The sequence below is a fragment of the Thermobia domestica genome, chromosome 17 (assembly GCF_964235325.1).
Source record: "Thermobia domestica chromosome 17, izTheDome1.hap1.1, whole genome shotgun sequence".
In the NCBI taxonomy this organism is placed as follows: Eukaryota; Metazoa; Arthropoda; class Insecta; order Zygentoma; family Lepismatidae; genus Thermobia; species Thermobia domestica.
Genome location: NC_137470.1, coordinates 36,004,381 through 36,148,559, shown reverse-complemented (window position 1 = coordinate 36,148,559; position 144,179 = coordinate 36,004,381). Strand labels below are relative to the sequence as shown.

Below are 144,179 nucleotides of genomic sequence, written 5' to 3'. Positions count from 1 at the left end.
TTTCAGGTTCTCATTAAAAGATAAATAAAAAAAAACGTTCTGATTTTACTACGTCTAATTAGACTTCCTTTCAGGAAAGATTTATTTGTTCATTAAATAAAGAAACTCATAAAATTTAATGATACAATGTGTGAAATACATGATTTTTTAAACTTCCTCCGGGCCCATAACTGGGTAGTTTACCCTAGCCATTTAAATACAGTGCGTCTCAAAACTTCCTTGACATAGGGTAACTCTGTTATTATCAGAGGTACAACAAAATGTAAGAGAGGAACCCGTCTCGAAATATGATGTTTTCAATCTAAAGTGAAGGATTATTTTAAATCGGACTAGCCGTTTGGGCTGTAGTCTTTATGTGCATAATGTTAAATGAAAATGCAACGTTTCCATTAATAGAGGGACTGGAGGAGGGAAGGGCGGGTCAGGAGGAGAATAAATTTTGTAACAGTATGGTGAATGAGAGCTGTGTTTTCAATGGAGGTTGTCCATCGACATGTTAGCGTAAAGGACAGTAACTTCATTCACTTATGTTGTAGATCCCGATAAATGGTAACGTTGAACTTTCATTATTGGACGCATACAGAGTGTACAGCCCAAACAGTAGTCCGATTTAAAAGATGCCTTCACTTTTGGATTGAAAACATCATATGAAGGGTAAGGGAAAAAAGAAGGAATGTCAGAAAACTGAATTTTCCAGAAAACGGCGTTTTAATATTGGAAACCGCGTAGAAAGAATAGGGTTAGATAAATCTTCTGCCCCTTTTTACACGGACATATCTACATCTACGTAGTGATGAGCAAATGCAAGACCAAGACCAAGACCAGGGTGGTCTTGGTCTTGGTCTTGGTCTTGCACACCCAGTCTTGGTCTTGTACTTGCACTGGAACACTTGGTCTTGGTCTTGGTCTTACACATCTAGTCTTGGTCTTGGTCTTGCACACCTAGTCTTGGTCTTGGTCTTCGTCTTGCTTGCAAGAGTTTTGCAAGTCTTGCATTAAGAAATCTTATGCTTTTCATAAGAAAATTTTACTCTGCATATAAGGGATAATAAATTCTACAATGCGCCAATAGTAATGGAAGTAAAATGTAAGTTTCTAAATGAAATAGAGTATAGTTTACCTTCGTTTCAGTAAGATGAGAGTGTACAACATAAGAAATGACCTTCATTTCTTCTTCAATGGGTGCCACGCCTCATTACTTATAAGATAAATCACAACATTTCGTAATCTTTTTATATTTTTTAACAGATCCAATACTCCACTCGTTCCCAAACTGGGGAGGCTACCCCTGAGACGCACAGAAAATAAGGACGGCACAAATTACTAAACTACCATGAATTGCAAAATTAGTTTTACACTCTAAAGGCATCAGATTTTTTTCTTTTCAACTTAATATTTGTATTGAACAAACTTCGAATTAAATATTGAGATTTTGTTTTACTGATTTCAATATGTACTCTATGGAGCAGAAACATGAACATTACGCAAAATCAATGAAAAAAATAGAGACTTTCGAAACGTGGGTATGGAAAAAAAAGGAGATAATTAGCTAGGTTGAAAAGAAAACGATTGAGAAGGTGTTAGAAGTATTAGCAGTAGGGGAGAAAAGAAGAATTTTAGATGTAATTAAGAGAGGAAGAGGAAGTGGTTGGGACATTGGTTGAGGAGAAACTATATCATGTGGGACGTGCTAGAGGGTATGGTGGAAAGAAAGAGGAGGAGGCGAAGGAGACTGTAGTTGAAGGAAGGAATTAAAACAGGGAATTGATACGTCAAGACGAAGAGACTAGCTGAGAACCACCATACATCGAAGCTTTTCAGTTGCAGCAAGTGATTTGCCAATAATGGCAGAATAGATGATGATGATGATGATGATGACACGTTTAGCAATATTGTCCAAAAAAGAAAGAAAAATTAAAATAATAATGATTATAATCAAACCTCTTGATATTTAAGAATAGTTTGAGGGAAAATTGGAAACGACTCAACAGTCTATGTGCTGTGTGTCTTGCGGTCACATACTGTAAGTTTTTGTCAATGTCATGAAAATGTTATTCCGATATTAATTATAAGAGTACGACGGATGCTTGAGCCTCGGGGCCATGTAGTCGGAACCTATGGTATACTGAATTACCGATGTTCAATACTATATTTCTCTTCAGTTTTTGAAGAACACCAATATTATGTTTTGAAATGAAATTAAATATCGAGTTTAACGTCCCACGATTATGTACCGAAGCTAAGAGAGACGATGATGATTAGAGTTGAGTTGAGTTGATTTTAGTTTAGCGTCCCTTTCAGCAGCGAGGCTATATGAGACGTGGACCTACTGATTAACGTGGAATCCGAACCACATGAGCTCCCGCCGGGAATCGAACCCGGGTCTCCCATGCCAAAGGCGCAGACGCTAACCGCTTAGCCACGGAGGAGCTCTCGGTGATGATTAGAAATGAATGAAATGGTGTAATGAAGAAAGTACGAGGAAAATTGGAAAACCCGAGAAAAACCCACGCACGCGGTGTTTGTCCAACAAAAAAAAATCACACATGGAGCAAGATGACATTTGTGTGTGGCTTGAAAACGTGTAATAACTACAGAAAACGCGAACCGATTTAGGAAACGACATACTGTTGCTACATGCCACAAGGGCAGATCGACTCACACGGATTGCATAAACTGCTGGGAACACATTCACCCCAATGGCATTTTTAATGAAGCCAAGAAGTTCAAGTGAAAGATGTAATTATTTTACCCCTTCCTTTTTACATTCTATAAAAAAATTCAAGTAGTATCGGTACTTGTGCAAAACTCTTGCGCAAGAGTCTTGGTCTTGGTCTTGGTCTTGCACCCTTTGGTCTTGGTCTTGGTCTTGCATCGGGATTCCTGGTCTTGGTCTGGTCTTGGTCTTGCATGCAAGACTCTTGCGCTCGACACATCTACGCATGCATGGTACCAAATAGTACCAAGAATCACCAACAGATAGGACAAAGCACCCGATAATGCACATACATTGACATTCCTTGTTTGTTCCCCTTACCCTTCATACTTGGTGACGGTTTCTCCTCTTGAATTTTGTTTTAAAACTGATAATATTTACCGTATGTCAGGGGACTTCTGGGATACTCTGTATATATACAATATATATAATATATATACAATGTGTATGTGTGTGAGTGTGTGTGTGTTAACTTTTTCTTCGAGACGAAACATAGTTCTTGCAATAGATAAGGATATTTTTCGAGACGAGAAACCACCTTCACAACATATTTCCGAGACGAGACAATATAATCTTGTCTCGTGTCCTTACCTACTTCACTGTTAAATTATCATCAAACATAACTATCACTATGCGAAAATTAGCGTTGAATAAAACCTGAAATTAGTAATGTTACCTTGTTTCGGAGAATTTAACCAATATCACTTTGTCTCACCATATATATATATATATATATATATTACCTAAACAAGATATAAATTCAAGCCAGTAACTAGGAAATCAGCCATGTTCTACCTTTGTAAATTGATAATATCACAGTTATTGAAAAATAACATAAGGAAAAATACAAAATATTTTTTCTTTTGGTATAAAATTTCACTTACATATTGTTCTCTGTTCAAGATATAGTTTGTTGTGAGTTTCGTTTTGTTAAAATCAGAGTTTTGTTTGCAAAATTAAAGTCACAAATGACCATTTTGTGTAGAGCTTTTTACACAATTGTTAAATTTTATATTTTTGGAATTTCCTGTTTCTTTATTGTTATATCGTGTCTACATGCTTGAAATAGAAAAGTTGTGTATAGCTTATTTAACTTTTTCTCTCTCTTGAATTTTCTACATTTAAGGTACAAATACATGCACACTTACTGGTTCCTACCTAAATATATAATTGACAATTTTGTTCCACGAAATCGATTACATTTTCAGAACGTTATTACCAACATTATTATTATTATTTTACTAAAACACATTTGTCTTGAAAGTTATTAATTACGTTGTGTGTAAAGCAGGACTGTTCTGTGACAGCAGAGGGACGCTAGAAAGAGCAAAGCCAACGACAATACCATCAAACCCGCTATGGTATGTTCCAAAATCTCTCAAGGATATCAATCAAGGTTTGCAGGTGTTTGTTGTTTGTAATGGTTGTATGTAGCTATATATTTTATGGATTTATTAGGATGCCACGTGACTTTGTAACTACCTGTAGAACCACTACTCTTTTTTAGATTTTTACTTTGGAGTCTTTAGTCGCTACTGTCTTTTATTAAATTAGTGCGTTATCTTGCTTTTTAAGAATGTCCAAAATATCACGAGAACTAAATTATTAAAGTAACATTTCAAAATACAACAAGAACAACAACTCCTTTCCTGTTTCTTATTCCTTCTTGAACATTTTTGTACCTGAGGGAAGGAACGCACTTGACTTCTACTAGTGCATTCTCTTCAACTACATACCCTGCAAATATGAAGATAATACCAATTATATTATTAATTATAATTATCCTGGCCTACTCTAGTTTGAAATGAGTGTGAGGATTGTAGCTAAAGAGAGAAGACCAGACCAAACTTAGAGAAATGTCTGAAATTTCTCTTATGAACATGCCCCTAAAAGTTACGCAATATTGTGTGCAACGAAAACTAAAACTAATTCAAGTTGTGATCAATGAGGTTGGTGCTCAATTTAGAGAAAAGCTTTGCGTTGTCTTTTAGATCAATTTATTGGACATAGAGTTCAGTGTTCTTAGATTGGATGTGTTTAAAATATCTGAAAGATTATCTAGGACAAAAAAAGGAAATCTGACCAAAAGAACGTCATACCTTGAGTACTACTGGATCCATGTTGCCAAGAGTCCTTCTCTGCAGCTCTGTTTCGGATGTTATAAAATGTCCTTGGAAGAATCAAACTTGGTCATCGTAAAACACTTGATAGCAAGAATCGTTCGTAAAATTTCCAAACACTTTTAGACTTAAGTGAATTATTCTGTCTCGTTACTCAGTGCGTAGTATTGTTTTGAATAGTGACATGTGTGTCTGCTTACGATTTACGGCTCACCGCGTTTACTAGTTCGACGCGATTCTCTCTACAGTCCGCGCTTTCTCGGTTCCCGATCCTTTACTAATTCTTGTATTTCCAAGGAAACAATTTTATGTAACCAAAAACATGAGATTGCAGATTTCAGAGATGCTTCAAAACAACAATGGCTGCAGCCAGCACGTGGAAACTCTTGAGAAAACTCAGCTGAGAAAGAACATTCCGCTGACCAAAAATCCTTAAAATCTCAAGACGCAATCTTCCGGATAATTTAAATTTTGTCAATCTAAGAAATTTCTGGAAGAGATGAATACAAAGATTCTTACAGTGTTACAAACATTTCCGTATACAATTCTGAAAATAAAATGTTGATTTAATAGTGATTATTTAACAGTTATATAATGACCTCATTATGTAAATTCTCTTTAACGTAATATCACTAAGTTACAGTATTTGCTTTTCGAAACAAAGATAACAATTCATGAATAATGTTAATAATTTTCATAACTCTATTTCCTTCTTTCTTTTTCAAGTAACGTGATTTAATAATCACAAGTGATTATGCAAATAAAATTAAGTTAAATTTATTTCAATAATATAATGTATCGTGGCGTTACCAAGAACTGGACCCAAGTACCATAGCATCCAATAACATCCCCCGGCGATTAAACTTCGACACATTCGTGCTGTCGAAAAGAAAGAAAATGTAATTGACATGAAAATAAAACATGAATATATATAGTCTTGATATGATGTAAATAGATAAAATATTAAATGTAAAAATTCATGTTAACGTTTCAGTATCACTGTTAATGTTTCACTGTTATGTTCAGATACTAAGGTAATAATAATAATAATAATAATAATAATAATAATAATAATAATAATAATAATAATAATAATAATAATAATAATAATAACAATAATAATAATAATACCAAAGTAATTAGATTCTTTAAAGTAAAAGCACTGTCCTTTTTATATACATATATTGTGTAGATATTGTCTTTTGCTTTATGTAGTACTAAAATTGTAATATCAGTTTCCGATCACAAAGACGTATTGAGATAAAGTTTGTATAGAAAGTTATTCCAGTACATGCTGCCATCTGGCGACATAAAAGCAAAACATTAAAACAACACCAGATTGAACGACAGACGACTTCTAACAAGGAACCCTAGGTATCTATCAGAGCCCGATTTTCACGAAACTTTGTATATAGAGAGAGTACCTAGGGAAACTCGCACAGCCAAAATTGTAGCTGCAGAGTCCAAGACGTTGGGACACTAGAGCCCGAAAAAAATCAAAAGTGGAACCTCAGTACATTACCCAGACAGCACAATGCACGTACAGTATCCGTATAGTACATGTACAATTGCACGGATGCAACATGTGCATCATCTGTATACATGCACGCCTGTACATGTGATGCACATATACATGCCAGGTTCTATTCAACATCTTCACGTGCACAGAACATGTGCAATGCACACGTACACGTCCTGCACAAGTGATTTACACCTACCGCGCAGGTGATTTACAAGTAGCACATATTCAATTTACATGTAGTTCACAGGTGATTTACATATAGGACAGCGGTGATTTACACGTAGCACACAGGTGATTTACACGCAGTAACCAGGTGATTTACATGTAGGACAGAGATGATTTACACGTTAACACACAGGTGATTTACACGCAGTAACCAGGTGATTTACATGTAGGACAGAGGTGATTTACACGTAGCACATAGGTGATTTACACGCAGTACCCAGATGATTTACATGTAGGACAGAGATGATTTACACGTAACACACAGGTGATTTACATGTAGGACAGAGGTGATTTACACGCAGTACCCAGATGATTTACATGTACGATAGAGGTGATTTGAAGCAGTACCCAGATGATTTACATGTAGTGCACAGGTAATTTCCTCGTAGTACAGAGGTGATGCAACGAAAAAAGGACTTTATATATTTGGTGTCTCACGCAGTAACACCATCTATAACTGCAAAGACATCACCTTCAAAGTATATAACAAGTAACTAATAATTGTCAGTGAGAATTTAGGTTTGGAGTTTATTATTTGCAACGAGCAAAGCTTTAGGTAGTATCTTTGACATGTTTGCCAAGTAACAAATAACGCAACATATTCTGCTGTAATTGGTCACGAAAATAATTTTGTAAACCTATGAACTGCCTGACTGTAGTTACATCAGTACAATGCTGCCACCTGTTTATCTTGTATCCTAGCTCAGTGGACGTTATGGAGTTTTTACAATCATTCAACTGTTATTCGTCGAAAAGTCTCTATAACACCGCCTGGAGGAAAAACGACACCTACTAAAAATGGAGGTTACTTTCTGTTGATGAGAACGAGAGTAAAAGAATGAAAGTAAAAGTATACACTTACACGGTATTATGGACGTCTCATACACACGTGCAGTAGCCGTGCAAATACCCATGTGCACACAACGGTTTAAGCACCGGTAATTTAAATGTGCTTCATCCACGCAAATGCACATGTGCACATGCACGGCTCACGCATGGGTTATGTACATGCACTGCATCCACGCAAAAGCACATGTATACATAACGGCTACAGCACGGGTTATATAAATGTGTGCTTTATCCATGCAAATGCACATGTGCACATAACGGCTTAAGCACGGGTTACGTACGTGCGCTGCATCCATGCAAATGCACATGCGTATATAACGGCTTAAGCACGGGTTATATAAATATGTGCTTCATCCATGCAAATGCATATGTGCACATAACGGCTTAAGCACGTGTTACGTACGTGCGATGCATCCATGCAAATGCACATGTGTACATAACGGCTTAAGCACGGGTTATATAAATGTGTGCTTCATCCATGCAAATGCACATGTGTACATAACGGCTTAAGCACGGGTTACGTACGTGCGCTGCATCCACACAAATGCACATGTGTATATAACGGCTACAGCACGGGTTATATAAATGTGTACTTCATCCACACAAATGCACATGTGCACATAGCGGCTTTAAGCACGGGTTCTGTACTTGTGCTTCATCCACGCAAATGCACGTGTGCACATACACGGGTTGTGTATGTGTGCTTCATCCACGCAAATTCACGTGTACGGCTTATGCACGGGTTATGTATGTGTTCATCATCCACACAAATACACATGTGCAAATGTACGGCTTATGCATGGATAGTGCACATGTGTCGTACACGTAAGTGTTGTCTGGGAGATTATTAGTGCATATAAATTTGGCGGGAATCAATGCAATGAAAAATTCCCCATACATTTCTTATGCGAATTTCGTGACATGTAATTGGCCATAACTAAACTAATAGTCCAACATTATTGCAACTGTTAGTTTTTTCAAGCACTACCGAATGCCACTCATTTCTTAGTTAGTACTTGAAGTGGGACAACTAACTTCAATCTAACGTTCAAACCTATTTTATTTGTAGCACCTATACTAATAAAACATTAACTTCAAATGTTGGTGCACTACGAAGCACTTACGAATCACTAACAATTGCACTATTAGAGGTAATTAAAGCTTTCGAATGTGATAGGAATTGGAACAATAAAATATCCCCATGTATTTCATATGGGAGATTCATGACATATAACTCACCACCTCCAGATAAGCAATAAAGGAAACATTAGTGCGGTTTTAGAAGTTTGTGTAATAGCATTGATTTTGTAAACTATGCCAAAAATTAGTGCTGAATTAGTGCTGACGATAACGTAGGTTCACGCTAGCCCCACCCACTTCTTTTTAGTTTTTTGACGTTTGTGTAACAGCACTAATTTTGAAATGTATGCCAAAAAGTAGTGCTAAATTAGTGCTGACGATGCCGCATAGAAAGAAAATTAGTGCTATGTATAGTGTGATAAAAATGAGGATCGATTGTTTTCTTTGATGATGCCGCCATATTAGATTTTCTAATATATTTGGCCTACTGATAGTGGCACTAATTTTCTTTTTATGCGGTATCGACAGCACTAATTTACCAGTAACATTGTGCATAGGTTTCATCTCACTCGGTTGAGTGGGTGGGGCTAGCGTGAACCTACCCCACCCAGAATTTTTTTTTAAGTCTGTGTAAAAGCACAATTTTTTTTAACATTACAGGTCGTCGGCACTAATTCGGCCCTAACGTTTGTCATATGTTTCAAAATTAGTGCCGCTGTGGGTGGGGCCAGGTTAACGTGAAGACAGCCCCACCCACTTTTAATAATGGAACAGTAATTTTTTAAACTATGCCAAAATTTAGTGCTAAATTAGTGCTGACGATACTGCATAGAAAGAAGATTCGTGCTATATATCTTATCATAAATATGAGGGATCTTTGGTTTTCTATGATGATGCCGCCATTGAACATTTTCGAATATATTTTGGCCTTCTGATAATAGCACTAATTTTCTTTTTATGTGGTATCGACAGCACTAATTTAACACTAACCTTGGGTATAGGTTTCATCTCGATCGGTTGAGTGGGTGGGGCTAGCGTGAACCTAGCCTGACCCAGAATGTTTTTTTTTTTTGAAGTCTGTGTAACGGCACAAATTTTTTAACATTACAGGTCGTCAGCAGTAATTGGGCACTAATTTTTGGCATATGTTTTAAAATTAGTGCCGATGTGGGTGGGGCCAGGTTCACGGACATGGAACATTCGCTATTTACAAATACATTGAAACCAACGTCATTCTATAATCTCGATATGAAAGATTAAAACTTCGTATGTCAAGCGAAGATAATAGGATAATGCATTTAACAATATGAGCTAAAAATATTAGCTCATCCAGGAAAAAATGGCGAAATTTAATGAGTTACTTTGCAGCAATAATGGTACAAGGGTGATTAGGCGACACATCGTTTGATTTGGCAACCCAAGTACTTTGTTGAGCACAAAAACAAATTAAGTGCACGAGAATTTACACTGTAACAAAAGTAACGTAATCGTTTGCATGTTAGTATATTTCTATGCAAGCACCATTTGATTTTTTTCTCGTGTTGTTTTACTAAATAGATTGTGTTAAAAATCGATAATGTGTATTGTCAGCAGTTTAGCCGTGTTCAAAAAAGAAAAAAAAAGAAAAAAACTCAGCACTTCTTAATCGCAAACGGGTCGTCCTGTTACAGGACAACGCTAAGCTCCACGTGGCTAGGATAACCCGGAACACCATTCTACGCCTTGGATGTTAAACACTATTGCTTCTCCCACACTCCCCGGACATTGTACTTTCTGATTATCACCTTTTCTATTCCTTGGACAATCACCTTAGACAACGCCAGTTCAAATCTCTAGTAGAGGTGCAAAATGCACTGGATACCTTCTTCGCTTCAAGGCTCACCAAGTTCTACCGCGATGGAATCCATGGTTTTCCAGAACGGTATCAGAAGGTCATAGATGCTGATGTGGAATATTTTAAATCCTCCAGGTTCGTCTTAGGTGACATATCGATGTTCGAAGGTGGTGGCCGAAAAAAGCTTCACAATTTTCTTGGTTACCTTTTACATTGACAATGATTGGACAAAAGATAGACCATGTTTGGTAATCGTGATTTCGTTTATAAGCATTTTAAACAGTCAGTGGCGTAAGCGTAAATTGGTCAAGAGGAGCGGGGTTTAAGCTACCAACTTCATATAATTTCAGTTGTTTCTATTCATAAATCTACACATTAAATGCTTATTTTTACAGGTAGGTTGATACCTCTCACACTTACGCCACTGTAATTATTAAACAACCAAGTAAAGCATCCAGTGTAGAGTATGTTCCCATTTAGCAAACATCAAAAAAATTACATTGCTCTACACAGTGAATATATAGCCTTTAAAAGTATTTTGTTTAAGAATTGAATACAATTTGTTGTACTCCTGTCAGTATGATTTTGTCAGTATGAATACCTATATATTTTACTTTAAAATTGCAAAATAATTTGAGATAAACTTGCATCTCAGCGTGAATTGTACTGTACATGGCCATATATATTTCATTTCAAGTTATCTGCACTCAGTATAACAAAGATAACAGCACAGTATGTAGGATAGTTTAGTAGAAAAAATGTTTCTGATCAAAAATGTTTCTGATATATATTGACAACCCGCTCAATTCGTGCCTAGAATTGGGGATGCAAAAGTTGAATTGAGCAGATCACCTTCCACTCACCATCTAGAATGAGTGGGCAAGTTACTGTTTCGTATGCGAGAGGTTTAGCATAAAGCACATTTCTATTGGGGATTAGATTAGAATGACAACTCATGAATTCAACTATTGACTAACAGTTATATTTCTCATATAAAAGTGTGTTGCTAGTGTAAACGTTGTGGATTAACGGATATTTAGAAACTTTGCCAGTCGAGCAGAGCATACCACGCATTGAGCATTTGAACTCTGAATCTGAAGTCACACATACCTCCAATGATGTCTTCGAATGTTGATCCCTGATGATGCTCTCCGGGTTGGTTGGTTGATGTCGATATCGCCTGGTTGATATCGATACGGACAGCCGTCTCTGGTCAATAACAGGTCCACATCGGTAATGGTGTCTCGATCCGATGTTTTGGTATCCAATTGTTAGTTAACGGTTGATCGGCGCATTGAGACTGTAAACTGGAGTCTCAAAGTTGTGTTCCAACGACTCGGTACAACCCGAAGAATAGCTTTGGTACTACTACGTCCAAAGGCTCGGAACTTTCTTCCCTCAAGGCTCGGTCCTCCTTCCTCTCACGACTCGGTACTTGTTCTCTCACACAAGACTCTGTACTTCTCTCTCGAGACCTGCTGTCCCCTGGTTTTGTTTCCGTCTTGGCTCCCGGAATTCGGTGGCGTTGTCTGACGTCAGGCACGTGTGTCCTCCTTTCTTTCAGAAAACAAAAGTTCTTCCTTGTTTCGAGAACAAAAACTGCAACACTCGGCATGCTCTGATTTCCCGATTCTAGGCAATTTCCACATATCCGTGAATGTGTTTTGTGTTCACAAATATGTTACAATGCAACTCGTAATTTTACAGAATGTTATAGCCAACGCATTTCATGAATTTCTTTCCTGCATTCGCAGACTACCAATTATTTCTTTTGTTTACTTTCGTTTGCTGACGGCAAAAATAATATAATTTTACAAACTTGCATCGACCTACATTACAACAGTTATTCTCCTTCACCAAAGAATTTTAACATTTTACAAAGAGCCAATATCCTCAAACATAAATAAAATTAATGATTAAATTATACATTTTGGTAATTAAAATACTGGCTCTGCCACAATATATATATAATTTGCTTGAATTTGCATTATTAAGATCCTACCACCATGTAGTATTGATTAAGACGTTAATTTTAGATTGGTATTCGATTAGTGTCCAAAAATGATCAGAAATGCTGCATTTTATATATGTGTTGAAGAAATAAAATTTGATTTAAATCATAGGTTTAAGAAGAAAAATCATTATTTTAAATCACTTTTCAAATTTCAGATTATTGTAATGTCTGATCTACCGCCATGAGAAATGAGGAATTAACATCCGCATGTTTCACATCGAACACAGACATCTTTGTCTGGTTTCATCCTCTTAATGAAAGGGTGCTTACTTTCATGTATTAGTTTTTAACTCACATGCTCGTTCGAACACTGTCGGTAAAATCATAGTGAGGAAAATCTAAATTACCATGTCTTGGTAGCCTGTATTCGGGTATATTAAAGATCTGTAGGCTGAAAGTGGGATATTTGTACGTCGAACCAACCCTTTCTTGGACAGCGTTACATTGGTCTGAAATACAAGAATGTTTCGCATAAAGCGGGACGTATGGTCACTTTAACTCCGGCCTCCCTAGTATGGAAGCGCCATTTTTGTACTAATCAAGTGTTTCTGTCTGATGTTTTTCGTCATACTGTAGCATTTCTTTTTACAGGGTGGTTGTAAATTCAGTACCTGTTTTAATTTAGATTATCCTAGAAATTCGCATCAGCTCTTTCTGGCGTGTAATACTTTTTTACTAATGTGAGGTTTACCATTTATGATTTCAGAAGTTGATCCAGTGAAGACTACGAAATGGCTGGTGCATACAGCGTAGAAGACGGAACTAATATTGCCGCCAAGTATAAAGTTTGGAAGTCGTGGAGGCAAGAGCGAGGTAGGAGTACAACGCTTAACCCTATTTGATCCAAATGTAACGGTGGAAAAATGCAATCAAGACGAAAGGTAACTGTCCGGTGTGGAATGACTACCAGGTTTTTTGGTCCGTACATCCTACGCAACACCATAAATAGTGAACTATACTTGGAGAATCATCGAACGTACATATACCTTGTGATTCAGAAACGGGAAAATGACAGTAACTGCTGTTCATGCAAGATGGAACTCCGCTCCACTACGCAATTCCGGCGAGAACAGAAGCTAATGATAATTTCCCTGGATTTTTCGCCGGGGACTGACAGAATGGCCTGCACGCACTTCGATCTAAATCCATGCGATTTCTTCCTTTGGGGTTGGGGTAAGGAACAAGTGTACAAGTTAAAACCAAAAGATATTAACAGTCTTGGACAAAATACCCATGAAGCGTTTCCAAATGTTCTAGTTGAGGTGCTAAAACGAGCAGTCGATTCCCAGACAACACGTACGTGTACGACACATGTGCCCTATCCATGCATAAGCCGTACATGTACACATGTGCATTTGTGTGGATGATGAACACATACATAACCCGTGCATAAGCCGTACACGTGAATTTACGTGGATGAAGCACACATACATAATTCGTGTATGTGCACATGTGCATTTGCGTGGGTTATGCACACATATATAACCAGTGACTAAGTCGTGCATGTGTACATGTGCATTTGCACGGATAAAGCACACATTTATATAACCCGTGCCTAAGCCTTTACGTGCACATGTGCATTTGCGTGGATGAAGCACACGTACAGAACTCGTGCTTAAGCCGTTATGTGCACATGTGCATTTGCATGGATGAAGTACATATTTATATAACCCGTGCTTAAGCCGTTATGTACGCATGTGCATTTGCATGGATGCAGCGCACGTACGTAACCCGTGCTTAAGCCGTTATGTGCACATGTGCATTTGCATGGATGAAGCACACATTTATATAACCCGTGCTTAAGCCGTTATGTACACATGTGCATTTGAATGGATGCAGCGCAAGTACATAACCCATGCTTGAGCCGTGCATGTGTACATGTGCATTTGCGAAGATGAAGCACGTTTAATTTACCGGTGCTTAAACTGTTGTGTGCACATGTGCATTTGGACGGCTACTGCACGTGTGTATGAGACGTTCATAATACCGTGCGAGATTATACTTTTACTTTCATTCTTTTACTCTCATTCTCATCAACAATATAAAGTAACCTCCAATTTTGGTACGTGTCGTTTTTCCTCCAGGCGGTGTTATAGAAACTTTTCGACGAATGACGGCTGAATGATTGTAGAAACTCCATAACGTCCGCTGAGCTAGGATACAAGATCAACAGGTGACAGCACTGCACTATTGTAACTACTGTCAGACAAAATGAAGAAATGAAATGAAATCTTTAAGTTTAACGTCCCACGGTTATGCCGGTTAGGCTAAAGGAGACGGTGATAATGAGAGATGAGTGAAATGGTGGAATGAAGAAAGTGGGTGGAAACGGGAGAACCCCGAGAAAACCCACGAGCACGGTGTTTGTCCACCACAAAGTCCACACGGCGCGAGCTGGGATCGAACCAGGGACCCCACGCACCGGAGGTGAACGCTCTACCACTGAGCCACCACGCCCCCTACTGTCAGACAGTTCATAGGTTTAAAAAAAATATATATTTTCGTGACCGATTACAGCAGAATATGTTGCGTTATTTGTTACTTGGCAAACATGTCAAAGATCTACTTAAAGCTTTGCTCGTTGCAAATAATAAACTCCGAAAGTAAAATTCTCACTGACAATTATTAGTTACTTGTGATATACTTTGAAGGTGGTGTCTGTGGTGTTATCGATGGTGTTACTGCGTAAGCCACCAAATATATAAATTCGGTTTTTCGTCGCATCTCGAATATGTTTTTACATCACTTCTGCACTACGAGGAAATCACCTGTGTCCTACATGTAAGTCATCTGGGTACTAAGTGCAAATCATCTCTCTCCTACATGTAAATCACCTGGGTACTGCGTGTCAATTACCTGTGTGCTACGTGTAAATCACCTCTGTCGTACATGTAAATCATCTGGGTACTGCGTGTAAATCACCTATGTGCTACGTGTAAATCACCTCTGTCCTACATGTAAATCATCTGCGTACTGCGTATGAATCATCTCTGCCCTACATGTAAATCAACTGTGTGCTATGTGTAAATCACCGCTGTCCTAAATGTAAATCACCGGTGCACTACATGTAAATCGAATACGTGCTACTTGTAAATCACCTGCGCAGTAGGTGTAAATCACTTGTGCAGGACGTGTAAGTGTGCATTCCACAGGTCCTGTGCACGTGAAGATGTTGAATAGGACTTGTGATGTGTATGTGCATCACATGTACAGGCGTGCATTTATACAGATGATGCACATGTTGCATCCGTGCAATTGTACATGTACTATATGGGTACTGTATGTGCATTGTGCTTTCTGAGTTCTGTTCCTAAAACATTCCAGAAGTGCGTGGAAAATGCGGATACATATGTTCAAATATAACTTAATAACCAAATGGTACATTCTAATAATGTATTCAATGGAAATAAAATTGCGATAGGTTGTTTAAGTTTTGAAATATTCATTGTTACAAATAGGTACTGACTTTACAACCATCCTGTATATATAGTTCAAGTTTCATCAACCTATGTCACTTGGGAGTGATAAAGCATGCGAAACTTACTTCGTACTTAAATTACGCGCACTGGTGTATTAAGTTTATTTCCTTCATGCTTACAGTTGAATATGTTGTGTTTCCGCGAAAATTGATCATTATTACTAAAATATTAATGATTACTAACAAATATATATATAAGTCAACACAGGTATTTTTAGCCAACGTTGAACCTGAAGCTGCTGTCTATGTACTAGAAAAAGAGGACACTTCCATATTAAAAAAAAAAAAAACGGACCATACTTTGGGGCCCAAGAAAGGAGGCATGTCCAGTTAAAAGAAGATACTTGATAACCATGTCTGTAGCCGAAGGAAGACTTCTATTGGCAATGTATATTTTGATCAGCAGATGTCTCTGGAAGTATGGTACAGCAGCGCCTCTAGCGTATCTTTGTTAAATTTCTTGTAGTTATTACTCAAAAACGAGGAAGTTGGTGTTTCATTCCGGTAGGCGGTAAAAATGATGTTTTTGTCGTTGTGCAACACGGAGAACTAACATGTCTAAATAAAAAAATGAAATGAAATGAAAATGAAATGAAATGAAATTTTTGAGTTTTACGTCCCACGGTTATGCCGGTTAGGCTAAAGGAGACGGTGAAGATGAGAGATGAATGAAATGGTGGAATGAAGAAAGTGGGAGGAAACGGGAGAACCCCGAGAAAACCCACGCACACGGTGTTTGTCCACCACAAAGTTCACTTGGCGGGAGCAGGGTTTGAACCCGAGACCCCAAGCACCAGAGGGCTAAATAAAAAATGTCAAATACAAAATTTGAGATATATTTTATAGTTACTCAACTGCATATCATACCAGAATCCCCGTTCTTCGTTGGTGTAGAATAAGGTTTGCGGAAACTATTTGAATCCTGAATGTAACATTTTTTGTTTCAATTTTTTATCAATGTAAAATTGATTTCGCTGAAAACACGCCTTCTAAATTGCTCCTAAATAGCTTTTCACTATGTCAAGACCAATTCAAGTGGATTTCTCGCATCTTGAAACTGAATTATTTCATATCCATAGAAATTGTTAAGCAAATTTTCAGTCAACTTCCATTTTCTCGGGCCTTTGCGGCTAAGTAGTCCTCGTACGCGACTTTGGCATGGGATACCTGGATTTGATTCCTGGTGTGAGCCCATGTGGTTGGGATTCCACATTAATCGGTAGGTCCTGTCTCATATAGCCTCGCTGCTGAAAGCGAAGTTAAACTCAAAGCCAACTCAACAAACTCCATTTTCCCGGAATATATATATTTTAAAAGCGATTATTTTGTCAAGGTTGTGTTGTAATACTGCTTTCGTACACCCACAATCGGAAGATTTTATCCGTTTATGGAAACTCTTACCCAAAATTTATATCCATCAAACTGTTTTTTTTTTTTTTTTTAGAAAAAATCAACCTTAAGTTTTTTCTCAGTGTTTGACGATTAGCTGAATTGTCCTTGTGTATGACATATTCGTATTAAACACATTAAAATATATAGCATACAAATTTCATGGATGTATACTGAACGTTTCAAAAGGAATTCGTAATAATAATGTAAAACTTTCGATGAACCCACGTAGACCTACACCTCAGAGAATTATTCAAAGCTCCATCTTAGAATCTTTAGACAAAAAAATCTTAGAATTCCTAGACCAAAGAAAAAAATGTATAACCATTTATTGCCCTTGTACATCTTGAATATTCGAAATTCCTATCTTACCCATATTTTAGAGTCTGAAAAATACACTTTTAGAAATGTCCAATTACCTTCACCCAATTATTTAGTAGAGCTGGTGAACAGTGGAAAATGTCCAAGTCCACTTCTCCCCTTTTGGTTCAAATTTTGTTTAAAAAGTCCATCCTATTCTCAATTTAAGATTCAATGAGCGAATTTGTACAAAATTACAAGTTCTACACCCAAGGGTTCCAAACATCTGGTAGAAGTTGAAGGAAAGATTTGACGTCTTCTTTCCTGGTAGAAGTGTCTTTGCGGAATACTCATTAGTCAGTGCAAGGTTTAAGAAGAACATTGTGCAAAACTTAAAGTTCTTGTGCCCGAAACTTTTGAGAGTCTTATAAAAGCTGAATAGTATATTGAAGGCTCTCTTTTGAATTGTGTCAGTGGTATTCCGTAAACCTTCCTTACTTCCTAACTCTAAGGTACATGGAAAATATTTATATACAAAATGTTTAGGTTTTACGCTTCATAGTTTCTGAGATTTACATAACGACAAAATATATTCAAGATTTCCTTCACCCATAAGGCCTCATTAAAGAAAACACTGCCCATAGTATAAGAAAAATTAAATACTTGAAAACTCATCCGGATCGTAATAATTATGAATGAGTTAACATATCTAATAATACTTTCGACAAAGTAGATACTTTTAAATATCTAGGATATCAAATATCTATTTGAAACAGACTAAAAATATATTCAAGAAGAAATTAAATGTTGACTAAAATGAGGGAATTCCTGTTATTATTAAGGGCAAAATATTTTATCGTCGAAAATTCTGTCGAGGAATTTGAAGCATAAAATATATATACAAGGATAGTCGTGCCTGTTTATGTTTCGAAACATGGTCGCTTACTCTGAGGGAAGAACGTGGACTGAAAGTATTTGAGAACAAGATCCTGAGACGAATATTCGGACCCAAGAAGAACGGGAATGGGGAATGGTGAAAATAATCATAACAAAGTACTGCATAATTTATAATGTTTACCAAACATTTTTAGGGTCATCAAGTCTAGGAGGATCAGGTGGGCAGGTCATGTAGCCGGAATGGAAGACATTTGGAACGCTTTCAAATTTTTAACTGTAAATCCATTCGGAAAATGACCATTAGGAAGACCTAGGCGCAGATAAGAGGACAATATTATAATGGATCCTGCAGAAATAGGAATACAAAGTAGAAACTGGGTTCAGTTAGCTAAGAACAGAAGTGGAGAGCTTTTGTGAACGCGAAATTGAATATCTTGGTTCTATAGGCCATATAGTTAGTTAGAATAAGGAAAACATTTACACAAAATATCAATTTATATTGTTAATAGTTTCGCAGATTTGGCGAACGGCAAAAATCATTCAAGCCCCCTTATTCCACTTTATTGTTCGCATTTCAAAAAAGTCTTGTCTTTTCTACAGTATAAACTTCAAGAACATTTTACAATACTTTAAGGTTGTACACCTAATAGTTTTAGAGATACGGCGAACGGAAAAAAAAAATATTCAAGCACTGTTGTTCCCCCGTTTGGGATTTCATTTCAGAAAAGTTAGTCTTATCTACAGCTTTAAATGCAATAAGTACACTTGCACAGAACTTCAAGATTGTAAGGCTAATAGTTTTGGAGAACTAGTTATCGGAAAGGAAATCAAGTCCCGCTATCACTTGATGCGGGCCATATTTCAGAAAAGCTGGTCTTATCTACAGGTTGAAATTCAAGAATAACATTTGCACAAAATTTCAACTCTTCACGTTTAATAGTTTCGGAGAACTGGGGAACGGCAAAACTAATCATTCAAGTCCCGTTATTCCTCCTTAGCAGGGTAGGACTAGCTAGGTTGGCAAATCGAAGATTACCGAGAGCTCTTAGTTACGAATGCTCAAATGGGATCCTCCCGGACTAAGATACACAATAATAATAATAATAATAATAATAATAATAATAATAATAATAATAATAATAATAATAATAATAATAATAATAATAATAATAATAATAATAATAATAATAATAATAATAATAATAATAATAATAATAATAATAATAATAATAATAATAATAATAATAATAATAATAATAATCTTACAGACTACTGAATTTCTAAAACGTGATACTTCTATTGAATATGTAATTCTAAATTATTTAGATAAAAGTTGAAGAAACTTAATATTCACTAGCAATTAGAGAAATTCAAGATGAGCATTTACCAATGAAGCTGATGCTGTCAGGAGGGCAAAATTTCTTCTGCTTTTGATACCGATAGTAATAATGGAGGTCATTGCAAAGAAAATAGTAATACCTAAAAATGAGAAACAAAAATGTAAGCCCAAACGTTGATAATCCAATTACAGTGAAGCAGCATCCCATAGAAGTTAGCGAATTAGATGTAACAGCGAATAACTTGCGTTTTAGTCCAGGTAAGCTTTATTATAATGGTGAACAAATCCGTAGAAACTGGTTGTTATACTCAGTGCAAATGACAGAATATTTTGATCTAGTTGTATGGCATTTGGCAGTAAAGAGACCAGGAACTTCTTGTTTATTACTGAGAATGATGTGTCTACTAACCATATTTATAAAATAGTAGAATAACAAGAAACCTATATACGAGGTTTCATCTTCCTAAGTTGAAATGAAGGAGAAATATTAAATTTTCGGCTAATTGTTTGCCCCTCTTAAGACAAGTATTTTAACAAAAGTAACATGATAAAAACCTAAGACAGGCAAGGGTCAAATCAGGTTTCAAGAGTCAGCAAATCAGTCAGTTGGTCTAGGAGGAATTGGAGAACAAACATCGTTATGTTCATTTTTATGTATATATGTAGATATAGATATAAAGTAACCATTATAATTAGAATAACAGAAACATCTGATGTTTGTAGCACTAGTAATCGTGAAATGCTAATACTGATGATGTATATACAAAGTATGGCTGTTTTTAGTGATGTGATGTATTAACTTAATTGATGGTCTGTACTACGACAGGTAGGACGGAGGCATTTGTTGAAGCAAGGAGACTGTGGTGGTGCAAAATGGAAAACCTCTGAACTTCAAAGTGTCCGAATTAAGGGTGCGAGATTAGTTGATGCAAATATATCTAAGGTGGTCAATGTGTTAAGTGCGTTGCAAGAAACAGTGTTCTTGGTAATGGCAGGTTACAAACCTCATGGGAAACAACATTGCACAAAAGTAATAGCTGTGGTAAGAGAAGATTTAGAGACAGAGATCTACAAGCTCTGGAGATCACTGTTGCTAATAAACGTAGAGCAAATGCGAAAAACGTGACTGCGGAACTGAATCAATACCTCAAATAGCCTGTTGCGACAATCACAAATCGATGCAAGTTACATAACTTAAACATCCGCTGTCAGTTGCAATTTCCAAATTACTCGCCCCCTCCAACAAAGGTTTAGCGTAAATGAATGTAATGGTGGCACATGCAGGGCGAACGTTCACTCAAAGAAACTGTGGTGGCTCCCCCAACAAACCCATGGCCCGAACTGTATCCTCCAAATATGGCGGCGGGTCTGTGAGGCTTAGAGTTACAATTTCCTGGTATTTAGTGAGTCCTGTGATTACTTGGATTGAATTAGATTTGAGTTTAGCATTTCGTTCAGCAGCGAGGCTGTTGAAATGTGGTCGTATAGCTGAACGTGCGACCCAAATTACATGAAGTTTTGCTAATAAACAAACTCGGATCTCCCACGTCAAAGGCGCATACGTTATCTAAATAACCACGAGGGAGTTATCTTGTTACTACGATCACGAGACGCATTACTGTCAGTGATCACATGGAGATTTAAATGACTACTCGCATCGTATGCTCAACATGTTGTTTCAGGCCAATGATACGGTTTCAAGATGATGATTCTCACTGCTAGACAGATCTATTGAGGAGTAGTTTGATGAGCATCGACATGAAATACAATACCTTCCCTGGCCAAACCAATCCGGAGACCTCAACATTATTAAACATCTATGATCTGTTCTGGAACTCAAACTCCGGAGCAAACATCATTGTCCACCCTCGCTTGAGGAACAGAGTGGTGCTGCAATGCATGAGAAATTGTTCAATATTTGCCTGGAAACCATTCATGGCTTGTACGTTTGTCTTCCACGACGAACCAAAGCTGTTCTGTAGGTTAACAATGATCTCAAGCTGAATTAATCATGAAAGTTACATTTTCAGTAGGTTTTCCTATTATTTTTATATTGTGAAGTACGTTGTCAGTTAATTTAATTCATATATTACTCTAAAAAGATTGTATAAAGTAACTGTGTTAAAATTAATTAATACATGTACACATTAAGTACAGTAATAAGTAATATTTCTTCCATCCTCACTCACCTCCCTAATGTGAGGTCCAAAGCAAAACGAAGATACGATTAATTCGCGTCCTTCGGGTCTTAACAAATACAATCTCTTACAAACTGTGTTCACCAAAGGCCGTGATGTTGCCCTTGGATTTTGGTGGATACGACGTTCTAAGTCGTTGCGCATGTCCCACATTCTCCGAATTTCATCCATCTGGTAAAATAAAAACAAAATATATAACTCACATTTTGCAGAAGCTCAATGTTGTGTAATGCAGAAATATTTATCCATCTACACTTTAAAAGTAAACACCTGGTGCGAAAGATCTTATGAGTTAACCAACATTTCCAGCAAATCTTGCTTCTTTATTTCGTTTTCTTTCTTTTCTTTTCTTTATTTCTTTTTTTTCAGGTGAGGCGTTGGCGAAAATGAGCACCCTCAGGAAAGGGCACAATAGGTGGAATGGCGAATAGAGACCAAATCTGAGATCCAGGTCTAGCAGAACTTCCGGACGCGTTACAGACGCACACCCCATCACGTCTGATCATCCGCCACTAGTATACGAGGTTCAAGGAAACCGAAAGTGTCATCAAGAGGACGAGTTCTGAACGTCCGCGCACGAGTGAATCAGATGTAGAATGGGTGCAACACGAATTTCTCCGGAGCCCAACCAAGTCAGTCCGTCAAAGTGTCGATAATTGCAGGTACCACCGACCCCATTGAACAGGGTGCTACACGAGTGACTGAAGCTGCATGTCTGCAAGCTGCAGCTGCTGCATACTCTTCAACCTGATGACAGTCCAAATCTCAAAGCATTTACAATTGAGATTCGGAGTCACATCGACGAGGACCCAGACTTTCTGACAAAGCGTGCTTTCATGTGTGCGAGATGGTAAACCGACACAATGTGTGGACATAGCGGCTTAGAAAATTCTAACGTAAGCGACGAAATTATTGTTTATTGGTCTGCTTCATGATCGTGTGGTGGAACCGTTTTTCTTTGCAGAGGTTTCAATCACCGCGACTGTTCATGTGGACATGTTGGAACAGTTTGCATTTCCACAGAACAAACACCTGCAACTTGACGTCCTGCTGCAACAGGACGGTGCCCCTCCTCACTGGGCCGCGATAATTAGGAATACTTTGGACAAAATACCCCCAGGTTGCTGGGTAGGTTGAGGGGAACCCATTGCCTGGCCCCCAGTGTCTAGATTTTTGTCTTTGGGTCTTTGTGAAGGAAGTGGTCTACAAGACCCCAGTGCAGGACTGAAAGGAACTGCGAGCTCGCATTGGCGCAGCACTTTAAACGTCACGAATTACGCACTGGGCCGGATGCGGGTGGAACTTGAATATCGCTTAGATATCTTGCGTGTTACAGATGGCGCACACATTGAACTCCATATATAGCCAGTAAATCTTTAGGTATGTGTGTGAACATTATGTCACAAACCGCACCATTCTGTCTATCCTTGTATCTGAATTATACACAATTAAAGTTGGAAAGATAATTCTGGAACACCGTTTTTTAAAACTAGTAGAAATTAACAATTTCATAACGTTAGTGTTCAAGTACTAATGTAAATCATGCAATGAATTCATAATTACTTATTCTCTGATTTTAGATTGTCCTTTCTCCTTTTGTTTATTTTCAACTTAATTTTATTACTTTCTTTAGTTTATATTGTTTTTTAAGCAGAATACATTAAAAAATCGCATTAACCATTCTATTATTTTTTAAAGTACACAATAAACTTCGGTACCGATTACACGCTAAATCGTTTCTAGGAGACGGAAGGAAGGGAAAGTGTTAAGGTATATGTTGGGCTTCCAAACTTTCTGACTAAACACCTGGATACCCTATAAAAATCTACACTAAAAACCAGACACACTGTAAAAATTAACACTAAAATCCGGGACAGTGTTTTCAGTATAGTCATAGTTATTTCCAGTATAGTCAAAACTAATTAAATTGAAAGGTCTTTTATTTAATTAAAAGATCGTCACTGACCAGAAGTGAGTTACAGAGAGTAGATTATTCCTATGAGTCAAGTATCAATGACTAACAAATGCTGAATGTTATTTAATTATCGCAAGAATGATATTAACTTCTGTTTTAGTGGGGATAACTGTACTTTTGGAGTTTTGAGCGTTTTGGGGGAGAGATGATGTAAATCCGGAACTGACGCAGCCTGCGAGCCCTTTATAAATATATATAAAGCGAAAATATTATATGATGGTATGCCCCCCGGTCCTACTTCAGCCACTATGGGGAATCAAAATTTCACAATGTCGTAACGTCGCAGATCAAATTGGAGCCATTAGCACTACTTTACGAATACAACAAACAGTTGAATCGATTCCTACACTAATAAGTGATGCTAGTGTCAATCAATATCGACTTTAGCTGCCATCTGGAAAGAATCGATGTAACTATTTGATAGATTGGTAGATCTAATCTATGGTTCTTTATTTGCGACGTTGCCACATAGGCGTCATTTCAGACTTCGCTTGAGGGGGCAAGAGCACCACAGACAGAAAACTTTCACGTTTTGTACTAGTATATTAGTAGAAAAGCGATTAAAGTATGTGTATTCGTCAAACTCATCGGGGAGGGGTAATTGCAAATTCCTGCTCCTCTAAATGACGCCACTGTTGCCCATAGTGCTATTTGTGTTTCCAGACGAGGACTCGAAAGGTATACCAATATATATAATATATATAACTAGACGCCACTTTTTTTCTACAGAAAAAGAGAAAGTTGCGTGTGGTCTGTTTTTCATGAAACAAATGTTCACTTCGTTAGGTGAAAAAGGTATTTCAATAATAACCTTCCACTTCAAGAGGGGTTTCCTGCTTTTTTTTTAAAAAAAAAAAGCTATGATGAACTTTTCTTTACCCATTTACTTATTCTCATTTCTCAATGTGCTCTAAAAGTAACCAAATGCTACACTCCGCAAAAGCAAGTAAAGGCTTAAAAAAAACCGGAAATTCATTTCCTGCTTATGATCAGTTTTATCCGAAACAATAGTCCCTATCGAAAAGACTCAAAGACAACACACGCAATGCGAGGGTGTTTTCAAACGTTTCCGACCTGACCAAGTCTGAGAAATGATATAAAGAAAATAATGCGTTTATTTTTCAACGTTATTGCTCTATACTTCAATACACTTCTCAAACCTTTTAACACCTTTATCCCAGTGTAAAAATAGTCATAAATCTTCCCTGCAAAATAGCTTGTAACAACATCTTTCAGTCCATTCTTATCCAAAAATGTTCTTTCTCAAAGGTCTTTCTTGAGTTCTAAAATTGCTTGGAGTTAAATCTGGGGTGTAGGTTGAGTGCTGAATATCTTTGATGTCACATTGTTTAACTACATCCTTGGCATCAACACCCGTGTAGATTGGATCATTGTCATGCAGTATGCGAATATCGCGACTCAGTTTTGTCACACCGGCTGATTCAAATGACTGCTTCCAACGAACTGACACAACTAGCGAGTTGAAGATGATAAATGGTTTATTCAATATATAGCATTATATATCATGAGTAGCTTATTAATAGTGTGATCCCGAGTACAGTAGTCGCTAACGCTCTCGTCTTTAGTGCGAGCGGTCTTGGGCGCAATTCCAGCTGGGCCACTCGTTCGAAAAAAATGTAAGAGTTTTTTTTTCAGGTCAGCCATCCTGAGTGAGGGTGTCGTGGGTTTTCTAAATTCAGACGAAGCAAATGCCGGTGTGCCGTAGTGATCTTTATTTTTGCGTATTTATTGTTATTATAGAATAAAATGAATGCAAAAGGGATCTAATTTAAAATTAGAAACAGCGCTGTTTCCTTCTATACTGCTTCCTTCTAGATTTTTTTGGTAACCTATTCACCTCCCTTTTTCCTCCCTGTATTCCACTACAGTATATTTTTGCGATATAGAGTTGGTGTTTTCTTAATTTAAATGATCTGGTATTATGGATAGTCTTTTGTCATTGTCATGTGATTGCTATATTTAAATTTGATTGGTTATTTACCCTTCCGATGAAGGAGCTTTGAAAATAAGTGATTGGGTCCGTCACTTGTTCTCTTCGCGAGGTATGTGTTACATCATATTTAATATTGTGTATAGTATATTTTATTTGTGAATTTAATATCTATTCTGGGTTTTTCCGTGAGTATATAGAAAACATGTAGATAGAAAATTGTTAAATATTCTAATTAAACCTTCAGTTCAAATAATGGTATTGCATTTCTGTGATAAAAATAATTATATTTCAAATATGGTTTACGTTGAAAATGACTTGTGATAAGGTAGGAGCCATCTTGGAATTTCATTTCATACAACATGTGTCTGATGAATTTTTCAGTAATTATAAATTTCATATGGTTTTTCCATGAATCAAATTTGTTTAAATCTGTTAGTGGTTGAAAATATTTTTCAAGATTGAACAAAACTTTTTTTGAACTTCACAAATACGTTGTTCTATTGAACATTACATATACTTTTTTTGTTTTATTAAAAATAAAATTTGTTAATGCTATCAGAATTCTTTTTTGTGTTGATCAAGTAGAGATATGTCCCTGCAACCTGAGAAAACGTATTATTATTTTTTGAACTTTAGCATACCATTCTCCTTTCAGTAACTCACATTTTACGTGCGTTAAGCGGCGTTGTAAACCACATACCTGGCCCGGGAAACTCTTCTCGGAGGGGCTACTTGTTTGAGTAGAGGGAAGGGAAAGTAAAACTTTCTTTCCTGAATTTCAAAGATTTAGTTTTTCTGGGAAGGGACGGTAATGGCAACATTACCCACCTTGGCTGTTACAAAAGAAGAGAACAAGTCATTTTTTTAATGATATGCTTTAAAAGTTTAAAGTCAGCTATAGTCTTCATTGGCAATATAAAGCAGGCGGGATTGAACCCAATTCTTGGCACATGTTAGTCAATATCTTTTCTTACTTGTTTGTATTCATCATGGCTTTTGGTGGTGATAGTTCCTTTTTTATGGATGAGATACCACTTTTTAAGGAAAATGAAAATGTAGAACACGTAGAGCAAAGAAAGGTCGAATCAATATTTTTGAAAGAAATTGCTACAATGAATCCAACTGACCAAAGACAGGTCGTAGAAACGTTATCAGAAGGAGAAGCAAAATCACTGCTCTATAGATTCCTTGCTAATAAAACAGCTGACCCACAGTCGGCTTTTGACCTTAATAAGCAGGAGGTAGTTAACGTAGCACCTGTGAGTAATACAAACACGGTGCCTGTTGTATCAAGTGTTCATTCACCTTTTGCTGGCTCGCTAGTTGATAAGAATGTGCAAGGTCAGCAATGTAACATAACTTCTTCTTCGAATGCTTGTTTTTCAAAACTAGAACAGAATTCCGCAGCTTTGGTACTTCGATCTTTCTTTGATAATTTACCAAGTTGTGATGGATCTAACCCTATACTGTTATATGAGTTTGTTAAACATATAGACGAGTTTTATAATGTAGACCGTTTTCCTTTCCCGGCATTACTGTATTCCTCAAGAGGAAAAGTATCAGGTCCTTTAAGAAATGCATTACTGGAATTGCCTAGTTAGCTTCGTACCTGGGAGCTCACGCGAGATTATATTTTTCATAATTTATTATCGGAATGTGCTATACAATCCATAGTTGTTGAATATATGTATAAACCCCAAGGTCAGACGGAGAACTTGAAAGACTTCGTTAAACGTTTAGTCACAGTGGACCGCTTGCTTAAATTAAATTGTGGTGATGAGAGATTAATAAGTTTCATTACCAGTGGCGTTCTGCCTCGAATTAAAGGGAGGTTATTTTATAACCAGAAACCTAAAACTATGAGTGAATTACACCGATTAGTTAACGATTACAACTTTCATGATCTCGATTCTAAACAATTTGATTTTAAGGTGCGCTCTCAAGTAGGGTTGCCAATTGTGAATAAAAACTTTACAAATAAACAAAAACAAAAAAAAACTGTTGCGTGCTTTCTTTGTGGCGGTCCGCATTTAAAACGGAACTGTAGTCTAAATAAAAATTCGTCTTCATCTATGTCTTTTGTTGGAAATAACGAAAAGAAAGTGTGCTCTGTAGAAGATAGTGGGGGCGTTGCCTTGGTGAACCTTAAAGTTGGGGATTTTTCAGTTGTCTCTGCCTTAGATTGTGGATGTACGGCTAATTTAATTAGTTTGGACCTTTTTAATAAAGTCAAGAACTTAGATGAAGTTCGTGTTAATTATAAAGTCTGTTTTCGTGGAAAAACTATTAACAGAGAAGCATTAGTGTTACGTCCTTCAGTGTTGCTACCCTTGGTTATAGATGGATATAAGTTTCAGTGCAAGTTTTATGTGATGAAAAATCTTGAATATCCAATTGTTTTGGGACTCGATTGTTTTCGTCGAGAGGGATTATATATTGACTTTGATAAAAACACGTTATATTGGACCAAGTCAAAAATAGAAGTTCCCTTAGTAAAATCTTCTCCCCCCTCCCCTCTTACTTATAACAAAAGGAAGTCTGTTGCTGGTTTTTATCCTTCCAGGGAGGGGAGTGTGAGCGAAGCTGCCGCGAAAACTTTTCTTGGGAGATTCTTCGCCTCATTCCCGTAGGCCCTGGACTTGTAAGAGAAATTCTGACAACGGAAGTAAACATCATAGTAGGGAAGATTTGGATGCGACCAGGGCACCGCAGATAAGGAGCCATAAACTTTCTAAGCCGACCAGGAGCGACACAGTGGGACTACATGGTTACAGGTACTCTTGCACCGAAAATTTTTCTTCCAGGACATTTCATTTGCCGTCATCAAATTTATAAAAGAAAAACAAATGTTACTTCGGACTCTAATTTTGAGAAAAATAATATTTCAATGTTAGAAAATGAGCCCGTGCCTGGGCCTTCTTCGCGACCTGATACTTGTAATGTAGTAAATGACGATAACGTCTGTGGGAAACGTGTGAATTTTGATGTCAATAATGTTGATTATAATAATGAAATAGGGGGCGATCCATTGTTATGTATGTTACAGTCGGGGGATGAGAGTAAGTGGGATATTACTGTAGAATATAGAAAGAAAATCATTGATGGTATAGATAAAAGTTATTGGAACAAGACAAGAGTTAAGGTGCTTATGTAGATAGGTTATTGAGTAAATATGATAATGTGATCACTCATCGTATAAGCTGCATTAGTGATTTTGTATACCATATTCAAAGAAAATCAGATGAAGTGATACGTGAGAGACAGTACCCTTTCTCGAGAACTCAGCAGAAGGAATTATCCCATATTATTGAACAATTATTGGAAAATAATGTTATTCGTCCTTCACTCTCTGAGTTTAGATCTCCTTGTTTTCTAGTTAAGAATAGGGATTCATCTTCCAGGCTAGTAGTAAATTTCGCTCGGGTGAACAATATCATTTGTGGAGATGGGGTCCCGTGTCCGAACCTCAACGAGTGTATTAGTTCGCTTTCTAATGCAAAAATCATGTCAATATTCGATGCCCGTCGAGCTTTCTTCCAGGTCCAGCTGTCCCCTGAGAGTAGACAGCTCACCGCCTTCGCTGTACAAGACAAATTATATGAATACGGGCGTGTACCGATGGGAATCTGCATTGGGACACAGGCCTTAATGAGGGCTCTTAATGATATATTGGGAGACTTGAGGGGAAAGGGAGTTGAATTCTACGCTGACGACATTGTCGTATATGGACGTTCTATTGAGGAACACAATTCCATGCTTGAACAAGTTCTCTCTCGTTTTTGGAACAGAGGCCTCACTCTCTCTTCCGACAAATGTAAGATATTGAGGACAAAAATTGAATTTTTGGGCTTCTTGATCGAGGACGGTGAGATTAAGATGTTACCCGAAAGGCTACAAACAATTAGGGATATTAAACCCCCTCAAAACCGACGTGGCCTTGTGAAGATTTTGAGCTATTTAAATTTCTATTCTCGTTTCTGTAATGACTTCGCGGGCCTTATCGAACCCTTATCGAGAATGCGTTCTCCATGCGAGAAATTTGTTTGGGGTCCCAGAGAGGATTCTTGTTTGGAGCAAATAAAGCGAGCTTTGAAGAACAGATTATTTTGTCCATCCCCAATTTAAATAAAAGATTGTATTTGCATGTAGATTCGACGTTGAGATCTCAAGCCGCAATTTTGTCTCAGAAAACGGACGAGGGCTTGTTGAAACCAGTTTGGTTTTTCAGTAAGACTTTAAAACCCGCTGATTTTAATGGAACAATATATCAATTGGAATTACTTGCCATATATAATGCGGTGATGCGCTTTCGTTCATTCTTGAGTAACGAATTTACTATATTTACAGATAATAATGCTCTCGTACACATGTTACGTAATCCGAAGAATTTAGGTCGTTATGGTAATATAGTACAGAATTTATTTGAATTTAAATTCAAAATTGTGCACATTTCGAGTGCGAAGAATTTTCAAGTGGATTTTTTGACGCGGATTTATGAAATCAATCCCACGGATGTAGATGTTGATCCTTGTTCTATTAATTCCACGGAGAATTGTATGTTTAGTCTATGGAGTTTACCTTTGTCACATACCGATATTGTACAACATCAACGAACAGAAGCTGACATTAAATATATCTATCGGGAGGTGGTTGAACATGGTGGGGAATACCAAGATTATAAGATTATGAAGGATATCTTGTATCAAAATACTAAGGCGAAATATTCACCTTATAAGGTTTTGGTTCCTCGTTTACTTGTCCCTATGTTATTAAGTTATTATCATTCGATGGTACCCAATGGTGCTCATCTTGGGATTTTGAAGAGTTACAAGAAACTTTCCAAGTATTTTACTTGGAAAAACATGTACGACGAAGTTCGAGAGTATGTGAGAGGGTGCCATGAGTGCCAACTCTCGAAGGCTCGAAATTATCTTCCTCAAGGGCAGTTGATCTCAGAATATTGTTCTGAGGTGAATGGCCATAACTATGTAGATTTGGCGGGGCCTCTCCGGTGTAGTTATGGATACCGGTACATTCTATTTTGTCTCGATAATGCGTCTCGATTCCTTCATTTAGTTCCTTTACGTAATTCAACGAGCAAGCTTGTTATCAAAACCCTGAATGATATTTTTTGTCGTTTCGGATTTTGTCGTTCTCTTACGAGCGATAGGGGTCCGTGTTTCTCTCCCGTAGAATTCAAGAATTTCCTTTTTGGAAATGGAATAAAACATATTAGGAGCTCTCCTTACTTTCCTGGTGGAAATGCAGTTGAGAAATACGTGAGATTAGTAAAAACTAGCCTGAAATCCTATTTGAATGGAAAACAGGAGAAATTGGCATATTTTATAAACCAACTGCAGTTTTCTCTAAATACTGCTGAACATTCAGAGTTGAAATTTTCTCCATTTAGATTGTTTCTTGGGAGAGATCCTATTGATACCTTGATGGTTAAGTGGAAAATTTCCTCTGAAGATATTGATGGCCCTAATAATGCCACTATATGGGAGCAAGCTTTAGAAAACATGCACAAAGCTTAGGAAGAGAGACGAAGGATATATAATAATCGTACTGTTCCTGTCACCTTTGCTGTCGGTGATCGTGTTTTGATCAAATCACAGCAAAAGTCATCCCTACAGGATAAGGTCACAACGGCAAATACATTAAAATGCAAAACAAATGATAATAAAATAGACGTGACGCATACTACTTTAGCTAAGCTCTACAGAGAGCCCAGAAATGTGTGTGGTGGAACTATGTAAGGTAAATTGTTGTTTCTTGAATTGTATATTTATTGTTCATGTTCATCATCATTCATTCGCTGCTAACCCTTTTCATCATCATTTCATCTCATGCTCATTACTATATTGTATTATACATATATGTTTTAGGTTTAAAATCAAAAATATTCTGAAGAAAGTTTTTTTTTTGAGGGGATGTTGTGCCGTAGTGATCTTTATTTTTGCGTATTTATTGTTATTATAGAATAAAATGAATGCAAAAGGGGTCTAATTTAAAATTAGAAACAGCGCTGTTTCTTCTATACTGTTTCCTTCTAGATTTTTTTTGGTAACCTATTCACCTTCCTTTTTCCTCCCTGTATTCCACTACAGTATATTTTTGCGATATAGAGTTGGTGTTTTCTTAATTTAAATGATCTGGTATTATGGTTAGTCTTTTGTCATTGTCATGTGATTGCTATATTTAAATTTGATTGGTTATTTATCCTTCCGATGAAGGAACTTTGAAAATAAGTGATTGGGTCCGTCTCTTGTTCTCTTCGCGAGGTATGTGTTACATTATATTTAATATTGTGTATAGTATATTTTATTTGTGAATTTAAAATCTATTCTGGATTTTTCCGTGAGTATATAAAAAATATGTAGATAGAAAATGGTTAAATATTCTAATTAAACCTTCAGTTCAAATAATGGTATTGCATTTCTGTGATAAAAATAATTATATTTCAAATATGGTTTACGTTGAAAATGTCTTGTGATGAGGTAGGAGCCATCTTGGAATTTCATTTCATACAACATGTGTCTGATGAATTTTTCAGTAATTATAAATTTCATATGGTTTTTCCATGAATCAAATTTGTTTAAATCTGTTAGTGATTGAAAATATTTTTCAAGATTGAACAAAACTTTTTTTTGAACTTCACAAATACATTGTTCCATTGAACATTACATATACTTTTTTTGTTTTATTAAAAATAAAATTTGTTAATGCTATCTGAATTCTTTTTTGTGTTCATCAAGTAGATATGTCCCTGCAACCTGTGAAAACGTATTATTATTTGTTGAACTTTAGCATACCATTCTCCTTTCAGTAACTCACATTTTACGTGCGTTAAGCGGCGTTGTAAACCACATACCTGGCCCGGGAAACTCTTCTCGGAGGGGCTACTTGTTTGAGTAGAGGGAAGGGAAAGTAAAACTTTCTTTCCTGAATTTCAAAGATTTAGTTTTTCTGGGAAGGGACGGTAATGGCAACATTACCCACCGTGGCTGTTACACCGGGATGATACATAACGCACAGGTGTCAGACCCGTTCCTTCCTTCCTCTTTCTCGGAAAGTGCAAACGCTGTTGAATTTCATCCCTCATACATGATGAGCTAACATGACCATTGATGGCGAAAGCCCAGAAATCTAAATCCTAATCGTAATCCCCTTATTATTAGTAGCGTGATATTTCAGTATCAACCAAGAAAGTTTCAAATATAGCCTCGAATTTCTTGGTAATCAAACATTTTGTTTTGTTAGTAAAACAATGATTAAACATGTTTCCTTAAGATGACGGAAAGTCGTCCATTTAGGCTTTACTACTTTAAAATACAAAACAAGAATTTTAGGAATCAAAAAATGCATCAAAAGATTGGGATCTTGGCCAACAATTAGTTTTTGGATCAGGCGCCACAAAAGTTTGGAATGGCCCCTAAATCGAGCTTTCATATTTTTTACTAATCTAAAATGTTCGGGGAAAGAAAAGCTCTAATATGAACTTCATTGTAGCTATCTGTATGGTTAGCGTACACTACTTCGATTTGGAAGATCTGAATTGGATTCCCGGTGGAAAGTCGTGTGACTCAGATCCCATATTACGATGATAATCCACATCTGTTATAACCTCGATTGTGACAAGGGACCCAAAACTCCAAACCAAGCAAACAAAACAAATATACTATATATGCTAACGGACAGCGTTTGTGGCACTTGAAGGCGGCGTTCCGAATTCCCTTTAAGCGTTGTTGGCAAGTGAGAGAACTACGTGTTACCATGTCATTGTGCACATTAACGACATGTATCCATAATCTGCTCTCTCGGTAATGCGTGTGGTTAGCTACTTCTTTATAACGTGGCACCGTCGCATCACAGCCTTCGTTTACTGGTCTAGCCCACACGAAGTCAATTATATCTCGCGATTTAGAAAGAGCTTCTTGCTACGGCTCTCCCTTTTATCGAAATCTCCCTAAAGTAACACTTTTACTCTGGTTTATCTAAACCCCAAGTCTTTGTTTAAAAGTAATTACATATATATATATATATATATATATATATATTGTTTCTGTGTTTAAAGACTAAGCTGGGGCCAGTATTCCATTCTGCTTTGGCGTTTCGTTCAGCCTATGAAATTTACTCTCATAATAAATCCTATATAATGTATTTCTAACAGCAAGAACATAAATGCGAATTGCTATAAAACTAAATTTATACTTTGATATTTTTCCGATCATGTAATCCTTAGGAAGAGTAAAATAAACATCCGGGCGAATTTATTCCCAAAATGAGGTAGTTCTAATTTCTAGCAGTTCGAGAAAATCAAACAGTTGAAATAAATACGAGGAGTACCACGAAAGTCAATGCAAATATATATCCCCTTTAAAATGTATATTGTTCCCTATCGTTTGTGAAACCTGAATAACTGCAAAGAAATGTTTGTTGTCTGAAATAAAAGTATATAAAAAAAGTGTCAATCTATATTCTATATCCCATGGTCCTCTTTACTGTCTCTACCGGAGTTTATTTCATATTAGACACTAAAGCTAAGTTATACGTATAGTACACAGGGTGTATCAAAAGAACACCGACAACATTTGGGAGGTGATTCCTGACACTAAAATAAGACAAAAAGTGTAGACCAACCTGAGTGCACAAATGCTTCCTTTCGGAGTTTTAGACTGCCGAAAACATAAAAAAGAAAAGGAAGTTTAAATGTCCATAGGTACAAAACTATGGGGACTACCGTAGTCGGGTCAAGACTTCAATTAAGACTTAGTATATGCCTTACCCAAATATCCATGTTTCAGAATCATAAGATATCCACGTAAAAAATATAGAGGGAGTTTGGGTAAGGGCATATAATTTGAAGTACTCTCAAACTACTACTATAAAAATCGTTGCGTGAACACCTTAGGATTCTGAAACATGGATATTTGGATAGGGCACATACTAGTTTCTAAGTGAAGTCTTGAACCAACGACGGTAGGTCTCCTAGTTTTGGAGCTATGGATCTTTAAATTTCATTTTCTCGTGCTTTCAGCAGCCTATAACTCCGAAAGGAATCATTTGTGCACCCAGGTTGGTCTATACTTTTTGTCTTATTTTAGTGTCAGAAATCACCTCCCAAATGTTGTCGGTGTTGTTTTGAAACACCCTGTATATGACAACTTTTATAGAAGGGCTATGTTTGTTCATCTGTCTGTTTGCCAATATATATATGAGCAAAAATGTAAGAGATAGCGACAAGTATTTCTTAAATCGATTCAACATTCGAAAAATAGGTTCGGTCTCCTCTTTTAACCCTCTATTCCATCTGGAGGTGGTGGAAATTTGCATATAGCAAAAACTATAATACGAGGATCATGAGAAACAGTTATCTTTAATCGATTCACTGCCCGGAGAACACACACACACACACACACACACACACACACATATATATATATATATATATATATATATATATATATATATATATATATAATACTCCATCAGTATCTATCTCTATTAAAAGCGGAGGTGATGGAAATGCAACAAGACTTTCGTTTCCAATATCAATCTCCGCAGAAAAAAAAAAACGTGAGAGATATCAAGAAATTTCTTTTCTATGTGGATTCCGCTTCCAAAGAGAAAGTTTAATCTCAATATTTAATAATATATTCAAACTGAAAGTGGTGACAATCTACCATTTCCGAAACAACCACTTATCGCTATAATAAAAAATATTAATAAATAACGAAGCGCAGTTTATTTTATGGTACCGCAAAGATGATTTTGAAATCTGCTTTATTTCTTTATTGCAATCCTTCCATTTCCGGTTTCAATATTGATCTCCACGAGGCGAAAACAGTAAGAGATACCACAAAATAGTTTTCTAATACGGATTCAGCGTTCAACTAACAAGATTCGTCGCAAACTTAATCACTGTATTCAAAGCAAATTGTTTCTAGTTTCAACAATAATCACCATAGTGGAAAATAACAATAGTAGGGAGCCAGAAGTAAGTATTTTTATGTGGCATCAGTATGACAAGTACTTGACAGTACAGTTTCATGCCAGACTTTTTTCCTCTGTTGCAACTACAAGTGGTATAAATCTATTATCACTTCCGGTCCCATTGGGGCTGTGGTTGCTCAGTAGTAGAGAGTTAACTTGTGGTGGATATTCCCTAGTTCGATCCCAGCACGCGCTATGTAGGAAAGTGATGGATAAATATCGTGTTAATGTGGTATCTCGGGGTTCTCCTGTTTTCATGTTTTTCATCCTATCATTTTCATATATCTCATCAAGGTCGAACGTAAGCCAGAACGAACTCATTTAGGAATGCTTTCCGTTCCAATGTAGATTCCGATTCCAATACACCAACGACAGTGACAGAAGGTGACAAACGGTATTTTGACCTGAATACTGGATATCAAGTCAGAACTTGTCATTTCAATATAGATTCCTGTATAGTTAGTAGTTATAAGAGATAACGAAAACATGTTTTAGAAATGGATTCAGCATGGAAAAACACGTTTCACCTCTAACTGTATTGCTCTATTCTATCCGAAAGTTAGAGATCTACTACCTTCCGATTCAGTATCGAATTCGTATAGTTTTAGACTTCCACAAACATCCTATGAATAAGTTCCAGAAGTCTTATAAAACTGCATTGTCTGTCTGTGTGTCGACAAGTTTCAAAAATAAATTAAATCTTTGAATTTTATGTCCCACGTTTATGATGGCTAGACAAAAAGAGACGGTGATGATAAGAGATGAATGAAATGGTGGAATGAAGAATATGGGAGGAAACGGGAGAACCCCGACGAAACCTACGCACACGGTGTTTGTCCACCACAAAGTTCACTTGGCACGAGCTGAGTGAACAACATTGAAACAAGAGAACCCCAATAAGTCTCACTAACACGATATTTATCCACCACTTTCCCACTTAGCGCGCACTGAGATTGAGCTAAGGAACATCCGTCAGAAGTTAACTCTCTACTACTGAGCTACCACGGCCCCAATAGTACCGGAAGTGATAATAGATTTATACCACTTGTAGTTGCAATAGAGGAAAAGGGTCTGGGATTAAATATCTACTTGTGATACTGAAGCTACATAGAAATACCTACTTCTGGCTCCGTATTACTGTTATTTTCCATTATGGCGATTATCGTTGAAACCAGAAATCATTTGGTTTCAATACAGTGATTAAGTTTGAGACGAATCTTGTTCGTTGAACGCGGAATCAGTATTAGAAAACGTTTTTTTTTTTTTTTTGTATCTCTTACTGTTTTTGCTTTATGGTGATCAATATTGAAAGCAAAATAAATAAAAAAAAATAAATCAGATTACAAAATCATCTTTGCGGCACACTAAAAAGCTACGCTTCGTTATTTCATTATTTATTAATAATTTTCGTTATACCGATCGAACCAGGAATCCCATGCACAAGAGGTGAACCTCTACTACTGAGCCACCGCTTCCCCAAGACAAGTATCAGAGCGAAAGCAGTAAAAGATATAGAGATGTGGTTATTTCCAATTGATTAACTGTCCTAAGAACAGGTTAAATCTTCTTTATAAACCTTCAATTCGAATCGGAAGTGGGTCAAATTAGCAGTTTCCAGTTTCAACGTTTATCACCATAGAGCAGAAAACGGTAATACATAGCGAGAAGCGTTATCTTGCAAATCATTCGCCGTTCGAAGACATGTGATAACTATCCACAACACTCTATCAGAGCCAGAAATGGTACAATACGAAGCAAAAAACCTGCAACATGAAAGTTTAAGTTCATTGTGAAACTACGCCAACAACATAGGCAACCAACCTAACGTCTTTGTGGCACTGATCACGCCAGGATAACCTTCGGCTACGTCCCCCTGCACACTTCGTTTGGAGCAAGAAATGCATAGACCACGTGACTACAAACCACAAATTTCTCACAAGATGGAGTAATAGATTGAGGTTCTTCTCATTTCTCTTCTCATTCTACATCCTCAGTTTTAAAGAGAGAGAAAGAGAAAAAAGTCAACGTGATAACAACTAAAAAAAGAGGAATATGCGAAATATAAAGGAAAAGAAAACGTGCACATATATTGACAAATGACACATGCACTTCAAAGGAGACCACCTCAAATTTTTTTATGAACCATATATAATAACTGTGAGAATCAGCAAACCACAAAGACATAATTACGCACAGTTAGTGCTATATAACACATATTTATTTAAACAAATAAAAATGCTTGCAGAAAGCTGAAAATGTCTTTAAAATCTCAATCATAACTGAAACAAGAGATTACTTCTCTATTGTTTTTCTTCGTAGCATCCATCTACATGGAGAAATGAGAAAGAGAGAACATCTTAAGAGATTCGCACGTATACAATATCGGAAACTGCTAAATGGAAAAAATTACAGTCTTTGGATGGGATTCGAACCCAGGACCATAGTATTAGAAATCCCACACTCTACCGATGTAGCTAGTCTGACAGTAATACCCTGTTCCTCCATCATTACCTATGAAAGGTGGAATGGAGTCTGCAGAAAACTACGTCTAACATGTCCACGACATACCGCCTATACCTATGTCTAATTGGTTCTTAAAAAAGCTAGTTCTACACGTGCATAGAAAAGTAAAATCAAATGAGTAGTTAGTACACATCACTTTGTCTGTCTCACTCTATCTCTGACTATAGAAATCGAGGAAGAAGAAAAAAGTATAGAGGTGAGAACACAGGAAGAACAAGCAAAAATATAAGTTGCAGGAAACTGAATATCAAGGAGAGAGAGAGAGACATAGAGACAGAGAGAAAAATAGAGGGAATGGAGCAAATGATTTAATATACATCGGGAAAGAAGGTTCACAACTGTGCTATACATTTAAAGTATTGAATACTCTGCAGGCCCGTATCCACGGGGGGCTAGGGGGGCCGCCCCCCCTAAACTTTGGCTGGCCCCAATAAAGGTTTCACGATAGGCTTGCAAATGAACTATAATATGGTGATGAAGTATAATATGATTGGGTCGGTCTCCCCCTAACTTCGGCCGGCCCCCTCCCTAAATTTTTGGGCTGGCTACGGGCCTGATACTCTGTTTCTTCTAAATTGCTTGCTAGATGACAAATATTAATTTGTAAAAACGTAGCAAATGCCCGCGTTGTCTTGTTTTCTTACTGTTTCAGTAATAGTGGAAAACGTGGTTTATGCAACATAATAAATTACTAATTTTCCCACAACAACCATGTAGATGTTGTTGATGATTTTGAGTTTAACGTCCGTTCAGCAGCGAGACTATATGAGACGTGGACCTACTTATTAACGTGGAATCCGAACCATATGAGCTGCTGCCGGGAATCGAAGCAACCATGTACTGTTGGTAAGAAATTTCTAAGCAAAAGAAAAAACTGATCAGCAAAATACATAAAACGATAGTCCTGCAAACTATTACTTAAAGAGAATTTATTGTAAAATCAATACATCCATGTGGCGGTATATAGTCGTAAAGTGATTAGAAAACTTAATATTAAACTGTCGATCACATTGTTTTACTTATTTGAATTCAATGTCGTATAGATTCGGTTTTAGCTCTAGATTTCAGCGTTCTCACTTCGATTTTTAACTTGTTGGAAATATGCATTAATCGAAATTATAAAAGTATACGAAATTTAACTAGCTAAAAGAAGAGAATAACATAAAAATCCGTATTAGAGTACGTCGTCGCCAACATGTGCTTTTATTTCAGGGAGCATAAAGTCGAGAAGATCAACATTTTTTTTACCATTAAGTCAGCCTATAATTCGTTGGATACCACCTCAACTTGCAGTCTCGCATATCCATCCCCAACAGTGAGTCGTCACATGACCCATTCGCGCTGAACGAGCCATATATTGTGGATCAAACTACAACGATAACGTTGTATATTATAAAATTTACCTGTGCCAATTTACAAGAAAGAGAATCAGAGGCGAATTATATGGGCAATGTTATATAATGAAAAGAGATATATGTAAATTATTTTCGATCGTCAATTTTTTTTGTATATAGTTGCTATGGTTACGAGGTAATATGTAATGAAGAATAAGTCAAGATATACGGCTACGTGTGTTTAATTATTAAAAACTAGTACCACAATAATAATTTGTGTTCATCTGTATACTTAAAAGGAACCAGGTATTAATTAAATGCTATATCAAAAATTCTTATAGCTAAATAGTGTGTATACAAACCGAATTATATTTATGATATTTAAGATGATTAACCTTACAAAACCGTCTTCCAGATGGGCGATACACACGTGTTGGCCCAAAGTTTCCAGTGGAAAATATTTTCTCATCTGTAAAGACAACAGTGTCCCAGTGACAAGTAATATTTAGCTCTGCAAACGCCAGTCTATCGACTTTGTGATCTTCTGTTAATCTCTCCTTAACAGCAGCCCGGAAGGACCTTAATTAAGCCTGCGGCCCGAAGTCGCCGTCGGACTGTAGTTACATCACCTGGAAAGGCGGTAGACTGCTGCAGTTGTCGGGCACACATGAAAGGCTGTCGACAGCATTGATCAACTAATCGTTGGTCTTGTGCCGGTGAGGACACTCGTGGCCGACCACTTCCAGATTTTCGAGTTAGACTTCCAGTTTCCTCATATTTTTTCCAGCATCTGAACGCTGTTGCACGATGCACGCCTAATCGAGCGCCTGCTTCAGGAACACTCAATCCCGCATGTTCAATAAGAGCGATAACACTCTCACGTACAGAATGATCATATTGCGCCATTCTTACACACCAAAGTAAAAGTGCTAAAAACGTCTTTGAATATAGGATAATGCACAATATTGCTATACATGACGTATTATGAAAGACATGCGCAGAAGAAGTAGATGTGCCTGTAATCAACTGTTGTTGCACGCAAAAATACTCACTCGCTGTTAGTAACAAAATATTTTCCATTTTTTTAAAATCCAATACATTAGAATATAGTAGCAGTTACTATCTTTCAAGAACATAACTTCCATCGAGTGGTGGGCATAAACAAAAACTCGTAACTATGTAACAGTTAACTTCCCTCAAAACCCCCGAAGCACTTTACAGATTTAATCTGATTTATTTGTGCAATTTAGATATATATAAGATTACAACTTGTTCGGGAAATTTGTTCATACTCGTCTAAAACAGTTCTATTCTATTATTCGCCACTCGTATACATTATATGACAAACAAAAAAAAACAGAAACAAGTAAAGTGCAAATACTCTAGACAATATTTTTCAAAACGTGCTAGAGAATTAAGATATAGCCGAGCGGTTTAGTAGAGTAGTCTACTACCTCCGCCTTCTCGTGTTCAAACCCACCTGAGGTTTGTGTCTATTCTCTGTTTCCTTTCTTTTTTTTTTCTTGTGCTTACACAACGAACGTTTTTTTCTATAATTCCTATAAGCTATGACTTGCAAACCCTAAACCAAATACACATGTTTATTGTAATACTCTAATCCGGATTTTTATGTTATTCTCTTCTTTTAGCTAGTTAAATTTTGTATACTTTTATAATTTCGATTAATGCATATTTCCAACAAGTTAAGAATCGAAGTGAGAACGCTGAAATCTAGAGCTAAAACCGAATCTATACGACATTGAATTCAAATAAGTAAAACAATGTGATCGACAGTTTAATATTAAGTTTTCTAATCACTTTACGACTATATACCGCCACATGGATGTATTGATTTTACAATAAATTCTCTTTAAGTAATAGTTTGCAGGACTATCGTTTTATGTATTTTGCTGATCAGTTTTTTCTTTTGCTTAGAAATTTCTTACCAACAGTACATGGTTGCTTCGATTCCCGGCAGCAGCTCATATGGTTCGGATTCCACGTTAATAAGTAGGTACACGTCTCATATAGTCTCGCTGCTGAACGGACGTTAAACTCAAAATCATCAAAAACATCTACATGGTTGTTGTGGGAAAATTAGTAATTTATTATGTTGCATAAACCACGTTTTCCACTATTACTGAAACAGTAAGAAAACAAGACAACGCGGGCATTTGCTACGTTTTTACAAATTAATATTTGTCATCTAGCAAGCAATTTAGAACAAACAGAGTATTCAATACATTAAATTTATAGCACAGTTGTGAACCTTCTTTTCCGATGTATATTAAGTCATTTGCTCCGTTCCCTCTATTTTTCTCTCTGTCTCTATGTCTCTCTCTCTCTCTCTCTCTCTCTCCTTGATATTCAGTTCCCTGCAACTTATATTTTTGCTTGTTCTTCCTGTGTTCTCACCTCTATACTTTTTTCTTCTTCCTCGATTTCTATAGTCAGAGATAGAGTGAGACAGACAAAGTGATGTGTACTAACTACTCATTTGATTTTACTTTTCTATGCACGTGTAGAACTAGCTCTTTTAAGTACCAATTAGATATAGGTTATAGGCGGTCTGTCGTGGACATGTTAGACGTAGTTTTCTGCAGACTCCATTCTATCTTCCATAGGTAATGATGGAGGAACAGGGTATTACTGTCAGACAGCTACATCGGTAGAGTGTGGGATTTCTAATATTATGGTCCTGGGTTCGAATCCCATCCAAAGACTGTATTTTTTTCCAGTTAGCAGTTTCCGATATTGTATACGTGCGAATCTCTTAAGATGTTCTCTCTTTCTCATTTCTCCATGTAGATGGATGCTACGAAGAAAAACAATAGAGAAGTAATCTCTTGTTTCAGTTATGGTTGAGATTTTAAAGACATTTTCAGCTTTCTGCAAGCATTTTTATTTGTTTAAATAAATATGTGTTATATAACACTAACTGTGTGTAATTATGTCTTTGTGGTTTGCTGATTCTCACAGTTATTATATATGGTTCATAAAAAAATTTGAGGTGGTCTCCTTTGAAGTGCATGTGTCATTTGTCAATATATGTGCACGTTTTCTTTTCCTTTATATTTCGCATATTCCTCTTTTTTTAGTTGTTATCACGTTGACTTTTTTCTCTTTCTCTCTCTTTAAAACTGAGGATGTAGAATGAGAAGAGAAATGAGAAGAACCTCAATCTATTACTCCATCTTGTGAGAAATTTGTGGTTTGTAGTCACGTGGTCTATGCATTTCTTGCTCCAAACGAAGTGTGCAGGGGGACGTAGCCGAAGGTTATCCTGGCGTGATCAGTGCCACAAAGACGTTAGGTTGGTTGCCTATGTTGTTGGCGTAGTTTCACAATGAACTTAAACTTTCATGTTGCAGGTTTTTTGCTTCGTATTGTACAAATTTACTATTACATCCGGTTTCAATAAACGTTTCTATGTTTATCACCATAGAACAAATATGGAAACAGATAGTAAGAGGTGCTTTTTTTATAACGATTCAGTGTTTCCACACAATGTATCATGGCTATTCATAACACTATAATTAAACCGGAGGTGTTTAAATTTTTTTACTGTTTTCGGATTCAATACCGATTTTCGTGGAACATACAAGATAAATGTTATCAAAATGCGTGTTCAGCTTCAATCAATTCATCGTCCCAAGGGTATGTTTCATCTGTTCTGTTAATTCTCTAACGAAACCGAAAGTGGTTCAAATTAGCCATTTCTTGGTTTGACGTTTACAAACATAGAACTAGAATAGTAACAGACAGAAAGAAGCGACTCTTGAAGACGATTTAGTGTACCAAGGCAACGTATCGTGATTATCCACAGCACTCTACCAAAACTGTAAATGGTTCAAATATTCTATTATTTCTGGCTTGAACTGTGACTTCCGTAGAGCAAAGACGATAAAATATAGCAAGAAACCGTTTTTGCAATTGATTATTTTTTTTTTTTCAAAAATAGGTTCTATCTCCTCCTTTATCCTTTAATCATATCGAAAGTGATTCAAATAAACGCCTTTCTTCGTTTCAACCTTTATTGTCATAAAAATAAAACAGTAAGGTTTAGCGGATAATGGTTTCTTGATATGGATTCAGCGTCCGAGGAGTATTTTCTATGTTTGATTTTATTGCTAACCGGTTAAGCTAAAGGAGACGGTGATGATGGGAAATGAATGAAATTGTGGAATGAAGAAAGTGGGAGGAAATGGGAGAACCCCGAGAAAACCCACGAGCACAGGGTTTGTCCACCACAAAGTCCACACGGCGCGAGCTGGAATCGTACCAAAGACCCCAAGCACCGGAGGTGAACGCTCTATTACTGATTCATGGCGCCCCCACGAAAAATTAGTGGAATGAAATCGTGAAAGGAAACAGGAGTACCCCGAGAAAATACACGCTCACGATGTTGTCCACCACAAATTTACTTAGTTGGGGATCGAGCCATAGACCCCACGGACCAGAAGTAGGTGTTCTATCACTGAGCCACCGTGACCTCCTACTTCAAGTTTCAGTTTTGAATTGGAATAGTCTGAAAGTTCTAATTTAACACTGTAACACGAAAACTAATTGTTTATAATAGTTTCTGAATGCGAAAAGAAACACACTCACTTATTATAGAGCTGCTATGTCCTCCCGTTTGTCCGTCAACACGTTCAGAGCAAAACCAAAAAAGAGACTTCGAAATATGTTTTCGCAATCGATTCAGCGTGTCTAGGCTAAGTTTCATCTTCTTCTTTAAATACATATTCAAACCGTGAGTGGTTCAAATTAACCATTTCCGGTTTCAATGTTTATCGTCATAGAACCAAAAAGTATCCGATAGCGAAAAACGGTTTTCTGCAAACGATTCCGCTCATTAAAGCAACGATGACTCGAACACTCTAACAAAATTGAAAGTGATTAAAATTTTCTATTTCTTCAGGTTTTTAACGTTTATCGCCATACAACAAAAGTGGTAACAGATAGAGAGAAACATTTTTTTGTAAACGATCCCAATGCATCATCAGTATGCACAATACTCTATTGAAACCGAAAGTGGTTCAAATTTACTATTACTTCCGGTTTTAATACCGACTTCCGTAGAGCAAAAGCGGTAAACGCTGTCAAAATATGGTTTTAGCAATGGATTCGATGTCACAATAATAGATTCTATACGCTCCGTTAATCCTTTATTCAAACCAGAAGCGGTTAAAATTTGCCACTTTCGGTTTGAACTTTTATCAAAGTAAAACGAAAATAGTAAGAGATAGCAAGAAGTGTTTTTTTGTTTAACTATTCAGTTTCTCAAGACAACATAGCATGACTATCCACAACACTCTACAAAAACTGGGAGTCGTTCAAATTTAGCATTTTCCGGCTTCAGTACTGATTAAAAAAAAAAAAATGGGAACAGATATCAAGAAGTTTTTTTTTTTTTTTTTTTTTTTTTTGTAATCGCTTCAGTGTCCCAAGAATAGGTTGTACCTCTTACTTTAGCCCTCTATCCAAACCGAAACTGGTTGAGATAAAGGATTTTTTTTTGGTTTCAAAACAAAAACGATAAGTGATAGCTAGTAATGACTTTTTGGTATGCGTTCAGCTTTAGAGAAGTAGAATCGATCTTTCATATTAATATTCTATTGCAACCAATACTTATAATTGCATTACTATAAGTTTAAGTATTGAATTCGCATGGTTGGAAAATCTTACAAGGAACATCATCTTACTGATCCAAGCCGATTTTGATGAAATTTGGCAGGGAGATACTACACAGGAAATAAACGAATACGTGTTTTTTATTTGCTGCGGAAAAACGGTTTGAAGGGGCAAAAGCCCCCACACAAAATTGTGAAAGTGGGCCCCCGAAGGGTTACAATTATGCATGTGCTTGAGGTACTTTTGCATTACACTTACTATCCCTTTTTAGATTTCGTCTTTATACGTTTGGAGGGGTCTGTGCCCCACCCGACTGATTTTTCCCGGAAACCACGAAACACGTATTCCCTTATTTTATGTCTAGTGTATGTGTGTACAATTTCTTTTGCTTCGGTCCACTTGTTCTTGCCCTTCGGGAGCCCAGTTTCAAAATTTTGGGCGGGGACTTTTGCCCCCTGAAACCTTTTTTCCGCAGAAAATAAAAAAAACACGTATTCGTTTATTTCCCCTGTAGTATCTCCCTGTCAAATTTCATCAAAATCGCCTTGGATCACTAAGATGATGTTCCTTGTTAGTTTCACACTTTGAAACATACTCACTTGTTAATATTATTATTGCACATATGTACTAGCGGCAGAGTGGCTAACATGCCCTAGGTTCGATCCCCAGTGTGGGTACTTGCCTGGGATACAAGTCTAGGTCGTTGTTCGGATCCCACTTTGAATTGTATATCCCACCTTATATAGCCTTTGTGGTGAGAAGGAGTGTTGAACTGAAATCAGTTGAATCAAATCAACAAATACGGGAAATCTTTAGTATTGTTCACGAGATGAGAAGTGAGTTGTTAAATTTATGGTGAGACGAAAAACGTGACAGTTCTCATCTTCTTTCCCAAACTAGAATCAAGACAGGACTAGAAATTTCTCTAGTCAATAGGGCAACACTTGTTCAGCCACGTCTTACGTCTCAAACACGGTTTTAGTATCACATGATTCATAATATAAAAGCTTTAAATTGAGAAAGTGATTGTACGAACACAATGGACAGCATATATGAACCATTAAAGATACGTACGTCATTATATAATAAGTGTGGTTTGAACAGGGGCGCATCCACCGGCTCCGTAACCCTCAAACTTCTTAATCAACATACATTTGTCAACTTTCTCAATAAAACAATACTTGTTTAACAGGGAAATCATTAATGTAGCATGAAAATTTGATCTTACACTTCATCTGTACTCTTTTTCTTATTAAAATAATCTACTTCTATCATTTTGTCTGTAAATATAGGTGGAAGTATCTTATAATTACTTACTGTATTTTAGGGTGCAAGATAATACTCGTTAAATACTAAATAGACTTAGTGGCTTCCACTATTGAACCCCCTCCAAAGTTTGGACCCCACCCAACTAAAAATTCTGGTTGCGCGTCTGGATTTAAATGTTAGTATTTCACCATTTTCGTGGACCTTTCGTGACGCGGAAGGATTGTGATAAATTTTTAGATGAAATTTAGAAAAAAACAGGGAATAGATATTTTACATAAAATTACAAAACAAGATGAGAAATATTTCGGGAAGAGTCGAGTAAATCTTTCTTGAAAATTGAGGCGAGACATTCACAAAATTTACAAGACGAGTCCATTAAACCTTATTTCTCGTCTCGTCAGGTCTTGTGGTAAACACTAGAACTATTCTGGAATGTTTATGCATATTTATCAGAGAAAGAACGGAAGCGAGAAATGAATTTTTGATATGAAATCTTTGAGTTTAGTGTCCCACGATTATGCTCTTTAAGCTAAAGGAGACGATAATTAAGACAAGCAAATGATGATGGAAGAATTGGTGGTATGAAATGTGGGAGGAAACGGGAGTACCCCAAGGAAACCCACGAAAAGGATGTTCTACACCACAAACTTACTTGGTCAGGGATCGAACCACGGACTCCACACACCAGAGGTAAGAGCTCAACCCTTGACCCATCCTGCCCACTCCAACTTCTGATTAGAATTCAGTGCACCATTAGAAAAATACGTCCATTATTTGCCTTATTGTTTAATTGGAAACGGATGTTATGTGACTAGTATTTCCGGTTGTAATATTGGATCATCATTGTTTGGAAGTATTTCATACTTTGATAGTAGAAAGTGGGGCAGGAACACGTTGAACCATAAACAATATTGTCAACAAGGAACTTCCATGGGTTCTGATTGAACCAGGGACCACTCTTTGCATCAGAAGTGATTGTTGTTCCACTCAGCACAAGACTTAAATTTAAGTGAAGAGACAATTGGAAGTGCCATCTTGCTTTTTTATACCGTAACTCATTAGAAAATAATTACTCTTTTGTGAAGAGGGAAAGATTTTAGAAATTGAAGCGCTTGGAGGATAAAGGTGTTATGTTACATTTTCCGAAATGTTGCATTCTGGCTCTTCATGCACGTGTTATATGCTAATCATGCTACGTAACACATAATTTAGTGAGTTCTCGTCTGCGTGCAGATATTTTGAAAGGACGAAGACGGTATGTGAACAAACAAAATTGTGAAAGTCAATTTTCCCGTCATATTCAATTTATTACATAGTAACACCTTTATCCTCCAAGCGCTTCAATTGAGAGACAAGAGAAAATTGATCATTAAAAAAAAAGAAGAGGGAAATAGAAGGTTTAAGGACACAATGAGCACGCCAATTTCAAAGAACCTTATTTAGTTTCATAATTATCCTTCTTACTAACATATAAAGTATTTCTGTTTACCATCGATTTTCGCATGAAAAGAAGACATTTAGAATTACCAAATGGGCATCCTTACCAGACCTAATGCCACTTCTGGTGCATGCGGTCCTTGGTTCGATCCCAGCTCACATCAAATGAACCTTATGGTGGACAAACACACTGTGTGAGAGTTTCCTCGGGATTTTCCCGTTTCCTCTAAATTTCTTCATTCCACAATTTAATTCATTCGTCATCATCAATGTCTCCTTTAGTATAGCCAGCATAATCGTGGGACGTAAAACTAAAAGATTTCATTTTATTTTCAGAACTAATGGCAAACGAAGCCGTTTTCTCGGTTTTCGACTCAAGAGGACATTCGGGGATCAAATTTTTGGAAGTTCAAGAAGTATAGAATATCTGAGTTGAACTTGGAGTTAGACAACCCACACTACTCTACCGGGTTGAAGGTTGCATAGATTCAGTTTGTGCTAAGAACGGGTGCTTCTACTTTACAATAAAACTTCAGTTGGTGCCATTCTTTATGAACGCAAGTCACGTTTTACGTGGAGCCAGATCTACATGCGACAGAACGAAAAAAAAAAAAAAAGGAAAGTATCGTAGAACAGATAGACACACAAATGTCTGTTTAACCGTATAAACCGTGTTATGCTCTTTTTTTTTAATATCGACCATTATAAAAAATAAATACATAAATAAGTGAATACACGATATTTATATTCTCAACATGCCTATTAGTTGGTTACGTAATGCAGTGATTCTCAACCGGTATGTCTTGACACAGACCATAACAGTTAACGCCTCCAGAACAATGTTAAATACTGCACAGATGCAATACTTTAGAGGAACTTAGTCATACACAATTACAGATGCAATCTATATTACTTTTAATTAGAATAACAAAACGTAAATCAGGTAACATTTTTGAATTTAACTTCCAATGATTATTCCTGTTAGATTAAGGGAAGTGAATGATGATGGAAGAATTGGTCGAATGAGAACGTGAGAGGAAAGAGGAGTATCCCGATAAAAAAAACACGGGCCCAATATTGTCCATCACAAACGTATTTCGCCGGGAATCGAACGAGGGACCCCTCGCACCAGAGGTAAGCGTTAAAAAATATTAAAATATATCACAATGTCATGACCGATTAGTAAAGTGTGTAGTCACTAATATAAGGGTAACCAAGAAAGTTCTGTCGCTTTTTCTGGAGGTATGTGTTCCATTGGCCCTCACACCGTGAGTTCAATGCGAACGGAGATAAGGCGAAAGACAGTTGTTGGTTTGCGTATCTTCAACATACTACCTGGTTGTGGCCGATCAGTTACACCGTGAACTTGCATAAGAAAAGAGTGAACATGAGACCTATACAGAGCGTCATAGGGGCGTGTATGCTTTACGAGTTCAAACTGGGGTCCAACGCCACTGCAGTGGGGCAGAAGATATGCCAGGCCCTTGAAGAGGATTTTCTGACTACGCAGAAAGTGCAGTGGTGGTTTAACAAATTCAAGAACAGCAACAAAAACTCGAAGACGCAGCACGCGCCGGAAGACCAACACATGTACAAAATGAAGACCTTCAGGCAGCAATTGAGGCGAAGAGTGGCTAGACATGTAAGGAACTGGGACTAAAATCAGTGTGAGTGGAGAAACTATTCGGAAGTACATCCATCAACTTGGGAAGCGCTGCAAGTTGGGTCGATGGGTCCCACGTAATCTGACTCCGGCCCTGAAGGCAATGCAAGCAGACACCTGTGTTTCTTTGTTGTCTCGTCTGAGGAAGGAGCCATTTCTGGACAGGGTGTTTACTTGTGATCAGAAGTGAGTCTTGTACGAAGCTCCACGGCACCGTCATAATTGGTCCCATGAACCCGTTCCAAAACAGCAGAAACCAGCACTGCAGCTGAAGAAGGTTCTCTTGTGTATTTGGTTTGGTGGACTGCTGGCGGCATCGTGCATCGGGAACTGTTACCAGCTGGTAAGAACATCAATGCAACTGTATGCTGTCAGTAGTTGAGCCGTGTTCAACAAAAACTCAAAACGCTGGAACCAGCACATCTGAATCGCAAAGGGGTCCTCTTGTTACAGGACAACACTAAGCCACACTTGGTTAGGATGATCCGGGACACCATTGTACGCTTTGGATGGGAAACATTATTGCATCCTCCATACTCCCCTTACATTGCATCATCCGATTATCACCTGTTCTCTTCCTTGGATAATCACTTTAGAGGACGGCAGTTCAAATCCCTAGTAGAGGTACAAAATGCATTTGATATTTTCTTCGTTTTACGGCCAAGCAAGTTCTACCGCGACGGAATCCATGGACTTCCAGAACGTTTTCAGAAGGTCGTCGATGCTTATGCGGAATATTTTTGATCTTCCGGAATATTTTTGATACGTCTTAGTTGGCATATCGATGTTTGAAGTTGGTGGGTGAAAAAGCGACAGAACTTTCTTGGTTACCTTTATAAAATGTTGAGAACTACTGACGTAATCTGTTGTATTTCACTTTTGTGTTCTTTCGCGTCCTTGAATCATTTGTACTCTCATGGGAAAACACCCATATTGTTATTCTTCCTAAACAGTATCGTTAAGTACTTGTTGTTATAGGTAATAAACATATAACATATTTTCCCGCTTCTTGGGTCAAAGGGTTTTAATTTCTTGTTTTTATGCGTCATTTTTATTTGTTCTATGTTTGGGTTTGCGCGGGAAGCAATATAAAGATGTTTCTCATAAAGAAGACATTGCCATCCGTTATAAATGTTGTGGTAAACAAGAAAAACTAGATATGCTTTTGACTAATATGTACATTCTTCAGGAGAACAGTGATGTTTTTTTATGTTTTATTATAGCGTCAGACTTACCTACCCATACATATGCATACACAAGGAAACGAAATGATCTTTATTTTGAAAATAATATGCAAAATAATGGCAGAAAGTTGGTTTACAACTTCACAGAAAATTGCGATGATATCGAAATAAAAATGTGCATGATAAATCACTCCGAATACTTTTATCTTACTGAAAACCATGGGTGCACACGTTGATCAGCAACTAACTAGCACGCATGGATGTGCGATATAATATTTCGGAAATAAACTTTTCAAGAAAATATTCAAAGCATTAAGATATGAATGACTAGTAGATCGGACAATTAAATGGTGCGGAATTTAATAAATATATTCTTGTCGTCAAATTAAGCTTATATATAAATAGATATTTAAAAAAAAAAGAATCGGATTCGATTTGCGTCTAGCGTCCCGTTCAGCAGCGAGGCCATATGATTCGTCAGCTTATAGCTTAACGTACGATTGGAACTTCATTAGCTACCATCTGGAAAATAAAATAATAATAACATATATAGGGGGCCGCGGTGGCTCAGTGGTAGAACGTTCACCTCTGGTGCATGGGGTCCCGGGTTCAAACCCAGCTCCCGTCAAGTGAACTTTGTGGTGGACAAACACCGTGTGCGTAGGTTCTCTCGGGGTTCTCCCGTTTCCTCCCATTTTCTTCATTCAACCATTTCATTCATTTCTCATAATCACCGTCTTCTTTAGGCTAACCGACATAACCCTGGGACGTAAAACTCAGATTTCATTTCATATATATACACAGGGTGGCCCAAAAATAGGTATACACTTCCGTCCCGTATTTTATATCATTTCTTATTGTTATCAAACAGGTAGACCTAATTTTCTTATTATTTGTTCTTAACGTCTTTTTGCTTATAAGTTAAGCCCGGAACAGTCGAAGCAAATAAGTCCATAAACTAGAATGTTATACTTGGTGAATGCAGGGGTTTATATCTACTTTTGGCCACTCTAATATGAAAGGCACTATGCTTGTAATTTCGTACCGCGTTTGAAGCACTCCACCGATCTCAGTCATTTTTTTTTTTTTTTTTTTTTTTTTAATGATCGAAAATGAAAGTGACTACTTTTGTGGCATAATAACTCTTGAACCCCACCGGACCGATCCGCATAGATGAGGTTTGTGCATCAGATCACTTTTGTCAATTCACATTGACGGTGTAACTCAGGGAACGGGGAGAGGAAGATATTTAAAACTGATCGAAAATTACCTATATTAGTGTCGATTCCATAGCTTTCGGGATTGCTGAGATGAACAGTGACACTCCAGATGTCGTTTAAATCCAAATTCAGCCCTGGAACTTAGGTAACGGGTAGGAGGAGATAAAGATAATCGAAAATGACCGATATCAGGGCGCGCTTCAGTAATAGTAAGAAATGACTCACTAACGGAATATATTACTAATTTTTGTTATTTTTACCCGGCGAAGCGGATATTTGACGCTAGTACAAAACAAAATAAATTAATGATATTTGTTTCTACTTACTATTAATTTTAGTAAATTTCTAATAATAATTCTTACTATAGGATATCTTTATATGTTGGCGTGGCCCCGCGTAAAGTAGTCACTAACGCTCTCGGCTTTGGTGCTAGCGGTTCCGGGTTCATTTCTGGCTGGGAACACTTTTGTCGAGAATGTGGAGCAGCATTTTCAAGTCAGTAACCCTGAGTGAGGTTTTCCTGAGTTTTTCTCATTCACCAATCAGCAAGCTTCTCTTAAGGTACGCATTAATACCAGGTCCTTTCCTTCATAACCTCGGTGTTGAGAAAAAAAAATTAAAAAATGAAATGAAATCTTTGAGTTTTACGCCCCAAGGTTATGCCGGTTAGGCTAAAGGAGACAGTGATAATGAGAAATGAATGAAATGGTGGAATGCGAAAAGAGGGAAAAAGCGGGAGAACCCCGTGAAAACCAACGCACACGATGTTTGTCCACATTTGGCGCGAGCTGTTACGACTTACTTGTAGCATGCGAACGACACTATTTCTGGCCTGATGATAACACTTTGCTTTTAGTAGGCAAATTAGTTTTTTATTTTAAGATTGTTGTAAATGTCAACTTGGCCCTGGAGATAAGATGTACAAAAATTGGTCTCACGATGAATAAGGACCAGAAACACACAACACTCAAGCTAAGCCGACTTGTTTAAAAGAAATCGTTGGGATAGAGTCCCTGGTTTGTTACTAAGGAGTAGCCAGACTTAGAAAGAGACCAACAACAACAACAAAAAACAAGCTTGTCATCAAACTTGTTTTGCCTATACGTAGTTCAAAAGAAAAAAAAAAAACGAAAGATGCAATTTCCAAAGAAAAAGCTGCACATACAATTAAGAACAAGTGAATTTTATCTTCTGCCTATAAATAAAAGGATTTCTTTGTTTGACGAAGTAAAATTTAATAAATTTGGAAGCTATAGGAGAGGCAGTATTGTTCCGATTTTCGAAGGATATTTTTGTCTCGTCTTGATTTTAGATTTTTTTCTCCTCTCGTCTCGTGAAAACCTCGTTATGTACAATTAAGGACAACATTTATATCCTGATTAGTTCCTAATTTCATCTAGAAGTTATCAATATCCTTCTGAGTCTCGAAAATTACATGAAGGATATATATATATATATATATGTGTGTGTGTGTGTGTGTGTGTGTGTGTAACAACATTCGTATAATATTTATTATTGAAATTTATTTGACTTCAATATCTTTAAACGCTGATATATTCTCGTATGAGAACCATAAGAACTCCAAAAATAGGACTTTCGATTTCTTGGATTATCTGCGTAATTCTGAAAGTCCCTGTTAGTGTCATTTGAGTGCTATTGAATCCCACTTTGTCATGCTTTGACTGCTACTCAATAATGTTTTTCTTTTCATCTTATTAAAACAACGTGTTAAAAATTACCTTATTTTCCTCTCTCCTGTAAACCTACGAAAATGGAAAATTGAAATATTTGAGTTTAACGCCCCACGATTATGCCTGTTAGACTAAGGGAGACGATGATTATGGCAAGTGAATGATGATTGAAGAATTAGTGGAATCAGAAAGTGGGAGGAAACAGGAATGCCTCGAGAAAACTCAATAGCACGATGTTGTCCACCACAAACTTACTTGGCCGGGGATCGAAGCAGGGACACCATGTACCAGAGAAAAGCGCTCTACCACTGAGCCACAGTGTCCCCCTCTAGGAAAATGGAGTTACGTTACTCTGGTTCTCATACAATGATACGTATGTTCTTTTTGCGTTCTTCAATCACTTTATCTATTTTCAATGTTTACACAACGAATCATGTAATACTCAGTGTTTCAGATCTGAGATATGGGTAAACTAGTGCTGCTCACAAGTCTTTAGAGATGCATCGTCTCATATAGATTCTCGTCTCGAAACAAGGAAACGATATTGAGTCATGCTTCTCGTCTCCTTTCAAATATTAAAATTTGCTATTTTTTCTACTTCTGAGGGCGAGACACGACGAGAAATATCTCGGCTTGTGGGGAACACTGAACTGAAACGAATTTGAAGGAGAAACTAGTGAAACCAAACTATAAAAATTTTCTTTCATGTCAGTGAATAAAGAAAAAATCATCATATAAGTCAACGGGCTGACAAATCAAGATGGCGGATGTACTCGAACGGTCTTAACTATTCTTCACCCCCTCTTGCTTTGCATCTCACCAAATTTGCAATTCACCCTGTACTTACAGAATTCACAACTGTGAAATCCCATTGGAGATCGAACCCGAGCCTCTTGTATGAGAGCACCGTAGCACAGTGGTAGAGTGCTTACTTTTGGTACGGGGTGTCCCTGGTTGGATCCTCGGAAAATAAGTTTGTGGTGGACACAATCGTGTCAGTTGGTTTTCTCGGGGTACTCCCTTTTTCTCTCACTTTCCCACCTCAAAAATTCTTTCATCATTCACTTGTCTTAATCGTCGTCTCTCTTAGCCTAAAATGCCATAATCGTGGGATCTTAAACTGAAATATTTTATATCCAAGCATCTTGCAGCAAAGACAAACTTACATACCAGTATTTACACAGTAGTCACCTACATAGTCTCAGTAACGTTAGCGTCACGGCCAAGTCAGTTCCCGAGCAAATAAGTAAAGCGGTTCCGTACTTAATGGTGGTGGAAGTACGAAGGGTTTATTTGTAAAATCAGATTTCTGAATAACAAACCTTATCAACCAATTTCAAAAGTACGAACGGAGCCATGGCCGTTTGCAGCTTCGGCCAAGGATTGGGATTAATTGCTCACTCCAGGATTTTTAATCCGAGAAAACCCACGCTAGTTTTACTCTTAAAAGGCCCAGGAGGTGCCTCTGAGGCTACCTGCTACATATACAAGCTACCTGAACTCACCGCGACCATTTGTATTTTCCGTCATTAATCGGAAAGGGTAGTCACTACTTTGCTATGAAATCATTTGTCAATGGTAATAAACAATGAACAATATCAAATAATTAGAAAAGTACATACTTCAATATGAGCCTCAGAGGCACCTCTTGGGCCTTTACGTTAGTATAAAAATAACGCCATTTTTTCTGAGGTAAAGTAACAAAATGCTTAGGAAATGCAATCAGAGGGTGTATTTAAAAGAGATAGAAGAATTCTAGAGCGCAGGACACGGGGCGAAATATCAATTAAGAATAATGGCATTAAAAATTGACCAGGGCGCTTCCGAGACACCCTTTGGGCCTTTACGTCAATATAAAAATAACTTTACTTTGTTCTGAAGTAAAATAAGAACACGTATGAACAACTCAATCAGGGAGCATATTGCAAAGAGATAGGAGAATTCTAAGCGGAAGACACGTGACGAAACATCTATTAAGAATAATTGCATTAAAAGTGGGCCAGGGTGCCTCTGAGGCACCCCCTGGGCTTACTCGGGTTAATGGGGTTCAATTATTTGAGATAAATAGCAAACGGTATTAAGTTTCCTTACCCACACATTATATCATCTAACATATTAAATATTATACAATACTATAGTATATTTAATATATAGTAATAAAGATATACAATGTGTATAAATAATTTTTGTATTGCATTAAATATTATCTGCAGGCATGCATCAAGCTGTGCGTACATTTGCGAAGCACTTGTTTCAATGTTTAAATTTTATTGTCTCTTTTCATCACCGAGTCTATGTAAGAAGTTGACCTACAGATTAAGGTGGAATGGAAACTAATGTCATGCGATCAGTGCCGTCCCACCAGTAACCGAACTCGGAACGGATGTGGATATAGAAAATAAGAACTGGGGGCAGCCAAAACTCAGACTGTGATAGGTAAATGGTGAGCTTACTATAAAAGTTTAAAAAATATATAAACAATAGCTTAAATTATTTTTGTCAATCAACATACTGGGGGCCCTAGATCCCACAGCCTCGGGCTAGATCCACCACTGGCACTAAACATACCCGCACTAGATTCGCGAGAAACGCATGAACTAGGCTTAAGTTTTGGTCTTTTTCAACCACCGTAGCTTGCAAAAAAAGGCCTCCGATCATTCCTAGATGTAAGTGACGAGTTTCATGAAATTTAATCCCATCACCTTTATAATTAATGCGTAATTATCTTCTATTTACGAAATAATATTGTTCCTTAGCAGTGGTGGATCTAGAAGGTAAAAACTGGGAAGCCAGCCAGAACTCAGAGTATGATATGTATATAATGAGTTTACTATAAACTTTCAAAAAATATATAAATAATAGCTTTAATTATTTGTGTCACTTAAAGAATTGGGGGCCTGGCCCCCCGACCACGGGTTAGACCCGTCACTGTTCTTTAGTAGAGAAATTTTAATAAATAATTAGAAAACAAATAACTGTTTTAAAAGTTACAGGATGAAACTCATTGTGAACCGTCAGTTCGTTCTCCACTTTTACACACTATCATAAAAATTCTCAAAATCAAGAATACTAAAATTTCTGCAAAAAAAAAAGTACTTAGGAAATTGTACTTTAAAAAACAGTACTTTTTACCTTTTACCAATGTTGAAGAATACGTTTTATGATGTCATAAGCGAGAGTGATCTGAGCAGCAATATAAACTGTCTCAGAAATATTGCTTAGACATTAAACAACTTTTCTAGAACATTACAGAGAAAAATATTCGTGGCATTACGCTTTGATTCCTACAATATTTAAAAATAAGGAAGGGGCATTAGGAAGAGAATTCAAATATTGACATTTAGGTTTAATTCTAAATACTACTACCACTAAGAAAATTGAAAACTAAATTTATATTGTATAATAATCTATAGTAAATACATAATGGTTAATTGAAACAAAACAAACAACACTTGCTTCCCTGGATAACACCGGAGGCATCTTCTTCAAAGTAGGCATTTCTTCTTAACATTATCCTTGTGCCGACCTATGTGATTGAGGAAGAGTCATACAGAATGCGAACGAACCAATACGTGAGGTAACCTGTTCCTCTGTCACGAATCGTTCTTTCCCTGCAACATACAGTTCAGTAAAATGGTACGTTGTGTCACTAGGAGTTGCTGAGTGCAATAATAATAATAATAATAATAATAATAATAATAATAATAATAATAACAATAATAATAATAATAATAATAATAATAATAATAATAATAATAATAATAATAGCCTATTTTAGTTTAACGTCCCACGATTATTTTCATTAGGCTAAAGAAGATTGTTAATTAAAGTATGTGAATAATGCTGGAAGAAATTGTGAAATGAGAAAGTGGAAGAAAACACACGGACACGATGTTGTCCACCACAGAGTTACTTGGTTGGTGATTAAACCACGGACTTCAAACACCAGTGGCGGGCGTGACGGCTCACTGGTAGAGAATTCACCCCTGGTGTATGGGGTCCTTGGTTCGATCTCCGCTCGTGCCAAGTAAGCTTTATGGTGGACAAACACAGTGTGCGTGGGTTTTCTCGTGATTGTTCCGTTTCCTCTCTCTATCTTCGTTCCACCATTTCATTCATTTTTCATCATGACCGTCTCCTATAGCCGGCATGCACGTGGGACGTAAAACTTATAGATTTCAAACGCCAGAGGTTTGCACTTTACTACGAACGTTTTCACATTATTGAGATTTTAACAGTAAAATGTAAAAAAATGCATTGCAAAGAAAATTTGTTCTTTCTGCGATAATTTCCTTACTCATAAAAAACGAGTACTGGGTGGGATAGCCTGTATATTTTCATTCTTGAAAGACATTTCTCTCTCTTGGATGACGTCACGATTATCTGTAAAGTCTGAAATGTATTCTTAACATTACAGAACAGAAAACTTTCTTGTCGTTACGGACATTTATTAGGTACTACAGATTTTTCGTAAAAGACAAAATGCAGCATATTGTATTTCTACTTCGACAAATGACAAATTAACATTACTATTGTTTCAGGTCAAAATTTACGAAAGTTAAATACGGAATCAGGAAAAAATCAACTTTACATGTCTTTACTGTTAAATTTTCGATGAAAATTTTTCTCAGTGTATAAAGCAATAATGCATCAGTGAGTGAGTAACGCTTATATGCAAACCTCAAAGCATTTAACAGTTATGAGTTGCATAATTATCTAGGCAAAATATTTAGACATTTTCGTCCAATGGGAAAGATCCACACTAACAGATGACAATATTCGTAAGTGAGTGAAAAAATTTAAAGAAACATACGGTGTTAGTGACCATCGTCCCATTTCAGTTGTTAGGTTCATGCAACTACGCACAATCAATATCCTGGTAGATTGGTTGACAATGGTGGAGCTATTTCTTGGCATCCTCGTGGCCTTGACCTAACGCCTTTGGGGCACATAAAAGATCTTATGCATGTTCGGGGAATTGAAGATTTAAATCTTCTTAAAAAACGAGTCACGAACACAATGACACCCATTTCACCAGGCAACTTGGCACAAACATAGCAAGAGATAGAATGTCAGTGTGACACATACAGGACCAACAAAGGTGCACAAATTAAATACATATTAGGTAGCCCCACCAAAAAGTGTTCTTTCCTCGCATTAGTCTTAGGCTATTTGAGAGTGTTATCCCCTGTAGCGAACGCGGCCAAGGTGGCTATTCAGTGATTTTACTTTCACCAAGAGTTGTAAACCATACTGTGAGCCAGTCAGGGTTTCCGGGTCTTTTTGTCAGGTCCAGGCGTGTAATAGCAGAGTTCCAATACTCTGCACAAACCATCTTCCAAGCAGCTGCTTCTTGCTACAATCCCTTTGCCTGGCAACACGTCTCTCCTTTTTTTCCCTTCCTTTTTAAATCTTTTAAACAGCAGGCGGTCTATTGTTCCAAAATGCAACAAATACGCTCGAGCTGACGTTTTCTCCGCGTTTATATTGCTTTTGTGTTTGTGATTAGCCATCTACATTTAAATACATGGTCAGCGTATTCCAAGCGTACGCATAAGCAATAAATACGCTTTGCGATCGCCTCAAATAGCCGGGTACTCAGTTCCATAATCAAATGTTTTTCGTGTGGCATTATGATTAGTACAGGAAACTCCAGATAGCTTTGTGCAGACCCTGTATTTACATTTATAATGACTTTATTGTATACTGCATTCAATTCACGCATGAAGTGTGATAAGTATAAACTTATGTGACCTCTCTGTAATGAACACCTTTCATTTAGCTACGGCTGAATAATCATACACCACTAGTGTACTTTATTTGGAGATTTTAGTGTATTGATATTTAACGCATGGTATTTCATAGGAATATTGTTAAAAATAATATTCAGGAGTGGGAGGATTCGTAAGTTTATATAACTGCCTGCATGACATTCTGCAAATCATATGAAATTGTGGGTTCAATTAGAAATGTATATGAAATATGAAGACATATGAACGGAACAAGCTACAAGATCACAGGATAGATTTATGTTTCACGATTTATATATATGAAGAGGTTAGTCAAAAAATGATCGAAAATGGGTTAACAACAGAATTGTGTATAGACTGAAATGTGTAGTTTGTATGGACTAAATTCCACAGTAAGGAGAATGTTAGTCACGAGGAAATTTAATGCTAAAGATTTTGCCTACAGGGGAAGAAGTAGGTAGGTCAGTGGAAAACAGGGCAATTGCGTAAAGTAATAAAACACTGACTTGCCTCCTTTTACCTCTGCAGTCTTCAAATGAAAGTAACTATGTTTAAGGTTTAGTAACTCTTGAACCACTCGACCGATCTCAATCAAATTTTCAACATGGATGAGGTTCGGGCCAGACATATTATTATTATTATTATTATTATTATTATTATTATTATTATTATTATTATTATTATTATTATTATTATTATTATTATTATTATTATTATTTATCATTTTGCTTTGACTGTGCAACTTGAGGAAGAGATATAAAAATGATCGAAAATGACCGATATTAGTGCCCAATTCATAGTTTTCGGGGCCGCTGAGTCGAACGGTGTCGTTTAAATCCAAATTCTGCCTTGATTAGTAGCCTAGTAGCCCTAAGGTGGTGACGTAAAAATCATTGGAATTACCAATATTAGTGTCAAAATCATAGCTTTTGGGGTCTGTAAGTTGAACCCAAACTGAGTTGAACTATTGGTGACAGTTTCTTTGCCTTTTATGTAAAAAAAAAAAAAAATGAAAAGTATTCTCCCCATGCGAAGAACAGGGATTCTGCTAGTTGATTATATTCATTTCTGTTCGGCAAGAAATAAGTTATGTAAGAAAACGGATGAGAATCTAATTTTCTTTCTTTCCTTTTTCTTTCTATTTCTTTTCTTTTCTTTCTTTTTGTCGAAACTCACATTTAATTGTTCCTGAAACTTAGTAATGAGCTTTCTGGGATTATACAACATGGTGTATGCAAACAGGAAGGTTATTTGTAGAAATCACAGTGTAAAATTAATTGTTTTTATCAAAAGGGAATATGTTCACCTCGTTCGTTCATTTTTTCTGTAAGATTATAAATTTTTGAATCTTTCATTCTAAAAATTCAGAAATCGTTTTAGATGAGTTTCGAAAAAGAAAAACTGGAAATGAAATTATTTAATTTGGAAATAAGCTCCTCCCATAATGATAGCTAAGCTTTGTATTCAGAGTTGAATTGGCAACATTGCAAGGAATCACTAACGTGTCGTCTGTGACACTAGAAAGAACCGATTCATTCAGTCTCAACCGGTACGATTTGTCATTACATCTTGCCTTGCACGTGACACGAAACTACACGCAAGCGCACAGTTCTCGGGAGTTCCCCAACGTTTTGGCAGTTCCTACAAGGATGCAGACCGCAACACTTTTGTGCTAAGCAGAAGAATATAATTGTTTATTACACAACGTCCCTTGTTATTATTTAAAGTCCGGGTTTATATTTGTACATTCATACCAAAAATGATCGTCTTCTTGTAAGAATATAATATGTTAATGATTTTGTATGATACTTTTAATACTGATACTATGTGTATGGGGTGTTTCAAAACAACACCGACCACGTTTGGGAGGTGATTCCTGACACCAAAATAAGACAAAAAAGTATAGACCAACTTGGGTGCACAAATGCTTCCTTTCGGAGTTATAGGCTGACGAAATGATGAAAAATTGAACTTTAAAGCTCCACAGGTCCAAAACTACGGGACCTACCTTAGTTGGGTCAAGACTTCACTTAGGAACTACTATGTGCCGTATCCAAAAATCCGTGTTTCAAAATCCTGTGGTACTTCCGCAACAGTTTTTATAGAGGGAGTTTGGATACGGGCATATATTTTGAAGTACTCACCAACTACTTCCGAAAGGAAAGTTCAATTTTCCATGATTTTGACAGCCAATAACTCCGAAAAGAAGCATTTGTGCACCCAAGTTGGACTATACTTTTTGTCTTACTTTGGTGTCAGGAATCACCTCCCAAACGTTGTCGGTGTTGTTTGGTGCAACTGTGTGCTGTTAGCAGTTGAGCCGTATTCAAGAAACACTCAAAACTCTGGAACCAGCACTTCTGAATCGCAAAGGGGTCCTCCTGTTATAGGACAACACTAAGCCCCACGTGGCTAGGATGAATCGGGACACCATTCTACGCCTTGCCTGGGAAACACTATTGCATCCGACATACTACCCGGACATTGCACCGTCCGATTATCACCTGTTCTATTCATTGGAAAATCACCTTAGGGGACGCCAGTTCAAACCCCTACTAGAGATGCAAAATGCACTTCATACCTTCTTCGCTTCACTGCCCATCAAGTTTACCGGAATGGAATCCATGGTCTTCTATAACGTCGGCAGAAGATCGTCGATGGTGATGGGGACTAGTTTTTATCTTCAAGGTACGTCTTAGGTGACATATCAGTGTTTGGAGATGCTGGGTGAAAAAATATATATCTTGGTTACCTTTATATATATGTGTGTGTTAGTCGGATGTCTTAAAGACTTCTTTGTTCGTGCGTCCGTCTGTGGACCGGTAGCAGAGGAGAAATGGTAAGATACATCGAGATGTGGCTTTTTGCAATCGATTTAGCTGGCTTAGAAGAACTTTCATCTTCTCCCTTAACCCTTTATTCAAAACAAAATTTGTTCAAATTACCCATTTTCCGTTTTAACCTTTATCAGCAAAGAACAAAAAAATTAACAGATAATGAGAAGCTGTTTTCTATAAAAGATTTAGAGTCTCAAACCAATATACTTTGTCTATCCACAAAAAATCTACCAAATAGAAAGGGGTTCAAAATTGGTATTTCTTCTAGTTTGAATATTGATTTTCATATGGGAAAAAGTAAGAAGATATACCGAGATGACGTTTCTTGCAATCGATTAAGCCTGACAAAAGTAGGTTGCATACCATCCGTTAACTTTTTGTGCAAACCGAAAGTGCTTGAAATTAACAATTTCCGGTTTCAACGTTTATCCTCATAGAATAAAGTATAGTAATAGATAAGGACAAGTGCTTTTCTGTAATTGATTTAGGGTTCCCACAGAACATATTATGACAACTTGCAAGATTCTACCGAAACCGAAAGTGGTTTAAGTTTAATATTTCCGGGATTCAATAGTGATTTTCATTAAGTAAAAAACTGCAAGAGATTTTTTTAATCGGTTGGGTACCAGGAGTAGGCACTATCTCCTCCGTTGTTAAAATTTTACGATTTCCGGTTTCAACGCTTATCGATATTGAACGAAAACGGGACGGGCTAGCGAGTAACGAGTTTTTTTATATTTATCCAGCGTTCGTGGGTCAGGCTCTATCTTTAGTCTTATTTCTCTATCGCAACCAGTAATTATAGATGTACTACTTTAAGTTTGAATATTGAAATCCGATAATTTGGAAACCTACCGCAGTTTCACACAGTGAGCCCCACAGTACATGCACTATGTGACAGCGGAAATCTTAAACACCGAACTATTTCTCAGAAAATGACTACGGGTCAGACTGTACATCATTGTAATGATGTATATTGAACTCGTAGTTTGACTCGTCACTATTCGTGACCACTTTGGTAAAACGATATGAAATAAACGGGATCAAGTCTTTGTTTCTTAAGATCATTGGATATATATATATAGTTTTGTAGTTACAAGTATGCTAGTAAATGGCATGCTCCTCCGTGCAAAATTGATAGTGTAAGAGCTTTTAACGTGTGAGACCCGGGTTCGATTTTCGATGGAAGCTCAGGTAGTTCGAACTTCACGCAAAGCTGTAAATCCACGTTTCATATAGCACTCGCTGATGAATGGGATGCTAAACTTAAATCTCTTCCAAGTTAATGACACGTTTCATCTTACTTATTCATCAATAGACAGCGTGGTTCTTGTGCAGCAGCATTTTTTAAGTTTAACAAGTAAGTTTCATTTCACACACACAGAACCACAGACACGTTACTTGACACACACACACACAAATGCATAGCTTTTGTGGTTTCAGCAAAACGTTTAGATGCATAATTTTTAAGGATACAGCTAAATGCACAATGAAAATTGTTCCGTGATACACTTTTGTGCATAAAATAATTATGCAAGTAAACGTTTTGCTGAAATCACAAGATGTTATGCATTTTTTGTCTCCTATTGAATCATATGCATGCATTAATTGAAACAGTGGTTTCTATCGCTGGTTGCAAGATGTGTAAAATCCAATTGGCCTTCTAGTCTTGGGGCCAGACCATGTCTGTTGGAAAAGTTGCGTATACGGCATTTCTCTTTTGGAATAGTTTGTATGGTAGTAGTGGACTATTTATAGGTTGGTCACGTGATCGGGATAGTGCGCAATTTCTCCCAATATGGCCGCCAATATGGCCGACCAGCCAAAGTGCAATCTTTGTGATAAAAGCACATATCTCCTAAACTAATAATCCAATCTTCATGATTTAAAAACTAAATGACGTAGAAGGTAACAGACTATAATAAATTATTTAAAGTGTTTGACTAATCATTGTAATAAACACCTATAAAAATAATTGTATATTAAAATTTGCATTTTTTATGATCGGTATAACTCATATTTTTAAACATGACAAATAAACAACTGGAATGATCGTAAAACACATTTTTGTACTTAAAAGTGCATTAAAATATCTTTCATTTCACACATAAATCATTAAGATCGGTTAAGAAACAAGGAAGATACAACGAATTACTTGGGAGCATACATAGGATCTGTTGGAGAAAGTTGCGTATACGGCATTTCTCTTTTCGAATAATTTATGTGGTGTTGATGGACTAATTATGGGTTGACCACATGGTCTGGATAGTGCACGTTTGTATTAAAGAATAAATAGGCTCCTTAGGTTTTTGCGCCCACAGAGGAGGGGTTGATGACGTCATTACGTATATTGGAATACACACTTATAGAGCACCATTCTCGTTACTGCTGCATGGGATTATTTCCAGTTTGATCAAAAGATTTGATATGAACAGATTTTTTTAAGATGTTGGTAAATATTTAAAACTAAAAGTTACAATGTTAGGAGTTAGAAGAATTTGATAAGTTCAATCTTTTAATAAGTTTTCTTTGATAAGTTCAAGCTTTTAATTACAATCTATTCTCTCAATACTTATATTTTTTAATTAAGTATGACGAAACAATTGTTATAGTCTCAGAAATAATATTTGGTCTAGGAATTAATTCGTGCGGGTGGACAAGAGATGGCGCAACGAACGGAGCGTCCCACAGATCCGTGTATCCACACATGTGTTGCAAACCCCTGTCATCGCGTATCGTTCGTAGTATAGGGCAGTGGATTAAAGCGTCAACAACACCAGTTTGTAGTTAAGTGAACATGGCGCAATTTGTGCCTGATAAAGTGTTTTTGCGGGGTGTCCTGCTCCATTACTTTAACATGCAGAAAAGTGCGACTGAAAGTCATCGTATTTTGGTGGAAGTGTATGGTGACCATGCTCTAGCTGAGCGAACGTGTCAGAAGTGGTTTGCACGGTTTAGAAGTGGTGATTTCGGCTTGGCAGACCAAGAGCGAGCTGGACAGCCAAAAAAATTTCAAGACGAAGAATTGACAGCATTGCTCGAGCAGGATTCGTGTCAAACGCAGGAACAACTTGCAGCAGCATTAGGCGTTGATCAAACAACAGTCTCCAAACGCTTGAAAGCCATGGGAATGATTCAAAAGATGTCACATTGGGTTCCACATGAATTGAAAGACAGAGACGTTGAAAGACGAAAAACCATTTGCGAATTGCTGCTTCAACGACAGAGCAGAAAGGGGTTTCTGCATCGAATTATTACGAGTGATGAGAAGTGGATCCATTACGAGAACCCTAAACGAAAAAAGGCCTGGGTGAAACCAGGTGAACCAGGTCCATCACAACCAAAACGATATATTCACTGTGCAAAGGTTATGCTGTGCATATGGTGAGATATGAAAGGTGTGGTGTACTATGAGCTGCTGCAACCGGGTGAAACTTTGAATGGAGAACGTTATCGACGACAATTAATGCGTTTGAAGCAAGCTCTGGCCAGAACACAACCAGAATGGGAGAACAGACATGATAAACTTATTGTTCAACATGATAACGCTCACCCACATGTCGCAAAACCGGTCAAAACCTATTTAGAAAATGTCGGATGGGAAGTTTTACCCCACCCACCGTATTCACCAGACGTTGCTCCTTCGGACTACTACTTGTTCGATTGCATGAACAACGATTTGATTGGACAGCGGTTTACTTCTTCAGAAGATATCGAAACATGGGTCTCTGACTGGATCGCTTCCAAGGATGAGGACTTCTTTCGCCACGGAATCCGTACATTGCCTGACAGATGGGCGAAAGTGGTGGCTAGCGATGGACAATATTTTTCTTAAGGTATTTATGTATTTTGTGTTTGTACTACAGCTTCAATGTGTGCGTACCAACCGCACGAATTAATTCCTAGACCAAATACTTAGTGTACATAGTACAAATGATGATATCATAGTAACATAGCCAACAAAAACAACAAAAAATAATCATTATTTTGGATGTTACAAAAGAATGACAGAATTCAATGTTATTATATGAACTTTGTTATTTGGTACTACAGCTTGCATGCTGGTTGTATGGATTATTACAACCATTTAGATCGCATTCACAGAATTTCGAGCACGAAATCACTGCTAAACGACACTTGCAGACAGTGCTTTTGGCACATTTTTTGCATGTGCACGGTACAGGTAAATCTGGTGGAAGTCGTTCTTCTACTACAGATTGATACCAATCACCGTCTTCTTCTACGAAACCATAGTCCGCTGGATTAAGTGGTGTGTAATTCTGAAGTATATTGTACCAACGATTACTTTGAAGATACGCTCTTTTTATGTGTAAGTTTGTTGATGATAATGTTGGTGGGAAATTTGTGAAATCAATAAATTTCATCCTGTGATATTCCGTAACTCTGAGTTCATCCAATGTTGTATAGTTTGCTTTTATGGTACTTGCAAGATATGACTCAGCTTGTTGAACCATTACATTGTTTAACTCATTCTTCCCAAAATGTTCCAAAAGTTGGGGTGACTCCTTCGCACGTTTAACAGCAGCGTGTTTTGTCGAAAATTTGCTTGTGCTATTGCATCCAGCCAACGCACGAACAGCTGGCAAAATGTTGATAAAAGGTTCTGGAATGTAGTCAATAAGTGTGTGAACTGGTAAATATCTGGTTGTTGACCCTGCGCCACACAGAACCCACATTTCAAGAAGTCCTCTCTTCTTAAATTTCAAGGCAAAAAAGTACGTTACACATACAAATAAATCAGCATCGGATGAAGCAAGTACAACGCGTGTCATTTCTGATGTCCTGATGGCGTGATTCACATGTAAAACAAGTTTTTCATCTGCCTCTTCAAGATGTGATGTTAGATCCTTTATTTCAGTAGACTCGCCATTCGAAATGCGTACACTCTTTTCCTCGTTGATTCCAAGACCGCCTATGTAGATGGAAATATTGTGCCGGGAACCATGTTCCATAATGTATTGATGAAAGAACTGTTGAAAATTGTACTTGTGTGTAGACGCCCAAAACGAATTCGTGTCCTTTGGTAGAGGTGTTTCCATGTTAGATATACTAATTTCAATAAGATCAAAACCCATCCTTCTTCTTCTCTCTGACGACTTAATGCTTCGTTCCAAGTAAACATCCATAACAATGTCTACCCTTACAGATCATTTTGATAAATGAAGTATTCTTTGAAACACGCTCTTTACTAGATCTCCAAAGGTCTGCAATGACTTTCCACCGGCTGCTACATGAAGCATGAAGTCAATCACGGTGGCGGTTGGAAGAGTGGACTCGGGAAGTTGCTTCAGTACCGTTCCATCAGGTAAATCTTTCTCAAGCTCACAAACCATTTCTGACTTTTGAGATTTACGTAGGAATCCATTTCTCATCAAGTAAAAAGATCTAGATGTGAGTTCCCAACATAGCAGACGATCGTAGAATAGACTCTTTCTCGTGCTATATCTACAAGCTACAAGGTGTCAATGGTTTCCTTCTGAACATCAACTGACTTCTTTGGATTTGAATGAAACACAGCTGAAACATCTGTCGATGGATAAGGTAATAGAGGCACCGAGGCTGCCTTAGTCATAGGAAGCACTTTAACGCTGAGCAGCGACTACAAAAAGGAATACACACTTCCTCTGAAATCTGACACACAGGACTACTAGTTGACAGTAACAAACGAGACAGAAACCATATACGATCGGTGGTTAGTGATATCTTCCTTACTTCGTGGTTGGTCATTGGTTGGGCAGGAGAAAAGTCTGCCGAAACATTTCCACGTACTTTTAGCCTTTCGAAATTAATTATCTTTTGACATTCCAAAACGTCACTAAATTTCTTTTCCCTCTTTCTGAATTTGAACTCGCAACAACTACTACTACGAACACTGCGTTTTTCAGAAGTTATTCACCATCTTAAAATAAAACCAATATTGTGTCGTGTGTCCCTCCCATTCCAGACGCAGTATGCTCCTCGTGATTAAAGTTGTCCATGGATGCTCTGATTGGTTTGTTGGTCGAAATAATTGGTGGAAGAGGTACTCTATGGCCTTCACTAAGTGCAACTATTCTAGATGCTAGTAAGTGATCCATCCATTGCAAAGTTTCATAACTTATACATAACCCAAGATGGTTGAAAGCTTTGACGAGCGTTTTCGATTTACATGTTTAGTGGATAGCCTGAGCAGTGCTTACGTGGAAAGGCGTTCGTTTACCACCACCATGAAATATATAGTACATTATCTGAAAAAAAAAAACGTCCGCCTTTCTTTGAATGTCAGAAGAATGTTTGTAGGATGTAACAATAGAACAAATAAAATTCTCCCACACTACACGACGATTTTCTTCGAAGTCTTTTAGAGCAATTGTAAGATCCTCTTGATCGCAAAAGGAATTTTCAGGTTGAAAATCATAATCTTTGAACACTCTTTTCAACTTTTCTACTGTAAAACTATGTACAGAAGTTTCTATATTCCTCACTTTATCAACAATATCTGGAATACGTACTTATGACGAGTAAACTAACTGCGATTTGTTTTTTCTTTAGGATAGGCAAACATTATTTCTTCACCAAAATGATTTATCAATAGCTTCTTAAGCATCTTGTTTGTCACATATTCGGTAGATTTGCATTCTTCATTCATGAAGGAGCACAGCTGAGAAAGTTCATATCCTTTGGCGGGAAACGAAATCGTCTCAAGAAGTTTCTTAAATGCTTCTGAAACAACAGGACTCACATCTTTTTCCTGGTTGTTGGTAGCCCTAGTGTATTTTAACAAATACGTGCTCATGCATTGGCGATGGTACACTATATCACTGGCAAAGACACTATCTTCGTCTGTTAAAGTCCTTGTTCTTGAGAACACATCTTCTTGAAAGTATCGAGATGCTGCGAGAAATTGAGCAGCTCTGTCTCTTTCACAAATCCTGTACAATTTTTTGTCAGTTTTGTTTGATATCTGATCACACACAACACAACGTTCCCTTATGGAAGTATTCTTCCGATTGCGCAAAACTCGATCTTTATCGTAGTTACCACTGTCACCAACAACACAAACATTTTCCACATACCCTATTCATTCTTCTATTCGTTCGCTTTTAACACATAAGGTCTATAACAGCAATGTGATTGTAAATTACACTGAACTCCACTTTATCTAACAGGCCATCCTGGAGCTTCCGCGAAGAATATGAAATGTTTTATCTACCACTGTCGGTCCCATAAACTTTGTCCCCTCGAGTCTGGATCTTGCACAAAATACATACTGGATTCGGATTGTTTTCTGTTTTCGATATCTTTTTGATAGGAGATCGCACTACAATTGTTCATTCCATTTCAAATGATGCAGAAAAAATTATCAGAAACGATACAAAACAGAAGAAGGTATTATAAGCAACCAATTCACTGTAATTCAATAATACATATGCAAGCAAGTGACATAACTCTAAATAAAATCTATATATACTACTGTCCGCAAAGGGTTAAAATTTGAAACAAAACTAAAAGAGAACGCAAATCATCTCGATCACGTGACCAACCCATAATTAGTTCATCAACACCACATAAATTATCCGAAAAGAAAAATGCCGTATACGTAACTTTCTCCAACAATCCCAGGTATGCTCCTAAGTAATTCGTTGTGTCTTCTTTGTTTCTTAACTGATCTTAATGATTTATGTGTCAAATGAAAGATATTTTAATATCCTTTTAAGTTAAAAAATGTGTTCCTCGATAATTCCCGTTATTTACTTGTCATGTTTAAAAATATGAGTTACACCCATCATAAAAAATGCAAATTTTAATATACAATTATTTTTATTGGTGTTTATTTCAATGATTAGTCAAACACTTTAGATAATTTATTGTAGTCTGTTACCTTCTACGTCATTTATTTTTTAAATCATGAAGATTGGACTATTAGTTTAGGAGATATGTGCTTTTTCTCACAAACGTTGCACTTTGTCTGGTCGGCCATATTGGGAGCAATTGCGCACTATCCCGATCACGTGACCAACCCATAAATAGTCCACTACTACCATACAAACTATTCCAAAAGAGAAATGCCGTATACGCAACTTTTCCAACAGGTTCTATGTATGGCCCCAAGACTATTCCTATGAAGGATGTTGGCTACAAGAGCCCTCTTCTCTTCTATCCGTTTTGACACAGCTTCGTTTGTTGCCCTCTCTATCCATTTTATCTTAACCATCTTCCTCTAACACCACATTTCGTAGCTTTCTAAATATTTCTTCTCTAACTTCCGTAATGTCCAAGTCAATAATAAACCATTAGATTTCAAATCGTAAGGTCGTGAGTTCGATTCCCATCTGGGTCAATTAATCTATGAGCATTTGACTGTTTGGTTCAGAGACTGTATTGCATTTTAGATGCGTCCCATAAATGGAGACAGTGGCCTAAATTGTGTATTGCACATCTGATATACAGGATTTCCAAGGATGTGAAAAAATTAAATAAATTTAGAACACCACCACAACTATGAAATCGAGGTTTCTTGGTGTGATGCAGAACAGACTGCAAATATTCCATATTACATAAGAGCCCCTGCGGTCATTTCGGAAAGTGCCATACTGGATTTGAGCTATTTCAGTGAAATATGGACTTAACGATACATTTATATTTTTGAAATAAAATGTGATTTCCTAAAGTTATTAATATTTTTTTTTCTATATTCTTTGTGAACGAAATTTTGATCACATAGGTCTAGAACATATACAAAACTTGTCATTGTAAATTCGTGATCATAATTTTGTTCATGATGCAAACAAGCAGAGAGGAAACTACCATACCAATGTTTTTACGAAATCACATCCTATTTCAAAAATAGTATCGCATCGTGAAGTTTCCATTTCACTGAATTAATTAGAATCCAGTGTGACACTTTTCAAAATGGCCGCAGAGGCTCACATGTAATGCAGAATATTTTCATTGTCATGCGCCACACCAATAAACCTCAATTTCGTAGTTTTGGTAGTGTTCTAAATTTATTCCATCGTTTTCACACCTTGACAACCTTGTATATCAGACGTTCAATATACAATTTACGCCGCTGTCTCTATTTATGGGACGCATCTAAAATAGAATACAGTCTCTGAACCAAACAGTCAAGTGCTCCAGATATAGCACTTATAGATGAATTGACCCAGACGGGAATCGAACTCACGACCTTAAGATTTGAAATCCAACGATTTACCATTGACTTGGACATTACGGAAGTTAGAGAAGAAATAGTTAGAGAGCTTTAAAACGTCGTTCTGGAGGAAGATGGAGAAGATAAATAGACAGAGAGAGCAACAAACAAAGACGTGTTAAAACGGATAGGAGAGAAGAGGATACTTCTAGCCAATATCTTTCGTAGGAAGGCCAATTGGATTGGATACATCTTGCGAACAAACTGTCTTCTTCATACCGTCATAGATGGAAAGATGGAAGGGAAACGAGGAATACGAAGAAGAAGAGCACAACTAATTTGAGAAACAGAAGAAAATATTGGGAGTTAGAAAAGGAAGCTGAGGATCGAGAACGTGGAAGAAACATTTCCAGGCCTAAATCTATTTTTTTTTTTTTTTTTGTAAAAAAAACACCTCTTTAGTCTTAGGACCTGCCGAAAGACAGAATACTTAATAATAGCAATAATAATCTAAAATACGTCCCAAGAATTATGAGAAAATAGTTACAAACATAATTCCTTCAAATAATATATCTGACAAGTCAAAAATAATAATAATAATAATAATAATAATAATAATAATAATAATAATAATAATAATAATAATAATAATAATAATAATAATAATAATAAATGGAAAATAAACTCAATTTATTATACATAGCTTTTTTTCACACGTTGTTCTACAAGAACAGTTTTGTCATTTTCTAGTAAAATATCTAACAACATAGTATAAAAAATATCGAAACGGATAACTGATTAACAAGGTGTAGAAGTGCAAAAGTTCCCCTCCTACCTTAAGTAGATTGCAGTGAATGTAAATACTTGCACTAACGGGTCAGACAAAAGCTAAAACCTCAAATTATCTTTGGTGAAATAAAAGAAAAGTCAATGTTTAAAAAATCTTATCGATAGCAAATGTAGCAATGGGAAACAGAAACCTATATAGAGTAAACAAAGAAGAAGAAAAAGTGGAAGCTACCAGGCATAATCGCTTTACATTAAACTCAAAGATTTCATTTCGTTACTTGGAGTTTTACGTCCCACGGTTATACCGCTTAGGCTAAAGGAGACGGTGATGATGAGAAATGAATGAAATGGTCGAATGAAGAAAGTGGTAGGAAACGGGAGAACCCCGAGAAAACAAACGAGCACTGTGTTTATCCACCACAGCTCGAGCTGGGATCGAACCAGGGACCCCCTAGCACCGGAAGTGAACAATCTGCCAAAGAGCCACCGCGCCCTCCAATTCATTTCATGACTGTGGCACTTACTCTTTAAAGTGCTCACGGGGGCGCGGTGGCTCAGTGGTAGAGCGTTCATCTCCGGTGCTTGGGGTCCCTGGTTCGATCCCAATTTGCGCCATGTGGACTTCGTGGTGGACAAACACCGCGCTCGTGGTTTTTCTCGGGGTTCTACCGTTTCCTCCCACTTTTTTCATTCCACCGTTTCATTCATTTCTCATTATTAGCGTCTCCTTTAGCCTAACCGGCATAAGCGTGGGACGTAGACCTAAAGATTTCATTTCATTTTTCTTTAAAGTGCTAATGATAAGTGAGTGATCCCCAGGGGCCGGGAATGATAGGTGAACTCATTATTCAAAAGAGAATGTATATAAAATTCGATAGCATTCGAAAGATTGTAAGAAACAACTACTGGTAACAATCACGTATCGATACCCTAAAGGGATCATGAAGGTGACACATCAAACTACATGTTCAATCTTATCTATTTACTTACGTAAAGTTATCTGAAATTTCCGATTACTTTCATACCGACAACTACATATTGAACTATATTAATTGATCGATTTGGTGTTTCGATATGTGTCAGATATTTCCAATGATTTTCACTTGTGTGTTACAAGCCTATACCGGCAAATACTTGAAATCGACAGAAAAGCTTAGACTACCATGAAATTAAACTACTGCTACTAATTAAACTACACTATATTTGGATTTGCGACCGGATTCGGATTCGGCTGTGTGAGAAACTTACAAAAAAAAAAAAAAAAAAATCGAGCTTACATTAGTGTGAGTATGCTGGTGCACGCACGTGTGTGTCTGGAAAATAGTTCGGCAAACAAATTCATGTACTTAGTAGGTAACATTCAGTTCGTGCTTACACGGGGATCTATGAAATTGTGTATGCGATTCATTAACTACTTCTTGTGTTGAAGTTTCTGTTAGAATGTGTTGTGTGGTTCTTTACGCTGATATGCTTTGATAAGCTTTCGAAAATAAAAAAGAAATGCAATAGTTTAGTTTAACGTTCCACGAAGGACATGGCTAAGGAAGGCGATGATTACGGTAAGTGAATGATGATGAAATAATTAGTGGTATGAGAAGGTGGGAGGAAACGGGAGTACTGCGAGAAAATTCCGCGGATACGATGGTGTACACCATGAACTTACTTGGCCAGAAAATGAACCAGGAACCCTATGCATCAGAGCTAAGCACTCTACTACTATACCACCGTGAGGCCAACACAAAAGTAGAATACGAACAGTACACAAAAGATTAGCTGCAGTAGTTTATACGTGTACACCATAAAAAAATGTTATTAGTCTCTAAATGGAGGAGTATTTTGTAACGTTTTTAGTTTTATTAACCGTAGTGTAGCAACATGTTTTAATACTCTATAGATACTAACACGGGTTAATTTTCACCCGCATAATTTTTGGGTGCATAATTCTGAAAAAGCTACGATTTTGAACGTGTGACGAATCTGTAATATAATATAGTTTTTATGACAAATTTTTATCGCAAAAAAGTAAATTTTGCATTAAACGTTTCCTTGGCAAAATAAGGTTTTTTGATACGGTTCAATGTCAATTTCTTATTTAAAAAAAACCTTCTAAATAAATACTTTAATACAAAATTGCATACCATACCACAATAGAAAAAATAATAAAAAACACTATATGAATTCTAAAAGTTTTAATACTCTATAGATACTAACACGGAAGAATTTTCACCCATGATAGTACTCTACGGTCAAGCGGTTCTCGCTTTCATTGTAAATGCATGTAGCCAGAAATTTATTTCGGGAGGGATCAAAATCGAATATGAGGATAAATTATAATAACATTTATAAAATTCATCACTAAAGTTAGACTAAATTTTTCAGAAAAGTTGGGATTTCGAAACAGGTCCGGACTCTCAGGACCCACCCCTTGGCTACGTCCCTGGTTACATCTTAATTTTCAATTTAATAGGTATCCAAATGCTTGTACTTACCTAGCAAACCTACGTACCAGTCTCCAGTCCTGAATCCGAAATTCTGCAAATAATGAAATAAATCTCATAGTGGCGACACTTCAGGGAAGTCACACTGATATAACTTTAAATGTTATTACTACAATTAAAGAAAATAAAATATTCGAAATCTTTCAGTTTAACGTCCCATTGTTACGAATGCTCTTTAGGCTAACAAAGACAACAATTAAGGCAAGTGAATTATGATGGAAGAATTGGTGGAATGAGAATATAGAAGGAAACGGGACTACCTGTAGAAAACCCATGAACACGATGTTGTCCACCACAAACTTACTTGACCGCGGATTGAACCACGAATTGCACGCACTCAAAGTAAGAGCTCTACCACGAAGCCACCGTGCTTCCTACTACAATTTAAAGAGTAGAACGCTACATAGAGCTTTATAAATCTGTACAAATTAATTAGTAAATCAGATAAGCTTCCTGCTTCATACTCATAGCGATTTTTTTTTTTTTTTTGCCAATGGGAATTCTCACTAGAGCTACTACTGTAAACGAGATTTTTTTTTTAAGTTGCATGGCGTTATGTGGCTTGAAAAATGTTGTGTTATCACAGTTTCGGTGGCAAATAAACCACGAAACTCAGTTTCCTTGATAAGTGGCTTTTCATTCGACTATGGCGTGGAGATCTGGGTTTGATTCTTGGTGGGAGAGTTTGTAATTTGGATATCCGCGTTCACTTTTCATATGTATGATGCACTATACCAAAAAAAAGAGAGAAAAAGAGAAAAATTAAGAAAATCACTTGTGAAAAATTTTGTGTCCAGCACTGAGTAATGCTAAGCCACCACTATCTTAAATATAAAAGTAACTAGAACATCTTCAAATTATGATCAATTACACATATACACAAACCCGTGGCGCAGCCTCCCTTCTGAACTGGAGAAAAACCTTTATGAAGAAATAACAATGAATGTAGAAGCACTATCTTTTTGTGAAGCACTAAAAATTACCGCTAAAATATACTTCATAAGTTTGAATACTTTTTCCTACCTTTCTATTGTAGCTGTACCTCCGATACAAGAATTCAAGCTCCCGCTTTACCACATAATGAATATCTCGTAACGTATGTCGCAGAATTAGAATTGGCCACAAGATGTCACGACCACTGATGCAGGATTAGACGCTAGATGGCAGGAACATCAAGGCATGTTTTCGCGCCAAATGCCACGATCGGCGTGAAGTGTAATGTGTAGCAATGTAATGTGTGTAATGCAAAAAGATGATCTACCTATACAAAAAAAAAAAAAATCATACGTCACAGTTTCGCTACCCCCACTCTGCCCGCTATATCCAATAAGATCGCAATGTTTTCACCCAACTTTCATGGCGGAAAAATGAGTAGCCAATCAGACGTGCGCAGTGTTGAATTCAGACATGTTAAAGGGGGGCTTGAGCTAAGCCTCCCTAGAGTATATATGCGACCCCCTAGAATAACTATACACATACATTGAAATATTTGTTTTTCGTTTTTTTTTTCTGAACAGAAGTCTTAGAAGCAAAGACTTTCTTTTTTAAACTACTATAGTTTTCTACTATAGTTTCTTCTTTTGCCCAACCTAATTGTTCTAATTAAGAAACCGCGTTCCCTTATTAAGTCAAAGTTAAATAAAAACTTGGAAATTAGATACAGATGCACACAAACGCTTTACAACGTTATTTACAAGAAATGGCAATATGTTGGGTATTGCAACCAACCAGACAATAATAAGTTGCGAGTTTTGTTGCGACAGATTCTTACTGCTCTATTGCAATCTATAACAGAGGCCTTCTTAAATTTTTATTGCCCCCTTGAACAAAAGTCTGAATTCAACACTGGACGTGGCGATGTTCTGATTTTATTTTTTATTGTTTATTTTTTGCTTCATTGAGATAATAGGATGAAGATAGATATGGGCAGATTTTCTATTTTATAACATCCTCGGTATAGTGCACTTTGTATTCATACTTCGTTTTTCTTTTTTTTTTCTTTTAGATTGTTTTTTATTTACTTTCCAGCAATGGTAGAAAAGAAGAAAATATGGTGGTCGTGAACAAAATCAAATTCTAAATTTCAACGAATTTACATGCTTCATGGCCTCTATATACCAAGGATATTAACTGGTGGCCACTCACTGGTCAGTTGGCCAGTGGCCAAACCAGTGGTTAGTTGAATTGTGGCTACCAATTACTATTTGGTACTAAAATATTCACCATCCTTTTAGGTATCGATCAACACCAATCCTTATCTCTTGTAATTTATGGTTCCTTAAATCTCCCGAAATCGGCCATTTCTTGGCCAATATTTCGGGAATGGTAAGAGTGAATAAAAAATTTGATCACTTTTTGATGCTTTTTGTTGTTTTTGATGCTCTATCAAATGGAGGGCTTAAAATTGAAAAAAAAAATCACAAATAACAGACAGACAGACAGAAATACACACAGACCTAGAGAATTCAGTAACAAACTTTTTAAGGTAGAGACTTTTCGGGTGATTTTTTTAAAAATGACTCAGTCAATTTTCATCATCTTCATATTTCATATATATATATATATATATATTTAATAACCTATAATGTTGAGTATGAGTTCTCTTAGGTTGAGGTTTCCTTCGTAAATGCCTATAATGTTTATCATATTTCAGAAATAAATGTTTCAGTTATAACTTCAGTATATCGTAATTTTGTTTACGAGATTGGAGCGAGAAAGTTTAGTGTAGTATCCTGTACCTTTTATCTAAAAAGCTACAGGCATTAATTTTAGGTGCAACCTGAAATCAACATTTAATATGCGTCTTATCTTTACTACGTTGAGCTCCTTCATGGATAAGCTGTTAGCGTACGCACCTTTGCTGTGGTGATCCTGGGATTGATTCCATGTGGGAACCCATCTGGTTCGGATTCCAAGTTGAGCTGTAGGTCCACGCCTCATATAGCCTCGCTGCTGAAACTTATGTTAAACTCAAAATCAACTGAACTCATCTCTTCACTATGTTTCCATCTAAACTAACAAATGTACGAACCTTCCCTCGCCTATCTAGTGGCTAGCACGAGAGCCTGTTCCGTGGACGAGTTCTCGTGTTCGACTCCTCGTAGAAAGGCTTTGATCTCTTTACACTTATTCAGGACACATTTCAAACAGTAGATATTTTCTCAACATAATTTTGCTGTTACTAACAGACGTAAATATAAACTATCAACAAACTAGAATTATGTAGATCTAAGAGAGGGAGAAAGAAAGAGGGGGTGGGGAGAGAATGAGAGGAACGCCAGTATTCCATTGCAACATAAAATCATTATGAATTATCAGGTAATTGAAACGAACGTAACTATCGTCCAGCGTTTGATTCAACCGGCATGTGTGTAACTGTCCGTCTTCCTCTACTATGATAACCCTTGTAAAATTTGTTTGATTTCATGAAACTTAGTATAGACCTTCCTCGAACCATACAAACGGCCACGCTTAATCACTAACGCTCTCGGCCTTTGGTGTGAGTGGTTCTGAACTCGACTCCTCATGAGGACACTAGGTCGAAAAGTGTAAAGCGTTTTCAGGCCACCAATCCTGAGTTAGGTTTTCCTGGGTTTTCAACATCACACCAGGAAAATGCTGGGATGATACACTTCTAGTGACAGATACTCAGACTAGCTTCCAGAGAAAGAATTCAAAAAAATGTCCCTTGGTTCTTACGAATTCTATTTAGGTTTGGCTCTTTTTCTGTGCATTTTCACCAGTCAGGGATAGAAATTGACCTAAAATATTGCAGTATGTACATGAATATTTTATTGTGGATAAACAAAACATCTAGAATACAGGAAATTACGGTAAATTAAGTCATAGAGCATGTAGCTATTAGACGGTGAAAGTACCCTAACACGGATTGGTGTGATATTTATACCAAGGGTACCTTATATCCAAAGATAACTTTGACCACAAAATGAAATTCCTAAAAATTTCGACGTTATTGTTGAAAATTCAGAAATCAAAAATGGATCATACCTGTGAAACGACTTAAGTTACGAGGATAAAACAAAATATGAATTTACTTTGCTTGAAGGCCCTTACCGAAAACTAGAATCGAAGTGTTTCTCCCTTCAAATTTCTAACGAAAAACGTGTCGAAAATATTCGAATTCAAATATTTTTGCTTTATGTTTCAATGACCATCTATTTTCCACCATAGGTTGCATCAACCCACCTATAATATATCTTGATCATGGTTTGATACTCATTTTGGTGTAAAATGAGCAAAACCTAATTCTGATACGCCTGGAAGATATGCAACCGGTGTTACGTCATACATGTTTACGCCGGAACGATCACTGTGAGAAGTCAAAGATGGTCGAGTTTGATTTTCTGACTCGTCATGAATGGTTCTACGTGGAAGTAAAACTCTGATAATCGTGTCTCTTCCAGAAAAAGCGTGAGAGCACTAGTGCATTGATTTTCAATCTGTCTTACTAATTAGTAGGATATCAACATTTTAAATCGTGATTTATAGAAAACAGATTATCTCTACATATAATGTATACCTATATATAATGTACAAAATATTATAATTGACAAGATGATAATACAAAAATATTCAAAATGTTTTTGCAATATCTTTCCTGTATTAGAAAGCATTACAAGGAAAATGAAAGGCGCAGTATGTGGAACTTTCAATCTTAATCACAATGTGCGTTTATTACTGGAGTGACAAGAACGGTGACACACAATTTGCTTAAAATCTCTGTAGGTCGAACAATTTTAGCAAAGTATCGAGCATGAGAAAGGAATGTTTGTAACAACATACTAACAACACCAAACTGTTCGATTCCCATGTGCACACTCACAATTATACAGCTTTAGACCCGAATACCCTATTGTAGTTGGAACAAAATTAATATAACACCTGTATGTCTTACTACTAATATGTCGAGACCATACCTTGCATTTAACGGTGTGGGCATTTTCTTTCAGGAAATGGAGATTGATGTAATCTTCATTCATCATTGCATGAGTTGGTTTGATTTTGAGTTTAACGTCTCTTTCAGCAGCGAGACTATATGAGACATGAATCTACTGATTAAAGTGGAATACGAACCACATGAGCTTCCGTCGGGAATCGAACCCGAGCCTCTCATGCCAAAGGCATGTACACTAGCCACTTAGCTACGAAAGAAGCTCTCGTTCATCATTTCAGCTAAATAGAAAACTGCCTGAGACGTCCAGTTGGTGACGTAGAAGACAATGCTTGTCCAAGAATACCATGAAAGCCCTCAAGAACCTAGCCAATTTTTGTAACATAGCGGGAAAAATTTGCTTCAGCCGTTCTCAATTGCCTGCGCTTACTTTTTGTAAACATTAAAACTGTAAATCCTCTTTCTTCCAAATATTCAGTTGTATCCCGAATGCTGCGATTCAAGCAATAAATATTACATTATGCCATGAGAATCGCTAGCCCGTTTGGATCTTATATGTTGGTTCCAGAATATATCTATAATATAACCAGTCTTACTAAAAATAGTAAATGGCTTACATAGAGGCAGCGTTATTTTTTGTCCAGGGTACGATTTTCATTCATACTCATTATTCGACTTCTTGCCGTATCGAATATATCTTCCATCAACGATTAATACTAAGATGTCTACAGTATTATGAAGTTTTATTGGCACAATTGCTTTTTCAATTGATATGAACTTTTCTCGTGAACAGGCAGCGACACCGAAATTATAGGGTAAAATGATTTTTCTCGAAGAACGTCATAACAGATGCACAATATCAGAAACTTGCTGATCCCTTTCCAGGCGTAGAATTGCAGCACTAAAACTACTCGAATTGCCAGTGCGCAATTTCAACAAAAAAGCAATAGTGGTTAAATGTCAATTCGATTATCAGCGGCACCAGCGCTCTCTCGCGGTATCTCGAAGAGGCAAGATTATGAGAATTGCACTGTCATGTAGAGCCATTCATGATGAGACAGAAATTGAAACTCGACCATCTTTCACTTCTGACAGTATTCGTGCCGGCCAAAACATGTATGGCGTAACACCGGTTGCATATCATCCAGGTGTGTCCGAGTTTGGTTTTCATCATTTTACACTGAGTTACACTACGAGTATCAAACCATGGTCAAGATATATTATAGGTGGATTGATGCAGCTTCTATGGTGGAAAATAGAAGGTGGTCACTCAAACATAAAGCAAAAATATTTGGATTCGAATATTTTCAGCGCGCTTTTCACTAGGAATGTTAAGGGCAAAATACATTGTTTCTAGTTTTCGGTAAGGACCTTTAAGCAAAATATACGTATATTTTGTTTCATCCTTGTAACTTAATTCATTTCCGAGGTATGAACAATTTTTTATTTTCGAAATTTTAACAATAACGTCGAAATTCGAAGGAATTCGAAGTTGACTTTCTGGCCAAAGTTATCTTTGGATATAATATACATTTTGTATAAATATCACAGCAATACGTGTAAGTTCACTGTTTACTGCCTGTCCGACTACACCCTTTGATACACTGAGAAAAAAAAATGTAGGTGGTGTACTTAAAAAAGATAGGTTAGATGCGTAATTGCTGTAGTTTTTGGACTTAACGTACAGCAGACGTATAACTGAAAACGCATGTTTTATAATACTTTCTGTATAAGTGTTCCATCTATACGTACTTTCAGTATGTAACAATGTATTCGGTCAGGATCTCACATACAAATGGACGTATATAACATATAGCTGACGAAGGTATCATAAGTATATGCATGTGATATACGGAAAACTGTTAGATGTCAGACATCCTGCAACGGCATGATGTAACATCTAAGGGCAGTGCCTATGTAGCATACGGATAACGTATGCTCCGTACTGATTTCTATAGTAAGCAAGAGGATACCGTATATTTGTACAATATGCCGCTGTCCGGAGAACGGATTTTTCTCTGTGTACACTATTCATATTTTGAATCTAGATGTAATAAAGAAATGATTGAAGTAGGAGAAATATCATAACTATAAATATACTACAATGATTAAGTATATCCTTTACGTGATATGTTAATTGTTTCACTGTTAATTCGAGCGTCCCAAAAATGTCTTTGTCCGGTTACTTTCCTTGGCGCCAATACTAACGGTTAAAGAGCAATTTCTGAATAGTCCATCGCAATCTAAATATTGTGTAGCAGGTGTATAGGAAAGGGGCGCAAGAGTACGCAAATTTTAATTAAACTTATATATTTTGGTAAAAAATAGTTACAACGGAAAACTTTTACATGGAACACAAAACTTGAACTCTAATTTACGAAATGTGAACTCAACTTTTATATACCTCTGCCCTTGGAGGAACTATAATTCGTAAAATGAAAACATTCAAATTCGTACTCTTGCCCCTATATGTGGGGCAAGAGTACGAAATCAAAGGGGCAAGAGTACGCACCCAACTAGCATTAACAATTATCACAGATGAAGGTGCCTACTCCTTTATATGATGTGCATTGTTCATGCCACCATTCATGGCATCTTGCGCACTTGATCCAGTCTTCTATTGGTGGATTACTGTAGATGATATTGCATAATGGACACTCTTACACTACTTCCTCACTGACCTGAGGAGTTGTAGCTACAACTTCGGTTGTAGCTTTCTTGGTGCAAGATGATGTTTGCCTTTGCTCTTTGGAGGGCGCCGTTTCGGAAGTAAGTTCTGCTTGAAAGAAGAGGATGTCAGAATCTCTGATTGACATCGAGAAGATAAGATTTTTTGGTTGAGTCGGAGGAGGACTGACAACCACCAAAGGAGTGCATGATGTGGACGGTCCACATGGGCCCCTGCTTACCTCTAGTGAAGATCCAGCGTTACTGGTTGGAGGTTTGGTAACCGATGAAGGAGCAGCCGGCAGAGAAGTGTTTGATGTGGACAATCTGCATGAGCTCCTGCTTGCTTCTAGTGAGAATACAGCGTTACTGGTTGAAGGTTAGGTAACAGATGAATGAAAACGAGCAACCGGCAGAAGAGTGTTTGAAGTGGAAAGTCCACATGAGCTCTTGCTTGCTTCTAGTGAGGATCTAGCGTTACTGGTTGAAGATTTGGTAACAGATGAATGAGAACGAGCAACCGGCAGAAGAGTATTTGAAGTGGACAGTCCGCATGAGCTCTTGCTTGCTTCTAGTGAGGATCTAGCGTTACTGTTTAAAGGTTTGGTAACAGATGGAGGAGGACGAGCAACTGGCAAAGGAGTGTTTGATCTGGATGCGCCGCATAGGTCCCTTTTTACTTCCAGTGAATCATCCGATGAACGATTTTGGGTTCTTTTCAGGTATGATGCTTGATTTGTTGCTTCAGGAATGCTTTCGTCTTCAGACCTGGCTTCTACATTTACGTCTACCACATCCACAATAGAAAGAAGAAAATCTTCTTCAGTGAACATATCTGGATTCAGTAGGACAACTCCAGATTCTTGAAGGCTGGATACCAATGGTTGCAGCTTTGTAGTAAGCCTCAGTAAACAAACTCGCAACTTGGAATTAGGCGGGATGGGTGATTCCTCATCACCCACTGTTGAATACCAGAATTTCAGCGGGTCAAAAAAGGAGCGATCTAATGGTTTCAAATTATGGCTGGGATTTGGTGGTAAACTCAACATCACTATCCCATTTTGCTTGCAGAAATCAATACCTTCGATTGAAATGTGAGAGGTCTGATTTTCAACCAGTAACAATACCTTTTTCGTAACCGAATTTTGATCGCACATGTTGGTGTAAATAATATAACCATTCTACGAAAAGTTGTGAGTTGATGAACCAGAATTAGATATTCCCACAGAACCCGGCAACGAGCCATCGAATAATTCTTATTTCATTTGTTTTGTGGGAAATATCTGGGGAATAAAGGCACCAGATGCACTTACCAGGAAACAGCTATTATGTTAACTCAATCACTAGATACAATTTTATTCACAACTGATTTTTAGTCGACTTTTGGAACTTTATGAAGAACCGTATTCATGCAAGTTTCGTACATGTAGATATCCCGTGGAGGAGAGCCGTTTAGTCTTACAAGATCTTTTAGACAATTAAAGCATTCAACTTGTGGCTTGCTAAAACCACGAGCTCTCCCCAGACCAGTCTTTGAAGGCTGTCGCAAAGCAATTGTTAAATGTCTACGACGGAAAGACACTGTCCACTTTCTTCCTGCCATTCGATTCACATGGCTAAAGGATATGGGGCAACTAGTTACGTTCAGCAAAATTGTATGCCATTCTTCTTAGATCTTTTAAAGTTAAGTCATAGAAGAATTGATCCAGTAATGTGATATATTCCACTAATTCTTTCTCCATTTCTTCGGTAAATAGGCCTACTGGCTTTATTGTGCCTAAAGACGTTGCAGATTCTCACTAAAAAAGGAAAATCCTTAATTCTCCTTATATCAGTTATGGGAATGCATAGGATACAAAAAAAAATCAGATAATATATTTAGACCCTTTATAAAAATATATTTCCAAATTCAGCTTATTCCATCAGTTACAGAATGCTTGTCACCTACGAGGGTAACTTGTAAACTTCTCGGCCTATCCTTGATGAAGCTACATATTGTCAAATGTTAGGTTGGGTTAGCTTTATAGGATCCCATACCAATCATTGGACTGATACCGCCTTATGCAGAGTCGTTTTAACGTATGATTACTAAAAGACTGACTACTACAGGAAACATACGGTAGTCGAACTTTTTAGTATGACACTAATCACGCGTCAGAACGACTCTACATAAGGCCCATTGAAATTTATTACTGAAGATTACTGACATTTAAGATAAAAGAGGACAAAGCGTAGTATTTCTGAAACCTGAATAAAATGAGCAAGCGTAACGTTATTCAATAACTGCAGAATTAACTATCTCACACGTTTATCTGTTTCGAAAACTCAAACACCACCTTAGATACTGTTATGTAAGGAGTGGTATTTAGAATAAAAAATTATTCCTCGTACATAAGAAAATATCAGGATTATTCAGAATTTTTAACGTTAGAGGCTATATATGGGAACCAGTATTCGTAAAGTTTGCCGTTACTCTCTATTACAACGGAATCTACATTCTTTTTTTGATTGTTAGATCTAAATCAAATTGGATTATTTTTTATAGAACAAAAGGGGGAAGAGTACGCACGCGTACCCTTGCCCCGTAGGTATCTGCGTACTCTTAACCCCTCACTACACAATTGACTTTCCCGTGATGTTGTACAGCCAACTGTTGGAAGAAAGGCAATTTACTCCATCCTGTCAAACAATGGGTATGTTAGAAACTAAAGCTTTATAGTACTTTGAAATCGTTATAAAATTGTGTAAGTTATTCATTAACTACTTATGTCCCAATGTTATATCAAACTATTAGAAAAACATAAATAATTACCTAGATAGCTTGTAGTTTGCCGCAGCACACTCAAACTTGATTAGGTTCTAGACGCCACTAACATCAAACTCCACGTGACGCATTATTGCCATACGCGAATATATTCATCTGATTTTAGGGAATCGTATCCTTGCCCCCCTCTACTCTAAATGTGTTCTTAAAGATTTATAAGGGCACTAACTAAAATGTCCTTTCTTCATATGGGAAGAATAGGTTTATGAATAATCTTTTAATTCCTTTACCATTATTAAACGCATTTCAATGAAAGTGTAATAACAACACGCACAATATACTATATTTTGTCATGTATTTATAACTCCTGTACTAAATTGAGATACACTCATTAATCAATCTGGGATGGCAGAAGAAAAAACACATACACACACTAGACAGGATTTTCTTCCTCTTAAAACCATAATTTGAAAATGCTGGGTCACGTACTTCCTTATTCGTAAAGAGGAGTACATATTTGTATCTTCCAAACTTGTGGTATTCTGTTTTGGGTAGAAGATGTGAATCACTTTTTCACCTATATTTCCTTTATCATACTATTTTCAACGGTCTTAAAAGTTCGTTACTGAATTTTCTATGTCTGTGTGTCTGTGTGTCTGTCTGTCCGTTTGTCTGATATTTGCGACTTTTTCAATTTTGAGCCGTCCATTCGATAGACCATCAAAAACTATCTGAGAAAGTGATGGGATTTTTCACGTCACTCTTACCGTTCCCGAGATATTGGCCAAAAAATGGCCGATTTCCGGAGATTTAAGGATCCATATCTCTGGAACTATAAAACATAGAGAGATGACGTTGATGTTGATCAATACCACCCCACAAATAGTAACTGGTTGACACTGTCCAAGTGTTCACTAGTTTGGCCAGTAGCCACTAGTGAATATTGGTACCAAAATATTTACTCTTACATATTGATCAACACCAACATCATCTCTCCATGACTTACCGTTCTCCTCATATTGGCTAAAAAATAGTTCCGATTTCCGGAGATTTAAGGATCCATATCTCGGGAACCATAAGGCATAGAAGGATCATATTGATGTTCATCAATACCTAAGAGGATGGCAAACATTTTAGTACCTGTGGCCAGTGGACAATTGCCTATTGGCAAACTGGCCACCGTTCCCCAGATATTGGCCAAAAAATTTTGAATTTCGGTAGATTTGAGGAGCCTTTTCTCGGGAACCATAAGTCATATATATATATATATATATATATATATATATATATATATATATATATATATATATATATATATATATATATATATATATATATATATACATATATATGTCTCACATATATATGTTTGCGAATTTTTGCGAGAAACAGAAGGAGGTGTGGATAGAAAGATTTACATGTAGGAACAACATCAGTTATCCTTCCCGCTCCATCTGTCCATTATTTTAATTTCGTTCTGGCAATGCTCTTGGAGCATTCTCAACTGGTTTTAATATTATCTCTTATTAATTGATATCGTTGCAAAATTATTTTCCTGTCTAAGTTTCAGGTTTATACATATAACATGGACTCAATTTTAGGAAATCCCTTCCACTCTTCTGTATAATCGTATACTGGTTTCCCCTTCCACAAGCAACACTTTCGGGAACGCTGAAATACGTGTAAAAAGAAATGAAATCTTTCAGTTTTACATTCCACGCTTATGTCGGCCAGGTTAAAGGAGACGGCGATGATAGGAAATGACTGAAATGGTGGAATGAAGTGGCAGGAAACGGGAGAGCCCCGTGAAACCCACGCACACGGTGTTTGTCCACCACAACGCTTACTTGGCGCGAGCTGGGATTGAACCAAACACCCCATGCGCCAGAGATGAACGTTCTACGACTGAGATACGTGTTCCCGTTATTTTTAATTAATATTTTATATAATGAATTTCACACTTCCAGCTTAATATAATGAATTCTCACATGAAGTATTTTCCGAATAAATAATGAGAAATCTTACTATTATCGGAATTGTCCCTCTTACCCCTTTCAGGAGCTGAATTGTTATAGACGATGAATTACGTATTTATTTATTTCTCACATTCTCAGTCAGTAAAAATGGGAAATTTGAATATTATAGTAATAACCATTTTTCTCTAAGGAGCGTAATTTTCCAAAATACTGAAACATGTCTGGTATTATTTGCACTTAATAGTTCATATACCGAATTTCACATCTCTAACTTAAGTAAAATTCTACATATGACACCGCCAATAAATAAATAATAGTCAATTGCAATATTGTAGAAACATCCTCTCTTTCTCCCTTAGGAAGGGACTTTTTTTTTTTTAATGCTGAAACTCATATTCACTTGTTTTTATTAAGAGTTTGTATTTCGAGTCTCACATCTTCAAACTAAATGAACCCTCACATTGGTCATTTTGTCAATAAAGGATGAAAAATTTGGATGTTGAAGAAGCGACCCCAGTCTCCCCTCTTAAGAGATAAATTTAAAAAAAAAACGCTGAAAATTGTGTTCCCATACTTTTATTGCCACCGTGGAAGACATCCTCACCAAAGCAATGGCTGAACTTCGGAACATACCAAAACAGAACTCTCAGCGTTCTTTCTAGCAATGCCAGAAGCGATAGAACAAGTGTATCTGTTTTCAAGGAGACTATTTTGAAGGCTATTAAGTGAATGTGTAACTATATTGCAGCAATAAATAGTTACAACAAAATTCGGGGAAATTCCTGACTGCCCCTCGTATATATGTGATGAAATATAGATAGATAGATAGATAGATAGATAGATAGATAGATAGATAGATAGATAGATAGGTAGATTGATTGATTGATTGATTGATTGATTGATTGATTGATTGATGTATTAATAATACAGTTTTGTTGCATTCCGTCATCAGTGTTGTGTTAATTCAATTCCGACTGCAAATGGGAGAGAACGAAAAAAATGTGTACTGACACTATAAACAACATGACCATAAAAACTTAAAATGATGATAGAAATATATGAACTTTTCAAGACATCATCTTTACATCTTTAAGTTAAACGTCCCACCGTTATGCCTGTTAGGCTAAGGGAGACTTTGATTACGTCAAGTAAATGGTGGTGGAATAATTTATGGAATGGGAATGTGGAATGAAGGGGAGTACGGCGAGAAAACCCAAGGACACGATATTCTCCACCACAAACTTACTTGGCCCGGGATCGAACCTGGAATACCCACTCACCAGAGGTAAACGCTCTACCACTGAGCCACTATGTCCCCTTTCTCAAGATATCATTTGGGGCCGCGGTGGCTCAGTGGTGGAGTTTTCACCTCTGGTGCTTGGGGTCCCGGGATCGATCCCAGTCCCCGCCAAGTGAACTTTGTGGTGGACAAACACCGTGTGCGTGGGTTTTCTTGGTGTTCTCCCGTCTCCTCCCCCTTTCCTCATTCCACCATTTAATTCATTTCTCATCATCACCGTCTCCTTTAGCCTAACCGACATAACCGTGGGACGTAAAACTCAAAGATTTCATTTCATTTCATTTTCAAGACATCATTTACCAATGTGTCGAAAGATTGATTTGTCAAATATTTAGTACCAGAAATAATATCCAGTTTTATGAAAAGAAAATATCTTTGTTACATGCGATTTACCAAAGGTTGAATATAGTCTGAGTTTGAGAGATCGAAAAAAAAAATCTTTGAGTTTACGTCCCACGATCATACCGGTTATGCTAAAGGAGATGGTGATGATGAGAAATGAATGAAATGGTGGAATGAAGAAACTGGGAGGAAACGGGAGAAACTCGAGGAAATTCATGCACACGGTATTTGTCCACCACAAAGTTCACTTGGCGCTAGCTTGAATTGAACCAGGAAACCCAAGAACCGGAGGTGAATGCTATACCACTGAATCACACCTGCCCTATTGAGAGATCGAATATATGTGCTATTTGACTTTGTTATTCGATATATCGACTCTCTGTGTTTGAAAATATTACGTTTCTTTCCCTCTGTAACATTCGTTTGCTAATTTCTATTATTTAAAAACACTACGGATGATCTATAAAAAGCAACAAATTTAGTATTTGTTTCAATAGTAGAATGCTTTATTGTTTTACTATTAAATTTTGCATTAAAACAATAGTTTTAAGAAACTTTGTATGTAACTAGAGCTACCTACATTTGTACATGCGCGAAGGCGTCAATGGGGTATATTTATATATATATATAAGAAGCGTCCACATGAAACTACCACTTTTGCAGCGGCTTCCTAATAGCGTACACTTAGTAATTATTAGTGTCAGTTCTGACTTTGATTCTGCGCATGCGCATGTATAAGGCGGTGTCACATCAGCAGCGCAACGGTGGTGGTGGGATTTGAAGATTTTTTCTCCTTCCGAAACGACATAGAAGGTAAGTTAGTTTCAATAAATTAAAGTTTAGAGTATTTTTCACTAACTTTCTTTTATTTTTATTTCTAATTCTAGGTTTTAGTTAACCTTAAATTCTACATCGTTTTATTTTCTCCTTTTTCTCCTTCTGTCTCCTTTCGCGCGCGCGCGCGTGTGTGTGTCTATGTATGTGTGTGTAAAATGAGATGTGCTCTTCACTTATTATTATTATTATTATTATTATTATTAATAATAACAATAATAATAATAATAATAATAATAATAATAATAATAATAATAATAATAATAATAATAATAATAATAATAATAATAATAATAATAATAATAATAAAAATTTAATCTGTCTTCAAGTGTGTATAGTTACCTAGTTAATCTTCTGCACGTGTAGTTTCTTTTAGATTTCTTTTTAACCACTACAAGTATTTTCTAAGAAACTTTTTTTTTTTTATTACAAGATGACTTCTTTATTATCCTAGACTTTGTCACTGTATTAAATGCCTGCATGAAGCTTCCGAGAACTCTATTATAAGTTAAGGTACTTCTATATTTGAGAACATCTCTCGGAGAAGACAAAACATTGTATTAAAAAACAACTGTAACGCACAGTAAGGACATATTTATGATTTGTGTTGTCACTTAAATGAAAAAAAAATTAAATCTTTGAGTTTAATGTCCCACTTATATGACCTTTAGGCTAAGGGAGGTGATGATTAAGTCAAGTGAATACTGATGAAATAATTGGTGAAATGGGAAAGTGGGAGGAAACGGCAGTACAACTAGAAAAGCCACGGACACTTGTCCACCACAAATTTACTTGGTCAAGAATCGAACCAGGGACCCGCGCACCAGAGGTAAGCGCTCTATCACTGAACCACCGTGTTATGCGTCATTTAAATGAGAAAAAGAATATATTATTTGATGCGTGAATTTATATCCGTATTTCTTTATAAAGTTTTCTCTTTGTGTTACGAGTAGTACTTCTAACCTAACTGCGGGTACATTGTTAGAAGTGTAGCTTACGTACATATGGTTAAATCTGAAGAACGGAATCAGAATTAATTATCCTCCATAACATAATATTTTGATCAAACCGAGCTAAATTATTATTATTATTATTATTATTATTATTATTATTATTATTATTATTATTATTATTATTATTATTATTATTATTATTATTATTATTACGGGACACGGTGGGTCAGTGGTAGAGCGTTTATTTCTGGTGTGTAGGTTCCCTGGTTCAATTCTCGGCCAAGTAAGTTTGTAGTGGACAAGTGTCTTGGGTTTTCTCCGGGTACTACCCTTTCCTCCCAGTCTCCCATTCTACCAATTGGTGCGTGGGTTCCCAGATGTTGCCAAGTGGTGTTTGTGGTGGACCAACACCGTGTTTGTGTGTTTTCTTTTAGTAATCACGTTTTCTCCCACTTTATTCACTCCACCATTGCATTACCGTGTGCGTGGGTTTTCTAGGGGTTCTCCCGTTTCCTCCCACTTTCTTCATTCCACCATTTCATTCATTACTCATCATCACCGTCTCCTTTAGCCTAACCGGCATAAGCGTGGGACGTAAAACTCAAAGATTTCATTTCTTTATTTTTTCCACCATTGCATTCATTTCTCATTATAAGTGGGGGCGAGGTGGCTCAGTGGCAGAGCTTTTACCTTCGGTGCTTGGGGTCCCTGGGTCGATACCAGCTCGCGCCGTGTGGACTTTGTGGTGGAGAAACACCGTGCTCGTGATTTTTTCGGGGTTCTCCCGTTTCCTCCCACTTTTTCATTCCACCATTTCACTCATCTCTCATCATCACTGTCTCCTGTAGCATAACCGGCATAATCGTGGGACGTAAAACTAAAACATGTCATTTATTGTCATTATTATTATTAGTAGTAGTGGTAGTAGTAGTAGTAGTATTAGTGGTATAAGTAGTACTAGTACTAGTAATAGTAATTTTAGTGTTGTTACTTTCTGAAATTAAGCATTTAATATACTTTCAAGTTGGTGACCTAGAAATTTCCTTTAATGATATTTCTTCGTACAAAACCATCTTACTGAAAATTATAAATTGAAAACAGGAAATACTGTCTGTCTGTCTGTCTATGTCTTCCCTCTCAAAAAAAAAAAATAAAAAAATAAAAAAATAAAAAATCCCTGACAGTTTCTACAACTCGCGCATACTGCTTCTTTGATAGACGTTGAGTAGTTGTAAACAGTAATTAGGTTTCCACAGTTATTATGATTTAAATCTATGAAAGATTTCAACAATATTTCTAGTTAGTGCGAGCATTTGATTTTTTTTTTCAAACATTGTGCGCACCTGCTTCTTTGACTGCAGGCTTTGAAATTCAAGCAGGTGGTTGTTCCTGAGACATTTAATTTCATTAAATATGTTCATTTTGTTTGGGCCTGGAATGGATTTTATCATTTCACTTTGATGGTACAACGTTGGGGAGGAGGAAGGAGAAGATATATAAAAATAAATAAAACTTAATAACTCTCGAACAGCCAGACCGATCTCGACCAAATTTGGCACATAGATGGGGTTCAGGCATGGGATGTTTTTGTCATTTCACTTTGACGGTACAACTTCGGGAGTAGAGGAGGGACATTTAAAAATGACTGATATTAGTGTCGAATTCATAGTTTTCGGAGTAACTGAGATGAAAAGTTACACTTCTGATGCCATTTAAATCCAAATTCACCCTCGCAACTTGGGAGATCAAGATTACTGATATTAGAGACGAATCCATAGTTATCGAGGTCGCTGCGATGAACACTGGCACTTCTGATGTCGCTTAAAGGAGAGGGTTGGGATATATATACAGGGTGTAACATAAAGTTACGGCAAAATTTCAGTGGTGTATTCCTTATGGGTAGACAAGCAAAAAAAGTTTAAATGACCAAATGTCAGGAAATGCATCGTTACAGAGTTTATGGCCATTAAGCCCTCAGATGCTGTGAAATAGTCACATTCTGGTTGCCCCTTAATGTTACTCAATTTAAACCTCAATAACTCAGCCCCTAATTAAGGTAGAAAGATAACTTTGGTATCAATATGTTTCTGAAGGATCACGCTTTCGACTGATGTGTATCTCATGTATGTGGAGGGAATCATGATGGACGGCGAAGGGTAACTACGTGATGCAAAACAACAAGAAAACACATAGATTCCCTGCCCCATCCCCCGTGGTACGCCCCACATACATAAAATACGCATAGTCTGAGAGCTTGATCCTTCAGAAACACATTGATGCCAAAAGTATCTTTGTAGCTTAAGTAGGGGCTGAGATGTTGAGGTTTAAATTGAGTTACATCAAGAGGCAACCAGAATGTGAGTATTTAACCGCATCAAACGTCTCAATGGCCATAACTCTATAATGATGCATTTGCTGACATATGGTCATATGAACTTTTTTGCTTGTCTACCAATAAACAATCCACCACTGAAATTTTGCCATACCTTTTTGTTACACCCTGTATATATATATATATATAGGGTGTCCCAGGAGGAAGGGACAATATTTTGGGATATGGTAGTATCGATGTTTCTAAGCAAAAAAAGTTCATATGAACATAGGCCCTAATCTCAACGGTTTGAGAGCTACAGATTGTGAAGCATTTCTTACTTTATTGCGTATTGTTCACCCTCTAACTATTTTATAGAGATAAGAGATAGCAGATTTGAAAGCTGATAAAATCACCTTTCCAACAGTATGCAGCATGTGGCAGTGTTGTCTTCGGAAGGGAAGCTATTGAGGAAAATTTGAGAACGTTAAGGTTATTTAAAGAAAGTGGATGGCAATACTGTTTCCAAAATATCCCTCAATAACTTCTCTTCCAAAGACACCACTGCCACATATTGCATATCATTGGAAGGGTCATTTTTCGTCACCTTTCAAATCCGCTATGTATCACCTCTGTAGAATAACTACAGGGTGAGCAATATGCAATGTAAATTAAAAAATGGTTCTCGACCTGTAGTTTTCGAACAGTTGAGATTAGGACCTATGTTCATATGAACTTTTTTTTTTTGCTTAGAATCATCCATACTACCATTTCCCAAAATATTGCCCCTTCTTCCTGGGACACAATGTATATATAGGGTGGCCCATTTTAATCTTTCCACGGAAATATCTCGAAAACGGTTGTACATAATGAACTGAACAAAAATTCAAAAAGCAAATCCTAGGGGGAAAATCGAACGATGATTTTGCGGCCTCTCAGGGCCGCTCTTCAAGGGGGCCCGGGACCCAACCTTAAAATTTTAAATAGAAACATGAGGCGAATGACACCTTGTTTGATAGATCTTTAAGAACTAAAAAGCGACGTGGTAAAATATATTTTTCATATCGGTTACCGTATTCAACATGGCCGCCAAGATATGTTACCTGTATCAGATAAACGTCCAGTAGCACTAATATGAAAACGGTTGAACATAAATGAACCAAACAAAACCTCAAATAGGAAAGCCATGGGACATATCGAATGATGTTGCCGAAGTGCCCCCCAGGGCAGCCTTTTATGGGGGCCCAGGCCCAACTAACAAATTTTAAACGAAGTTATGAGTCAAGTAATACCTCGTTCCATAGATCTTCATGCACTAAACAGCTTTGTGGCAAAAGGTTGTTCATAGGGGTCACCGTTTTCAAAATGGCCGCCAAGACATGGAGCCTGTATCAGATGAAATGTCAAGTAGATGTCTGTAATGGAAAAAAGTAGGTCAAATTCTTATTAAATGGTACCTTCCATTTTGATTGCAGGCAACGATTTGTGCAAAAATAAATCAACTGAAAAACAATTAATCGAACAATGCAATTTTAGAACAATGTGTACAAACGTTTGTTTTGCTCAAAAGTTGTCTGCACAATATTGGTTCATTACAGTACCAATCACTTGTACACCCAAGTGTTTCAGATAAACCATACCTGTTGCAAGTAAAAGTGAGGTTCTCATTTGAGATTTTACCGTTCATTCCCGCTTCGCCCACTTACGGAGGGAGATCGGAAAGATAATTTTCTAAGAATTAGATTTCCTATTTAGCATTATGTCACTTATACTTTAATATTTTTTCCGTTGGATTATTCTCGAGGCGTGGAATGATAAATACCCTCTGAGATTTCCTGTACGAGTTTTATCCTGTTAATTTATCTTCAAACGTTTTCATATTAGTGATACTGGACGTTTTATCTGATACAGGTACCATGTCTTGGCGTCCATTTTGAATAAAGTGATCGATATGAAAAATCTTTTGCCACATCGCTTTTTAGGTTTTAAGGATCTATCGAACGAGGTGTCACTCGTCTCATGTTTCTATTTAAAATTTCAAGTTTGGGCCCCGGGTCCCCTTGAAGAGCCCCCGTGAAGGACACCGCGACTTCACCATTCGATTTTGCCCATGGCTTTCCTACTTGAGTTTCTTTCCTTTTTGTTTTGTTTTGTTTTTGGTTCATTTATGTTCTACCGTTTTCATATTAGTGGTACTGGACGTTTTATCTGATACAGACACCATGCCTTGGCGGTCATTTTGAATACGGTGACCGATATAAAATATTTTGCCGCATTTCTTTCTAGTTTTTAAATATCTATCGAACGAGGTGTCATTCATCCCATGTTTCCATTTTAAATTTTAAAGTTGGGCCCCGAGCCCCCTTACAGAGCGGCCCCGCGACATCACCATTCGATTTGCCGTATGGTATTTTCTATTCGAGGTTTGTTCAATTCATTTCTGTTCAAACGTTTTCGAGATGTTTCCGTGTAAATATTAAAATATGCCACCCTGTATATACAGGGTGTTTCAAAACAACACCGACAACTTTTGGGAGGTGATTCTTGTCACCAAGATAAGACAAAAAGTATAGACCAACCTGGGTGCACATTGCTTCCTTTCGGAGTTATAGGGTGCCGAAAATATGAGAAAAATGAAATTTAGAACTCTATAGCTCCAAAACTTTGGGACTAACTGTAGTCGGGTCAAGACTTCACTTGGTGAGTCTTATATATATATATATATATATATATATATATATATATATATATATATATATATATATAGGCGCGGATCCAGAATATGATCAAGGGAGGGGCTAAACCGTATTTTGCCCTTTTATCCAGTGTATACCTGAACGTCAAGGGGGGTTAGCCCCTATAGCCCTTCCCTTGGATCCGCCACTGTATATATATATATATATATATATATATATATATATATATATATATATATAGGAGTTGTGTATTTAAAGTTTTTATTTCAACCGAGCAAAGCGGTAATCAACGATGGTACTTGATATCAAATTGTGTTATGTTTCTCTTCTTTTAGAGGGACGGTGGCTCACTGGTAGAGTGCTTACCTCTGGTGCATGAGGTCTCTGGTTCGACCCCGACCAAGTAAGTTTGTAATGGACAATGTCGTGTCCTTGAGTTTTCTCTGTGTACTCCAATTTCCTCCCACTTCGTCATCCCACCAATTTTTCTATCATCATTCACTTGCTTCTCCCTTAGTCTAAAGGACATAATCATGGGACGCTAAACTGAAAAATTTCATTTCCTTTTTTTGTCTTCTTTTCTTAAGTCTTAGTTAGTAAGCAATAATATCAACATTTAATTAGATTGTTTTAAAATACAAATTAAAAATATTATAGTTTAAAATGATACAAAAATGAAAATAATGTTTATTTCGATTAATAGACAATTAAATAAATTTTTAATTCATTATGGTTTAGAATGATCTTTATTCAGCACACATCATGAGATAAAGTGATATTTAAAAAAAAAAAACGTAAATTCAATATATATTTAGTTTAACGTTCCACAATTATCCACTTTATTCTAGAAGAGACAGATGATTGATGGAAGTGACATATTAAGAAAAAAATGGTGTAATTACAATGTAGAGGAAACGTAAGAACTTCCAAAAAAAAAACGCAACGATAATCTTGTCTATCTCCATCTTGGGTGGTCGTTAATCGAATCAAAAACTCCTTACTCTAGAGATAATCGTTCAACACCTAAGTCACAGGAAACCTAATGTAGAAAGGACTCATAAGCTTGACACTATACCTAAAATAACTTCGAATTTGACAATTAATTAATCATGCGTCACGCCTAAAAGTTGACCACTTGAATCCCTCTCAAAATTCGAACGTTCACTTGGCCAGTTTGGCAACACATTGAATTCTTTTCACCAAATGCCTAGTTTAAACTTCTCTCAAAATGGAACAATTGTCTCTCTCGTCGTTTTAATTTGACTTGATTATTCAGTTTAGCGTACCTTTCACCAGCGAGGTTATATGAGACAGGGACCTACAGTTTAACGTGGAATACAGAATAAGGTATGCTTTTTCCTTATAATTTGTATTATTAAATTGTAATTCGCGATCCAAGTGCCACTTGACAAACAGAGATTATTGTAGAGCTTATAACACCTCCGCTTTTAAATACTTTAGCTAGCATTCACTTATTACGCTGTTAGTTGAAATTTTAGTTGCCCCAATCAATTTTTGGTTAGCTCTCCTCAATTTTGAGGACACGAGTGTACACATGCCTCCTCCCAAATCCTGACTATTTGCTTTATGATATAGTTTATATATTCATATTTTAGTTTTCCAATCAAATTTCATTTGACCTGCCAACACTTTGACAGGCATATAATAGGATCTCATCCATTTTTTAAAAATTTTATTAGGTCTATATTTTGTTTTTGATGCATTTAAAAATCAGTTCTACATCCTAATTTCAGTTAAGCTACTTACATTTTGACAGGAGTACATATGGTTCCTCTCCCATAATTTGGGCTCTTACCCAGATTCCTGGGATAAGCTGACATAAGCTACTGACTGAATCCCACGGTATGACTACAGCCCGGCAGAGTCCAACCCAATTCAGGAGGGGTTTACATATATCGGACAAAAAGAAGGATAAAATATAGCGAGAAATGGTTTCTCGGAATCGGTTAAGAATCACCTCAATATGATCCATCTCCACTATTAACTTTTTATTCAAACCGGAAGTGCGAAAATTAACCGTTTCCTGTTTCAGCGTTAATCACAATATAATAAACGCAGTAATAGATAGCGATAACTGACTTTTTCGAATCAATTCATCGACCTAAAGATATATTTTTTTCAAATTTATTTCTCTATTTAAAATGAAAGTGGTGGAAGCACTTGGTCGAAAAAGTGTAAAAAGCTTTTTGAGGCCAGCCATCCTGAATGAGGTTTTCCTGGCTTTTCCTTATTCACATCAGACAAATGCCAGGATGGTGCCTAACTTATAGGTCCCAGGCCGCTTCCTTCCTTCCCCAATCCTTTTTCCTTTCCTTCTCCTGGATAGTGTGATCACCGAAGGACGCCATGCTTCATACGGACGGGCTAAATGGTTCTATATGCCGGCAGCCCAGGAATCGAAATTCTAAGTCCTTAAAACGAAAGTGGTCGAAATCTGCGATATAAGGTTTCGAGGCTGATGAACGGTAATAAATAGCGAAAACAGATTTTTGAGGTAGATTCAGTTCCGCAAAGATATTTTCCTTCTACAACATTATTATTGCTTTACAATAGGAAGCTGTATGAATCACTTTCCCTTTTCGGTTTTAATATTGATTGCTATAGAGTATAATCGGTTAGAGATAGTAAAACTGGCTTTTGGCATGGTTTATCGTTCCAAGAATAAACGTCATATCGATCACTGCCCTATTCAAATCGGATGCAGAGCAAATTGACGTTTTTTGGTTTCGGAATGCATCGTTATAGTGACAAAAAGTATGGTTATCTTTACTAACTAATAAATAATCCATGATCTATTGAACCCGAGGTTCAATGCTACGTTAACAAAATATCTCCACTGAACTCTATCCTAAGCCAACTAGTTCCAGTTTCTATATAATTTGTTTTGTTATTTCTGCAAGATTGCTCTTAATATTGTCACCTTATGTGCGCCTAGGTCTTCCTGAATGTCGTTTTCCGATTGGATTTCCTGTTAAAACTTTGAAAACGTTAATACTTTTTTTCCATTTTGGCTACATGACCTATCCACCTGAGCTTCCGAGACTTAATGATCGTAACAATGTTGAGTAATCGGTACAAATTATGCAGTTATTCGTTACGAAGTTTTCGCCATTCTCAAGTCCCGTTCCTCTTGGATCCCAATTTTCGTGCCAGGATCTTGTTTCAAATACTTGCAGACTACTTTCTTCCCTTAGAGTAAGCGACCATATTTCTCCACCATACAAGATAACAGACATAATTATCGTTTTATATATTTTAAGCTTCAAATTTCTTGAGATAATTAGCAACGACAAAAGATTTCTTAACTGAATAATAACACGAATCACACGCTTTTAGTCTGCATTTAATTTCTTCGTGAATATGATTTAGTATGTTAATATTGATCCTGGGTATTTGAAAATATCCACTTTGTCGAAAGTAGTATTTGATAATTTGACGCATCCATAATTTTCCGTACTTTGGTCCCGCCAAACTTTCATGTTCTTACTTTTCTCTGCCTTTACTTCCCAACCCAAGTTCCTGCAAACGTCTCGTAAGGCCTCTGCATTTTCTTCTTTTGTTCTCCTATCATCACCTATTAAATTTACATAATCAGCATACGTCATAATCTGGTGAATACAATTTAATTCTAGACTCTGGTTGTTGTCTTTGATTTTCCTTATTTTCCGATTATCGATACTAATGTATAAAATAACAGGTATGTGTGTGTTTCTGCGTGTGTCTCTTCTCACATTTGTACATAGAAAGACTTCGTTTAGAGCCACCGACTTGTATACAAAGATAGATTTTCTACCAGATCTAATCGTATATGGAGCAGCGTTTTTTTTTTTTCACTGTAATAATAATTGCTGTTTCCTACAATCTGTAGTTTAAAAAACTATAACAGTGTTTCCAATTGGTGGTCCGTGGACCTCTGGAGTCTACCAACAAATTGTAGAGTATCCATGGCATTATTTACATATCACAATTTGCAACGTACTCAAATTTGCTAAACAAATATGTATTTACCGTTTACCAAACATTGTTAGGGTCATCATATCTAGGAGGCTCAGGTGTGCAGGTCATGTAGCCAGAATGGAAGAGCGTAGAAACGCTTTCAAAGTCGTAGCTGGAAATCCAATCGGGAAACGACCATCAGGAAGACCTAGACGCAGATGGGAGGACAATATTAAGATGGATTTCGAAGAAATTGGAATACAAAGTAGAAACTGAATCCGTTGGCTAAGGACAAAAGTCAATGGAGAGCTTTTCTGAATGCGACATTGAACTTCAGGGTTCCATAGGCCCCCTGAGTTAGTTAGTTAGTTACTATTTTATAAACACTTTGATAATTCAGGCGAAAAATTGTAGTGACGTTAACAATGCGTCGATAGAAATAGAAGCAAAATTAAACTGCTAGTCTGCATTAGACCTATCGATCAACTATTTTTATTTGTTGATTGTTCTCGGTAATGAACTGTTTTGAGTGTAAATGCTTGGGTCTCACCAAAAGATTTCAGCTCCTATTTCCTCTCTTTCCAATGAACTTTGTAGGCTGTAACAATATCCGTAATGGTTATATAAAATTGAAGAGTTCAATTTTGAAAATTTGTTCCGACACAAGTTAAATGGATAATTAGAATGTGCTTGTAATTCGTGTAATTCTTGATCATTTTGTTTTATCAATTGTTCAAAGTACTTAAAATTACTCTTCAGAGGCATTTTCCTAACAACGAAACTATTAGCAATAGAAGAAACAAAAACAAACAATATAAATAAACCTGCATGTATTTATTGGGACAAAATTTGAATTCATGTCTTTGGACAAAGTTTTTGATTCCTGAATTCCAGAACCCTGATAAAAATTATGTGGAGAAGTTGGAGACAGGTTTACTCAATTAGTGTTGCGCAGTTTTTTTAAAGTTAAGCAATGAAGTAACCATTTCTAAGGGGTATATACTAAATGTCCATGTGACCAGTTCAAGAACTTTCTTGGTTGTGCATAACGGCCTCCATAGCAGTTCCTTTTCCCAAACCTGAACACACTGAACACCAGTCTATAAGACAATGAAATAAACATTTTTTGGCGTTGGAGACAGAGTTGATATAGCAATTATAAAAATACAGCTATGGAAAACTGAGTTTAAGGTAGTATTATCTCAACTTTCACAAAGTGGGAATCATATCTGGGGTCCACTGATGAAGAGCTGTCAGGAAAAGTTCAATATGCATGTCATCGTTGACTAGTTGGGGACCTGAATAACAAGATCACACTCCCCAAGATCATACTCTGAAAACTCAGATAAAAAAAGAAATAAACTCTTTCCACTAGAGATGGTACATTTTTGAACATATCTAAGGAGGAGCAAGATGAATTTCCTGATCTTACTTGTAGTTTTTTAGAGAGGGTATTTACTGAATATAAGAAAGCAGATGAAAAGAGTATTGAAACACCTACTTCCATTTTGTAGCAGATTTATTTTGCAATGCTTTGTTTCGTGAAAAATAAACATAGAAATCACCTCGATGTTGAACCTGATTTATAGCTAAATTCAGCAAAATTGAGCCAGATGTGGAATCAATTGTCTGAAACAAAAAAGTTTACGTACTGACATGCCATGACATACAGATTCTGGTATCTACTATATACCATTTGTTTATAACATAAATAAAATGGTTGTTTTTTTCTTTCAATTTAACGTCACATGATTATACCCGTTAGGCTAAGGGAGACTAATGATTAAGGCAAACGAATGATGATGGAAGAATTGGTGGAATGAGAATGTGGGAGAGAAAGGGAGTACCCCGAGAAAACCCAAAGACATGATGTTGTCCACCACAAACTTACTTGGCAGGGATCTAACCAGGGACCCCATGTATCAGAGGTAAACGCTCTACCACTGAGCCCCCAGCCCTCCTAGAAAGTTGTCGATTTCATAGTTGTTAATGTTACTACCTAGCCCTAAACTACTACTTCTACCCAGATACCAACCTTTAATCATGTGGAATCTGAGGGATGTATGTGAGATGTGTTAAAATAAAAAAGGTTCCACAACTCTGGGGTGATTGGGAACCACTCGAATACAGTATAAGTATTTAAGAGGCCCGTAATGTAAGAACCACCACACTACACTCTTGTGTTGCGGGTTGCATAATATTCTGTTCATACTGAGAAAAGGTACTTATGATACTAAAATATATAGCGAGAAATAATTTTGTGATCTAGATACAGTACCGCAAGAAACTTTTTGACATGAATACAGCTTATAAGGAACAAGTTTCAACTCTAATTTTATCCTTCCATTCAAACCAAGAATGGAGTAAATTAACGATTTTATATTTCATCTTTGATCGCCAGAGTAAATACTGATGGAGTTAGAGAGATGCAGTGTTTCATTTTAAACCGTCTTGAAAGAAAAGAAGGTTCTTACAAGAAACGGACATGCACGTGTCATCCGGACATCCGAATCAAGCCTAGTCCATTCGATAAACATAAAAAAGATATGTTTATGCACAAAAAATTAGGCGCTATGGACAACAGAGTAAGTCTCTGGGTCCCATTAACCCTGTAAGTATAAAGAAAATCGTAGACTCGCAGTGAAATTGCTATTGCATCAACACTGTTAATTAGAAAGTCATGATTTATGGTTCTTTCTCTTCAGCATAAAACAAGCTTTCCAAAGGTGCTACGTATTGGGGAACATAACACACCTGAACAGGGAAAATTGGGATAATGTAAAAATTTCCTCCAAAAATCCCGCCCATCAACTTTGGACCCCTCGGGTAAAAGCATACAATCCAAATGTATCTCGAAAAATACTATATGGAATAAGAAATCAGTGTACCACGTTTTGTATTGATAGACGAATAGATATGAGGGAAAAGTTTGTATATCAATACACGGTTTCCTCTCATACCTAATCTGCTGGAGGTAAGTGCTCAAGACTGTGTGTGATTTGAGATCCCATGTCGTTCCTGAGAGACGTTTAAGCAGGTTGTGACGATTGTATTGCATTACCACTACTTGGATTAAAAATGAACAGAAAACGAGAGAGGTGAATTTTCCTCCCTTCTTGGTTAAAAAATGTTCTTTAGTAACTTTCTTAAATATCATTCGATTTTATCACAATGTGATGTATGTGTTTATTAAGGTTTTCACATAATCCCTACTCTTGCAGCAGGAGTCAACCAAGCAACCAATTGTAGACTTACGAGGGAAGAGAGCGAAGTCACTCAGAAATAATTGCATCAAACTTCGTGTAAGAGTCGGAAATGGAAATAGAAAAGAAGGTGTGGTAGCATTGAATTCGCAGGCGTTCGAAATCAGAAATAATGGGCCCTACAGTTCAGAAGAAGTATGGCCTGTCAATCTGATATTGATGGGATGGAGCCTTTGCGGATGGGGCGGAAATTAAATGAAGTAGAATGAAAACAGAAAAGATGAGTTGAACAGAAGATGTGCCAATGTTCGCCCTCAATCCCAACAGACGAATGCCGGGATACTAAATCATCAACTGCCCTTGCCACCTTTTCTCTATAAAGACAAATTGAAATACATTTTTTAAAAGGCAGTCTCATCTGTTTCAGACTGAACGTGTCTTTTTTTTAACATATTTATTTTTTTAATACAATTCCTGGTACTGTGTGTGTCTGTTATACTTTTTAATGATTCTTTTAACAACTGTTTCATTATGTCAAAAGTACAGTCTCACTGTACGGTATATTAAGATTAACTACGGTATTATCTAAGCTTGTTGAGACCAATTTGGAAGCTAATTTTACGAACATGGCATCTGTGTAGACAGTGAACACATTGTGTCTCATGTGTGTTCTAGGGAACAGAAATGAAACGCTCATGTTCATTTTGTGTACACACTATTAACGTGCAGTGTTTTTGAAACATGCCTGAGTTATATTTGGAGTCTTGAACGCAATTGTTAAGAGGCTGTTTCTGTTCATTACATTTTGGTGAGTAGACCAAATCCAAATACTTCCTTTATCCTTTGCGTAAACATAGTTGTGTTAGTGAACAGTCTTGTATGTATTCAAACTGTTATTTTTGTTATGGTCATCAACAGTCGTCCCTATTTTAAACATTACTAATATATATATATATATATATATATATATATATATATATATATATATATATATATATATATTCATCCTCACGGCATTGTCAAGGCTCTATATTTGTATTTTACATTTATTATTGCAACCGGGTGTTTCTGACTTCCGAATACGGTAGCCCGATCATCACCCTTGTTCTTCGCGCGCACAGTCATTCGAAGAACTGAAAACGTACTCTGTACACAAACAGTTTATGGTTGTGAACTCGGAAAGCCTGGTACTTCTGCTTGTCAAGGTCAAAAAGTGGGAGAAAAAAGGATGTGTAGAATGTAAAGAGGGTGCAACAGTGACTGATGCTTGTAAGGGAACATATTCATTTGTAGTTCGTGCACATTCCGCCTGTAGCGCTACTGTGGCACAACGTATATTGTAACTGTATAACTCTTGTACACCGCTAGTAGGTCTATTCGCGTTAGTGACGACCGAAACTATGTTGTCAGCTCTGACTGCGATAAGGCACTGCCGTGCTGCTTTTCCTTCTCTTTTTTCCCCCTTTTTCCATTTGTGAGACGCCAAACATGTTGTTTTTGCTTGTTGCACGCGCTGAACGTGTTTCGGCGAGCGAAGTATTTAAGAAGTTGACTACATATTCTTGTTTGCGATAGTTTTAAATTGGTTAACTGTTGAAAAATATACGAAAATAAAGCTGTACATGTTAAGGTATATTAGTCGAGGACGTAGCTACTGACAGTGTTGATTACAGATTTTCTCGAGGAAGAATTTAATTACAGTAGAGGTGAAAAGGAGACGTCCATTTAGACAGTCCCCCCCCCCTTATCAGACTCAATCAGAAATGGTCTCAATCGTTTGTACACAAACGTGCAGGCGAAATTTTCGTTTGTACACAATTAGGGGCGCCGTCAGAACGAAAACAAAGTGGGGGCTGTCTAAATAGTAGCCCCCCATCAACATGTCCTATTCAAGCACAAATTGTCGCAATCATTTGTACATCGTTTCTACAGAAATGTGAAGGCGAAATTTTGGTTTGTACACAATTAGGGGCGCCGTCAGAACGAAAACAAAGTGGGGGCTGTCTAAATGGTAGTCCCCCACCAATATGTCCTATTCAAGCACAAATTGTCGCAATCATTTGTACATCGTTTCTACAGAAATGTGAAGGCGAAATTTTCGTTTGTACACAATTAGGGGCGCCGTCAGAACGAAAACAAAGTGGGGGCTGTCTAAATGGTAGCCCCCCACCAACATGTCCTATTCAAGCACAAGTTGTCGCAATCATTTGTACATCGTTTCTACAGAAATGTGAAGGCGAAAATTTTCTTTTACACAATTACGGGCGCCGCCAGAACAAAAACAAAGTGGGGCTGTCTAAGTGATACCCCCACCATGTCCAATTCAATGACAAATTGTCGCAATCGTTCCTACATCGTTTCTACAGAAATGTGAAGGCTAAATTTTTGTTTGTACACAATTAGGGGCGCCGCCAGAACGAAAAAAATTGGGGGCTGTCTAAGTGGTAGCCCCCGACCATGTCCTATTCAATCACAAATTGTCGCAATCGTTTGTACTTCGTTTGTACAGAAATGTGCACGCGAAATTTTCGTTTGTACATAATTAAGGGCGCCGCCAGAACAGAAAAAATGGGGGCTGTCTAAGTGGTAGCCCCCCACCATGTCCAATTCAATCACAAGTTGTCGCATTCGTTTGTGCATCGTTTGTACAGAAATGTGCAGGCGAAATGTTTGTTTGAACAAACTTAGGGGCGCCGCCAGAATGAAAACAAAGGGGGGAGCTGTCTGAGTGGTAGCTCCCCCCACGATGTCCAATTGAATCACAAAGTATCGCAATCGTTTGTACATTGTTTGTACAGAAATGTGCAGGTCAAATTTTCGTTTGTACACTATTAAGGGCGCCGCCAGAACGAAAACAATGTGAGGGCTGTCTCAATGGTAGCCCCCCCCATTTCCAATTCAATCACAAATTGTCACAATCGTTTCTATATCGTTTGTACAGAAATGTGAAGGCTAAATTATTGTTTGTACATAACTAAGGGCGCCGCCAGAACGAAAACAAAGTGGGGGGCTGTTTAAGTGATAGCCCCCCACCATGTCCAATTCAATCACAAATTGTCGCAATCGTTTCTACATCGTTTGTACAGAAATGTGCATGCAAAATTTTCGTTTGTACATAATTAGGGGCGCCGCCAGGGCGAAAACAAACTGGGGGGCTTTCTAAGTGATAGCCCAATCACCATGTTCAATTCAATCACAAATTGTCGCAATCGTTTGTACATCGTTTGTACAGAAATATGCAGGCGAAATTTTCGTTTCTACACAATTAGGGTGACCTCAGAACGAAAACAGTGGGGGGCTGTCTAAATGGTAGCCCTCCCACCATGTGCAATTGAATCACAAATTGTCGCAATCGTTTGAATATAGTTATAAAGAAATGTGCAGGCGAGATTTTCGTTTGTACACAATTAGGGTCGCCGACAGAACGAAAACAAAGTGGGGGGGCTGTCTAAATTTTAGCCGTCCCACCATGTTCAATTCAACGACAAACTGTCGCACTTGTTTGTACGCCTTTGTACATAAATATGCAGCTGAAATTTTCGTTTGCACATAAATGTCCCCCCCCCCAAAACGATAACAAACTATGGGCTCTCTAATTGATAGGCCTCCCACCATGTCGAATTCAACCACAAACTGTCGCATTTGTTTGTTACGGTTTTGTACAGAAATTTGCAGGCGAAATTTTCGTTTGTACACAATTGCGGGCGCGCTAAAACGATAACAAAGTATAGGCTACCTAATTGGTAGCACCTCCCTACGTCCGATTCAAAAGAAAATTATCTCAATTGTTTGCACATCGTTTGAGCAGTAATGCGCAGGCGAAATTTTTTTTTCTAAGCTATCAGATGCGTGGACAGAACGAAAAAAAAAGGGGAGTTGTCTAAGTGCTAGCCCCACCATGTTCGCTTGAACCACAAATTGTCGCGATCGTTTATACATAGTTTGTGCAGAAATGTGCAGGTAAAATTTTCGTTTGTATTAAATAATATACGGATGTGAGTATTTTTAATATCTGCGATCAACATTAACCGGTTTGAATAACGGTTGATGAGTTTGAAAATGGTTCCTATTGCACTAGTTGAAAAAAAAATCTTTTTCTCTGGCACACGGAAGAAAATGCCTGATTCTAATAGAACTTTTCACGTAGAATTCGAATCTGCAATCAATTTTTCTCCATCACCCTCAGTTTTCCCGTGACAGAGGTGGTTTCGGAAAATTTCCCCTCAAATTTCTTTTCTTTTTCTTTTTTTCTTTTTTTAAAACCATTTTCATACTTGTAGCTTGGGTACCTTAGGTATATAAACGCACAAATTATATTGTATGTTAGCCTGATTTATACTTAGTAAGCCCTCTAAGTTTCATAAGAATAGCATTATTCTATCTAGAGAAATAAACATATTTATATAAAAAATATGCTATGTGTACTGTTCATTTTTCAATATTCATTAGTGCAGATAAAATCACATATAACTTCTACGAAAATTACAATATAAGCATGGTTTATATCTTATTGGATTTAAAATAAAACATATTTTCAATGATGTATACACCGTGTCACCATTTTATATCTACTTAATAAATAATACAAAAGAAGTGAGTGGTATCTTCTTAATAAATGGACACTTACTTACCTCAACTAATGTGTTTTAGTTGTCGACTTTCTTCTGTGTTTGGTTTCTGGAACATCTCTTTTAAGTGTCCAACAGTAATCAGCTAGCATTTTTGAACTACACTGTCACTGGTACCTCTTCTCCATGGAGGAAATGTCCTGATGAAAATGTTCCCCATACTCATCACTAACAGCACCAAGCTTTTCAGGAAAGAAATGCAGGTAGGAGTCTAGAAAGTGAACTTTAAGGGACATGTTGCAACCCATTTCATTGAATGATTGCCGGAAATCACTCACAATTTCACGGTAATTTGGGGCTTTCTTGTTTCCTAAAAAATTCTCTGTTAAACATTTAAATGGACACCAAGCTGCTTTCTCAACCAGAGTTAAGAGATCCTCAAATTTTTGGTCACGAATCAAACATCTTATTTGGGGGTCTACAAAAATCCCTAGCGTCACTAACCGGAGGAATTTTTTCCTTGAGGTAACAAGATCCTGCATTACTTTTGTCCATTGCCCTAACAAAGTTTTTGAAGAGCCCCAACTTTATGTGAAGAGGAGGTAGAATTATCTAATCAGGGCTCACCAGTGAGGAATAAACATCATTCTTCTGTCCAGGAGTTAATACATGCGTTGGCCATTCCTTCTTGATGTAATGTTCCGCTTTGTTCCTGCTGTCCCATTCGCAGAGGAAACAACAATATTTCGTATAACCAAGCTGCAAACCCATTAACAAAGAAATGACTTGTAAATCACAGCAAACGGTCCACTTGTATTTCTCATACTGAATTTTTTCTAACACTATTTCGATGTTTTCATAGATTTCCTTCATATTAGTTGCATAAGCCAAAGGCACTGAAGGAAATTTGTTGCTATTGTGCAAAAGGACAGCCTTAAAACTAGTTTTCAAAGAGTCAATAAACAATCTCCACTCTGTACTTATATGTGCATGTCCAAGCCTATCCATCACAGCACAGACATTATTACAATACACTAAATCATTTTCTTGAGAATAGTAGTTTTGAAACTCTGTATGAAGGTTTCGAAAAATACACACTTTAGTGTCACGATGGAGCAGATTCCAGCCTTAAGTTTAGAATCAAGAAGTTCTGTCTGTGTATTGGAGAGTTTTAAATCCCGTATGAGGTCATTTAGTTCACCCGGAGTTATCAGATGGGAATCCAATGTAGATGTGCTTCCTACATAAGTAGGATCATCATCTTCATTTGGAACTTCAATAGTTGCCTCAAGTACGTAATCCTCATTTTCCGTAAGATGAGGAGGAGGTACCGGTACAGGTAATTCTGCACTGTGTGGAACTGGCCTAATTGCTGATGCAAATTAGGGTACTGTACTGTGTGGTTAGATTTACTGCTTATTTCTTTTATCTGTGTCATACAAAAGTAGCAGTCTGAAGAATGATCTTTTGGTTCCCTCCAGATCATCGGTACTGCGAAGTTCATGTTTCGTCCACCATTTGCCCACCCAGTCAGACGTTTCACGCAAGTACAACAAATGTAGTGAGGAACCCAGTTCTTATCCTGGTCTCCTACACAGCAACCAAAATATAACTGATAACACTTCCTCACAAGTGGAGTAAAACATCGACGTTGTGATTTAAATATCAGCTCGCAACATACATAACAGAAATTGTCCGGTTTATTTACACACTTCCTCGACATCTTGTATCCTGTAAGGTATCACACACATACATACACACACACACACACAGACACACACACACATACACACACACAGGAATCTACACTCTATCAAATTCCCACAAAATCCCTCTAGACATTCCCTCATACAAAAATGGTGACATGGTGTACACATCATTGAAAATGTTTTATTGGAAGTCCAATGAGGTATAAACCGTGGTATATTGTAATTTTCGTGGAAATTATATGTGTTGAAGACCGACCCGACCCCACCCGTGACCCAAATTGACTGACCCGACCCGACAACCCGACAACCCGACCCGAGCTGACCCGATTGGCCCGACCCAAAGTGACCCGAGTGAACCAACCCGAGATGACTTAACCCGACAACCGACCCGAGTGACTTGACCTTACAATCTAACCAGTTTGAGAGAGCTAGAACTTTACAAAACTGCCACCAGAAAAAAAATGCTGACCAATTCTTATGCATAAACCATTGTTTCGGCTTTTTTTACTTGTCGTATAATTATCCTCCTCCTCCTCCTCAGTGTTCTCCCATTAATAAACAGGCCAGTTTCCGTGAACTAGGTAAGAAGCTTCCATTTTTGCGATTTCCCGCTAATATCTGCCTCGCAACCCAACATAAAGTACCACCCTCCTTATTACAATCTATCAATTCCAACCTTCTTACACACTCTCGCTCTCCTGATATCACCCCCTTTACTACATCCCTCAGAATGCAATCCCTTAGCAAGATCAAAACTTGTGATCCGTCCATTTTTCGCTTCCTTATATCGTCTAATATTGTTCTCGTCTCTTGCATTTTTTTAGCATTTCCTAATTCGTTTTCCTCTCTACTCTGCTAACCTTCTTTATTTTACTCCACAACCAAATTTCCAAGGTTAAAATTTAGGCAATCAAGTTCGAAAGTCAAAATAAAATTTGACTGAGTTTTGAAGACAAGTTCTGAAGGCTAAAAGAATAGAAGTTCTGAAGACAACATTATTTTCTAGTAAGGAATGTATATAGAACTTCTTTTAATATTTTTTGCTGTGTAACAAACAACAATTTCATCACGTTAACATTCCGATTTTTCTATTTAAAAACAACGTTGCTGTCTGATAGAATCATAAGGAACTAATTACACTGAAATATCATTCTGTAGGGAATTACCTTTTATTTTTTCTTGATTAATTTATCTAGAAGATATTTGCAACGTTATATAAAATTAGCAATTATTGCGGAGAAAGTCAAATCACTACCCCAGCAATAATAATAATAATAATAATAATAATAATAATAATAATAATAATAATAATAATAATAATAATAATAATAATAATAATAATAATAATAATATTTGAAGGTGACCAAGAAAGTTCTGTCTCTTTGTGGAGGTCTGTGTTCAATTTGCCTTCACACCGTGAGTTGAATGCAAATGGATATAAGGTGAAGGTCAGTTGTTGGACGAGACGAGACGAGACAGAATTTTCATGAAAGGGTACGAGATGAGACAGAGCTCTTTCAATAGAAACATATGCACTTTTCCAGACGAGACTACCTTCACGACACATTTTCGAAACGAGAATGCCCCAAACCAGGTCTCGTGAGCAACACTAGTAAGTATATCCAACATACTACTTGGTTGTGGCTGTTCAGATACACCGTGAACGTGCGTAAGGACTGAATGAACATGGGGCCTTCACAGAGCGTCATAAGGGCTTGTTTGCTGTACGAGTTCAAATTGCTGCTCCGCGGGGCGGAAGATATGACAGAACTTTGGTGAGGGTATCGTGACTACGCGGAGAGTGCAGTGGTATGACGGTTTAAGGACGGTAACGAAACACTCGAAGACGCACCACGTGCCGGAAGACAAACAGATGTTCAAAATAAAGATCTTCAGGCAGCAATTGAGGCGAAGACAGACATGTGAGGAACTGGTACTACATTTCAGTGTAAGTGGAGAAACCATTCGGCACCACCACCATCAACTTGGGAAGCACTGCAAGTTGGGTTTATAGGTCCTACATGATTTGACTTGGAGCCAGAAAGCAACGCGAGCAGACACCTGTGTTTCTTTGGTGTCTCGTCTGAGGAAGGAGCAATTTCTGGACAGGGTGTTGACATGTGATGGGAAGTGGGTCCTGTACGAAGCTCCACGGTGCCGTCATTGTTGGTTAGCATCCCATGAACCGGTTCAAAAACAGCCCAAGCCAGCACTACGCCAGAATAAGGTTCTCCTGTGCATTTTGTGGACTGCTCGAGGCATCGTCCATCGGGAACTGCTACCAGCTGGTCAGATCATCAATGCAACTGTGTACTGTCACTGTGTACTGTCTGGATCCAGCAGTTCTGAATCGCAAAGGGGTCCTCTTGTTACAAGGCAACGCTAAGCCCCACGTGGCTAAAATGACCCAGTACATCATTCTACGCCTTGGATGGAAAACACTATTGGATCCGCCATACTCCACGGACATTGTACCGTCCGATTATCACCTGTTCCATTCCTTGGGCAATCACATTAGAGAACGCCAATTCAAATCGCTAGTAGAGGTTCAATATGCACTTGATACCTTCTTCACTTCACTTCCCACCAAGTTCGACTGCGATGGAATCCATGGCCTTCCAGAACGTTTTCAGAAGGTCGTCGAGGCTGATGGAGACGATTTTTGATATTCCAGGTACGTCTTAGGTTACATACCAATGTTCGAAGGTGTTGGTGAAAAGGCGGCGGAACTTTCTTGGGCACTCTTAAAGTTATAATAATAATAATAATAATAATAATAATAATAATAATAATAATAATAATAATAATAATAATAATAATAATAATAATAATAATAATAATGTGTCCTGCCCAAAGGCAGATGTTTGACCCGAAGGTCCATGGGTATTGATTCCAGCTCGTACCAAGTAAGTTTTCTGGTGAACAAACCCCATGTGCATGGGTTTTCTCGGTGTTCTCCCATTTCCTCCCACTTTCTTCATTCAACCACTTCAATTATTTCTCATCATCACTGTCTCTCTTAGCGTTGGTGCATAACGTGGGACGTTAACTAGATATTTCCTTTCAATTTCACTTAATGTGACATTTAACTTGACATAGAAACGCAGAAAGGAAAAAAGTCAGTAGTAATATTAATTACAATACCAATTAGTTAATATAGGGTAAAATTAAAATTTTATTACTATTTCACCTTCAATTAGTCACATTTATCATTCATACACCAACTTCGAATTGAATTCTACAACAAAGCTCTTTATAGTATTCCGTATAGAAAATAAGTGAAGAATGTGACGACCCGACCCGAGTGACCCGACACGAGCTAACCCGACTGACCCGACCCGACAACCCGACCCATAACCCGACCCGTTTGAGAGCACTATCAGAGGGGTACTATTTACAGTACAATTTATTTTGTATGGTTTAGCATACTTTAAGGCTACCATACTTTTTGAAAACAGAAAAAACGGGACGTCTTACAAATTAGTAGTAAATATTGCATTTTGTAGTAAATATTGCATTTTGTATTGTGCGAATTTTACTACAGTATCGCACTAGTTATACAACTTAAAATAATGTATTAATATAGTCCATACTCAGTGGCGTATTTAGGGGGAGGTCTTCCGGGCTCAAGCCCCCCACCGAAATCTTACTTACTATAGTAAAGTATATGAAATATCTTGCAGAATTTTCATATTTTCAGGCAAAGCACCCCCGGAAGTTAGCAAAGCCCCTCCCGAAACAAAATCGTAAATACGCCACTGTCCATACTTAATCAACAGCGCTAAACATTATTATAGAAGCTAGAAGCTGTTATACAATATAAACGCAATCAGTGAACATACAATATTTAGGCGAAAATTATATTTTCAATATTATTACGCATACCACCTTTATATGCTCTACATGTCTATAAAGAAAAATATCCAGATTTATGAAGTTGTTTCAAAATTTCAATAGGCTGATTTATTTTTGTTAACCTAAAATGCGAACTAAAAGAAAGCAATTTGCATAATTGTTTTTCTGAAGCAGAAAAAAAAATGTGTTTTCGGGGCTGGTCTGCAACGTCACAAGAATTTGTTGCCACCTCGGGGTATACATTCTTACTTTTAGTGATAAGAGTGCTACTTAGGAGGATTTAAACATTGCATGTTATATCCGGGGAAGCAGCGATTGCAATAATAATAAAGATTAGAATGAAATTGTTCCTATAGTATTGTCGGAATTAAAAGCAAAAGGAATAAGTCGATTTTATTATATTTTCAGAAATTTTGATATGTAATTAATAATAATAATAAAGAAAAAAACAGGACAAGAAGGAAAATTTCTGCACACCGGGACAAATTTTAAGAAACCGGGGCGTATGGTAGCCTTACATACTTATTTGCATGCGGAGTGTCAGTACGGAGCCACTACGTAGCAGAGTTGAAACAAAACCTCGTAAATAGGTTGCCAACTCAGGAAAACAAAATTACCGGCACACCCTCAAAATTCTCTGTACAAATGAGAAACTGAAGACTGTATTGATCGTTATTGTATTTACCAGCAATTGCCACTTGTTTAAAATTATCGAAACAGATGAATAATACTGGATATTAATCTTTATGTAACAATAGTTGATTCATAAAATGAAATTTACTCTTCACTTCAAACAAAGGAAATTGCTTTAAAAAGTCATTTTCTACTCTCAATAAATGAATAAAATTCTTTTACAATAAAATATAAGTGTTATCAAATTTCTTATATTAAATAAATAAAAAAAAACTGCCATACATTAAAAAAATATCGATAATGTATAATACAACGAAAATTTGTGTTTGTAAAGGCACTGTTGAAAAATTTCGATGTTCCATGTTATATTCTGGATTGCAGATTCCAAAATACCGGTCAGAAGGGGTCTAATAAGAAGTTTGTACCGGTCACGGCCTTAATCAAAATCACAGCAAATACCGGCCAGTTAGCAACTCTACTCGTAAATCAGAATGCTGAATGCACCAAAGTACTTCACCATGCATTCTATAGTTTCTGCAAAATGAATTTAATGAAGATGACCAAATAAAACAAAATACTGTGTTATAATTTTCCCTTTAACAGTCTACTTTGTGAATTTGTTATATCTTCCACTTATCAATTTCCTGTACGAGATGAGAATAACGGTTTCTGCGCAAGATAGAAAGAAAAAAATAAATTTTTCTCATAAGGATTCAGTTCACGTAAGAAATAATGAATAAGTTTAATAATAAGAGCCGAGGAGTGATAAACTAACTCAGCAATAATGATTGTAAGTATAAATATAAATATAAAAAAAAAACATTTAATTCCATCATCGTTAGGATGGATGCCATTAATTGTGTACAAACAAAAATTACGCATGCATATTTCTGTACAAACGATGTACAAACGATTACGAAAATTTGTGATTCAATTGGACATGTTGGTGGGAAGCTACCACTTAGAGAGCCCCCAGTTTGTTTTCGTTCTGGCGGCGCCCCTAATTGTGTACAAACGAAAATTTTGCCTGAACATTTCTGTAAAAACGACGTACAAACGATTGCGACAATTTGTGATTGAATTGGACATGGTCGGGGGCTACCACTTAGACAGCCCCACTTTGTTTTCGTTCTGGCGGCGCCCCTAATTGTGAACAAACAAACATTTCGCCTGCCCGTTTCTGTACAAACGAAGTACAAACGATTGCGATAATTTGTGATTGAAGTGGACATGGTGGGGGGGCTACCACTTAGACAGCCCACTTTCTTCTGTTCTGGCGGCACCCCTAATTGTGTACAAACGAAACTTTTGCCTGCACATTTCTGTACACACGAAGTAGAAACGATTGCGATAATTTGTGATTGAATAGAACATGTTGGTGGGGGGCTACCAGTTAGAGAGTCCCCCACTTTGTTTTCGTTCTAGCGGCGCCCCTAATTGTGTACGAACATACATTTTGCCTGCACGTTTCTGTACAAATGAAGTACAAACGATTGTGACAATTTGTGATTCAATTGGACATGATGAGGTGGGCTACCACTTAGACAGCCCCTCACTTTGTTTTCGCCCTGGCGGCGCCCCTAAGTTTGTTCAAACAAACATTTCGCCTGCACATTTCTGTACAAACGATGCACAAACGAATGCGACAACTTGTGATTGAATTGGACATGGTGGGGGGCTACCACTTAGACAGCCCCCATTTTTTTCTGTTCTGGCGGCGCCCTTAATTATGTACAAACGAAAATTTCGGGTGCACATTTCTGTACAAACGAAGTACAAACGATTGCGACAATTTGTGATTGAATAGGAGATGATCGGGGACTACCACTTAGACAGCTCCCAATTTTTTCTGTTCTGGCGGCGCCCCTAATTATGTACAAACAAAAATTTCGCTTCACGTTTCTGTACAAACGAAGTACAAACGATTGCTATAATTTGTGATTGAATAGAACATGTTGGTGGGGGGCTACCATTGAGACAGCCCCACTTTGTTTTCGTTCTGGCGCCGCCCCTAATAGTGTACAAACGAAAATTTGGCCTGCACATTTCTGTACAAACAATGTACAAACGATTGCGATACTTTGTGATTCAATTGGACATCGTGGGGGGAGCTACCACTCAGACAGTTCCCCATTTTGTTTTCGTTCTGGCGGCGCCCCTAAGTTTGTTCAAACAAACATTTCGCCTGCACATTTCTGTACAAACGATGCACAAACGAATGCGACAACTTGTGATTGAATTGGACATGGTGGGTTCTACCACTTAGACAGCCCCCATTTTTTTCTGTTCTGGCGGCGCCCTTAATTATGTACAAACGAAAATTTCAGGTGCACATTTCTGTACAAACGAAGTACAAACGATTGCGACAATTTGTGATTCAATAGGACATGGTCGAGGGCTACCACTTAGACAGCCCCCAATTTTTTTCGTTCTGGCGGCGCCCCGAATTGCGTGCGAACATACATTTCGCCTTCACATTTCTGTACAAACGAAGTACAAACAATTGCGACAATCTGTGATTCAATTGGACATGGTGGGGGGCTACCACTTAGACAACCCCCATTTTTTTCTGTTCTGGCGGCGCCCCTAATTGTGTACAAACGAAAATTTCGCCTGCACATTTCTGCACAAACGAAGTACAAACGATTGCGATAATTAGTGATTGAATAGAACATGTTGGTGGGGGGGGGGCTACCAGTTAAACAGCCCCAATTTGTTTTCGTTCTGGCGGCGCACCTAATAGTGTACGAAGGAAAGTTTGGCCTGTACATTTCTGTACAAACAATGTACAAACCATTGCGGCAATTTGTGATTCAATTGGACATGGTAGGGGCTACCATTTAGGGGAACTCCCTCGAGAGGAATCACTCTACTTATTTATTGCAAAAAGCAGAATTTAAAAATTCGCATTCGTCCAAAGTTATCGTGTGAAGTAACAGCCGTTTGTATGTACGTACTAATATTGATAAGTTCCACTACGCGATCCCAATTAATAGTTCATATACCCGCGCCACACACACACACTAGCATTTGTACACACGAAAATATACCTGGTAGTATCCACACGCTTACGCCGGAACTAGAAACAAACAAACACACACACACACACACACACACACACAGGGAGAGAGAAAGAGAGAGAGAGACTATCTTGTTGTACCTTTATACTGAATGCACCATTACTCACAAAATCAGTTAAAAAAGAAAAAAAGTTGTAAATGAAACTTTCAAAGATTGGTACCACTGCTGCGTGTCACACATGAGATTGTTCCATAATGATTGATTCGTAATATGATGTATATGGGTTTCTTAATGGTAGTTTAACAAAATGCCTTCAAATTGACCACTAAATAAAAAGTGAAATTTATTTCTCAAATTTTGTAAAATCGAAGTCGGTGGGCATTATGGGAACAGTCTACAATAACAATATATGCAAATAAATATTAATATACTTCACGTTTTCCAGTGGGTGCAAGAAAGCTTCGAATAGTATTTGTTGCCACAAGCATTAGCTGATGTAAATATATATATATATATATATATACAGGGGCGTATCCAGGACGGACTTCTGGGGGGGGGCGGTGGGTTGTAATACTGCTACTTAGAGCTACTTTTAAGAGCGTCAAAAAATAAACTATATATTTTATTTATATATAAAATAAAAAAGTTTCCTTTTCTGGGGGGGGCGATCGCCCCGATCGCTCGCCCCTGGATCCACCTCCCGTATATATATATATATATATATTCGGCTCACAAACACACATTCCTTTAATTTTGGTGGGCGCCACGTCGTAGATATCAAACTCCCGTAAAAATGAAGTAAGTTAATATTGGTGGGTTCAAACATTTAATACTTGCGTACTGACAGCATCTTATAGTGTGGAGAAATACAGTAACTTCATTTCGACCCCTTCCCTGGAAAACTTCTAGCGACGCCGATGATTAATTTCTGTGTATATTTTACTTTTTTTTTCTAAATATAATTTCATTAAGCTAACTAGTGATGCATACTCAATTGGTAACGGCAAGGGTAGGGCAGTTGATAGGTCTAGTATCCGGGCATTCGTCTGGTGGGACTGAGGGGGGACATTGGCATATTTTCTGTTCAGCTCATCTTTTCTGTTTTCATTCTACTTCATTTAATTTCCGTCCCATCCGCAAAGGGTCCACCCCATCAATATCTGATTGACATGCCATACTTCTCCTGAACTTTAGGGCTCATTATTTCCAATCCCGAACGCCTACGAAATGAATGCTACCACACGTTCTTTTCTATGCCCATTACCTACTCCTAAACCAAGTTTGGTGCAATTATCTCTGAGTGACATCATAACATTTCCTCGTTTTCGAAGATTTAAATAAAAGAAATCTACGCTAACTTTCTTTAAAAAAAAAAAGAAAGAAAGAAAATACAATTTCGTCGAATATGGTCAATTTTTTTCTGGGAATTTCCAATAGTTTCAATTGCTTGCAGTTGAAAAAGGCCAAAAATGATAGAACAATTCTTCTTAATTTTATACGACATATTTTGCTGAATATGCATTTTAAAATATAATACCTTTATGCACCATTGTGTATGTGTTTCATCGAAAATTACCTCTACGGTTTGAAGTTCAAATTAGTGAGGGGGAAGACCGCTTGCTTTATAGCAATGCACAACATTGCTGCGAATTTTCCATTGTGCTATTATTCAAACTTTATCTACACAGCTATATATTTGTAAACTACGCAGCTAATTACGTAACTAAGATATTTCTTCTTCTTGTTTAGTAACTCGATGTTACTCCTGATTTTTAACTATGTTCTCTAAGCCAAGGAACCTCCACAGCTTACCAGAAACACCAACACAATTCTTTATTGTCCTATATTAACAGTAACTTTTTTTGACTCAACTTCTTTATTTTAATCAGGTTATCATTCTTCTTTGTAATCTTCTGATTATTCGTCTTCGCTGTGTGTACAGTTTATCTCGTTTCCCTGTGTTATTCTTGTAGTGTCTTTATTCCTTGTCGTCCTCCTACACTAACTACACCTCTTTACAGTTATTCTCTCCTTCGACCAAATGCTTAATTGTCATGTGCCAAAGTAATCATCTCTGTTTTTTTCCTTTCTTGGCCTTGTGAATTACAACCAAATTTCTGCTATAGATATCAATAACTTTATTTTTTTTTCATTTCCTTGGTCGACTGGATTGTGTATCATGTTCTGGGAAATACTATATTCCTGGTTGTACAACAGATTTATTCTCATAAAACTTTTCTTCTTTTCGGAATAGGGAGTCACTCTTCAAAATGTGTAAACTCATTTAACAATCACCTTGCATAGTCAATGTTCGTAAACTGTAAACATAAAATACGAGTAATTAAAGTAATACAAGTAATTTGCCAAACTAGAAAACAACCCTATACGTTGGGAGAAAAAAACACTATAAATTGTTTATATAAGTATTACTTAACGTCTTGTGAACATATGCAAGGCACGGTTCAACAAATTCAAGAAAATAACAACAAAAAAGTGCATCTAATGGGAAGTGTTTTTTAATATTAGGTGAATGACCCTTTCTTCGTACTGGGATAAAAGATTTATAAGAAATTCTTGAATCTTCTTCCTCTTAGAATATTTATTTCAATGAAATTTTAATAAAAAAAAAAAAATACAGCAGATACTCTACTTTTGACATAAATATTGAAACACCGTATCCCCACAGAAAGAAACTGGTTGAAGTGGATACTAACTATTTTTAAGAAGTAATTCCAAACGAGTTAGACGTTTTCCTGACCCTGAAAACTAGGAATTCGATACAAATATCAGTCATTTTTGACATTTTATTTTTCAGTCCCAACTTCACTCTTTGCAAATGGGAATTTACTTGGACTTGAACGGCATTGGGAGCATCACTGTTCACTTCAGCTAACCCCAAAACTATAGATTCAACACTAATATCGACTGTTTTCGATCATTCTTATATGTACCCCCTTCCTTCTCAGTTGGTGTGCAAAGAGATCTTACTCTCTCCGAGGGCTGAACTTCAACTTAAAGGGCATTGAGACTGTCACCATCAGCTCATGGACCCCCAAAGCTATTGATTTGAGATTAATATTGGTCATTTTATATTATTTTTATAGGTGTCTCCCTATGTGTTCTAGGGAATCTTGCCCAACAATCCTCTTTTCAAGACTACAAATGATGCGTGTATTAATGTTAGTTAAATTGGTACAGGTGTTCAGTTATTGTCATAAATACTCTCTCTCTCTCTCTCTCTCTCTCTCACACACACACACACGCATTTTTAAACGTATACCGTCTTATGTAGAGTCGTTTTGACGTATGATTAGCGTCATACGAAAGGCCTGACTACTGCAGAAAACATATGTTAGTCGAACTCTTTAGTATAACACTAATCACGCTTCAGAACGACTCTGCATAAGACCCATAAAGATTTAGAACATTCTAAAGATATGATGATCTTACGAAACTTGATTCAGACGCTCATAATAATATAAAGGAATAAATAAACAGAAATTTAAGTCGAAACGCATTTAACGAAAATTTATTAATGTGCTCCAAAAACATCATGGAAAATCCTGCAACTACAGAATTAGCCAAATCTTACGAAATATATCGATTTTCTCTAGTTTATTCTATTTTCTTTTACATTTCCGGCCTAATATAAGGTTGTACAAGTATCTACACGAATTTTAACATGTTTATAGCGTCCTCTATGAGTCCCTTGACCCTAAAAGTCATTTGATATATTAATCGTTGCCTTATGAATAAACACTTGCGGTTAGTGCCTTCTAGTGAATTGTACTTCATTTTACCTGGAATATTACCCGAGCTTTCGAATACATGTTTTGCAGCATTTCCCCTTATCTTTTCACAACAAGTTATCCTATAGAATGTGCGCTCTGATTTAAGAATCTCTCTGCATTTCATATTGCATAAATGTATGAATTCATTGTACTCTGAAAAGATGTGTTATATGTGTGCTGTTTTTGAGTAGAAGTTCAAAATGTATTTATGAATTAATCAAGTTCATAATCTTAAACTCATACACTACCTTTTTTATTTTAGATTAGTCACGACTGAATATGAGGGCTCAGAAGAAAATCTGCAACCTTGGCATATTCAACCCAAAGACAACTATTCGTGATGCTGTTATGGAGTTTTACTGGATGGTCACCACAGTAATGCACTTTGCTCTGGTTCCTATTATCTTCATCGCTTATAAGGGAATGACGGAAGTCTTTGATCTTGATGGAAATTACTTTCAGGCGAACGACTCCGATACTCGTTTCATTTTGTTCAGGTCCAATGTTATGTCATTCAATACCAAAACAGGAGAAATCAGTATTCGTGATGACATTGGAGAGATGCTGCTTGCTGATATATGTTGGTATTCTTTGATGTGGGCTTGGATTTTGATTCAAACATTTAATCTGCGTCTGCCAAATTTCATATGGGTCATGTTTGACAATGGCAGGTTGGATAAATTTATTCACCAGATCGATGAGGCTGTTTCTCTGAAAAGTCCGGTTACCGATGTTGCAAATATGGTTGCTGGAAATTTACACAAATTCAGATTCTATTCGTTAATGCTTTTCGTTTGTCATATCTACAATCTAGTTGCTGCTGTGATGTACTGTTTCGCATCGTGTGCTATTCTAATACATGAAGACCGCACATTCGGTATTGTAAAAATATTTAATACTGATAGTATCGAGTATAAGGCCATCTGCTCTTTCCTTTGGTGTTGTTCTGTTCTCCTAATCACAATTAGTTACATTTACGTAACACTTAATGTGTTATTGTACCATTTCACTTCGGCCCGGTCTCTATATATTGGTTGGCTCTTCTATAGCGAGGATCGCAAAGCTACGGATACCCTTGCTAAAACACTGTCGTATGAAGATATGGCTTTCTTGCTCCTGCTGCGTAGAAACATAAATCCCAAGTGTTGTGAGGAATTAATTTTCAAACTGTCATCTATGCTAAATGACCCCCAGAAAGATCGTTCGGCTTACGAAAAAAGTATGGCGATACGCAAACCAATGATTTCTAAGCCCATTGGGTTTTGCGTACAGTGTACTCTCGAGCGATACTAAAACATATTTCGTAAACAAACCAGCTACTTTTTCACATAAAAGAATTAAAGATGACAATGAGATTTAATTTACTTAAACATGCACGGAATTGATTTTAAATGGTAACAACTTGAAATCCCTCGACATCAATGAACATCGAGAGTAATTAATGTAGCTTGGTTCACTTATATATATATATATATATATATATATATATATATATATATATATATATATATATATATATATATATATAGTTGGTGTTTACAGAAATGCGAACTTTGGCTATCCCACGGCTAACGATTATCTGATAGAAATAACCAAAGTCAAGGCTAAATAATTGTTTGGTAATTCCTAAATGTTAATCATTGCCTTTAAAAATCAACTTAAAATTTCAATTTTGTAAATTATTAATTATCACTTTTTGTTTGTGTAATTGAAACAACTTCTTTTCAAAAAAATGCTATTCCAGTAGTGTTTGTTTCTGACACAACATTTCTAATTGTAAATTTGTTTCTGGAAAGAATAATTATGATTCAATTGATGATTAACGATGTGTCTTGTTCTTTACTTAATTCACTCTTGCACGACTGTTTTTACTTGTGCCTTATGAAATGGCAATTTGTTAAATGTTAAATATAGTTCAGTTGATTTGATACAACATATAAAGCACATCAACTTAAGACGCTTCAATTGGTGAACATTTTTAAAAATATCCTACTCAATTAAACAGCTTAGTATTGGATCTTGCAAGACTATTTTTTTTACTTGTTCCTCATAAAATGTCAATTTGTTTGAAGATTTAATTGAAGTTCGAGTGATTTGATAAGACAACTATTTTAAGCGGGAGAAGTACAACTATTTTAAGCTTTTCGATTTCTAATATTTTTTTTTAAATCCGTTCTTTGCTGAATTAAATATTCGAGTATTAGCTCTTGCATGACTATTTTCACATGTTCTTTATAAAATGTAATTCGCAAAAATGGAAATCTAATTAAAGTTCAGTTGGTTTGATGTAACGTACGAAAAAAGCACAAAAAATAAGCCTTAAATTTGCCTGTTTTTGAAATATGTGGTATTGGTTAGTTATGGATTAAAGTAAAGAAGATGCTTGGTCAATTTCTCTAGGCCTTTAGTTCAGTTTATAAATATCTGTACTGGATGCGTTTTCAATATAGGTGTTGTATCAACTCATGTACGTGGTTCTGGCTTATACACTTGTGTGGTTTGTACACTTGTTTCATTTTACATACGAAAATATACATTGCACCTAGGCTTATATGTAATACTTGTTTCCAAATATTAATTGTACTATTACGCACTTATTTCACTTAAATACGTATAAAATACACATAACAAAATAAATTATTCAAGCATCATTGTTTCATTTTATTGCCCTGTACATAGCAAAAAAAATATTTATATATATAGCTTAGTAGCTTAAATTAACTGATTGTCAATAGAGATATGTCCTAATTAGTCCGTATCAGTGTTTCTTTTAGAAAACATGTGTCGGGGGCTACTTTAACATATAGAAAAAAGCAGCATTTAGTTATATATATATATATATATATATATATATATATATATATATATATATATATATATATATATATATATAAACAATAGCTTCAGCGCGAGCTTCAAAACATTTGCAAAGTAGCAATAGTAAAATATTTGTTTATTTATTGTATTATGAAACTATCCTCCAATTACTGATTTTATTTTAGTCCGTGTTAACCTTATCAACTCCGGCGGACACTCGCAGAGCTCTGGGGGGCGCTGTCCCTCCTCAAAAAGGTATATCTGAAAGAAACACTGAGTGTACTCTGAAATAGAAGTTAAGAAAGGTACATTTTCTTTTTAGCATTTAAATTTTACATTTATATATATCTTACATGGTAGCTATATATATATGTTAGGCAACTTCCATGCGTTATTACCAAATACAATAACTTCTGAATAAATATAATCTTCATGTCGTATGATCATAACGTTTATTCGAAGATTATGCATGGTTAATGACAGTAAATGGAGATGAAGAAATTGGTGGAATTAATCTAATGCGTGTAGAGAGAAACAACAGAAAAAATTACCAATATAATAATGTCTACCTGAAGCTAACATGCAATGAGTGGTTCCAATCCCATGATAAAAAAAATGTTATTGTTTGATGTAGCATCCCTATTGTAAAGTTACATTAAGCCACAAGATAACAGTCTAACTGCTTTTGTATCTACAGTTTTGTAAATTGGTTAAAAGTGATGCTTTGTTATAGAGGGTGTTTCAAAATGAAGATCGATATTTTAAGGATTTGTAGTTATTACATTTAACGTAGAATTATAATTAATAGATCAAATGAAAGAACAACTGAAACAGTATTTTAGCAACGAGTGTTCAATATGAGGACCATTCATCACATGGCACACATCGAGTCAATAGGCGAGTTCTCCCCAAATCTTGATCAGTGTGGCTGAAGTAATTGCTGTAACAACTGCTTAAACCTCTTTCTTAAATTCCTCAATTTCCTTAAAATTCTCCACACAGACGTCACTGGAATCGCTAATTCTTGACTAGCCTTCCGAATTCATTTCTTGGGGCTGCGCTTAAAAGACTCTCCCACTTGTTCAACACGTTTTTCAGCAACTCTTGGTTCTCCCGTACTCTTTCCTTCGGACAGAAACAAGTGTTTTCAAACTGATGACACCATTTACGGATGTTATCATTTGGTGGATTGAAATTGAACTTAATATGGAAAGCACGTTGCACTGTAACCACAAATTCAGTGTTTGCAAAGCGTAATACACAAAAAAGGTTTTATGCTAACTAGTAGGCATCTTTGCTACTAGCAGTTTCTAACGGTAGACAGAGGAAACAGTGCATGCTCATGCGTGCGTACAAAACAGTTTGAGTTGCTCTTTCACTTGATATACTATTTATAATTTTAAGTTAATTGTAATGAATACTACAAAACTTTAAAACTCCGATATTCATTTTAAAACATCCTGTATTTTTGCTGTGGAAAGTGTACTACACTTCCCATGAAATATTTAAATATTTTGATTTTTTTTTTAACAAAATATCATGAAGTCCAATACGAAACATGTACCTCTACGCTATCCTGTGGTAATTTTCAACTTTTTATTTATTTTTATTTTATTTTTTTAATTTGCGTTGCATACAGAATCAATTTCAATGTTAAAGACTTTTCCTAAAACTGAATATTTATTCACGATGTCAAGCTATCGTCATCTTAACTCTATTTAATAAATGTAAAATTATTGAACATGCTACTCAACATGCCGTTCTAGTATTTATTTGGTCTGGAAGTATTTATTGTATCAACACCACGACATCTCAGGAAGTCGTCCATTTTTTGTCCAATATCTCGGTAACGGTAAGAGTGCCGCGAAAAATTTAATCACTTCCCCTGACAGTTTTTGATGCTCTATCGAATGCAGGGTTTAAAATTGAAAAAAAAAAAATCGTATATAACAGACAGACGGACAAACAGACACACAGACATAGATAATTCAGTAACGAACTTTTTAAGTTCGTTGAAAATTAAATGAAATATTGGAGTTTGACGTCCGATCATTATACCCTTTAGGCTAAGGAAGATGTAAGTAAATGATGATGGTAGAATGATAATGTGGGGGAAACGGGAGTAGAACGAGAATACCTACGGACAAGATGTTGTTCACCACAAACTTACTTAGCCGGAGATCGAATTGGGGACCTCAAAAGCCAGAGGCAAGCTCTCTATTACTGAGACATCGTGCCCCTCTACAAATTCTTACACAACATATTCTTTTCTTTTGCATCGCTGTTTTGTGCTTGTTGAAGTTTTGAAGGTACATATAATACCTAGGAAAGGAGTACATCAACGCACACAATTTTATTTTGTATTAACATTAAACAGTCTTTTATGTGCCGCTCACTAGTATTTCTTTTCATTTGGAAGGGCGACTGAAGTTATCCACGGCAGAAGTGTCCCCTGTATAAGTTTTCATATTGTGTTACTATTACCATGTCTTTGATGCACTTGTCATTTCGCTTTTTTTTTTTTTTTTTTTTTGATGGAGGTATAAAATTGCCAGACATGAATGACTTCTTTGTCAAAGTAGTTTAATTCGAATGAACTTCCTAGACACTTTTTTTTTCTAACTGGTGGTTCTTCTTCCTGGTTACACCGGTTTCCCCACACCAAGCGTGGGAACTAATGATGCCATGATAGAAATCCTTGAATTACACTTAATGTGTCTCATGCAGAGTCGTTCTGACGCGTGATTAGTGCTATACTAAAGAGTGCAACTAGCATATCTTTCCTGCAGTAGACAGGTCTTTAGTATGACGTTAATCATAGGACACAACAACTCAGCATAAGGTTCAATATGTTTTTAGATTGCCTTGTGAACTTTTGTTATTTTAAAAGCAAACGACAACTTCGACAGATGACAACACTTCTTTTACTTTTCTCATTCCTCATTTGAAGTGTTTGCTCTTACAAGGGAAGTACTTGAAGTGGTACTCGAGGATCTGCATGTGTTATATATCGTTGGAAAGGTCACAGCAAGTACACCTAACATGTGAAATATTTCCTTGAGTGGGGACTGTAAGGGGCATGGCGACCATTTGAAAATCAGAAGAAGGTACGCTCCGAAACACCAGAAAGCATGGACAAAATAGGAAGCTATGATGTAATTGTTTTGAGACGTGGTATATATGGGTTTAAAAGGCAGCTGAATACAAATCTGACATCAAATGTTTACAAATCAAAATGCGGATGCAACATGGTGGACACAAATTACAAAAACAAATTATGAATCTGGAATTTGGCATATAGAGATATTCGACGTTGCTTTGTATGAATCGGGTACCAAAAATGTAAAATGCAAAATGGCTGATCGAAGATGGCGGACAAAATTAAAAATATCGCTATGAAACTTAAAGCGGGTAGGTAGAGATTTTCGTTGTCGTGGAGTACGAATCCTATGTTAAAGCTGCAAAATGCAATATGACAGATCCAATATGGCGTACAAAAGGTACTAAAATACAGGATGGACACATGTGTATCGAGACGAGCCTGGGCTCCGTCTCAGTCTCGTCTCGATTTGGAGAGCACATCTCGGTCTCCAATTAGAGATGAAACCGAGACGAGATCGATATTGGTCTTGGTGTCGGTACCATCCCAACTCAGGAGAGTGGAAATTTGTCATAATATGCTTCACAAGGTACACTGCATAATGTGAAACCGGAAAGAAATATAACGATATTTTAAACTCCAACGTGTACTTTTCCCTATCATTTTGGTTCTTCAGATGGTACCTGCAAATAATCGCAAGGTACCCTACAGTCGCCATTCAAGCGAGATGTTACAGAGATAGAGTGTACTTGATGCGAGCTTTTCAAGGATCTATAACACATGCCTATCCCCTAGGGGAAGGGAGAGGGAGTTGGCAGTAAAACAATTAGGGTTGAAGGGGAAAATTGGGAGGTATGCTTTTATCAACATTTTTTCCTCACAGGTTATAGGTGTTTTTCTAGATTCTAAGAACTGATTACCCTTGTGAACGTGCCCCCCCCCCCACCTCTCGGTACAAACGATTTCCGCATATCAATAAAAAGTACTTCGTTTGTACCGGTTTGTACCGCAAATATTTTTGTTTGTACTGTACTGCAGTATGAGAAATTAAGAAAACAAAGTGGGGGGGCACGTTCACGCAGCCCCCCCCACATTGTCCTAGGATCGATTTAATTGGCTCATTTGAAAGATTTTCGTTTGTACCGGATTGTACCGTAGTTTGTTTCGTTTGTACCGTTCTGGATTATGAAAAAATTAACGAAACAAAATGGGGGCCCAGATCAAACAGGCCCCCAAATCCGACTTAATCCACCGGGTACACATGATTTTTGTATGTCATATGAAAGTACTTGGTTAGTACCGGATTGTACCACAAACAGTTTTATTTTAGCCGTAATAGATTATGAGAAATTAAGAAAACAAAATTGGGGGGCTGTGTGAACCTGGCCCCCACACCACGTTGTACAAACGATTTAGTTGGCTCATTTGAAAGATTTTCGTTCGTACCGGGTTGTACCGTAGTTTGTTTTGTTTGTACCGTTCTGGATTATGAAAAATTAACGAAACAAAATGGAGGCCCAGATCAAACAGGCCCCCAAATCACGACTTAACACACCGGGTACACATGCTTTTTGTATGTCATAAGAAAGTATTTTGTTAGTACCGGATTGTACCAGAAGAAGTTTTATTTTAGCCATAATAGATTATGAAAAATTAAGAAAACAAAATTGGGGGGCTGTGTGAACCTGGCCCCCACACCACGTTGTACAAACGATTTAGTTGGCTCATTTGAAAGATTTTCGTTTGTACCAGATTGTACCGTACTTTGTTTCGTTTGTACCGTTCTGGATTACGAAAAATTAACGAAACAAATGGGTCACAGATAGAGCAGGCCCTCATCACGACTTAATACACCGCGTGCTTATGACTTTTGTATATTATATAAAAGTACTTGGTTAGTACAGGATTGTACCACAATGAGTTCTAGTTTAGCCATAAGAGATTATGAAAAATTAGGAAAACAAAATTGGGGGGCTTTGTGAACCTGGCCCCTCACCACGTTGTACAAACGATTTAGATGGCTCATTTGAAAGACTTTCGTTTGTACCGGATTGTGCCGTATTTTGTTTCATTTGTACCGTTCTGGATTATGAAAAATTAACGATACAAAATGGGGGTTCAGATCAAGCAGACTCTCAAATCACGACTTAATACACCTGGTACACATGATTTTTGTATGTCATATGAAAGTACTTGGTTAGTAGCGGATTGTAAGACAATGAGTTTTAGTTTGATTTAGATTTAGGTTTGTGGGTTAAACTGGCCCGCAGAACTTATTTTTCATTATAATTCACATCAAAACGGTATCAAATATTTTTACCCGTTATGTACAAATTTGTAACGACAAAATTAAAATTTGTACCCTCACCAATATCGAAAAAGATTTGTTTTTTGATAACGGGTAGAGCAGAGCCGCACAACACTTTTTCTTTCCAATTCGAATCAAAATGGCACCATAAATTGGTACCCCGTACTTAACAATTTGTACCACCATATTAGAACTTGTACTTCCACCAATTTCGAGAAATTTTAGGTATGATGGCGGGTCAAATTGAATTACACAACTTATTTTTCTTTCAAATTCGAATCACAACGGTACCAGAAAATTGTACCCACTATGCGCCCACTTGTACCACGAAAATTAGAATTTGTACACACTACTTATTTCGACAAAATTGGGATGTAATGGAGGATCAGTATGATGTCAACTGGCCTACACAACATTTTTTATCAATTCGAATGAAAACGGTACTGAAACTATGTAAACAATACGTACCAATTTGTACCTCCAAAAACTACGATTTGCACCCTCACCAATTTCGCGAGATTTGAATATTTAATGGCGAGTCAAGTAAGGTTGCATACTTATTCTCCCCAATTCAATTCAAAACGATACCAGAATTCTGTACCCAATGTATATCAATTTGTAACACCAAAATTAGAATTTATATCCCAAGAAATTTCGTGGTGCGTGGCAGGTCACGTCAGACAGAATTTTGTTGGCAGGTCAAACTTGCCTACACAATTTATTTTTCTTTCCAATTTTACTCAAAATTGTTCAAAAATTTATACCGGATATGTACAACTTTTTCAACAAAAATTAGAATTTCTAGCCCCACCAATTTCTGAGGAACTTGAATTTTTGATGGCGGTTCAAATTGACCCACAAGCACTTTCTTTCCAATTTGAATCAAAAATCTTACAAAAATTTGTATCCATTATGTATCAATTTGAACTACCAAAATAAGAATTTGTACCTTCACCAATTTCGAGAAATTTGAATTTTTGTCAGAAGGTCAAGCTGGCGAGTACAAAACTTTTTCTTCCCAATTCGAATCAAAACCGTACCAAAAACTTGTAGACAATATGTAACAACTTCTATCGCCAAAACTAGAATTTGTGCGGCAACCAATTTCAAGAAATATGAATTTAATTGCAGGTCAAACTGGCCGGTCAACTTATTTTTGTTTCAAATTCGAATCAAAACTCACCAAAAATTTGAACAAAATATGTACCAATTTGTACCACCGCAATTAGAATTTGTACCCCCTCTAATTTCGAGAAATTATAATTTTTGGTGTCGGGTGAAACTGGCCCGCATAACTTATTTTTCTTTGCAATTCGAATAAAAACGTTACCAATAATGTGTACTCGATGTGTATCAATTTCTACCAATAAAATTAGAATTTGTACCCTCACCGATTTGGAGAAATTTGAATTTTCAATGCTGGAGCCAACTTAACGTCGAAACTTGGCAAGCGCAACACATTTGGTTTACGAATTCGGATTAAAATGTTACCAAAAGTTTGTGCCAAGTAAGTACCAGTTTGTACTCTCAAAATTTGAATTTCCAACCTTAGCAATTTCTAGAAAATTAAATTTTCATTCCAGTCTTCCTGGGCAGAGCAACCCCTTTTTTATATTCAATCAAAATAGTATTCGATTCGAACGAGAACGTGCAACCAAATTTCTCCGCAATTCATAAAAGCGGAACGGAAAATTTGCTTATGATTTGCATGAGCAAAATCATGTACGAATAAAGATTAGAAATTGTTATTCAACGAACGGCCAATTTATCACCAAGTCAACTCTTCCAGGCCAAAGGCTTATTAAGAATTCATATGAAAATTGTCCCATTTTTCTTAGACAATTTGTAACAAAAAAGGATTACATTGTACCTGCACCAATTCAATAAATCTGAAATGCTTACTCAAATATGTGTATCTATTTGATCTCAAGGTAAACCAGAGAAACGTATTTTTTTTTTTAACTCGACATCACTACTTCGGAAATGAATTTGTTACTATTTCCATTAAACATTTTAACTCTGGAGTGCATTATTGATGGTAACTAAATTTGTAAAAAGTTGTATAAGCAAAATTAGAACTTAGACTCTGTTTTCAAAACGGAGATATGAGTGGATACAGACGACTTCACAGAACTGATCCTCTGAATGAGTTCTATAATAAAAATCAATATTGTCCATGTTCACAAATGATTGGGGAAAAAAATCACCAATTCATAAATATTCTGGAGTCCTCAACAGATGTAGATGTTTGACTCTCTCTCCCCCAGCCAAGTTGTACAAATGCCAATGCTATCCATTTAATCTGCCGCGTACCCAACAAGTTGTTTTGTGATAATGCTTTTCTTTATTCTTTCTAACATTTGGTACATCGTAGGAAAATATTAAAATAATTTTGTCTTCGATGTTTATAGATGTCGCAAACATATCTACTTGGCACAAATTTTTGGTAACATTTTGATTCGAATTAATAAAAGAAATGTGTTGGGCGAGGCAGGTTTCGACGTCAAGTTGGATCGAGCATTGATAATTCAAATTTCTCAAAATTGGTAGTTGCACAAATTCTAATTTTTGTGGTACAAATTGGTACATATTAGGTACATATTTTCGAAAGCATTTCGATCCGAATTGGAATGAAAATAAGTTGTGGGGGCCAGCTTGACGTTGCCACCAAAAATTCAAATTTCTCGAAATAACTGGGTATACAAATTTAATTTCGGTGGTAAAAATTGGTATATATTGGGTACAAACTTTTGGTTCGAATTAGAAACAAAATGAAGTGCGTTCCAGCTTGACCCACCAACAAAAATTCAAAAGTCTACAACCTGGTAATAGTACAAATTAGTGTTGCCACGAGACGAGACGAGACGAGACTTTCTCGTGTCTCGTCTCGAAAAAATGTGCTCGTCCCGTCTCGTGTCTCATCTCGAGAGGTTCTGTCCCGTCCTGTCTCGTCTCGTCTCGTTGGTTTCGTTTTGTCTCGTCTTGTCTCGTAAAAATATGGCAGCATACCATGGGAACAAATGTAAAATGTAGCAGGCTGTACCATGCTAGTCAAGATACAACTAACAAGGGAAGAGAGGGAGATTATATATCGAAGTGGAAGATAGTTTATATACCAATCGAAAGCACTAATGACGCCTATTACAAAACTGTAATAAAATTTTCCGAATGCATATACTGTGCGAGCTATATGAATATTCAGGGTGTCCAGAAAATCCATTTCCACCCCTTGAAATCGCAAACGATGAGACAGATGCCAAAACTAGAAAACACGTTTTTGATCATTATAAAAGTACAATGTATCAGAGCAAACATTGTTGTCCCAGGGCCACCCGCAGAGTCCCAGGCTGGATCCAACTCAAAAATTACAAAAGGTAAGGGGGTGAATTAGTATATCGTTCGAAACTTCTTGGGAAATGAAAGAAGACGAACAAGTCCCAACTCTCTAAAATTACCCTGTTCAAAATGGCGACCGGTCAAACTGTCAGCAAAAACGTCATTGTAGAGTCTATGGCCACCCTCCAAAGAAAAAAAAAACTGAAACGGTAAGACAGATGTCAAAAAAGAAAAAGATGTGTGTCATCTTTTCAAAAGTACAATGATTCAAAGTAAAAATGTTTGTCCCAGGGTCCTCCACAAGGTTCCAGACGGAGTCCTACTCAAAATTTTCAAATGGCAAATATGGTCAAATAAAGCTGTTGAGAAATAAAAGAACACGGAACAAGTCTCGATCCTCTAAAATTACCCTGTGTAAAATGGCGGCCGGTCAAAATGTACATCTTCATTTCGATTTTCTGAGCACGTTCACTTTCCATTTTGCAATCGGCACTTGTTTTCATTCTGAGACATTTGTACGTATTTACTCTTCCTGGTGCAAGGAATTCTTTCGTTTGAATCATTTTATAATTGATAAACCAGTTAACGAGCATAAGTACCACTGTTGTGCAGTCATAAAAATAAATAAGTAGAGGTAAGAGCCTTTACTTCTGAAGGCTCCAACCTCTACTTATTTATGTTCGTGGAAGTACATTATATGTTAACTAGTCAGTTCTATACTCAAAGATGTCAAATGTTGTCGTTTCTTTTTTTATGTCTTAATTTGCTTTTATTTTATTATTTTTTTTATTTAGATATTATTGTGCTCAAAGAGCAGAATCTCACAGTAGGGGCATTTCCTTTCTTTCCGTTGAGTACAAGAATTAAAGTGAAAATAAACTAAAACCCGGTTACAGAAAGAACAACTAAAATGCAAGATGTTTGCACAGTATTATCGTAGAGCGTCCACACTTGTTCTGTCTGCTTTCATTTAATAACAGCTTTAAACGATGTGCTACTTGACCTCCCTTGCCATTTGAACAATTTGAGCATGACCCCGCCTGGGACACTGTGGAGGACCCTGAGACAAATATTTTTACTTCCAATCATTGTACTTTTGAAATGATGACACACATGTTTTCCTGTTTTGATATTTGCCTCAACATTTTTTTGGGGGTGGCCATCGACTTTACAATGACGTTTTTGCTGACAGTTTGACCGGCCGCCATTTTGCACAAGGTAATTTTAGAGTATTGAGACTTGTTCCGTCTTCTTTCATTTCCCAAGAAGTTTCGAACGATATGCTACTTGACCCCCTTACCTTTTGTAATATTTGAGTTGGACCCCGCCCAGTACACTGCGGGTGGCCTTGTGACAAGAATTTTTGCTTTTATACGTTGTACTTTTGAAATGATCAAACACATGTTTTCCAATTTTGGCATCTGTCTTATCGTTTGCGATTTCAAGGGGTGGTAATGGATTATCTGGACACTCTATATATCCATATAACCCGCATAGTATATGCATTCGGAAAATTTTTATTACAGTTTTGTAATAGGCGTCATTAGTGCTTCCCATTGGTATATAAACAATCTTCCACTTCGATATATAATCTCCCTCTCTTCCCTTGTAAGTTACAAGTATTACCCAGAACACACAAGACAAGAAATGTCACGGTAGCTACACCGTGAAGCCTTTATCTCTGGTGTATGTGGTAGTCGGTTCGATCTCGGTTAGTGCCATGCGAGCTTTGTGGTGGACAAACATTGAATGTGTGTGGGGACCGCGGTGGCTCAGTGGAAGAGCGTTCACCTCTGGTGCTTGGGGTCTCGGGTTCGATCCCAGCCCTGCCAGGTGAACTTTGTGGTGGACAAACACCGTGTGTGTGGGTTTTCTCGGGGTTCTCCCGTTTCCTCCCACTTTTTTCATTCCACCATTTCATTCATTACTCATCATCACTGTCTCCTTTAGCCTAACCGGCATAACCGTGGGACGTAAAACTCAAAGATTTCATTTCATTTCATTTCATTTTTCGAATGTGTGTGTTTTCTCGAAGTTGTCTAGTATCCTACCACTTTCTTCATTCCACTAATTTTCCCATCATCATCCATTCGGCCAAAGTTGCCTAAAGGTCTTAAAAATAAATTCAAACAAGCTCACAAGGCAAGGACAAATAGTTTAGAAGATAATATATCTCTGCTGTTAGTTGTCTGAGGCTTCTCGACCCTGGCTTCTTTTTTTTCTACATTCTAAAACATTGAAATTTGTTTCACCAGTTTCAATACATGAATATACAGTAAATTGCTCATAGGTACGTCGAAGGTGAAGACACTAATGTTAAATAATGTTTACACGACAAGGAAAGTTCGATGTAAAGGTGTCATCATCCCCGACACTATCGTATACTATCAGCCCACTTGCTTTATAGTGTCTGTATATATATATACACAGAGAGAGAGATGGAAAGATATATAGATAAATACAGAGATAGATATGTGTCTACACTTTGATTTCATATATTCCAGCCTTTAGGTTTCACAGTGTTAACCCATAACAATCCAAAAACTACTTTCAATTTTAGCATATTTAGATTTGTTAATTATTTTTTTTTTTTAAAAAAAAAGCTCGGAACCAAATAATTTTATTGAGTAATGGAAAGTATTTGATTGAAATTTTATATGTTACTGCACACTAAGCTCTACTTAAAGTGCCATAGTAATGGGAGCTGAACGACACATCGGACGAAAGAATGCTTGGGGCCAGTCTTCACCTCCATGGTTCAAATCTGTTCCCATAAAAGCGGGGTGTGTGCTACTATGTGGTGCTTGCCCCGTTTGTGTAACAAACTCATGACAGTACACCCAGATTAGCTAATGACTAAAAAAAAGTTGATTTTTGGGTGGCCATTTTGGATTAAAGTTCCTTATATTGTCGGGATCTATTCGCAATCATACAACGTACATCTTTATACCAAGCCGAGCGGTCTGCGGCAATAGACCATCGGCTTGAAGGCCCCGGGTTGAGTCCCGGAAGGGTCATGTGTATGGATTTTAACAAAATTTGTTTTTTCGTACTGCGTCAGGGGGGAAATCGTATGGGATAAAAGGATTTCAGTCTGAAAAAAATGGAGAGGATATCCTCCCCAGGATACTTTCATGGGAGTAAGGAATTAGTAAAAATATAGGATATACATTTTATAGCAGGTTTAAAAATATGGTTTGGGTATCCTATTTCTTTTCTGTTAATTATGTTCTTCAATGTTCGAATTTTGATCATTCTCATGATATTTTCTGCTTTCAACGGAGTTCCATGAATATTATACCAAATGTTCTTTACACTTATCAAGTTCGAGAGATTTTATGCGCCTGTAAGAAACAATTTCTGAAGATAATTCAGTTGAGTTGAGTTGATTTTGAGTTTATCGTCCCGTTCAGCAGCGAGGCTATATGAGACGTGGACCTACTGATTAACGTGGAATCCGAACCACATGAGCTCCCGCCGGGAATCGAACCCGGGTCTCCCGCGCCAAAGGCGCGTACGCTAACCGCTTAGCCACGGAGGAGCTCTGAAGATAATTCAGGTCCTAATGAATATTATTCACTAGGAAAGGGAAGTATTCCCCTCCTTTCAACACGGAAGCAGAGGGCAATTTCGCACTCTGGTCAGATCAAACATTTCCGCCTAACCAAACGAAGGTCCCCCTGTAAAACTTCTTTACCTAAAGTGTTACTATTAGTATCATAAATTTGCTGAAAGCAAACAATTTGAAGGGTTCGTCGATAATATCTTTGCTTCTTTTGTCGCCCGCCCGCCTTCCAAACGAAGAGGTGAATTTTACAACATGACTGCTGTATAATAAGCGAGCGATTGGTAAAATGGCAAAAGTGTGTTTTTATGTGTGTGTGTGAGAGAGAGAGAGAGAGAAGACAAAATTTTAGTTAGAAGATGACATACTTCAATTGCCGTTTTCGGTTCGTATAGCAAAAAGAATACCGCCACCAGAGAATAAAGACAAGTGTAGACCTTACCCAGTTTTCAAATTGAATAGATGGTGGTGGTAGTTCGGTTTCTTGACCTTGTAAAAACCTTCTCTGTCTTTGATTTTGTTTGTCATTATTCCAGCCAGAAATAAAAAAAAACGAGAATTCCTCAGTTTACAGCAAGGGGAATTGGGGACAAGACATTAAGGATGATATTCCTGGAAGCTCATGTATCACGATTGTTTCATTCAATAGACAGAGGACACTTTTCTATGAAGGCTTTTCAACATGTTTTCTCACAAAGGGGATTTTTCTTTTGCAATCTATATGACCATTGGCAATTTCAATCTTGGCCATTCCCGCCAGCGTTTTCATTTTCGAGACACGAGACGAGACGAGACATTTCACGAGACGTCCCGTCTCGTCTCGTGTCTCGTCTCGTTTTCGAGACGGGACAAGTAGTATGTCTCGTCTCGTGTCTCGTCTAAGAGGGTTCTGTCCCGTCTCGTGTCTCGTCTCGTGGCAACACTAGTACAAATTCTTATTTTGCTGGTACAAATTGCCATATGTTGGGTACAAATTGGCATATATTGAGTACTTTTATGTGACATACAAAAATCATGTGTACCCGGTGTATTAAGTCGTGATTTTGTGGTCTGTTTGATCTGGGCCTCATTTTGTTTCGTTAATTTTTCATAATCCAGAACGGTACAAACGAAACAAACAACGGTACAATCCGGTACAAACGAAAATCTTTCAAATGAGCCAATTAAATTGTTTCTGCAACGTGGTGGGAGAGCCAGGTTCAGACAGCCCCCAATTTTGTTTTCTTAATTTTTCATAATTTATTATGGCTAAAATAAAACTCTTCGTGGTACAATCCGGTACTTACCAAGTACTTTTATGTGACATACTAAAATCATGTGTACCCGGTGTATTAAGTCGTGATTTTGTGGTCTGTTTGATCTGGGCCTCATTTTGTTTCGTTAATTTTTCATAATCGGGAACGGTACAAATGAAAAAAACTACGGTACAATCCGGTACAAACGAAAATCTTTCAGATGAGCCAACTAAATCGTTTGTACGTGGTGTGTGGGCCAGGTTCACACAGCCCCCCCAATTTTGTTTCCCAAATTTTTCATAATCTATTATGGTGAAACAAAAACTCTTTGTGGTACAATCCGGTACTAAACAAGTACTTTTATGTGACATACAAAAATCATGTGTACCCGGTGTATTAAGTCGTGATTTTGTAACCGGTTGAAGTTCTGGTCGGGTCGCTGTCCGTGGCTCGTGGTACTACCAATAAGTATCTTCCTGATACTTTAACTTACCTGGACAGGACGATGAAGGACCTCTCCAAGAAAAGGTTACAAACTGTTTCCAAATCGCTCGTCGGTCTCAATAATGAGATGAGCATTAGGCGCCGAGAGGTTCGGGTGTCTCGTCTCGAAAACCTCACGGACGATCAGACGGTCATCCAGACCATAACGCACACAAACATCACCCATACAAACAACGAAAACACACTGGATTAAATAACACTATACTTATTTATTAGGACACTATTTAAAAAAAAATAGCGAAGAGGAATGGACACAACACTGAACACTAGATATATGTAATAATTTTCGTTGTTGAAATCACACTTTGCCCTTTTCGGGTAATATAGCCCTTTATATATATGATTATGATTCAGATATCACTACAAATGCTTCTCTCACGCCATTGACACACTTGGGGGATTAGCACTGGGGAAAAGTTGTCTGGATCGTCCCACGATGAATCCAGTTGTTACGCTGAACAGTCCTGCAGCGTAAAGGTGAATCTTCAGCAAATAAACGAAAAGAAGTTCTCCACAGTGGAATACTGATATTGGAGGGCGCGTATATAACTTTTTAGCGCACTAGGTTTATGAACCTGGGACTTCACTAGTTGGGGCTAGCCGTAAGAAAACGTCCTTCACCGGCTAATAGCTTGTGCCCCTTAACAAAAAGTTACATTTGAAGCTCGACGCGATATGCGTGGTTACGGCTTCCAAACCTGGAGTCAAACTCTCTGAGCATCCAAGATCAAGGAACGGGTTGCAATGGTTAACTGAAAGTGTTGGCAGTTCATTACAAAAATCACTCCGTTAACTCACCTGTATGCACATACAAACAGAATACGGAAAATAATATATGTTAAGTTTGGTCAACTGCCTATAATGCACTAGACACGACGATAACTTTGGCGTGAGAAAGTACAGATAACGGACTGCAGATCAACGCAGTTGGTGCCACTTTGGTTGCTGGAACATCTGGTCAGCCTGTATTTCTCTAATCTATTATAATGTTTCCATAAGCGATTAAAAAAGCAGTTACTTCAGTTCCCAATAACTATAGAATATATACTGTGCATATAATAAGTGAGGGAGAAGCACTGAAATGGTTAGTCACAAACTGAAATGTTCTCAGCAAAAGCAATGTTTTAAATATATATATGAAAAAATGATGAAAGACTTCTTTGTCCAATTGTGTGGGAAAGAAGCAATTCCCACCAAATAAAGAACTTATGTGCGTTGTAGAATAAAGTATAAATCGAAAATAATAATCACTGTCTTTACGAAATATACAGAGTGTCCACAAAAAATCCTTCTATAACCTGGTAGCGGTTATAATTTGGGGGCCTGTTTGATCTGGGCCTCCATTTTGTTTCGTTAATTTTTCATAATCGGGAACGGTAAAAACGAAACAAACTACGGTACAATCCGGTACAAACGAAAATCTTTCAGATGAGCCAATTAAATTGTTTGTGCAACGTGGTGGGGGGGGCCAGGTTCACACAGACCCCCAATTTTGTTTTTTTAATTTTTCATAATCTGTTATGGCTAAAATAAAACACTTTCTGGTACAATCCGGTACAAACCAAGTACTTTTATGTGACATAAAAATTCATGTGTACCCGGTGTATTAAGTCGTGATTTGGGGGCCTGTTTGATGTGGGCCTCCATTTTGTTTCGTTAATTTTTCATAATCGGGAACGGTACAAATGAAACAAAATACGGTACAATCCGGTACAAACGAAAATCATTCAGATGAGCCAACTAAATCGTTTGTACGTGGTGTGTGGGCCAGGTTCACACAGCCCCCTCAATTTTGTTTTTTTCTAATTTTTCATAATCTATTATGGTTAAACTAAAACTCATTGTATACAATCCGGTACTAACCAACTACTTTCATATAACATACAAAAATCATGTGTACCCAGTGTATTAAACCGTGATTTGGGGGCCTGCTTGATCTTGGCCCCCATTTTGTTTCGTTAATTTTTCATAATCGGGAACGGTACAAACGAAACAAACTACGGTACAATCCGTTACAAACGAAAATCTTTCCAATGAGCCAACTAAATCTTTTGTACAACATGGTGGGAGGGCCAGGTTCACACAGTCCCCCCAATTTTGTTTTCCTAATTTTTCATAATCTATTATGGTTAAACTAAAACTCATATTGGTTCAATGCGGTACTAACCAAGTACTTTCGTATGACATACAAAAATCATGTGTATCCTTGTATTAAGCCGTGATTTGGGGGCCTGTTTGCTCTGGGCCTCCATTTTGTTTCGTTAATTTTTCATAATCGGGAACGGTACAAACGAAACAAACTACGGTACAATCCGGTACAAACGAAAATCTTTCAAATGAGCCAATTAAATCGATCCTAGGAAAATGTGGGGGCTGCGTGAACTTGGCCCCCCACTTTGTTTTCTTAATTTCTCATACTGCTGTACAGTACAAACAAAAATATTTGCGTTACAAACCGGTACAAACGAAGTACTTTTTATGGATATGTGGAAATCGTGTGTACCGAGAGGTGGGGGGGGGCATTTTTGTAGCGTAGTTTGTTTCGTTTCTACCGTTCTGGATTATGAAAAATTAACGAAACAAAATGGGAGCCAGATCAAACAGGCCCTCAAATCACGACTTAATACACCGGGTATACATGATTTTTGTATGTCGTATGAAAGTACTTGGTTAGTACCGGATTGTACAGAAAAGAGTTTTATTTTGGCCATAATAGATTATGAAAAATTAAAAAAACAAAATTGGGGGCTGTGTGAACCTGGCCCCCCACCACGTTGTTCAAACGATTTAGTTGGCTCATTTGAAAGATTTTCTTTTGTACTGGATTGTGCCGTAGTTTGTTTCGTTTTTATCGCCGTAGATTATGAAAAATTAACGGAACAAACTGGGGTCCCAATTCAAGCAAAGGATACATAACTTTCGAGAATTTTGAATTTGTCATGGCAGGTCAACCTGGTCTGCACCTGCTTGTTTTCTTTCCAATTCGAATCAAAGCGTCACCAAAAATTTGTATCAGTATGTATCCATTTATAGCATCAAATTAGAATTTTTACCGCCATCAATTTCGAGAAATTTGAATTTTTGATGGCAGGTCAAACTGATCCACAAGACATATTTTTTATTTAATTCAAATGAAAACGGTACCAAAAATTTGTACCCAATATATACCAATTTGTACCAGCAAAATAAGAATTTGTACTAATACCAGGTTGTAGACGTTTGAATTTTTGTTGGTGGGTCAAGCTGGAACGCACTTCATTTTCTTTCTAATTCGAACCAAAAATTTGTACACAATATATACCAATTTTTACCACCGAAATTAAATTTGTATATCCAAATATTTCGAGATTTTTGAACTTTTAGTTGCAAAGTCAAGCTGGCCCGCACAACTTATTTTCTTTCCAATTCCGATCGAAATGGTATCGAAAATATGTACCTAATATGTACCAATTTGTACCACAAAAATTAGAATTTGTGCAACTACCAATTTTGAGAAATTTGAATTCTCAATGCTAGATCCAACTTGACGTCGAAACCTGCCTCGCCCAACACATTTCTTTTATTAATTCGAATCAAAATGTTACCAAAAATTTGTGGCAAATAGATATCAGTTTGCGCCATCTATAAACAACGAAGACAAAATTATTTTAATATTTTTCTAAGGTGTACCAAATGTTATAAAGAATAAAGGAAAGAATTATCACAAAACAACTTGTTGGGTACGCGGCAGATTAAATGGATAGCATTGGCATTTGTACAACTTGGCTGGGGGAGAGAGAGTCAAACATCTACATCTGTTGAGGACTCCAGAATATTTATGAATTGGTGATTTTTTCCCCAATCATTTGTGAACATGGAAAATATTAATTTTTACTATAGAACTCATTCAGAGGATCAGTTCTGTGAAGTCGTCTGTATCCACTCATATCTCCGTTTTGAAAACAGATTCTAAGTTCTAATTTTGCTTATACATTTTTTTACAAATTCAGTTACCATCAATAATGCACTCCAGAGTTAAAATGTTTAATGGAAATAGTAACAAATTCATTTGCGAAGTAGTGATGACGAATTAAAAAAAAATACGTTTCTCTGGTTTACTTTGAGATCAAATAGATACGCATATTTGAGTAAGCATTTCAGATTTATTGAATTGGTTCAAGTACAATGTAATCCTTTTTTGTTACAAATTGTCTTAAAAAATGGACAATTTTCATATGAATTCTTAATAAGCCTTTGGCCTGGAAGAGTTGACTTGGTGATAAATTGGCCGTTCGTTGAATAACAATTTCTAATCTTTATTTGTACATGATTTTGCTCATGCAAATCATAAGCAAATTTTCCGTTCCGCTTTTATGAATTGAGGGGAAATTTGGTTGCACGTTCTCGTTCGAATCGAATACTATTTTGATTGAATAAAAAAAAGGATTGCCCTGCCCAGGAAGACTGGAATGAAAATTTAATTTTCTAGAAATTGCTAAGGTTGGAAATTCAAATTTTGAGAGTACAAACTGGTACTTACTTGGCACAAACTTTTGGTAACATTTTAATCCGCATTCGTAAATAAAATGTTTTGCGCGAGCCAAGTTTCGACGTTAAGTTGGCTCCAGCATTGAAAATTCAAATTTCTCCAAATCGGTGAGGGTACAAATTCTAATTTTATTGGTAGAAATTGATACACATCGAGTACACATTATTGGTAACGTTTTTATTCGAATTGCAAAGAAAAATAAGTTATGCGGGCCAGTTTCACCCGACACCAAAAATTATAATTTCTCGAAATTAGTGGGGGTACAAATTCTAATTGCGGCGGTTCAAATTAGTACAAATTTGGTCAAATGTTTGGTGAGGTTTTGATTCGAATTTGAAACAAAAATAAGTTGGCCGGCCAGTTTGACCTGCAATTAAATTCATATTTCTTGAAATTGGTTGCTGTACAAATTCTAGTTTTGGTGATACAAGTTGTTACATATTGGCTACAAGTTTTTTTTTTTTTTTTTTTTTTTTTTTACAGTTTTGATTCGAATTGGGAAGAAAAAAGTTTTGTGCTCACCAACTTGACCTCCTAACAAAAATTCAAATTTCTCGAAATTGGTGAAGGTACAAATTCTTATTTTGGTAGTTCAAATTGGTACATAATGCTTACAGAATTCTGGTACCGTTTTGATTTGAATTGGGAGAATAAGTACGATATGCAACCTTACTTCAATCGCCATTAAAAATTCAATTCTCGCGAAATTGGTGAGGGTGCAAGTCATAGTTCTGGAGGTACAAATTGGTACGTATTGTTTACAAAATTTTAGTACCGTTTTCATTCGAATCGAAAAAAAAAATGTGTTGTGTAGGCCAGTTGACGTAATACTGATCCTCCATTACATCCCAATTTTATCGAAATAAGTAATATGTACAAATTCTAATTTTCGTGGAACAAGTGGGCGCATAGTGGGTACAATTTGCTGGTACCGTTGTGATTCAAATTTGAAAGAAAAATAAGTTGTGCAATCCAGTTTGTCCCGCCATCATACCTAAAATTTCTCGAAATTGGTGGAAGTACAAGTTCTAATTTGGTGGTACAAATTGTTAAGTACGGGGTACCAATTTATGGTGCCATTTTGATTCGAATTGGAAAGAAAAAGAGTTGTGCAGCTCTGCTCCACCCGCTATCAAAAATCAAATCTTTTTCGATATTGATGAGAGTACAAGCTTTAATTTTGGCGTTACAAATTTGTACATATCGGGTAAAAATATTTGATACCGTTTTGATGTTAATTTTAATGGAAAATAAGTTGTGCGGGCCAGTTTAACCCACAAACCTAAATCTAAATCAAACTAAAATTCATTCTCCTACAATCCGCTACTAACCAAGTACTTTCATATGACATACAAAACACATGTGTACCAGGTGTATTAAGCCGTGATTTGAGAGCCTGCTTGATCTGAGTCCTTATTTTGTATCGTTAATTTTTCATAATCCAGAACGGTACAAACGAAACAAAATACGGTACAATCCGGTACAAACGAAAGTCTTTCAAATGAGCCAACTAAATCGTTTGTACAACGTGGTGGGGGACCAGGCTCACACAGCCCCCCAATTTTGTTTACTTAATTTTTCATAATATATTATGGTTAAACTAAAACTCTTTGTGGTACAATCCGGTACTAACCAAGTACTTTTATGTGACGTACAAAAATCGTGTGTACCCGGTGTTTTAAGTCGTGATTTGGGGGCCTGTTTTATCTGGCCCCCATTTCTATCGTTAATGTTTCATAATCCAGAACGGTACAAACGAAACAAACTACGGTACAATCCGGTACAAACGAAAATCTTTCAAATGAGCCAACTAAATCCTTTGTACAACGTGGCGGGGGGGCAGGTGCGCACAGCCCCCAAATTTTGTTTTCTTAATTTTTCATAATCTATTATGGCTAAAATAAAACTTTTTGTGGTACAATCCTGTACTAACCAAGTACATTTATGTGACATACAAAAAACATGTGTACCCGGTGTATTAAGCCGTGTTTTGGGGGCCTGTTTGATCTGGGCCCCCATTTTGTTTCGATAATTTTTCATAAGCGTGAACGGTACAAACGAAACAAACTAGTACAATCCGGTACAAACGAAAATCTTTCAAATGAGCCAATTAAATCGATCCTAGGAAAACGTGGGGGGCTGCGTGAAGTTGGCCCCCTACTTTGTTTTCTTAATTTCTTATACTGCAGTACAGTACAAACAAAAATGTTTGTGGTACAAACCGTTACAAACGAAGTACTTTTTATTGATATGCGGAAATCGTTTGTACCGTGAGGTAGGGGAGCCAGGTTCACAAGGGTGAACTGATTGTATTTTGCAGGTTCTTCTGCACCCACTGTGGTAGTTGTAAGCTTTCGACATCTATACTTTTGATGCTGGAAGATTCATATTGTTGTTGGTCTGATTTCCCTTGAGCAAAATGATT

At 36.9% G+C, this 144,179-nt stretch overlaps 1 protein-coding gene and 1 non-coding gene across 2 annotated transcripts; one reads left to right on the top strand and one right to left on the bottom strand.

Annotated features, from left to right (window-relative positions):
• Nucleotides 1-14,745: 14,745 nt before the first annotated feature.
• On the bottom strand, nt 14,746-14,817 carry TRNAR-CCG (transfer RNA arginine (anticodon CCG)). The gene has a single exon. It is a non-coding gene; the product is annotated as a tRNA-Arg (tRNA).
• Nucleotides 14,818-28,330: 13,513 nt separating this feature from the next.
• Nucleotides 28,331-121,672, top strand: LOC145673797 (uncharacterized). Its single transcript, XM_081743556.1, has 2 exons — nt 28,331-28,664; nt 120,624-121,672. The coding sequence occupies exon 2, from the start codon at nt 120,641-120,643 to the stop codon at nt 121,652-121,654; it is 1,014 nt and encodes a 337-aa protein (XP_081599682.1). The 5' UTR covers nt 28,331-28,664; nt 120,624-120,640; the 3' UTR covers nt 121,655-121,672.
• Nucleotides 121,673-144,179: the final 22,507 nt, after the last annotated feature.

Coding starts and splice junctions, on each gene's coding strand:
- LOC145673797 (XM_081743556.1), top strand. CDS start 120,641: ATGAGGGCTCAGAAGAAAATCTGCAACCTTGGCATATTCAACCCAAAG.